Genomic DNA, 144179 nt, shown 5'->3' with positions numbered 1-144179 from the left:
CATTAAATGCTGCGCACATAGAAAATCCAGTTTCACAAAGATATGCTGTTGGAAACTGGGTCAGAAATCTTACTGCTTTGTCCAAAAGCTCTGAGACTATGACGTAACATTCTGAATATTTGTTAAGGATTTCTGTGAAAAGAATTTTCAGATTAAAAGCACTCTCACAAGATAGGTTAGTAAGAATGTCTTTCTGTATTGTGCTCAAACTGGTGACGGCTCTTTCACACAGATTCACAAATGCTTCGTAATTTGTCTTGGTGAATATGTGTGTTGTATAAGTCCAGTTCTTAATTTTAGCTTATATTTTGCTTTGGACACGAAACACCACCAGTAATTTGCCTTGAAGACTAAGATTGAGACCATTTAAACGACTGAAAATGTCCCAAAGGTAGCCAATTTAACAAACCACTCAAATCAATAAACATTCTGAAAGTTCAAAGTAAAAAAATAAAAACTTTACTGTTAGTGATGCCCTGGTCATGTTCAGAGCAGAGAGAGATCAGAGGAGGGTGGGGAGGGGTGTGTTTTTGATGGCCAATCCCACACTGTGAAGATGTTGTCCACCAGAAGGATATCCTTTTGAGAGAAAATGTGTAGCCCATTGCTTCCTCTTTTAGGAAACCTTCATCCTAAAAGATCCTGCTCTCATTCAGGGCAGCAATAACAATGATGTACTGCCTAAACTCAACAGCAACCAGAGGAGCTCTCTCATTTCTAGGCCTTTTCCTGCTAGAGGATAAGGAGTGAGATCTGTCTGTGTGTGCTGTTCCTGCATTGCTATTCTTTCAGGGTGTGCCCTCCTGGCCTTTTAACACAGCCTGTCAAAATGTAGATTTTTGTCTCATCTGACCACACTACATTCTCCCAGGTATCTACAGGCTTCTCCAAATGTTCTGTAGCAAACTTCAAACAATCTTCAAAATGCCCTTTCTTCAGTAATGTAGTCTTCTGCTGTGATCGGGAATGGAGACCTGGAGGTAGAGTACATTACCTAATGTTTTCTGTGACAGCTGTATCCACTGCTTCCAGTTCTTTCTAGAGCTCTTTTTGAGTGTTCCTTGGCTCTTGGGCTACTCATCTGAATAACTTTCCGACTGCCCAGTCAGATACCTTGTGAGGAGATCCTGTGTGTGGCCGGTTGATGGTTGAATGCTGTTCCTTCAACTTGCAGATAATGGCCATGATGGTGTTTGTAGGAACATTTAGGAATTTATGAGTTGATAAATCCACCAGTGACCAGTGCCATTGCTATGTTGCTTAACAATGTTGTTGTGAAGGTCTTGGAAGAACACTTTGCCTCTACCCATCATGAGATGTTTTTTTGCATGCCAGCTTGGAGGCAAATGATTTGTTTACTTGCATTCAGAAGTTTCCCTTTTTCAAAGAGTGGAAGAACTATCCTACCAACATGCACTAACCATCTGGGTTTTTTCTTACTGTGTTCAATACTTTTCCCCCCTGTGCCCCATCATGAGACTGTGCCTTTTTAACAGCTGCTGAAATATCTCGTTTGTTTCTGATCTTACGTCAGCATGGAAGCATGGAATGTAAAGGGTTTGGGTCTCAGTCTTAATTTTTGGGGGGTACCTAGGTAAGTATAGTGTGCATGCAGAACATTTCAGGTAATAACACTAGGCCTTATATTAAAACAAACAACAACAAAAAATGCCAGAAAATCATTGTTATTATTTACATTACACCTGGTTTGTTTTTGGACATGCTTCGACCATAACCTTGTTTGGTTTCCAACTATGACGTCACATCGAGGGTTCTGTAGCGACACGGAATACAGAATAAACGGAGCTGTTTTTTTAAAGTTGTACTCATTTACTCATATCACACACTACAGGTAAGTGGACTAAAATCTTCTACAGAAAAGTTGGTTGTCTGATTAAAAACTATATATAAAGCTAGTATAGGACTGCGGTTATAACTGAACATGTATTGAAATTTGTTCGAAACTCTTGAACGTTTCACGGCATCGACGCTGAGTGTCAGTGTGGAGCACATTTTACAGCATCTAAATCAGAGGTGCCCAAACCTTTTTCACTGAGGGCTACATACAGAAAAATATACGAAGGACTGGGCCATTCACTAGAGGTGAACTACATCGCCTCACCTCTAGTGTATTAAAGTTAGCAATATCAATCAAATGTAGGTAAATTATGCTTGCTAACTGAATATGCTTGAAGAAGAAAAAACAGTCTACATCACAACATTCCATTAATGGGTTTTCATCTTTTTGTTACAAAAAGGGTTGGCAGTTCATTCTCAAAACAGCAACCTCAGATTGCTTCTTTACACTCATAGAGCGACTGTAAAATGAAAGAAAATGCAGGATGATTAGACCACCATACGCAATAATATTCATCCTCACACTTCTAAGAGTTTCACAACTTCTAAGAGATTCAGGCGGTGGTGTGTAGATTCTGCAGACTTTATTATACTTGTAACGATACACAGGATACACAATTTGCTTCACAATTTATAAAAAAAAAAAAAAGAAAAAAAGATGTTATGTGAGATTCAGGCAGTGTTGTGTAAATTAATACACAACCAAACTGCTGACCAAATGCTATATGTAATACTGATTTAATAAAGGAGTAAAAACACACCTTCTTTGGTATATTTTTTTTTTAAATGAAAGAGTTTGTGAAAAGTGCAAGTAATACAAATTTATACCATTTGGTCTAAAAAAAAAAGAGGTTGTTTATTACAATGAGCAATTTCTTAAATTCTGCAAAGTTACAAAGCTCATAGTCTCCCTATGTTGGAGCTTTAGAAGCCTTGAAGCTTAAGCTCATGATTATGGTAAAGGGCGTTATATTTCCGACACACACTTGAGGCTTTTGGCCAATCAGAGCACTCTGTCATTTTCAGAAGGAGGGGCTTTGGAGAAACAGCAATAATGTACAGTATGTGAAAAATAATGTGTTTTCTGAAGATGAAAGCATGTTAATCTATTCTATTACAACCAATAAACTAAACAATGAACTTTTAAAAACATCATACGACCCCTTTAATCTTAACAGATAATGTCCAGTTGAGTGCAAAAGTTTTATTTATCTCAAACTATTCTTGTAACGTTATCTTGTAAAATGCAAGTTTTTTTGCTATAAAAAGTTTTTATTTTATTTTTTAAAGGATTCTTAAGTCTTATTTAAAGGTTGAACAGGTTCAAGTGGAGTTAAAAATCTAATTTGAAGCAAAAACTGGCTGTGCTGTCAGGGTGGGAGGGGCAAACCTCTCACCTGCCAGTCACAGCTTCACTGGCCAATCATGGGCATCTGTTAACATGTGATCATGTTATCTCATGTATGTGGAAGAGGGCAGATAACACTTTCCATTGAGAGGGTTAAAGCACTCTGACACAGCATGAGCTAGTGCAAAGGGGTGAAAAGATTCAGATAAAAAGAATTCTCTCACTAAATTAGTGAGATAACTTGGGGGAAAAAGAAAAGAACAAAAAAAAACCCCACATGTCCTCTAAACACTATTTTGATTTAAAGTATTGAGTATTAAAACCTTTGCACTCGACACTAGCGCGCACAAAATGCTCTGCAATAATACACAGTGCCCTCCATTAATATTGGCACCCTTGGTAAATATGAGCAAAGAAGAAGAAAAAATTCTCTTTATTGTTTAATCTTTTGTTCAAAAAATTCAAAAATACTCTGCTCTCATGGAGAGCGGAATCCATACAGAATCTCTCCAGATCCTTCAAAAATCTCCTTCAGTTCACTCCACAGGTTTTCTATGGGGTTCAGGTCAGGGGACTGGGATGGTCATGGCAGGACCTTGATTTTGTGGTCAGTAAATCATTTTTGTGTTGATTTTGATGTATGTTTTGGATCATTGTCCTGCTGGAAGATCCAACCACGTCAGGTTTTTATTTGGCACAATTTTTCACAGCCTTATTTACTCATATTTACCAAGGGTCCCAATATTAGTGGAGGGCACTGTATCGAACATATAATAAGTAATAAAATAAAATATCAATTTCACATAGAAATTGACACATTCATTACAAAAAAAAAATTTAACTGCAGCTTCAAGATCATTGAGCCCTTTTCAAATTTTAAATAGTCATATTTACACAATACTAATATTTATGGAACAAATCATTTAAACACTGCAGTACCTGATCCACTGGTACAAGCACCACACACACACACACACACACACACACACACACACACACACACACACACACACACACACCCACCTGTATTAGCTCCTACAGCAATAATCTCAGTGGAGCAGAACATTGCAATGTATTTGCATCACTCACACAATTGTGAGAATAAAAAAAAAGTCTGCATTTTGCATTAATTTATAATCTCCACTATTACATCTGTAGCATGCATGTTTCCCTGAAGTGAGAAAAGAACGAAACTCATTTTTACAGTTAATGAAGGTTTTATTTGTCAGTAGGCCTGTCACGAGAACTACGTTATTGACTTATTGTGTGATATATGGACGTGACCTCAATACTTTTTGCTGACCTCGATAATCACCCATTGTGTTTACACGTGTGTTTGTTTACACGAGAATGAGTGTTACCATGTCATGTTCAGCGAGTAGAGACGGATGCAAATGCAGTTTAAGTGTTTTATTTGACCATTCGTGCAGCTTCTGTCCTCTCTGTCACAAATCGTGACGGAGCAGAGATAAGGCGGATGCACAGTGAACAGTGTTTATTTTGACGACAGACAGGCAGACAAATCCGAAACGTTATCCAAGACGTAATCCATAAACATGCAAGAGGTCAGGTGATTGGCAAACAGGCATACACTGGGCAAGGCAGGAATCTAGGTCGTTACACAAAACAAGACACGAACTAAGACGATTAACTGGAAGCGGATATCCAGCACGAACTGACTATGACTATGACTATGACTATGGCACGAATTACACTAACGCTAAACATTCACTTCGTATTACTTACTTACTTAATCTTCCGCGTTCTGTGCTGGGAAGCGCGCGGTATATATGCGGACATGATTACCCTCGCAACTGCTAACAGCTGAGGGTAATCCGGACACACGTGACTTCCCAGCCAATGACGGAACAGGGAGGAGACATGACAAACATAAACAAAACCCACGTGTCCCGATGTCCCTACGGTCAACAGCGGAAAGGCAGGTGCTCGCGCATTCGCGCTTCCGAGCACGCTGCTTCAAAGGGGGAATCGTGACAGAACCCCCCCCTAAAGGCACTCCTCCCGGAGTGCCATGAGTCATCCATCTTCATTGGCGGCCCCGGCCCCCTGGGCTGAATGTCCCGAGCAGAGCCAGGAAACGGCACGGTGTTCTTGGCGGCATAGGGAAGCAGAGCGATGACCTCAGCTGAACAGGGAAGCAGAGCGACGACCTCAGCTGGACAGGGAGGCTGAGCGACGACCTCAGCTGGACAGGGAGGCTGAGCGATGTCCTCGGTGGAGCAGGGAAACAGAGCACTGTACTCGGCGGAGCATGAAGGCAGAGCGACGTCCACAGCTGGGCAGGCGGGCTGAGCGAAGTCCTCGGCGGAGCATGGAGGCAGAGCGACGACCACAGCCGGGCAGGCGGGCTGAGCGAAATCCTTGGCGAAGCATGAAGGCTGAGCGACGACCTCAGCTGGACAGGGAGGCTGAGCAACGACCTCAGCTGGACAGGGAGGCTGAGCGACGACCTCAGCTGGACAGGGAAACAGAGGCCTGTACTCAGCGGAGCAGGGAAGCAGGGCGACGTCCTCGTCGGAGCCTGAAAGCGGAGCGACGTCCCCAGCTGAACGGGAAGGCAGAGCGAAGTCCCCTGTAAGGCCCGGGAGAGGAGCGTGGGTCTCCATGCGGCCAGGGAGAGGAACGTGGGTCTCCTCGTCGCAGAAGGGGGGAATGCTATCTGCCATGGAGCAGGATGACTGAGCAGTGTCCACAGCTGAACAGGGAGGCTGAGCGGCATCCACAGCTGAACAGGCGGCCTGAGTGACGACCTCAGCTGAACAGGCGGGCTGAGCGACGACCACAGCTGAGCAGGGAGGCTGAGCGACGTCCACAGCTGAACAGGGAAACAGAGCTCTGTACTCAGGAGTGCAGGAGAAGTCCCTTGTGAGGCCAGGGAGAGGAGTGTGGGTCTCCGTGGGGCCAGGGAGAGGAACAAAGCACTCCTCGAAGCATGAGGGGGGGACGACGTTCGCCATGGAGCAGGAAGGCTGAGGCTCTGAGGTCACCAGGTGAACCTTGGGCACAGGCGGAGCTTGGGTGGCCGTGTCAGTAGCCTGGGGCGTGAGGAGAACTTGGCTGTGCGTGTCCGCAGCCTGTGGCGTGAGCAGAGCTTGGCTGTGCGTGTCAGCAGCCTGTGGCGTGAGCAGAGCTTGGCTGGGCGTGTCAGCAGCCTGTGGCGTGAGCAGAGCTTGGCTGGGCATGTCAGCAGCCTGTGGCGTGAGCAGAGCTTGGCTGTGCGTGTCAGCAGCCTGTGGTGTGAGCAGAGCTTGGCTGTGCGTGTCAGCAGCCTGTGGCGTGAGCAGAGCTTGGCTGTGCGTGTCAGCAGCCTGTGGCGTGAGCAGAGCCTGGCTGGGCGTGTCAGCAGGCTTGAACGGGAGCTCAGGGACTGGAGGCTGGACCTGGAGCTCAGGGACTGGAGGCTGGACCTGGAGCTCAGGGACTGGAGGCTGGACCTGGAGCTCAGGGACTGGAGGCTGGACCTGGAGCTCAGGGACTGGAGGCTTGAAATGGAGCTCAGGGACGTGAGGCTTGACCTGGAGCTCAGGGACGTGAGGCTTGACCTGGAGCTCAGGGACGTGAGGCTTGACCTGGAGCTCAGGGACTGGAGGCTTGACCTGGAGCTCAGGGACTGGAGGCTTGACCTGGAGATCAGGGACTGGAGGCTTGACCTGGAGATCAGGGACTGGAGGCTTGACCTGGAGCTCAGGGACTGGAGGCTGGACCTGGAGCTCAGGGACTGGAGGCTGGACCTGGAGCTCAGGGACTGGAGGCTGGACCTGGAGCTCAGGGACGTGAGACTTGACCTGGAGCTCAGGGACGTGAGACTTGACTTGGCTCTCAGGGACGTGAGACTTGACTTGGCTCTCAGGGACGTGAGACTTGACTTGGCGCTCAGGGACGTGAGACTTGACTTGGAGCTCAGGGACTTGAGACTTGACTTGGACCTTAGGGACGTTAGACTTGACTTGGCGCTCAGGGACGTGAGACTTGACTTGGCGCTTAGGGACTTGAGACTTGACTTGGCTCTCAGGGACGTGAGACTTGACTTGGCTCTCAGGGACGTGAGACTTGACTTGGCTCTCAGGGACGTGAGACTTGACTTGGCGCTTAGGGACTTGAGACTTGACTTGGACCTTAATGACTTCAGACTTGACTGGGACTTGGACATCAGGGACATGAGACTTGACTGGGACTTGGACTTTCCTGACTGGAGGCTTGGCTTGGATCTCAGGGTTGAGCTCTGTATGACGTTGCCTGTAGTAGTGGGTAAACGGCAGGGCAGGTTCGCCTTCCAGACTTACACCCCTGAGAAGTTGTTCTAGCTCCTCCTTCGCCTCCGGACTCCCGAATCGCAACATGAAATCCCCCACAAACTGTTCTACACCGTCCAGGTTCCTACAGTGCTTCTCCAGTTTGAGCTGAACCCATTGACGGGCCGGTCCAAAGAACCGGGACCACATAAATCGGAGCCATTGCTTCTCCTCTGGCTTAGGGTCTAACAGACTGGTGAAGTAGTATTGACAGTCTACCAGGAAATACTCTGGGGCACCGAAAAATCCGTCAAATGGGTCCGGAAGCTCCATAAATGTCCATTGTGGGAAGTGGACGGAGTCCATAGCGGGGACGGTTGGCGTCGGCTTCCGGGTTCCGCGTCTCCTCCGTTCTCCTGCTGCATCCATGTTTAGGCGGAAGATTCTGTCACAAATCGTGACGGAGCAGAGATAAGGCGGATGCACAGTGAACAGTGTTAATTTTGACGACAGACAGGCAGACAAATCCGAAACATGATCCAAGACGTAATCCATAAACATGCAAGAGGTCAGGCGATTGGCAAACAGGCATACACTGGGCAAGGCAGGAATCTAGGTCGTTACACAAAACAAGACACGAACTAAGACAATTAACTGGAAGCGGATATCCAGCACGAACTGACTATGACTATGACTATGACTATGACTATGACTATGACACGAATTACACTAACGCTAAACATTCACTTCGTATTACTTACTTACTTAATCTTCCGCGTTGTGTGCTGGGAAGCGCGCGGTATATATGCGGACATGATTACCCTCGCAACTGCTAACAGCTGAGGGTAATCCGGACACACGTGACTTCCCAGCCAATGACGGAACAGGGTGGAGACATGACAAACATAAACAAAACCCACGTGTCCCGATGTCCCTACGGTCAACAGCGGAAAGGCAGGTGCTCGCGCATTCGCGCTTCGAGCACGCTGCTTCAAAGGGGGAATCGTGACACTCTCGTCTGCTCTAGGGCTGTTCAAGTAAAATCTGGACTTCGAATATTCGTCAAATTGTAGATAAAAATGCAGATTCAAAACTGTTTAAAAAACAAAACAAATTTAAGATTTGTAGCAAACACTAGCATCGATTTTAATTAAAACATTTTTGAAAAAAAACGACACACAAGATACTAATGACTAAATCGTGTTGGGGATTGAGCCGCTGCGTGAGGTGAAGAACAGTGAATGAACACTAACACGGGAAACTGAAGCGCTTTACTAGCAGGTTAATTAACTCTCCTAAACACATCCTATATTAATCAGACATTTACACAAGATGAACATAATATTACAACACACTTCTGCACAAAATTACACAAATTCACAAGTAAAGTTGAACTTCAGTGAGGGTACGAGGTAGAACAATTTCTGTAACAACGCACTAAAACACACAACGAAGAACTAAAGCAAGAATTCACAATATTGTATTACAGTAGTGACCTCACTGGAATATTTCAGAAGATCAGGTTCACGACAAGGGCACATGTTTTTCACGTTTAATATATAAAATGTGTGAATATTTAGTTTATTTTTTTTGCGTTTTCTCATCAACTAAAATGCCTAATATTCACTGCAGTTTTAATCAGAGTGATTGACTAAAATGATTAAATATGACAGGATGAAATACTGACTAAATCTAAAGGATATTTTCGTCAGAAGACAAAAACTTTGCTGTTATATTATCGTTATAGCGGCGTCTTAAAATGGTCTTAAAGTGACTATCACTTTAATTTTTTCTGGGACAATGCATCGTCTAACAAAAGCAGTCACTGTGACAGGCCTATCTGACAGTTTTGTAGTTTTTAACTTCTAAGAAGGTTAAAAAAAACTATTTATAAATGTAACACCACATTAAATCCCACTGGACTCTAAAACAAACCCAAAAATATAAACAAACAGAATGAAAATATGAGATACTGTAAATATGCAGTTTGTGGAATTAAAAAAAAAGAGGCACTTTATCTTAGTCCATCTACTGGCATGTTTTTGGGAGGGAATAAATCCCCCATGCATCTCTACACCACCGCTAGCCTAATTTATGAATAATGAATTTTAATTTATGCCACAATAAATGTTAAAATGTAAAATGTAGCACTTTAAATGTACTGTGATGTCACTCTCGGCTATGGACTTGACTAGACACGGACATGGCAGTGTGAATACAGCAGTGTTGCACACTTTATAGTCGTATATCTTTTCAACTGCTACATTATAGTTTTTTCTTTATCTTTTATAACAGACTTTCTAAAGCCTTTCTGTAATTAAAATAAATGCAAAACATAAGTATCATTACTTGTCACTTTCCACTACTTATATTACCTCTTTTTATACTGTGAATTTTCTTATTTTTATTGTTCTTAAGGGCCTTTCACACTGAGCGTGATTAATGTTTGATGTGATGATGATCTTGTATCGAAACAATAGATCCCTGTGGAGCTATTCACACCGGGTGTGGTTCATTCGCGGCGTGACAAAGCGACACTTTTTTTCCACCATGAAAATAAAACTGTGCTGGTCGTGGGCATTAAACTCGGGTTTTGTCCCACTGCTGTTATTTATTATATTTCACATTATTTCATTCAGACTTAAACAGCTCGATGGTCCAGTTCGAAAAACACAAAAAAACTTTCTTCTTAACAGTTTGTGTTGTGGTGCTCTGCGCCAACATTTAAGTGATTCTCAGGGGTCAAAGGTAGTGGGTTGTGCCACCTAGTGTGCAGGTGTAAAATGCATTCTTGGTCAGCACCACCTATAGTGCAGACATGAATTAGCTGAAGACGATCAATCGTTTTGCGTTCGGTGTGAAAGCATCGTTCATCTGTGATTCACTTCGTTTTATTGCGTCGTGCTCATTGTGAAAGAGCCTTTTTTTAACGATGAAGATGAGATGAGTTCATTAAACACTAACTGTTCTTAATCTTATAATCTTATGGTTAAGAATTTCAACAGTTTTTGTTGACTGAACCAAAAATTAGGGTAAGGATGACTAAATATGATAAAACTATTAAATCAAAGACATTTGACACAGGACTAAGACTAAATTAAAAACTAAAGTGCCAAAACGCGGTTAACCGTTTATCACTCATAGGAGACCCCCACCACCACACCACTGCCATATCAGTGTGAGTCAGTAATTACAGGGCTGATGATTGTAGAAATGTATGAACTCATCACTGTCCTTACACTTCTGTTCTTTTCTCAGTACAGGTGAAGATAAATCACACGTTTGCTACTGATATAGTGGAATTTTTTTTTCAAATTATACAATATAAAGCTGGTCATTTTAGACCCAGTAATAAATCACCTACTATTTCTAAACTCAGTCAGTTCTGATAAACAGAAAGAGTGGGAAGTGAAGCTGTATTCACACCTCAGACTCTGCCTCCCCAGATGCAGAACCATCAGTACTGGAACTCATCACTTCAGATGTATATCACTGTCTGAGACTGGAACGGGTGTGGAGTCTGAGAGTGGAACAGATGTAGAGTCTGGGAGTGGAACAGGTGTGGAGTCTGAGAGTGGAACAGGTGTGTAGACTGAGAGTGAAACAGATGTGGAGTCTGAGAGTGGAACAGGTGTGTAGTCTGAGAGTGAAACAGATGTGGAGTCTGACAGTGGAACAGGTGTGGAGTCTGACAGTGGAACAGGTGTGTAGTCTGAGAGTGAAACAGGTGTGGAGTCTGAGAGTGGAACAGGTGTGTAGTCTGAGAGTGAAACAGATGTGGAGTCTGAGAGTGAAACAGATGTGGAGTCTGAGAGTGAAACAGGTGTGTAGTCTGAGAGTTGAACAGGTGTGTAGTCTGAGAGTGAAACAGATGTGGAGTCTGAGAGTGAAACAGATGTGGAGTCTGAGAGTGGAACAGGTGTGGAGTCTGAGAGTGAAAAAGGTGTGTGGTCTGAGAGTGAAACAGGTGTGTAGCCTGAGAGTGAAACAGATGTGGAGTCTGAGAGTGGAACAGGTGTGGAGTCTGAGAGTGAAACAGATGTGGAGTCTGAGAGTGAAACAGATGTGGAGTCTGAGAGTGAAACAGGTGTGGAGTCTGAGAGTGGAACAGGTGTGGAGTCTGAGAGTGAAACAGGTGTGGAGTCTGAGAGTGGAACAGGTGTGTAGCCTGAGAGTGAAACAGATGTGGAGTCTGAGAGTGAAACAGATGTGGAGTCTGAGAGTGAAACAGGTGTGTAGTCTGAGAGTGAAACAGGTGTGTAGCCTGAGAGTGAATCAGATGTGGAGTCTGAGAGTGGAACAGGTGTGGAGTCTGAGAGTGAAAAAGGTGTGTGGTCTGAGAGTGAAACAGGTGTGTAGCCTGAGAGTGAAACAGATGTGGAGTCTGAGAGTGGAACAGGTGTGGAGTCTGAGAGTGAAAAAGGTGTGTGGTCTGAGAGTGAAACAGATGTGGAGTCTGAGAGTGGAACAGGTGTGTAGCCTGAGAGTGAAACAGATGTGGAGTCTGAGAGTGGAACAGGTGTGGAGTCTGAGAGTGAAAAAGGTGTGTGGTCTGAGAGTGAAACAGGTGTGTAGCCTGAGAGTGAAACAGATGTGGAGTCTGAGAGTGGAACAGGTGTCGAGTCTGAGACTGGAACAGGTGTGGAGTCTGAGAGTGGAACAGGTGTGTAGTCTAAGAGTGGAACAGATGTGGAGTCTGAGAGTGGAACAGGTGTGGAGTCTGAGAGTGAAACAGATGTGGAGTCTGAGAGTGGAACAGGTGTCGAGTCTGAGACTGGAACAGGTGTGGAGTCTGAGAGTGGAACAGGTGTGTAGTCTAAGAGTGGAACAGATGTGGAGTCTGAGAGTGGAACAGGTGTGTAGTCTAAGAGTGGAACAGATGTGGAGTCTGAGAGTGGAAGTGTGGAGTCTGAAACACAGATTACAGTCACACAGTTAATAAAGAAACTGTTCTGTAACTGATCTTCAGAAAAGTTCAACTAAATATAAATTCTGTGAGGTGAGAGCACTGGCAATACTGGTTTTATTTATTCAACTGTAAAAATATTAAATGTAATATGAATATGAAAATATGTACATTTAATAAATCTTACAGGGAAATAACTTCACTTTTTCTCTTGAACTTAATGTTTTTTTTTCCTCACCAGAGTTCTTCTTCTTCCAGACCACAAATCCAGCAACACCAGCAATAAAAACAACGAGAGCCACAACTACACCAACGATGATACCAATCGGAGCTCCACCTGATCCTCCACCTGATTCTTCATCTGATCCTCCACCTGATCCTCCACCTGTTCTTCTATCTGTTAAATCAGCACAGAGTCTTTATTATCTGCTGCAGAAATAAATCATCTTTCAGTGTAAATCTGTAGTTTTATAGGAAAGTGTTTCTCTGACCAGGATTCAGGATTCGGCGCTCGCTCACAGGCAGCACTATCTCCTTCTCCAAGCTGCTGTGCTGAATCACGCAGGTGTAGGTGTGTTTCTGCAGATCCTCAGCTGATACTGTCAGAACGCTTCTCTTCTGGAAGCTTCCATCCTGGTTGGGTAACGTCTCTCTGAGATCCACGCCCTCATGCACGTCCTCTCCGTCCTTCTGCCAGGTGATCATCACTGTTTTGGGGAAGAAACCTGTAGCATGACACACCACCTCTGGAGAAGACAAGTGTTTCTGGAACACTGACGCTGTAGGACGAACTGCAGACACACAGAGACAAAAATATTAAAACACACACACACACACACATATAGTGTAAAAAAACCACTAGTGTGTGTATGTGTGTGTTTCAGGGACAGAGCGTTATGGCGGCAAATCCGTGCAAAAAATCCGAGTGCGTTATTGACGCTCACGTGTGGTAAATTACAACTGCGAGAGGAAAATAGATGTACACGTGTAGAAAGGAGAACTCGCACGGTCGTTTTAAACCCTCGTGCGAGCAACACAAGCTCTGATGCACGAGGAACGATCCGTAAACATAAGCAAAGTCACTCCCCACACTCACTATTTATTCTGCTCAGAATACTTTTTCTTCTCCTCAGCAGTGGGCGTGTCCAACTGGCTTGACTGTAACCTCAAACATCATTGCATAATTTTTCCTTTAATCAGTTCTGATTGGCTGCCTGCCACTGTGAGGAACCATTAGTGAAGTTACCTGTTCTTCACGAGAAACACGGCTTCGTCCACACACACTCTTCACGAGAGACACGGCTTCATCCACACACACTCTTCACCAGAGACACGACTTCGTCCACACACACTCTTCATGAGAGACGCAGCTTCATCCACACACACACACTCTTCACCAGAGACACGGCTTCGTCCACACACACTCCTCACCAGAGACACGGCTTCGTCCACACACACTCCTCACCAGAGACACGGCTTCATCCACACACACTCTTCACCAGAGACACGGCTTCATCCACACACACACTCTTCAGAGACACGGCTGCATCCACACACACTCTTCACCAGAGACACGGCTTCGTCCACACACACACTTCACCAGAGACACGGCTTCGTCCACACACACTCTTCATGAGAGACGTGGCTTCGTCCACACACACTCTTCACCAGAGACACAGCTTCATCCACACACAGTCTTCATGATTTATATCCTTCAACATACTGCATTATGTAATATAATATATGTAAATGAGGGAATCTTTAGCAGTTGTTATTAGACAGGAAGTGTTCTACCAGTTTACATTTTTAGGATGTTAATAGAAAAGAAGCAGCTCCTGAGTGTGAGGGATGATGTTGCTTGTGTATACAGATTGTTCCTCGTGTGTCAGAGCTTGTGTTTAAAACGAGTACGTGAGTTCTCCCCTTTCCACGCTTGTACAGCTGTTGTTCTCTAATGGATGTAATTTACCACACATGAGCGTGAATAACGCGCTCGGATCTTTGGCACGGATTTGATGTCATAGAGAATGTAGTTACTGTGTAGGAAGAAGCCTTTATTAGTCACATATACAGCACAGTGAAGTTATTTTCTGTGCATATCCCAGCTTGTTAGGAAGTTGGGGTCAGAGCACAGGGTAAGACATGATACAGCGCCCCCTGGAGCAGAGATTGCAGGGTTGTTCTGGGGCTTGAACCCCCAACCTTCTGATCAGTAACTGAGAGCTTTAACCTGAGAGACACCACTGCTCCCCTGTTGTACTGAAGGAGTGTGTTATAAGTGTCTACACTTTAAGAGAGAGAGAGAGAGAGAGAGAGAGAGAGAGAGAGTGTGAGTGAGTGAGTGAGTGAGTGAGTGAGTGAGAGTGTGTGTGCTGTTATGAAGAAGTGTGTACACTATCAGTGTGTGTGTGTGAGAGAGAGAGAGAGAGAGAGCAGCTGCAGTTACAGTAACAGAGCAGATCACACACTTTACCTTTCCTCTCCAGAGTTTCCTTGGCATAATTCAGAACCTTCTGTAACTGATCAATACAGTCAATCTGCAGGAAGTCCTTCCACCGTTTAGCTTTATCTCCAGTAGGATCCCACTCGTTTATGAAGTTCTCAGCTTCATCATTAGCTGCAGTCCAGGTTCCAGTTTTCAGATCCAGACTGATGAAATCTTCTCCATCATAACCATACTCATCGTATCTTCTAGTGTTGCCGTTATCATTACGCTCACAGCCGTACATCCTCTGTAGTGTATGAACTCCTGCATCCACACACACACACACACACACACACACACACACAGACACATACACACAGATGAGCTTCCTTTGCTTCTACACTCCATTAAAGCGTTACACTGGTTTTCTACTCGTCCTTTCCCCCTCGGTCATGTTGAGGTTTCTACTAGAACAATGTTACTGAAGACTATTTGTGAAGAACATTTCAGAACTCCTGCTTTGTGAGCTTCTACACTGCATGGATTCACAGCTCTGTGTGCAAAGTCCAAACACATTCTGATGATTTCTGCTGCAGGAACGTTAAGAATAAAGGAGTAAATAGAAGTTATTTAGTGTGATAGACTGCAGTTTGGGACACGATGCACTCTGAAGAGATCATTATCTGCTGTCGTTTCCTGGATATTACAGAACCACTGAATACTACTGAGGAGACTAAACTTTATTTTACACAGCAGTATTGTTCTGTGCTTGTTTGTGGATTCACAATAAAATCATGAGATGATATCAGAAAGGAAACCGTATTAATGTGTTACTTTAGCAGGTTTATTACACAGAGCTGTTTCACCAGCCACTGAACCCCCACACCTTTCTTTATTTTAAGGAGATCTTCTAGAACAGGTCATTTAAAGCAAAGACATCGTCCTATTAGGAGTTCAGCAGGTGAGTCGCCCCACTCCAGTGTAATTTCCTGTTATTTTTGGAGAAACTCATTAAACTGGCATTGCTGAATTACAGGTCATCAGTAAACACTTCTGTTGATACTCCATGTCTGGAAAAGAGGGTCTTCATACATATACATTTGATCATGAACATATGATTAAATAACCTAGAATAGCTGCGGAGTTAAATTGTGTAAGAATTGCAAGATTTCTTCCTACACATTTGACTAAATACAAACAGTAAGAATATTTATGTGAAAGATGCCCATAGCTTAAAGCCCTAGAACAGAGATCATCTAAATCTGCACTGGGCGAACGAGGTCAACTGATGCATCTCTCAGCACAGAGTCTCGAGAGGTGCCAAGAACACGTTCCTGTTATGCCAGGGCCAGCAGAGGGCACTGGCTCGGCTCCGGACGAGTCACGTGACATTGTTTTTGTTCACTCGCTTCCTGATTGAGCGTTTTGTGTTAAGTGACTTTAATTTGCACCAGGTGTCCATGCTTTGAGTTAATGATGTTCTTTATTTAAATGCCTGGGTGACTGACCACTTTGGTTGATCCTTGTGAGTATTGTTTGGATCAGTAGTTGCGGTTGTTTTCCCATGCCCCGAATGTTCTCGTTTCCAGGTGAAGACCGCGTTTACTTTAACCCTGAGCTTGTGTCTAATAAAGACTGTGACCTGCACCTGCATCCACCTCCAGTCCCGTTTCGTAACAGAATACTGAGCCCAAAATGCAGAAGCAGCAGGTAGCCATGAGCGCCGCCGAAGAGTCCAGGATTTGGGCGCTTTACCGTTCGTCCCTGGAGATGAGCAAACAGCTAGAAGTGGAGATTGCTCAGTGCAAAGCTGAGCTGCGCGCCGCGTCGTCTCTTGCGCCATTTACCCCGTCCCCGCCGCCAAGGAGCGACGCCGTGCAATGCAGCCAGCACAGTGACCTGAGCATCTGGGGCTTCCCACTGCAGGGGAGGTACACCATGCTGCGCAGTCCAGAGGTGAAGGCTGGCCCAGAAATTTTTTTGGGGGGGGCAAGGAGGACAGCAGAGCTCCAGCCTGAGGCCTACGGGGAGGTCTCAGCTGTGGAGCTCCTACCTGAGGTCAACATGGCGACCACAGAGCGACAGCTTAAAGCGGCCGAGGAGGCCGTCCTGCTGTCCAGCCCAGCTGAGGAGGCCATCCCGCTTCCCTGCACAGCCGAGGAAGCTGTCCTGCTGTCCAGCCCAGCAGAAGAGGTCGTTATGCTGCCCTGCACAGCTGAGGAAGCTGTCCTGCTGTCCAGCCCAGCCGAGGAGGTTGTCATGCTACCCTGCACAGCCGAGGAAGCTGTCCTGCTGCCCTGCCTGGCCAAGGACGCCGCCCAGCCCGCCAGTCCTGCTGGGGACGCCGCCCAGTCCTCCAGTTTCGCCAGGGGGCACCACCCTGCATTCCAGTGCTGGTGCCCAGCGTTCCAGAGCTGCTGGCGGGCGGCACCCAGAATTCCAGAGCCGCCGGGGGGTGGCGCCCAGCGTTCCCTTCCGGCGTCGCCAGGGGCGGCGCTCCGACTTTCAACCACGGTGGGGGTGTTGCTCCGCCCCTCTGCTGCCCGACGGAGGCTGCCTCGCTTTCCGTGGCAGCGAGAGACAGCTCGCGCAGGGGCCCGGGACCCCCGTTGGAGGGGGGTTCTGTTACGCCACGGCCTGCAGAGGGCACTGGCTCGGCTCCGGACGAGTCACGTGACATTGTTTTTGTTCCTCGCTTCCTGATTGAGCATTTTGTGTTAAGTGACTTTAATTTGCCCCAGGTGTCCATGCTTTGAGTTAATGATGTTCTTTATTTAAATGCCTGGGTGACTGAGCACTTCGCTCAGTATTATACTGTGTCTTTGGTTGATCCTTGTGAGTATTGTTTGGATCAGTAATTGCGTTTGTTTTCCCATGCCTCGAATGTTCTCGTTTCCCAGTGAAGACCGCGTTTACTTTATCCCTGAGCTTGCGTCTAATAAAGACTGTGACCTGCATCCGCCTCCAGTCCCATTTCGTAACAGTTCCTCCCTCTGCAATGCTACATAAGACAAATCTTTAAACACGTCATAATCCCAATCCATCTTTAACTGTACCTTTTCTACAACTTCACTTTACATCAAGTCTGTATCATCTGTCTGCATCTTGTGACACTGAACTCAGTAATTATTCTCAGTTATACTGATATGATGAACAATAAGTGGAATGGAAGTTTATCTGCTATTACACTTTTCTACCACTAGGGGCTCCTGCATACGCAAGGTCAGGGGAGTGCAGAAATATACACATCCTCACACATGAGCAAAACTTGATGAATCCCATTTAATGTCTAGCCAGGGCTCCAGATGGCAACTAAAATGGTCACCAATGCGACTAACTTTTTAATTTTGCGACCATGTTTTTCTGCCAGTCGCCACCCTTACCCACAAACAAAATTTAAAAACAAATGAAATAGAAATGACCATCCGTCTTGTGTTAGGGTACTGAAGTCTCATTGCGCCTGCGTCTACCTGCCCTTTCGCGTGCACTCCTGTATGGTTTCCAATAAAGAAACTCTGCACTCTTCTGGTCAGGGATTGAAGCATCGGCTGTATAGATGAACAGAAACAGGTTTAACATCACGTTTATTGGGTTAAAAAGTTGGAAGTGTAAACATTATTAAAGGTGTTGAATTTAGTTTGATGTGTTTTAGTTTGTTGGAATTTGAATTTATCCGTTATATGTAGGTTAGCTTACTGCGTAGTGAACTAGCGTTAGCCAGCTGAGAAGAAAATGAAATGCGCAAACGAAAAATCAGACCTTCTCATTCCCTGCCGTCCAAACCCTGCCTCCTTCATCAGATGCCGACGATGTTGAAACCAACTCGACCAGTGAAAGTTCTCAAGTGACATTTGAGTCATCCCAGCCCATTTCAATCGGTGTGCAATCTTTTACAGATGATGACAAGCACAGCAAGTTGAGTCTTCTTCTCCCGTCCCTGCGGCTCTCATCCCAACAAGACCGTTTAAATCAGCTTGGATACAAGAGTTCGCCTGGTTACGTTATGACAAAGGGAAAATGTACAGCACCTTTTGTGCTAAAGCAAGACAAGATATTGCTGGTGAAATGGACTTCATTACCGGTTCTAGTCATTAAAAAAAAAAGAAACCGTGAAGAAGCATGGTCACAGTGAAAAACATAAGAACGCCATGGATTGTGTCATTGCTAGGTCTGCCCTTCGTGCCACCCCAATCGTGAAAGCAGAGCAACGTGCTAGTGATAAAGTCGCAGAAAAAGAGATGAGGGGATTGAAAATAAAATTCAATGCAGCCTATATGACTGTGAGCCTGAACAAGCAGGAAACAACTAAATGTACATAGCTGAATAAAAAACTGACTAATAAACAAATGACTGGACATTTAAGTATTTACGGTAATATGATTCAGTGTGATACACTGAAGATTGCAAATATCGTGAATGTAAAGAATACATTGTGTAAACTATGGGAGGCAGAGTAAACAAAAGCAGAGTACAGAGGGGAAAGAAAAGGCAGTGTGAGGTAGCTGTTTAACAATGAGATCATCATATGATATCACATCACTAAATTTTGGCTCCTGAAACTTGATTTGGCGCCTAAATATTTCGGGTTTAGGAGCCAATGGGTACTAGATTTTTTTTTGCCTGGAGCCCTGCTAGAAACATACTAGAGCTGCAACAACTAATCGATAATTAAAATAATCAACAACGAATTTTATTGTGGATAAGTTGAGTGTCTGACGTCACTGTGCAGACCCATCCCCCCCCCCCCCCCCCAGTTCACAACAGTTCACAAATGTATTTCTATGAATAAAACTCATTTGAAAAACAGCATAGGTCACAGAGCTGAGCTGTTGTGGCAGGAAAAGTGCAGGATCCAGGTCGTCCAAAACAGAGAATGTTTTATATTAAGCACTTCAAACAAACTCATAAACGTATTAACATGGCTTGTCGTGTCAGACTCTGTGTCAGATGCGTGTGCTCTTTAATGTGTTCCAGACGTATTTTCTTCAGCGCGGAATTTTTTTTTACCTTTATATCCTTATCTGTAAATGTGTAGAGCAAGTAAAATCTGCAATGTCTAATTAAAACAGTATGATCAAAGTAAACACAAATCAAACAATACACCTACAAACAGTTAATGTGTAAATGTAAAGTTTTAGTCTGAAGTTTATATTTGTAACACTCAGTTTGTGGATTTCTTTTTTTATAACAAAAAAAAGGTATTGAAAATGTGAATTTTTTTTTCTTAAAAAAAGTTGAATTAATAATTTAATTAATTAATATGGGATAAGCCTCAAAATTATTAATAAATGCACAAACAATTATCCATGAACTTGATAAAAAGGCATTGATGAAATCGGTTGCAGCCCTAAAACATACAAACAGTTTATACACAAAACTTTGCGTACGCACGGCAGATAAACAAGACCCCTGGTGTGACAGCTCTGGTACAATGTGTGTAGATTAATAAGGAAATGAACTGGTCAGATTTACTGAGAATCTTACAGAATCTCACACAGTTCTTCTGGAGACACGGACAAAGTGTTTTTGTACTGACGTAATAATGCACACATAATGGGTGGCTGTGGCTCAGGTGGTAGAGCAGGTTGTAGGGTTGGCGGTTTGATTCCCGGCCCACATGACTCCACATACCAAAGTGTCATTGGGCAAGACACTGAACCCCAGGTTGCTCCCAATGGCAAGATAGTGCCTAGCATGGCAGCTCTGCTACTGTTGTTTTGTGAGTGTGTGTGTGAATGGGTGAATGAGACACAGTGTAAAGCGCTATTTACCATTTTACGTACAAAAATGTCTACAACAAAATGTGTACTAAAATATAAGGTGATTTATTTTTCTGTGGTATATTTAATAAATGTGTGTGTTAGATGAGTGTTTGTGTAAGAAGACGTGTGTGTATGAGTACAGCGTACTGTGTGTATGTGTATTAGTGATGAAAGCTCGGAGTGTGATTCACCTTCAGGTTGATTAAAACTCTTCATTACTCTAGTCACAATGTTTTGGAGTGAGTCCTGTTGATCCTTCACATGCTCCTTCTCTTTCTGCCAGTAAAGTGGATCATCAGCTTCTGCCTTCTTCATCCACTCTGAGATCCTACCATGCATGTCTTTGGAATGGGGAGGAAACCCCCGCTGCACGGGGTGCAACATACAAACTCCACACACACAGGACCACAGTGAGAATCGAACCCCCGACCCTGGCGGTGCGAGGAAAACAAGCTAACCACTAAGCCACCGTGCGCCCACAAAATTAAATTACATAACATTATGTAAGTACATTGACTAAACACTGCTAAGCTAATTTCTGGTACACAACATTAGTGTATACATCATATGGATCCTCCATTTCCTCATGTCCGCTTGTCTGCTTGTCTTGCTTGTTAGAGAACTGCTCCTGCCATTACAGATAATACACAGACTAAATTAAACAACAAATCAGTTAAAACGAACGTGTCTTCTAGTTGTTCACAGTTTGAAGGATAAGCTGACTGAGCAATCATCTGCTACGCTTAAGTTCAATTTAAGTTCATTCCTTATTTTTTCGCCATAAAACTTAATTAGAGATAAGAAATTTCTTTTTTGAAAAAATACTTTTTTCAAAAACCTTTTCATGACGTGTTTCCTTGATGTTCTTATTGTAAATATTCTTAAGGTGGATGAGGTGCAATTATGTGCAAACTGCTTTCTGTTTTACAGGAATAATAAACTGCCAGTAAATAAACTGTACGTGTATTTTAGACTACCATAACCTCGTTTACAAAGTGTGACAATGATCATTATGTCAAGGTCACAAAATCGTAACGTGCAGGATGTAATCTATTTGATCATGCCTTTAATTTGCTTTTTGGAGTAGTCAAGTTAATTAAAATTTCTAATATTTTTGTTAATTTAATGAACCCTCCTGTAAAGAAAAGATGCCCACAGTTTGAAGGATAAGGTGATCACTCATCTTCTACACTTACAGCTCACTTTAAGTTGATTCATAATTTTATCCATAAAATATTTGATCCTTGAGAAGAGTAATGTCTCTAATTTGGAAGATTTTTGTAAACCTTTTCATAGATTTGAAAGGGATTATATTCTTAATTAATTAATAGTGTATTTCATGTATTTAATACTGGGCTTGAATGGGATTCTGTAGTTATTTAAGTGTATAAACATAAATTCCAGGATGACAGTGTTGCTGTTACATCAAACTGTCAGACAGTGGCACTAGACTCAAAACTGCTCCTCAGGGCACCACAGATATGCAGACTGTGTAGTTAGCTTGTTGGAGGACTGAGCATTAAGGCACAACTAGGCCTGTGTGTTAACACAGACGCATAATAGGCCTTCACTCGACCCGATAAATAATGTACTTTAGATCAACGGGCTAACTACATAACTGAGACACACCTCCATTTTAATCAACCTTCACCCCCACACGTGTAACTCTGAACAGAGCTTAAGTCTGTAGTTATGTCTGAATACTGACAGTCAAAATTTTTCTATTCAATCCTCACTAAGTGAACATAATTCAATTCTGAATACAGCTCATAATGTCTTCCAAAATTATTGGCACATTTATTATTTAGTAATGATTTTATATTAGCTAAAAGGCCAAAGCTGTTTACAAAATGTCTAAAATCGAATGAAATAGGCCTACTGTGAGTGACTGTAGGAACATATAATCTATTAGCCACTATGGTGGAGTGTGACATTACAGATAAATTCAATGCTGAACACGGGCACCTCCAAAACAGGCAAAAATGTAATTTTTTGGCAATTGGTAAAAAGAGTTAACTGGTTAAGCTTATTTACACGTTCACACATGTACAAAGCTTACTAATGTCGTTGGATGAAAACTAACGTACTCACCCGCTGACAATCCAAAAAAAAACAAAAAAACAAACAAAAAAAAAACACGATGAATTAGCCTTAGGGTGCTAGTGCAGCCCATTATGTGGAGTTTAGCCAGATAGATAAAATAACACTGCAATAAATTATTTGGGTTATTTTTCTTGTCTTTTTGACTTGTCTCAGTCTTGGGCATTGGTTTCAGTAAATATGGTCAGACTGAGTTTGTAAATGTTCATGTTTTCAATCTCATGCGCAAGTTTGACAAGAGGCAATTCCTTCTTCTAGAAAACAGCAGATGAGTCGATGTAAAAGCTTGGCCTCAAAAAGGATTTGATAGCTTTGTTCCTGATCTTGACTCAATCTAACTCTTATTTGTGTTTAATCATGACTCAGACTTGACTCACTATAATCTATTACTGGTCTTAAACTTGACAATGTGGTATTGACTACAGCCTTAAGTGACAGAGGCAATAAATTTGCACCGGCTCACCATATTACAACGTAAAGCTTCTCATTTTAGTTGGAATTAAGATTTCATTGTCAGTAATTCTGGAGGTCCTGCAGATTTACCTCTATATCTTGTGATTCAACACCTAAAATGAAACAAGAGAAAAACTATTATTATTATTATTATTATTATTATTATTATTATTATTATTATTATTATTGCCCTCAAAAAAATGATTAGGAGTCTGTACATAACTTTTCTTTGAGGGTTTGTAAAAAGTAGTAGTACAGAATGGACAGTGGTACAGGGAACAGCAGGAGGTGCATTTGTTAAGTATTGGTAATCTGCAACCTCTCTGTATTGATAGAATTTCTGCACCTTAAGAGAGAATACAATTTATGTTAGATGGAGAGAGAAAGGGGAGATGGGTGTTTATAGTTTATACAAGTTGAGAGAGGGAGAGAGAACTTTACATTTCCTTAAGTAGAGCAATAGCTAAAGCAAACACACCTTTTTCAGCTGCAAGTTAAAGAGAACTTGTTAAAGACAGAGTAAAACTGCACACTCACTTAAGGATTTTTATTATTTCCGACCTTTCAGCAGACAAGCAGCCTTTGTCAAGGTACAACTTCCCATAAAATGGAGAGCGATTTAACAATGTTCTCTGAAATGCTTGTGTTAGGGTGACGTCCTCTTTTCCCCCGACATGTCGTTTTCACACTTTAAAAAAGTGAGAAAATGTCCGGGATTTGGCTTTAGTTTCATTATGATGTGTTTATGGTCTAATACTGCATGATGTGTGCGCATGTTCACATTGCATTAACCCCTCTCTGTAAGTCCCGCCTTCTCGCACATTGATTGGTCCATTATAAAAGGTTTGCAGCAACTCTTGGCCAAATTCCTGCCTCTCAACCATTAGCCTACTCTCAGAGAACATGCGAAGGTAAAGTGCTGTTCTGTTCGGAGTCAAACAGTTACTTTACAACAGCAGCAAATACCAGCTGTCCTGAGTCGAAACAACATCCATATCCATATAAGGTCATTTTTAATTTCATGTTATCGTGCTGCTTCGTATTACATGGCCATTCAAATGTGTAAATGATGGCAGAAGGTTCACTCGCGGCATCTGATATTTTATTTTATTTCATGGATATTCAAAATAATGTAGGAAAATTTTATATATATATATATATATATATATATATATATATATATATATATATATATATATATATATATATTGTGTGTGTGTGTGTGTGTGTGTGATGAAACCATTAAATTCTCAGTAAAAAAAAATCTCATAGATGGACAGACTTTTTTCTTTTATGGAAATTTTCAGTTTTCTGAGTAATTAAATGTTTCAGTTACACGACCATGTAATGAATAATGTATTTATATTACAAATATAATAAGAATTTAGTAAAGCGTCCATTAAGATGATGAACACTTACCCATGGCACAGAGAAACACAGGCAGAGTTTTAAACTGAACCATTGTGTATCAGCCGAGAGACAAAGAGGAAATGATCTGTTGGTCAAATCGAATGCGGCTTTATCTGTGTGTAGGGGTGTGGATGTTTATGCAGGTGAAAGCACTTTGGAAAAAAACAGAAAAAAAAAACCAAAAGACCCACAGGAAAAAAAAAAAGATCTAAAATAGATCTCTTTATCTCATCTAACATTTCAGTAGAAGGTCAGCAGACTTAATGATGTTCCTTCAAATCCTCTAATTTTACTATAAACACACTAATGTATAATTCAGAGATGTACAGTTTACTTCTGATACATTATAATGTATTCGTGTGTTTTAAGAATGTACACTAGTTTATTTTTATATGGTAGAATGTGTAAGTACCCTGTGGGGACAAGTATTCTATATTCCAGTTATCATTTGATATTTATAATAGGAATTATTTCAGAGCATGATGGTACAGCAGGAAGCGTTGTCACCTCACAGCTCCTGGGTCCGGGGTTTGATCCAGGATAAAGTGTTCACTTTTTCAATCACCAACACAGCTTTTCATTTCTGGTTTTATGAAAGACTTTTATTCAGATTATTCATTTGGTTTGCAGTGCTGTGCTCTCACTCGAGTGTATTATAGGGGAAAAGTCTTGTGCTAAATGTTTATTGTAGTTCCGTACAGTGACCTCTTTTTATTTCATTATACAAACTAATGTAAGTATTTTATCCATTTTAACATGCCTGATCTGGAGAATGAGTGTGATATATCTGTTTGATATATGATTATCAGGAGTGTGAACTGCTCTATAAATGCTGGACAGCAATCGCCCTTCAAACATCATTTTAACAAAATAATAACGAACAGAATCTTTTAAGCTTCTTTTTTTTTGCAAATTGAATAGGGGAAATTTCGTGTCTGAAAGCAGCCAGCAGTCAGAAGCAGATGAACCACAGATGAGACCGTTGTCAGTTTTCACACTTTAACTGCAAACATCATGCGTGCAAATGTACGTAACAATGGACAGTTGCTGCATGTGTCTGAGTTAAGACTGTGGTTTAAGAGATGACTTCACGTGACTACAAGACCGTTGAAACGACTAAAGAAAAAAATGTAGTTGGCTTTAAAATACTTTTATTATTGCCCTCAAAAATGCATGTACAGTGTGTTCAGAAAATAAATATTCAGATTCCATTCACTTTTAAAATAACTACTTGTAGATTAATAACTAAATAACTCAAATTAAATTTAAAACTGGTTACATTTACTTTTTTTATCCATTAATCAACACAAAATATCCCATAATGACAAAGTGAAAAAAAAAGGTTTACTTTTTTCAGATTTATTCAATATTTTTTATTCAGTATGTTATAGAAGCATAATTTAGAAGCAGTTACAGCTTTTGCACACATGGATTTGGGTGATTTTTCCCATTCCTCCTGGCAGATCCTCTTAAGCTCAATCAAATAACTGTTAACGGACATCCTCAGCTCTCTCTACACATGTTCTGCAGGGTTCAAAGCTGGGTTTTGGCTCAAGGACATTCAGAGACTTGCTGAAAGGTGAACCTTCACCCCGGTCTGAGGTTGTGTTCACTCTGAGGCAGGTTTTCTTCATGGACCACTCTGCATTTGCCTGCATTTATCTTTACCTCAGCTCTGAACAGACTTCCTGTCCCTGCTGCTGAGACAAACCCCTTTTCCATGCAGTCATGTTGATGAGTAGCACCTGGTTTTCACAGAATGTAGTACTTGGGGTTTGGCCCAAAGAGTTTTTCCACATCAGACCTGAGAATCTCTTCACGCATGCCTTTCTAAGATGGTTTTCCTTTCCATCAGGTTCTCCCATCTCCAAGGAAGACTTCTGAAGCTCTGCTAAAGTGGCCATTGGGTTTTTGGTCACCTCCCTGACCAAGGTCCTTCTAACTTGGTAACTGAGTTTGGTCGTACAGCTTCCATTTCACAATTATGTTGAACACTGTGTCCTGGGAATATCCAATGCATTAAATGCTGCGCAGATAGAAAATCCAGTTTCACAAAGATATGCTGTTGGAAACTGCATCAGAAATCTTACTGCTTTGTCCAAAAGCTCTGAGACTATGACATAACATTCTGAATATTTGTTAAGGATTTCTCTGGAAAGAATTTTCAGATTAAAAGCACTCTCACAAGATAGGTTAGTAAGAATGTCTTTCTGTATTGTGCTCAAACTGGTGACGGCTCTTTCACACAGATTCACAAAGGGGTTTTCAATTCAACTAAACTGAACATCTGGAGCTGAAAAGTAGTCTTGCAACTTTTTATTACAAATTTGCAGGTGATCTGCAATCACCTTTGTGACAGGCTGGCAGGGACATGTCTTCTTTAGACAGAAAATCGGACAAATTCTCAAATGCTTCGTAATTTGTCTTGGTGAATATGTCTGTTGTATAAGTCCAGTTCTTAATTTTAGCTTATATTTTGCTTTGGACATGAAACACCACCAGTAATTTGCCTTGAACACTAAGACTGAGACCATTTAAACGACTGAAAATGTCCCAAAGGTAGCCAATTTAACAAACCACTCAAATCAATAAACATTCTGAAAGTTCAAAGTAAAAAAAATAAAAACCTTACTGTTAGTGATGCCCTGGTCATGCTCAGAGTAGAGAGAGATCAGAGGAGGGTGGGGAGGGGTGTGTTTTTGATGGCCAATCCCACACTGTGAAGATGTTGTCCATCAGAAGGATATCCTTTTGAGAGAAAATGTGTAGCCCATTGCTTCCTCTTTTAGGAAACCTTCATCCTAAAAGATCCTGCTCTCATTCAGGGCAGCAATGACAATGATGTACTGCCTAAACTCAGCAGCGACCAGAGGAGCTCTCTCATTTATAGGCCTTTTCCTGCTAGAGGATAAGGAGTGAGATCTGTCTGTGTGTGCTGTTCCTGCATTGCGATTCTTTCAGAGTGTTCCCCCTGGCCTTTTATCTTCCCAGACTAACCCATAAGGGAAATGGTTGGGCTCTTGTTAGGCCTCCTTGTGGTCACACATAGTAACTGGTACCTAACAGCTCCAGAATAGCAGTTTTAGGGTCACATGCAGAGGCAAACACAGCCTGTCAAAATTTAGATTTTTGTCTCGTCTGAGCACACTACATTCTCCCAGTTATCTACAGGCTTCTCCAAATGTTCTGTAGCAAACTTCAAACAAGCTTCAAAATGCCTTTTCTTCAGTAATGGAGTCTTCTGTTGTGATCGGGAATGGAGACCTGGAGGTAGAGTACATTACCTAATGTTTTCTGTGACAGCTGTATCCACTGCTTCCAGTTTTTTCTAGAGTTCTTTTCGAGTGCTCCTTGGGCTACTCATCTGACTAACTTTCCGACTGCCCAGTCAGATACCTTGTGAGGAGATACTGTGTGTGGGCGGTTGATGGTTGAATGCTGTTCCTTCAACTTGCAGATAATGGCCATGATGGTGTTTGTAGGAACATTTAGGAATTTATGAGTTGATAAATCCACCAGTGACCAGTGCCATTGCTATGTTGCTTAACAATGTTGTTGTGAAGGTCTTGGAAGAACACTTTGCCTCTACCCATCATGAGATGTTTTTTTGCATGCCAGCTTGGAGGCAAATGATTTGTTTACTTATTTATTTATTTTATTTATTTTATTTGTATAGCGCTTTTTACAATAGACATTGTCTCAAAGCAGCTTTACAGAAATATCAACATGGTATACAGATATTAAAGGTGCAAATTTATCCCAACTGAGTAAGCCACTGAGTGGCGACGGTGGCAAGGAAAAACTCCCTAAGATGTTTTAAGAGGAAGAAACCTTGAGAGGAACCCGACTCAGAAGGGAACCCATCCTCATCTGGGTAACAACAGATAGTGTGAAAAAGTTCATTATGGATTTATATGAAGTCTGTATGGCCTTAGGAGCAGCCGTAGTCCCAGCAGTCTGGAATTAGAGAAGATTTGAGCTCCATCCAGAGGCAGAAAGGATCTGGATCTCTAGTATCTCCATAAATTCATGTGGGGCTCGGCGAAAGGAGAGAGGGAGAAAAAAGATTATTATGACTGCGAAGTAGTAGAACAGAATCTAGTCAGGGTAGGCTTGAGTAAACAAATACGTTTTAAGCCTAGACTTAAACACTGAGACTGTGTCTGAGTCCCGAACACTAATAGGAAGACTGTTCCATAACTGTGGGGCTCTACTTGCATTTTACTTGCAGTTTAGTTGCAGTTTACTAAACTGGGGTTTACTTGCATTCAGAAGTTTCCCTTTTTCAAAGAGTGGAAGAACTACCCTACCAACATGCACTAACCATCTGGGTTTTTTCTTACTGTGTTCAATACTTTTCCCCCCTGTGTCCCATCATGAGACTGTGCCTTTTTAACAGCTGCTGAAATATCTCGTTTGTTTCTGATCTTACGTCAGCATGGAAGCATGGAATGTAAAGGGTTTGGGTCTCAGTCTTAATTTTTTAGGGGGTACCTAGGTAAGTATAGTGGGCATGCAGAACATTTCAGGTAATAACACTAGGCCTTATATTAAAACAAACAACAACAAAAAATGCCAGAAAATCATTATTATTATTTACATTACACCTGGTTTGTTTTTGGACATGCTTCGACCATAACCTTGTTTGGTCTCCAACTATGACGTCACATCGAGGGTTCTGTAGCGACACGGAATACAGAATAAACGGAGCTGTTTTTTTAAAGTTGTACTCATTTACTCATATCGCACACTACAGGTAAGTGGACTAAACTCTTCTACAGAAAAGTAGGTTGTCTGATTAAAAACTATATATAAAGCTAGTGCAGGACTGCGGTTATAACTGAACATGTATTGAAATTTGTTTGAAACTCTTGAACGTTTCACGGCATCGACGCTGAGTGTCAGTGTGGAGCACATTTTACAGCGTCTAGATCAGAGGTGCCCAAACCTTTTTCACTGAGGGCCACATACAGAAAAATATACGAAGGGCTGGGCCACTCACTAGAGGTGAAGTATATCGCCTCACCTCTAGTGTATTAAAGTTAGCAATATCAATCAAATGTAGGTAAATTATGCTTGCTAACTGAATATGCTTGAAGAAGAAAAAACAGCCTACAGCACAACATTCCATTAATGGGTTTTCATCTTTTTGTTACAAAAAGGGTTGGCAGTTCATTCTCAAAACAGCAACCTCAGATTGCTTCTTTACACTCATAGAGCGAGTGTAACATGAAAGAAAATGGAGGATGATTAGACCACCACACACAATAATATTCATCCTCACAGACTTTTTAACAAACTGATTTGCATTGTGGTGACAGCGACCTCTAGTGCTGAGAGCTGGTGTGACTTTACCTCTCCTGTTGAACAGTGAGTTATGTTTGTGTTTTAGAGTTAGCAAAACTCAATGAGATGAAATAACCAAATAAATCACTAATGTTCCACAGTTTTTGACTGAAAATGGTGGAAATCCTGAAACCTTACGGCTATACGACATCCTATCCTGGAACAGGTCCAGGTAGGACACACACACACACACACAGTGCAGTTTAGAAGTAAGATAATATTGAGTGAACATACAGTCTGTGGAGAATTTGAGATTTTAGAGTCTGCCTCAAATCCCAGAGTTTCAGATTATTTGATACACGATACATGACAACTGAGGTGTTTTGACTCCAGGGAAGGACATCATGAATCAGCCTGAACAACCTGATCAGTAGCCTCGAATTCCTGGTCCTCTTATGAGGTGAGACCCTCTTTTCCCTCTCATATAGCACTCGTTCATTTTAAACAGTAAAGTTGTAGACCGTATCTCCTGGAGTTTAACATGTGTGCACAGAAATCCACATAAACCAGTTGTTCTAACATCTGTTGCAGCACTAGGGTGCAGAAGGAGGACCTGATGCGGTATATCCTGCTTAGAGCACAGGAGTGTCTCCAAGAAATCGATGAATGTGGCCAAGTTGAGGAATATTTCTGCTGGCAGATTATGGAATTGTTCTTCTGTCGAAATGGAGTACGTCTTATAGTTCATTACGTGTGGAAATTGATTAGGTTTTTCATGAAAGTAAAGATTGTCTCAATTATAATATGGAATAAATATAGTAGGGGTGTAATGCAACACCACTGACACTGAATAGTGCACCTACTATTTGTATCTGTTTAGATCACATGACCTGTTCATTCTGAATCATGTACTCATGTATTCAGTTACATCCCCAACACCTACAATAGACATGTTACTTAATGATATTTCTTTTACAGAAAATGATGATGTGTGAAGTCGCCACTCTCCTCTTCAAGGGCTACAGATTGCTTAGGAAGAAGAAATCAGAAGTTAGTACATCACACATCAGTACCAGCAGCTGTCTGTATCTGATCGTGTAATTTCTCATTGTTTTTGCCAGTATCATGTGGACTAACATGACAGTTACAAGACATTAATGTCTGTGTGTTGAGTTATTTTGAGGGGACAGCAAATTTACTCTGTTACACAAGCTGTACACTCACTACTTTACATTGTAGCAAAGTGTCATTTCTTCAGTGTTGTCACATTAAAAGATATAATCAAATATTTACAAAAATGTGAGGGGTGTACTCACTTTTGTGAGATACTGTGTGTGTGTGTATATATATATATATATATATATATATATATATATATATATATATATATAAAAACAAGGTAGAAAATAATTTTCACCAATTAGTTTACCATTTAAACTATTAATTTATAAACGCTATTAAAATATAATTCTGCAGACTTTTAGTTCACTTTTATAAATTATTAAATCACACAGATTTTTTGAAGCTTCTTTGAAGACCCACCTTATAATTTGGGAAAAGATCAGAAAGTGGGCGGGGCTCTTCGTAACCAATCACAGCGGTGCAGGACTTGCAGGGAAGAAAACGAATGCAGAACCAATGCATGTTTCCAGTTTTGTATGATTTCCTAAATACTTGTCGAGTGAAGTAACTGTTTTGAAAGGAACTCCAAATTAAACTGAAAGAAAAAAAACCCTGCTGAAAAAACTATAAACAACAGAAACCATCACAGAAATTCTAATGGTTTCCACTACAAATACCATTATAAACCATCAGCTGTTATCCAATCATTACAAATATTGGTGTTTAAATGGTATCCATTAGACATAACATGCCACCAATAGAAAGCAACAAATTACCAGTAGTGACCCACATGGACCATTAGAGTTTCCATTAAAACCAATAAAATTCCCATTATAACCATTACAAATTCTATGAGGTTTTCTATTGTTTTTTTTCCAGTAGGGAATGTAATGGAGCTGTTCTGCTGAGGAGACATGGTTATGTTGTGGTTGCTGCATTAGAATAACACAAAATATACTATAGTTCCTCATTTATATACTAAATAAAGGGAATTATTGAACGTATTAGAATTTGTTTCACAACTTCTAAGAGATGTTAAGTGAGATTCAGGCGGTGGTGTGTAGATTCTGCAGACTTTATTGTACTTGTAACGATACACAGGATACACAATTTGTTTCACAATTTCTAAAAAAAAAAAAAAAAAAAAAAAGAGATGTTATGTGAGATTCAGGCAGAGTTGTGTAAATTAATTAAAAACACACCTTCTTTGGTATAATTTTTTTTTTTAATGAAAGAGTTTGTGAAAAGTGCAAGTAGTACAAATTTATACCATTTGGTCTAAAAAAAAAAAAAAAAAAAGAGGTAGTTTATTACAATGAACAATTTCTTAAATTCTGCAAAGTTACAAAGCTCATAGTCTCCCTATGTGGGAGCCTTAGAACCCTTGAAGCTTAAGCTCGTGATTATGGTAAGGGGCGTTATATTTATATATGTAACACACAGTTGAAGCTTTTGGCCAATCAGAGCACTCTGGGATTTTCAGAAGGAGGGGCTTTGAAGAAACAGCAATAAATGTACAGTATGTGAAAAATAATGTGTTTTCTGAAGATGAAAGCATGTTAATCTATTCTATAACTCCCAATAAACTAAATAATGAACTTTTAAAAGCATCATATGACCCCTTTAATCTTAACAGATAATGTCCAGTTGAGTGCAAAAGTTTTATTTATCTCAAACTATTCTTGTAACGTTATCTTGTAAAATGCAAGGTTTTTTTTGCTATAAAAAGTTTTTTTTTTTTTTTAAGCATTTTTAAGTCTTTTTTAAAGGTTGAACAGCTTCAAGTGGAGTTAAAAATCAAATTTGAAGAAAAAACTGGCTGTGCTGTCAGGGTGGGAGGGGCAAACCTCTCACCTGTCAGTCACAGCATCACTGGCCAATCGTGGGCATCTGTTAGCTCATGTATGTGGAAGAGGGCAGATAACACTTTCCATTGAGATGGTTACAGCACTCTGACAGCATGAGCTAGTGCAAAGGGGGGAAAAAATCAGATAAAAAGAATTCTCTCACTAAATTAGTGAGATAACTTGGGGGGAAAAAAGAAAAGAACAACAAAAAAAAACCCACTTGTCCTCTAAACACTATTTTGATTCAAAGTATTGAGTATTAAAACCTTTGCACTCGACACTGGTGCACACAAAATGCTCTGCAATAATGTACAGTGCCCTCCATTAATATTGGCACCCTTGGTAAATATGAGCAAAGAAGAAAAAAAAATTCTCTTTATTGTTTAATCTTTTGTTCAAAAAATTCAAAAATACTCTGCTTTCATGGAGAGCGGAATCCATACAGAATCTCTCCAGATCCTTCAAAAATCTCCTCTTCAGTTCACTCCACAGGTTTTCTATGGGGTTCAGGTCAGGGGACTGGGATGGTCATGGCAGGACCTTGATTTTGTGGTCAGTAAGTCATTTTTGTGTTGATTTTGATGTATGTTTTGGATCATTGTCCTGCTGGAAGATCCAACCACGTCAGGTTTTTATTTGGCACAATTTTTCACAGCCTTCTTTACTCATATTTACCAAGGGTCCCAATATTAGTGGAGGGCGCTGTATCGAACATATAATAAGTAATACATAAAATATCAATTTCACATAGAAATTGACACATTCATTATAAAATAAACATAACTGCAGCTTCAAGATCATTTAGCCCTTTTCAAATTTTAAATAGTCATAACACAATACTAATATTTATGGAACAAATTATTTAAACACTGCAGTACCTGATCCACTGGAACTAGCACTACACACACACACACACACACACACACCAGTATTAGCTCCTACAGCAATAAGCTCAGTGGAGCAGAACATTGCAATGTCTTTACATCACTCACACAACTGTGAGAATAAAAAAAAAAGTCTGCATTTTGCATTAATTTCTAATCTCCACTATTACAACTATAGCATGTGTGTTTCCCTGAACTGAGAAAAGAATGAAACTCATTTTTACAGTTAATGAAGGTTTTTGAAAGTTTTATTTGTCAGTAGGCCTGTCACGAGAACTACGTTATTGACTTATTGTGTGATATATGGACGTGACCTCAATACTTTTTGCTGACCTCGATAATCACCCATTGTGTTTACACGTGTGTTTGTTTACAGGAGAATGAATGTTACCATGTCGTGTTCAGCGAGTAGAGACGGATGCAAATGCAGTTTAAGTGTTTTATTTGAGAAACGCTGAACTTCACACTGCACTCTGCGTGAGAGGAAGATTCCTGATACACTTAGCCATTCCTGCAGCTTCTGTCCTCTCGTCTGCTCTACGGCTGTTAAAGTAAAAGCTGGACTTCGAATATTCGTCAAATTGTAGATAAAAATGCAGATTCAAAACTGTTTTTTTTTAAAAAAAAAAAAACAAATTTAAGATGTGTAGCAAACACTAGAATCGATTTTAATTAAAAAGACTTTTGAAAAAAACGACCCGCAGGATATAACTACTAAATCATGTCGGGGATTGAATCAACACGGGAAACTGAAGCGCTTTACTAGCAGGTTAATTATCTCACCCAAACACATCCTATATTAATCAGAGATTTACACAACATGAACATAATATTACAACTCACTTCTGCACAAAATGACATGAATGCACTAGTGAAGTTGAACTTCAGTGAGGGTACGAGGTAGAACGGTTTCTGTAACACACACTATAACACGCACAACAAAGAACTAAAGCAAGAATTCACAATATTGTATTACAGTAGTGAGCTCACTGGAATATTTCAGAAGATCAGGTTCACAATAAGGGCACATGTTTTTCACGTTTATACAGAATGTGTGAATATTTAGTTTCTTTTTTTTGTGTTTTCTCATCAACTAAAATGTCTGATATTCAGTGCAGCTTTAATCAGAGTGATTGACTAAAATGATTAAATATGACAGGATAAATATTGACTAAATCTAAAGGATATTTTCGTCAGAAGACAAAAACTTTGCTGTTATATTATCGTTATAGCAGCGTCTTAAAATGGTCTTAAAGTGACTATCACTTTAATTTTTTCTGGGACAATGCATCGTCTAACAAAAGCGTTCACTGTGACAGGCCTATCTGACAGTTTTGTAGTTTTTAACTTCTAAGAAGGTTAAAAAAAACTATTTATAAATGTAACACCACATTAAACCCCACTAGACTCTAAAACAAACCCAAAAATATAAACAAACAGAATGAAAATATTGGATACTGTACATATGCAGTTTGTGGATTTTAAAAAAAGTAAATAATTTGTCTTCAGTAGACACTATATGGGACGGCCGTCCTTCACAGGACATGACACACATCCTGCACAGAGGCACTTTATCTCAGTCCATCTACTGGCATGTTTTTGGGAGGGAATAAATCCCCCATGCATCTCTACACCACCGCTAGCCTAATTTATGAATAATTAATTTTAATTTATGCCACGATAAATGTTTAAAATGTAAAATGTAGCACTTTAAATGTACTGTGATGTCACTCTCGGCTATGGACTTGACTAGACACGGACATGGCAGTGTGAATACAGCAGTGTTACACACTTTATAGTCGTATATCTTTTCAACTGCTACATTATAGTTTTTTTTTATCTTTTATAACAGACTTTCTAAAGCCTTTCTGTAATTAAAATAAATGCAAAACATAAGTATCATTACTTGTCACTTTCCACTACTTATATTACCTCTTTTTTATTACACTGTGAATTTTCTTATGTTTATTGTTCTTAAGGGCCTTTCACACTGAGCGTGATTAAGCGGTGTGAATGTTTGATGTGATGATGATCTTGTATCGGAACAATAGATCCCTGTGGAGCTATTCACACCGGGTGTGGTTCATTCACGGCGTGACAAAGCGACACTTTTTTCCACCACGAAAATAAAACTGTGCTGGTATTGGGCATTAAATTCAGGTTTTGTCCCACTGCTGTGTTATTTATTATATTTCACATTATTTCATTCAGACTAAATCAGCTCGATGGTGCTGTTCAAAAAACACAAAATTCTTTCTTCTTAACAGTTTGTGTTGTGGTGCTCTGCACCAACATTTAAGTGATTCTCGGGGCTCAAAGGTAGTGGGTTGTGCCACCTAGTGTGCAGGTGTAAAATGCATTCTTGGTCAGCGCCACCTATCCTGCAGACGTGAATTAGCTGAAGACAATCAATCGTTTCGCGTTCGGTGTGAAAGCATCGTTCATCTGTGATTCACTACGTTTTAATGCGTCGTGCTCAGTGTGAAAGAGCCTTTTTTTTCAACGATGAAGACGATACGGAGTTCATTAAACACTAACTGTTCTTAATCTTATAATCTTATGGTTAAGAATTTCAACAGTTTTTGTTGACTGAACCAAAAATTAGGGTAAGGATGACTAAATATCTATAAAATATATATAAAACTATAAATCAAAGACATTTGACACAGGACTAAGACTAAATTAAAAACTAAAGTGCCAAAATGCGGTTAACCCTTTAGCACTCATAGGAGACCCCCACCACCACACCACTGCCATATCAGTGTGAGTCAGTAATTACAGGGCTGATGATTGTATAAATGTATGAACTCATCACTGTCCTTACACTTCCGTTCTTTTCTCAGTACAGGTGAAGATAATCGCACATTTGCTACTGATATAGTGGAGATTTTTTTTCAAATTATACAATATAAAGCTGGTCATTTTAGACCCAGTAATAAATCACCTACTATTTCTAAACTCAGTCAGTTCTGATAAACAGAAAGAGTGGGAAGTGAAGCTGTATTTACACCTCAGACTCTGCCTCCCCAGATGCAGAACCATCAGTACTGGAACTCATCACTTCAGATGTATATCACTGTCTGAGACTGGAACGGGTGTGTAGTCTGAGAGTGGAACAGGTGTGTAGTCTGAGAGTGGAACGGGTGTGGAGTCTGAGAGTGGAACAGGTGTGGAGTCTGAGAGTGGAACAGGTGTGGAGTCTGAAACACAGATTACAGTCACACAGTTAATAAAGAAACTGTTCTGTAACTGATCTTCAGAAAAGTTCTACTAAATATAAATTCTGTGAGGTGAGAGCACTGGCAATACTGGTTTTATTAATTCAACTGCAAAAATATTAAATATAATATGAATATGAAAATATGTACATTTAATAAACCTTACAGGGAAATTACTTCACTTTTTCTCTTGAACTTAATGTTTCTTTCCTCACCAGAGTTCTTCTTCTTCCAGACCACAATTCCAGCAACACCAGCAATAAAAACAACGAGAGCCACAACTACACCAACGATGATACCAATCGGAGCTCCACCTGATCCTCCACCTGATCCTTCATCTGATCCTCCACCTGATCCTCCACCTGTTCTTCGATCTGTTAAATCAGTACAGAGTCTTTATTATCTGCTGCAGAAATAAATCAGCTTTCAGTGTAAATCTGTAGTTTTATAGGAAAGTGTTTCTCTGACCAGGATTCAGGATTCGAATATCCTCCTCATGCAGCACCATCTTCTTCTCCAAGCTGCTGTGCTGAATCACGCAGGTGTAGGTGTGTTTCTGCAGATCCTCAGCTGAGACTGTCAGAATGCTTCTCTTCTGGAAGCTTCCATCCTGGTTGGGTAACGTCTCTCTGAGATCCACGCCCTCATGCACGTCCTCTCCGTCCTTCTGCCAGGTGATAATCACTGTTTTGGGGAAGAAACCTGTAGCATGACACACCACCTCTGGAGAAGACGAGTGTTTCTGGAACACTGACGCTGTAGGAGGAACTGCAGACACACAGAGACATAAATATTAAAACACACACTATAGTGTAAAAAAACATGTGTGTGTGTGTGTGTGTTGCAGGGACAGAGCGTTAAGGCAGCAAATCCGTGCTAAAAATCCGAGCGCGTTATTGACGCTCACGTGTGGTAAATTACAACTGCGAGAGGAAAATAGATGTACACGTGTGGAAAGGGGAGAACTCGCGTGGTCGATTTAAACCCTCGTGCGAGCAACAAGCTCTGATGCACGAGGAACGATCCGTATACACAAGCAAAGTCATTCCCCACACTCACTGTTTATTCTGCTCAGAATACTTTTTCTTCTCCTCAGCAGTGGGCGTGTCCAACTGGCTTGAGTGTAACCTCAAACATCGTTGGCTAATTTTTCCTTTAAATCAGTTCTGATTGGCTGCCTGCCACTGTGACGAACCATTAGTGAAGTTACCTGTTCTTCACGAGAAACACAGCTTCTTCCACACACACTCTTCACCAGAGACACGGCTTATTTAAAAAATAAATAAATAAATAGATTAAGATTGATATTCTTCAACATACTGCATTATGTAATATAATATATGTAAATGAGGGAATCTTTAGCAGTTGTTATTAGACAGGAAGTGTTCTACCAGTTTACATTTTTAGGATGTTAATAGAAAAGAAGCAGCTCCTGAGTGTGAGGGATGATGTTGCTTGTGTATACAGATTGTTCCTCGTGTGTCAGAGCTTGTGTTTAAAACGAGTACGTGAGTTCTCCCCTTTCCACGCTTGTACAGCTGTTGTTCTCTAATGGATGTAATTTACCACACATGAGCGTGAATAACGCGCTCGGATCTTTGGCACGGATTTGATGTCATAGAGAATGTAGTTACTGTGTAGGAAGAAGCCTTTATTAGTCACATATACAGCACAGTGAAGTTATTTTCTGTGCATATCCCAGCTTGTTAGGAAGTTGGGGTCAGAGCACAGGGTAAGACATGATACAGCGCCCCCTGGAGCAGAGATTGCAGGGTTGTTCTGGGGCTTGAACCCCCAACCTTCTGATCAGTAACTGAGAGCTTTAACCTGAGAGACACCACTGCTCCCCTGTTGTACTGAAGGAGTGTGTTATAAGTGTCTACACTTTAAGAGAGAGAGAGAGAGAGAGAGAGAGAGAGAGAGAGAGTGTGAGTGAGTGAGTGAGTGAGTGAGTGAGAGTGTGTGTGCTGTTATGAAGAAGTGTGTACACTATCAGTGTGTGTGTGTGAGAGAGAGAGAGAGAGAGAGCAGCTGCAGTTACAGTAACAGAGCAGATCACACACTTTACCTTTCCTCTCCAGAGTTTCCTTGGCATAATTCAGAACCTTCTGTAACTGATCAATACAGTCAATCTGCAGGAAGTCCTTCCACCGTTTAGCTTTATCTCCAGTAGGATCCCACTCGTTTATGAAGTTCTCAGCTTCATCATTAGCTGCAGTCCAGGTTCCAGTTTTCAGATCCAGACTGATGAAATCTTCTCCATCATAACCATACTCATCGTATCTTCTAGTGTTGCCGTTATCATTACGCTCACAGCCGTACATCCTCTGTAGTGTATGAACTCCTGCATCCACACACACACACACACACACACACACACACACAGACACATACACACAGATGAGCTTCCTTTGCTTCTACACTCCATTAAAGCGTTACACTGGTTTTCTACTCGTCCTTTCCCCCTCGGTCATGTTGAGGTTTCTACTAGAACAATGTTACTGAAGACTATTTGTGAAGAACATTTCAGAACTCCTGCTTTGTGAGCTTCTACACTGCATGGATTCACAGCTCTGTGTGCAAAGTCCAAACACATTCTGATGATTTCTGCTGCAGGAACGTTAAGAATAAAGGAGTAAATAGAAGTTATTTAGTGTGATAGACTGCAGTTTGGGACACGATGCACTCTGAAGATATCATTATCTGCTGTCGTTTCCTGGATATTACAGAACCACTGAATACTACTGAGGAGACTAAACTTTATTTTACACAGCAGTATTGTTCTGTGCTTGTTTGTGGATTCACAATAAAATCATGAGATGATATCAGAAAGGAAACTGTATTAATGTGTTACTTTAGCAGGTTTATTACACAGAGCTGTTTCACCAGCCACTGAACCCCCACACCTTTCTTTATTTTAAGGAGATCTTCTAGAACAGGTCATTTAAAGCAAAGACATCGTCCTATTAGGAGTTCAGCAGGTGAGTCGCCCCACTCCAGTGTCATTTCCTGTTATTTTTGGAGAAACTCATTAAACTGGCATTGCTGAATTACAGGTCATCAGTAAACACTTCTGTTGATACTCCATGTCTGGAAAAGAGGGTCTTCATACATATACATTTGATCATGAACATATGATTAAATAACCTAGAATAGCTGCGGAGTTAAATTGTGTAAGAATTGCAAGATTTTTTCCTACACATTTGACTAAATACAAACAGTAAGAATATTTATGTGAAAGATGCCCATAGCTTAAAGCCCTAGAACAGAGATCATCTAAATCTGCACTGGGCGAACGAGGTCAACTGATGCATCTCTCAGCACAGAGTCTCGAGAGGTGCCAAGAACACGTTCCTGTTATGCCAGGGCCAGCAGAGGGCACTGGCTCGGCTCCGGACGAGTCACGTGACATTGTTTTTGTTCACTCGCTTCCTGATTGAGCGTTTTGTGTTAAGTGACTTTAATTTGCACCAGGTGTCCATGCTTTGAGTTAATGATGTTCTTTATTTAAATGCCTGGGTGACTGACCACTTTGGTTGATCCTTGTGAGTATTGTTTGGATCAGTAGTTGCGGTTGTTTTCCCATGCCCCGAATGTTCTCGTTTCCAGGTGAAGACCGCGTTTACTTTAACCCTGAGCTTGTGTCTAATAAAGACTGTGACCTGCACCTGCATCCACCTCCAGTCCCGTTTCGTAACAGAATACTGAACCCAAAATGCAGAAGCAGCAGGTAGCCATGAGCGCCGCCGAAGAGTCCAGGATTTGGGCGCTTTACCGTTCGTCCCTGGAGATGAGCAAACAGCTAGAAGTGGAGATTGCTCAGTGCAAAGCTGAGCTGCGCGCCGCGTCGTCTCTTGCGCCATTTACCCCGTCCCCGCCGCCAAGGAGCGACGCCGTGCAATGCAGCCAGCACAGTGACCTGAGCATCTGGGGCTTCCCACTGCAGGGGAGGTACACCATGCTGCGCAGTCCAGAGGTGAAGGCTGGCCCAGAAATTTTTTTGGGGGGGGCAAGGAGGACAGCAGAGCTCCAGCCTGAGGCCTACGGGGAGGTCTCAGCTGTGGAGCTCCTACCTGAGGTCAACATGGCGACCACAGAGCGACAGCTTAAAGCGGCCGAGGAGGCCGTCCTGCTGTCCAGCCCAGCTGAGGAGGCCATCCCGCTTCCCTGCACAGCCGAGGAAGCTGTCCTGCTGTCCAGCCCAGCAGAAGAGGTCGTTATGCTGCCCTGCACAGCTGAGGAAGCTGTCCTGCTGTCCAGCCCAGCCGAGGAGGTTGTCATGCTACCCTGCACAGCCGAGGAAGCTGTCCTGCTGCCCTGCCTGGCCAAGGACGCCGCCCAGCCCGCCAGTCCTGCTGGGGACGCCGCCCAGTCCTCCAGTTTCGCCAGGGGGCACCACCCTGCATTCCAGTGCTGGTGCCCAGCGTTCCAGAGCTGCTGGCGGGCGGCACCCAGAATTCCAGAGCCGCCGGGGGGTGGCGCCCAGCGTTCCCTTCCGGCGTCGCCAGGGGCGGCGCTCCGACTTTCAACCACGGTGGGGGTGTTGCTCCGCCCCTCTGCTGCCCGACGGAGGCTGCCTCGCTTTCCGTGGCAGCGAGAGACAGCTCGCACAGGGGCCCGGGACCCCCGTTGGAGGGGGGTTCTGTTACGCCACGGCCTGCAGAGGGCACTGGCTCGGCTCCGGACGAGTCACGTGACATTGTTTTTGTTCCTCGCTTCCTGATTGAGCATTTTGTGTTAAGTGACTTTAATTTGCCCCAGGTGTCCATGCTTTGAGTTAATGATGTTCTTTATTTAAATGCCTGGGTGACTGAGCACTTCGCTCAGTATTATACTGTGTCTTTGGTTGATCCTTGTGAGTATTGTTTGGATCAGTAATTGCGTTTGTTTTCCCATGCCTCGAATGTTCTCGTTTCCCAGTGAAGACCGCGTTTACTTTATCCCTGAGCTTGCGTCTAATAAAGACTGTGACCTGCATCCGCCTCCAGTCCCATTTCGTAACAGTTCCTCCCTCTGCAATGCTACATAAGACAAATCTTTAAACACGTCATAATCCCAATCCATCTTTAACTGTACCTTTTCTACAACTTCACTTTACATCAAGTCTGTATCATCTGTCTGCATCTTGTGACACTGAACTCAGTAATTATTCTCAGTTATACTGATATGATGAACAATAAGTGGAATGGAAGTTTATCTGCTATTACACTTTTCTACCACTAGGGGCTCCTGCATACGCAAGGTCAGGGGAGTGCAGAAATATACACATCCTCACACATGAGCAAAACTTGATGAATCCCATTTAATGTCTAGCCAGGGCTCCAGATGGCAACTAAAATGGTCACCAATGCGACTAACTTTTTAATTTTGCGACCATGTTTTTCTGCCAGTCGCCACCCTTACCCACAAACAAAATTTAAAAACAAATGAAATAGAAATGACCATCCGTCTTGTGTTAGGGTACTGAAGTCTCATTGCGCCTGCGTCTACCTGCCCTTTCGCGTGCACTCCTGTATGGTTTCCAATAAAGAAACTCTGCACTCTTCTGGTCAGGGATTGAAGCATCGGCTGTATAGATGAACAGAAACAGGTTTAACATCACGTTTATTGGGTTAAAAAGTTGGAAGTGTAAACATTATTAAAGGTGTTGAATTTAGTTTGATGTGTTTTAGTTTGTTGGAATTTGAATTTATCCGTTATATGTAGGTTAGCTTACTGCGTAGTGAACTAGCGTTAGCCAGCTGAGAAGAAAATGAAATGCGCAAACGAAAAATCAGACCTTCTCATTCCCTGCCGTCCAAACCCTGCCTCCTTCATCAGATGCCGACGATGTTGAAACCAACTCGACCAGTGAAAGTTCTCAAGTGACATTTGAGTCATCCCAGCCCATTTCAATCGGTGTGCAATCTTTTACAGATGATGACAAGCACAGCAAGTTGAGTCTTCTTCTCCCGTCCCTGCGGCTCTCATCCCAACAAGACCGTTTAAATCAGCTTGGATACAAGAGTTCGCCTGGTTACGTTATGACAAAGGGAAAATGTACAGCACCTTTTGTGCTAAAGCAAGACAAGATATTGCTGGTGAAATGGACTTCATTACCGGTTCTAGTCATTAAAAAAAAAAGAAACCGTGAAGAAGCATGGTCACAGTGAAAAACATAAGAACGCCATGGATTGTGTCATTGCTAGGTCTGCCCTTCGTGCCACCCCAATCGTGAAAGCAGAGCAACGTGCTAGTGATAAAGTCGCAGAAAAAGAGATGAGGGGATTGAAAATAAAATTCAATGCAGCCTATATGACTGTGAGCCTGAACAAGCAGGAAACAACTAAATGTACATAGCTGAATAAAAAACTGACTAATAAACAAATGACTGGACATTTAAGTATTTACGGTAATATGATTCAGTGTGATACACTGAAGATTGCAAATATCGTGAATGTAAAGAATACATTGTGTAAACTATGGGAGGCAGAGTAAACAAAAGCAGAGTACAGAGGGGAAAGAAAAGGCAGTGTGAGGTAGCTGTTTAACAATGAGATCATCATATGATATCACATCACTAAATTTTGGCTCCTGAAACTTGATTTGGCGCCTAAATATTTCGGGTTTAGGAGCCAATGGGTACTAGATTTTTTTTTGCCTGGAGCCCTGCTAGAAACATACTAGAGCTGCAACAACTAATCGATAATTAAAATAATCAACAACGAATTTTATTGTGGATAAGTTGAGTGTCTGACGTCACTGTGCAGACCCATCCCCCCCCCCCCCCCCCCCCAGTTCACAACAGTTCACAAATGTATTTCTATGAATAAAACTCATTTGAAAAACAGCATAGGTCACAGAGTGAGCTGTTGTGGCAGGAAAAGTGCAGGATCCAGGTCGTCCAAAACAGAGAATGTTTTATATTAAGCACTTCAAACAAACTCATAAACGTATTAACATGGCTTGTCGTGTCAGACTCTGTGTCAGATGCGTGTGCTCTTTAATGTGTTCCAGACGTATTTTCTTCAGCGCGGAATTTTTTTTTACCTTTATATCCTTATCTGTAAATGTGTAGAGCAAGTAAAATCTGCAATGTCTAATTAAAACAGTATGATCAAAGTAAACACAAATCAAACAATACACCTACAAACAGTTAATGTGTAAATGTAAAGTTTTAGTCTGAAGTTTATATTTGTAACACTCAGTTTGTGGATTTCTTTTTTTATAACAAAAAAAAGGTATTGAAAATGTGAATTTTTTTTTCTTAAAAAAAGTTGAATTAATAATTTAATTAATTAATATGGGATAAGCCTCAAAATTATTAATAAATGCACAAACAATTATCCATGAACTTGATAAAAAGGCATTGATGAAATCGGTTGCAGCCCTAAAACATACAAACAGTTTATACACAAAACTTTGCGTACGCACGGCAGATAAACAAGACCCCTGGTGTGACAGCTCTGGTACAATGTGTGTAGATTAATAAGGAAATGAACTGGTCAGATTTACTGAGAATCTTACAGAATCTCACACAGTTCTTCTGGAGACACGGACAAAGTGTTTTTGTACTGACGTAATAATGCACACATAATGGGTGGCTGTGGCTCAGGTGGTAGAGCAGGTTGTAGGGTTGGCGGTTTGATTCCCGGCCCACATGACTCCACATACCAAAGTGTCATTGGGCAAGACACTGAACCCCAGGTTGCTCCCAATGGCAAGATAGTGCCTAGCATGGCAGCTCTGCTACTGTTGTTTTGTGAGTGTGTGTGTGAATGGGTGAATGAGACACAGTGTAAAGCGCTATTTACCATTTTACGTACAAAAATGTCTACAACAAAATGTGTACTAAAATATAAGGTGATTTATTTTTCTGTGGTATATTTAATAAATGTGTGTGTTAGATGAGTGTTTGTGTAAGAAGACGTGTGTGTATGAGTACAGCGTACTGTGTGTATGTGTATTAGTGATGAAAGCTCGGAGTGTGATTCACCTTCAGGTTGATTAAAACTCTTCATTACTCTAGTCACAATGTTTTGGAGTGAGTCCTGTTGATCCTTCACATGCTCCTTCTCTTTCTGCCAGTAAAGTGGATCATCAGCTTCTGCCTTCTTCATCCACTCTGAGATCCTCATCATGTTGTTGTTGTAGTACACAAACTGCTCTCCATCCACCAGACCAACAGCAGTGAATTTTACTCCTGGTCTGACTGCAGTGTAGAGGTACTGCAGAGTGTGTGTGTCTGGAAAAGTTTAAATTGTTTTAGTAACTCATCACATATAAAGTGAAACTATAAAGTTACATAAATTCTACAAAATTCAGGATGATGTCACCAACACCAACAATGAGTTAATAAGGCCACTTAATATACATTATTAACCAATCCAGGCCTACACACACACACACACACACACACACACACACACACACACACTTAATCATAACATCGGATTAATAACATCAGGAATCAGGTAGAAGCAACTCTAACTGAGAGATTTCAGGTTTTTTTCAATTTAATTTAAGAATGTTTTTGCTTTCTCATTATGGATTATTGTTTATAATTTAATAACAAAACATCAATTTAATCCATTGATGAATGATTCTATAAGACAATAAACTGTGCAGAAACTGAATCCTTTCATGTTCTTATAGGTTTGATTTACACGCTTCATATCCTCTTGCCAGTTGTTGTCGCTATGACAATGAAAACCTTAATCATGGATATAGTGACATCATCAGGACAAAATTAGATATAAATTTGAGAACACCTTTAAGAGAAGTAACTGAAAGCATTTTTCTCAGGAGAGCTATGAGAATTGGAAAAAGATGGACTTCGGACTCGCTCATGAGAGCAGTTTGCGTTTACACAATGATGCGGTACTCAGTCCCGAGGACTTTTCCATCCCTTCAAATGAGGTGTGTCTCTTAATCATGACAGTTTTACTTGCTTTATTTTACTTTTGAACAAATTAAACCGGTTATAGCTCCACAGGGCCCGGCAAGCCGTCGCTTGCAAAACTATGCAAGAAGAGTTAGTGTTGAAGGGAAGAGCCTTCACCCTTTTCTTCGTGAAATGCTTGAGTCTATTAGCTAGCTACCATTCCGACACTTCTCCCATCTGCTCTACCTGCGGTTTGTCCATCTTTTCCTCCATAGTCACGCCAGGGGCTAATGGTTCAAATAGATAGAACAGAGGACCTGCACTGCTATCCATTGTGTCTCCATTTAGTCCTGGGGATTCAGGAGCAGAGAAGTCCTCCACCTCATCAGAGCCCTGTGTACTGCTGCCACTCCAAACTTTTTATCACTATCCATCTTTATTGTGAGTGTTCTGAAGGCTTGCCCCCTCTTCCTTTCCTGCCTTTCCCTGCCACGCCCACTCCCCCTCCTTTCTTCACACAGCCATCCACACCCATTTAAGCTGCATTTTTCAAAAACATTGACTATGTTTACATGGACAGCAGGAATCTAATTATTGACCTTATTCTGAATAAGACAATATTGTCTTCCTTATGGAACTGTATACAGTTTTAGGTGTTTTTTTATTTTTTATTTTTATGAACGCTTCAACGGCAGATTTGCCATGCTGTACGTGCAAATAGACGACTGCTTGAAGCCGCGGGCTGCGTCTCAAACCACGTACTTACCTACTATGTAGTAGCTGAAATACATGTATTTCGCCTATTATATAGTAGGTAAGTACCTGGTTTGGGAGAGAGTATCGTCTTAATCGGGTTAATATTGGATTAATGTTGTCCATGTAAACCTACTGATTGAGAGGTAGACTTGAGGTGAAAGAGGGAGGTTTCATTAATCTTTAAAAGCTGCCTGACTAGGTCATGTCTTGTGAAATGGTTCTGTGGATTTGAAGTATTACTAGTGTATTTAACCTCATCATTGCAAATTACGCATATTGCATTGTTTTGCTCCTGTCAATAGTACTTCGACCCTCATGTTTGCAAAATCCAAAATGCTCCCATACTGCTGCCTTTTTATTTGAAGGCGTTAACCCTGATACGCATGCATGCACCATGTGAAGCACTGACTAATTTAATCAACAGGTTTTCTGTTGAAACTTCACGCAAAGTAAGAGGGTGACATCTAGAGGAGAAGACTGGTAATAACAGGATTAATGTCAATCACATTCAGTACTCCTATGTTAAACATTTCAGGAAATAAATAGAAAAGGATTGATTAATGGCTTTTGAGAATTTATATCGAATTGACCACATTTTTAAGAAAACAATTAATTGAAAGTAATTGGAATTTGCCCAGCACTACTGTACAATATAATGTTTCCCTGCTTCTATTTTAAAAATCACAATAGGCAATAAGCAGTTTAATCCAGAACAGTTAGTCTAAAACGTAAAACAATATTGCGACCATTTCAAGTTTAAGAAGTGTATGGGTGCACATAATATTAACAGCTGTGTAGTTGAGAACTGCAGTAATTACGTATGGTGGAGTTTAAATTGGTTCTGCGATACACAGTTAAAAAAAAAAAAAAACCCATAACATTAACAAATTGTTTCTCTGTCTCACAGTGAACTCAACATCTCTCTCTCTCTCTCTCTCTCTCTCTCTTTCCAGGTGGGTCGGTCTGATTTTTGGGCCGCGAGGGCTGGTGTTGTCATGGCACTGGGTTGAAATATGGATAATGTCCCTAGGCTGCCTGAACTATTTTACTGCAGCCCCACTCTTTTAATTTATTATTTTACCTCAGCCCCACTCTTTTAATTTATTATTTTACCTCAGCCCCACTCTTTTTATTTATTATTTTACCTCAGCCCCACACTTTTTATTTATTATTTAACCTCAGCCCCACTCTTTTTATTTATTATTTTACCTCAGCCCCACACTTGTTATTTATTATTTTACCTAAGCCCCACTCTTTTTATTTATTATTTTTCCACAGCCCACTCAAAGAGTGCAGCCTGCAGTTTATCGATGACGTCATTATCTTTTGACTCCCCCGACAGCGGCACCTTGCTAAAAAGAAACGTAACTCGTAATCTTCAGTAAGTGGTGCTTGTTGTTGGTTCAGGATATAGGCTAAAATGGATAATAGAAAGCACAAAGGCAGCACTGAAAAGGCAAGATTAAAAAAAAGAAAGCTCTTCAAACTGACACGGCCAGTGTCCGCAAACCACCGTTCATGTTTATGTATCAAACTTTTTCTTGTAGCTCTTCAGCAGCCTCTATTGCTCATTGAGTGAATATAAGAATTAGAAGAATTAATATTAATGAAGAGTATGGTGTAGGCTACACCTGCTCAATAAAAATGCCCTGAGATAATGAATGATACCAGATGATTCAGCACTACACTAGTGAAACTGACTTGACTGGCTCAACATCTGGTTGAGGGTACAGAGGAGGGGCTCAAGAAGTGTTCTAGGGACTTTGAAGTAGTTAAGTGCACAGCTGATGAGTTTGTGAAGTGGGGTAATGGAAAGTTGCAAGAGGAAGAAGAGTGTGAGCTTGTAGTGCAGGCTGCCCTTCCTGAGAGAAGGATCAGAAAAGAGAAAATGATGCCAGGAGAGCTTGCAGAAGATGAGCAGCTGGCATCAGCTGATACTGTCTTCAAGGTCAAAGTACACAATGTCATTGTAGACACAGTAACAGGCAGTATCCATAGGAGGTTTTCTGCTAATGTAAAACTTTGCTCAGATTTAGCTTGTTTAGACCCTAGAAACTTTGGTCATGTGAGGGAAAATGGACTTCCCAGCTCAGCTCTGGAAGAAATAAGCAAATGTTTGCTTAAGTTTGTCAACAGAGCTACAGTTGGCACTAGGGATGTCACGATACCAAAAATCTAGTAGTCAGTACTGATACCACCAAAAGTACATGATACCAAAGTCCGGTGTGGTATTAAATAAAAAAACTCTCATGGAGGACATCCTCCTCTGGCTGACACTGGCAAACGGGGGTGTGGGGGGGGTCTTCTTAATCATGCACAAATCATGTTTCTTGGTTATATCACTGTGTTTTTGTGATCTCTGACATTTTCTGCTCATGTTCTCTTTTCTGAACGCTCGCACTGGTTTTCTCTTCGCGCTTGTTCCACATTCTCCACTTTTCCAAAAAACTGTATTTCGAGTTTCATGTAAATGAGGGCGGGCTTTAGCGTCACCATTGGTCCACTACAGCTCCTCATATAGCCAATCAATCGAAGAGGGGAGGTGACGTCATGGCTTCAAGGTACAGCTTTCTCAAGGGACTTCAACATAATTTCCTCCACAACTTTATAGCGGTTTGAGACTTTTCAAGCACCACTAATAATAATAATAATAATAATAATAAGAAGAAGAAGAAGAAGAAGAAGAAGAAGTATGCGCAATAGCAATAGTAGTGCTTTTCAAGCACCACTAATAATTAAAAAAGTGAAATAAGTACGTAGTATTAAAAGTGAAATAAATAGGCCTGAATATAATACTGATCATGTGGAATTTATATTATTTACATTTTAAAAGTATATCTGCAGTAAATAAAGGAGTAAAATGTATTTCTGAGAGAATATTAGTTATGATTTACCACATGTACTGTAGATATTATTCATTACAACAGGATCAACATTCAACAATAAAACAAGTAGAAAACATTTACACAAATAATGACTGAACTACTGCCTCGGTTTCTCTGGGGAAATAATATTTGTTTTTTGATTGTGTGTGTGTGTGTGTGTGTGTAGTAAAAACGAAATAAATAGTAAAAACAATAACGGAAGCATGTAGAAATGTAAGTGAGTATGAAGATGCGGAATCGAAAGTTACACAGTAAACAGTCTCCTCCCTCAGTGTTAAAGCCGACATTTTGCAGATGTTTAACTACAATCATAAAATGTATAATCGTTATGGTTAAAAATTTCAACAGCTAAAATGTGTTGACTGAAAAAAATTAGAATTAACATGACTAAATATCTATAAAATATATATAAAACTATAAATCAAAGACATTTGACACAGGACTAAGACTAAATTAAAAAACTAAAGTGCCAAAATGCGGTTAACCCTTTAGCACTCATAGGAGACCCCCACCACCACACCACTGCCATATCAGTGTGAGTCAGTAATTACAGGGCTGATGATTGTATAAATGTATGAACTCATCACTGTCCTTACACTTCCGTTCTTTTCTCAGTACAGGTGAAGATAATCGCACATTTGCTACTGATATAGTGGAGATTTTTTTTCAAATTATACAATATAAAGCTGGTCATTTTAGACCCAGTAATAAATCACCTACTATTTCTAAACTCAGTCAGTTCTGATAAACAGAAAGAGTGGGAAGTGAAGCTGTATTTACACCTCAGACTCTGCCTCCCCAGATGCAGAACCATCAGTACTGGAACTCATCACTTCAGATGTATATCACTGTCTGAGAGTGGAACAGGTGTGTAGTCTAAGAGTGGAACAGATGTGGAGTCTGAGAGTGGAACAGGTGTGTAGTCTAAGAGTGGAACAGATGTGGAGTCTGAGAGTGGAAGTGTGGAGTCTGAAACACAGATTACAGTCACACAGTTAATAAAGAAACTGTTCTGTAACTGATCTTCAGAAAAGTTCAACTAAATATAAATTCTGTGAGGTGAGAGCACTGGCAATACTGGTTTTATTTATTCAACTGTAAAAATATTAAATGTAATATGAATATGAAAATATGTACATTTAATAAATCTTACAGGGAAATAACTTCACTTTTTCTCTTGAACTTAATGTTTTTTTTTCCTCACCAGAGTTCTTCTTCTTCCAGACCACAAATCCAGCAACACCAGCAATAAAAACAACGAGAGCCACAACTACACCAACGATGATACCAATCGGAGCTCCACCTGATCCTCCACCTGATTCTTCATCTGATCCTCCACCTGATCCTCCACCTGTTCTTCTATCTGTTAAATCAGCACAGAGTCTTTATTATCTGCTGCAGAAATAAATCATCTTTCAGTGTAAATCTGTAGTTTTATAGGAAAGTGTTTCTCTGACCAGGATTCAGGATTCGGCGCTCGCTCACAGGCAGCACTATCTCCTTCTCCAAGCTGCTGTGCTGAATCACGCAGGTGTAGGTGTGTTTCTGCAGATCCTCAGCTGATACTGTCAGAACGCTTCTCTTCTGGAAGCTTCCATCCTGGTTGGGTAACGTCTCTCTGAGATCCACGCCCTCATGCACGTCCTCTCCGTCCTTCTGCCAGGTGATCATCACTGTTTTGGGGAAGAAACCTGTAGCATGACACACCACCTCTGGAGAAGACAAGTGTTTCTGGAACACTGACGCTGTAGGACGAACTGCAGACACACAGAGACAAAAATATTAAAACACACACACACACACATATAGTGTAAAAAAACCACTAGTGTGTGTATGTGTGTGTTTCAGGGACAGAGCGTTATGGCGGCAAATCCGTGCAAAAAATCCGAGTGCGTTATTGACGCTCACGTGTGGTAAATTACAACTGCGAGAGGAAAATAGATGTACACGTGTAGAAAGGAGAACTCGCACGGTCGTTTTAAACCCTCGTGCGAGCAACACAAGCTCTGATGCACGAGGAACGATCCGTAAACATAAGCAAAGTCACTCCCCACACTCACTATTTATTCTGCTCAGAATACTTTTTCTTCTCCTCAGCAGTGGGCGTGTCCAACTGGCTTGACTGTAACCTCAAACATCATTGCATAATTTTTCCTTTAATCAGTTCTGATTGGCTGCCTGCCACTGTGAGGAACCATTAGTGAAGTTACCTGTTCTTCACGAGAAACACGGCTTCGTCCACACACACTCTTCACGAGAGACACGGCTTCATCCACACACACTCTTCACCAGAGACACGACTTCGTCCACACACACTCTTCATGAGAGACGCAGCTTCATCCACACACACACACTCTTCACCAGAGACACGGCTTCGTCCACACACACTCCTCACCAGAGACACGGCTTCGTCCACACACACTCCTCACCAGAGACACGGCTTCATCCACACACACTCTTCACCAGAGACACGGCTTCATCCACACACACACTCTTCAGAGACACGGCTGCATCCACACACACTCTTCACCAGAGACACGGCTTCGTCCACACACACACTTCACCAGAGACACGGCTTCGTCCACACACACTCTTCATGAGAGACGTGGCTTCGTCCACACACACTCTTCACCAGAGACACAGCTTCATCCACACACAGTCTTCATGATTTATATCCTTCAACATACTGCATTATGTAATATAATATATGTAAATGAGGGAATCTTTAGCAGTTGTTATTAGACAGGAAGTGTTCTACCAGTTTACATTTTTAGGATGTTAATAGAAAAGAAGCAGCTCCTGAGTGTGAGGGATGATGTTGCTTGTGTATACAGATTGTTCCTCGTGTGTCAGAGCTTGTGTTTAAAACGAGTACGTGAGTTCTCCCCTTTCCACGCTTGTACAGCTGTTGTTCTCTAATGGATGTAATTTACCACACATGAGCGTGAATAACGCGCTCGGATCTTTGGCACGGATTTGATGTCATAGAGAATGTAGTTACTGTGTAGGAAGAAGCCTTTATTAGTCACATATACAGCACAGTGAAGTTATTTTCTGTGCATATCCCAGCTTGTTAGGAAGTTGGGGTCAGAGCACAGGGTAAGACATGATACAGCGCCCCCTGGAGCAGAGATTGCAGGGTTGTTCTGGGGCTTGAACCCCCAACCTTCTGATCAGTAACTGAGAGCTTTAACCTGAGAGACACCACTGCTCCCCTGTTGTACTGAAGGAGTGTGTTATAAGTGTCTACACTTTAAGAGAGAGAGAGAGAGAGAGAGAGAGAGAGAGAGTGTGAGTGAGTGAGTGAGTGAGTGAGTGAGTGAGAGTGTGTGTGCTGTTATGAAGAAGTGTGTACACTATCAGTGTGTGTGTGTGAGAGAGAGAGAGAGAGAGAGCAGCTGCAGTTACAGTAACAGAGCAGATCACACACTTTACCTTTCCTCTCCAGAGTTTCCTTGGCATAATTCAGAACCTTCTGTAACTGATCAATACAGTCAATCTGCAGGAAGTCCTTCCACCGTTTAGCTTTATCTCCAGTAGGATCCCACTCGTTTATGAAGTTCTCAGCTTCATCATTAGCTGCAGTCCAGGTTCCAGTTTTCAGATCCAGACTGATGAAATCTTCTCCATCATAACCATACTCATCGTATCTTCTAGTGTTGCCGTTATCATTACGCTCACAGCCGTACATCCTCTGTAGTGTATGAACTCCTGCATCCACACACACACACACACACACACACACACACACACAGACACATACACACAGATGAGCTTCCTTTGCTTCTACACTCCATTAAAGCGTTACACTGGTTTTCTACTCGTCCTTTCCCCCTCGGTCATGTTGAGGTTTCTACTAGAACAATGTTACTGAAGACTATTTGTGAAGAACATTTCAGAACTCCTGCTTTGTGAGCTTCTACACTGCATGGATTCACAGCTCTGTGTGCAAAGTCCAAACACATTCTGATGATTTCTGCTGCAGGAACGTTAAGAATAAAGGAGTAAATAGAAGTTATTTAGTGTGATAGACTGCAGTTTGGGACACGATGCACTCTGAAGAGATCATTATCTGCTGTCGTTTCCTGGATATTACAGAACCACTGAATACTACTGAGGAGACTAAACTTTATTTTACACAGCAGTATTGTTCTGTGCTTGTTTGTGGATTCACAATAAAATCATGAGATGATATCAGAAAGGAAACCGTATTAATGTGTTACTTTAGCAGGTTTATTACACAGAGCTGTTTCACCAGCCACTGAACCCCCACACCTTTCTTTATTTTAAGGAGATCTTCTAGAACAGGTCATTTAAAGCAAAGACATCGTCCTATTAGGAGTTCAGCAGGTGAGTCGCCCCACTCCAGTGTAATTTCCTGTTATTTTTGGAGAAACTCATTAAACTGGCATTGCTGAATTACAGGTCATCAGTAAACACTTCTGTTGATACTCCATGTCTGGAAAAGAGGGTCTTCATACATATACATTTGATCATGAACATATGATTAAATAACCTAGAATAGCTGCGGAGTTAAATTGTGTAAGAATTGCAAGATTTCTTCCTACACATTTGACTAAATACAAACAGTAAGAATATTTATGTGAAAGATGCCCATAGCTTAAAGCCCTAGAACAGAGATCATCTAAATCTGCACTGGGCGAACGAGGTCAACTGATGCATCTCTCAGCACAGAGTCTCGAGAGGTGCCAAGAACACGTTCCTGTTATGCCAGGGCCAGCAGAGGGCACTGGCTCGGCTCCGGACGAGTCACGTGACATTGTTTTTGTTCACTCGCTTCCTGATTGAGCGTTTTGTGTTAAGTGACTTTAATTTGCACCAGGTGTCCATGCTTTGAGTTAATGATGTTCTTTATTTAAATGCCTGGGTGACTGACCACTTTGGTTGATCCTTGTGAGTATTGTTTGGATCAGTAGTTGCGGTTGTTTTCCCATGCCCCGAATGTTCTCGTTTCCAGGTGAAGACCGCGTTTACTTTAACCCTGAGCTTGTGTCTAATAAAGACTGTGACCTGCACCTGCATCCACCTCCAGTCCCGTTTCGTAACAGAATACTGAGCCCAAAATGCAGAAGCAGCAGGTAGCCATGAGCGCCGCCGAAGAGTCCAGGATTTGGGCGCTTTACCGTTCGTCCCTGGAGATGAGCAAACAGCTAGAAGTGGAGATTGCTCAGTGCAAAGCTGAGCTGCGCGCCGCGTCGTCTCTTGCGCCATTTACCCCGTCCCCGCCGCCAAGGAGCGACGCCGTGCAATGCAGCCAGCACAGTGACCTGAGCATCTGGGGCTTCCCACTGCAGGGGAGGTACACCATGCTGCGCAGTCCAGAGGTGAAGGCTGGCCCAGAAATTTTTTTGGGGGGGGCAAGGAGGACAGCAGAGCTCCAGCCTGAGGCCTACGGGGAGGTCTCAGCTGTGGAGCTCCTACCTGAGGTCAACATGGCGACCACAGAGCGACAGCTTAAAGCGGCCGAGGAGGCCGTCCTGCTGTCCAGCCCAGCTGAGGAGGCCATCCCGCTTCCCTGCACAGCCGAGGAAGCTGTCCTGCTGTCCAGCCCAGCAGAAGAGGTCGTTATGCTGCCCTGCACAGCTGAGGAAGCTGTCCTGCTGTCCAGCCCAGCCGAGGAGGTTGTCATGCTACCCTGCACAGCCGAGGAAGCTGTCCTGCTGCCCTGCCTGGCCAAGGACGCCGCCCAGCCCGCCAGTCCTGCTGGGGACGCCGCCCAGTCCTCCAGTTTCGCCAGGGGGCACCACCCTGCATTCCAGTGCTGGTGCCCAGCGTTCCAGAGCTGCTGGCGGGCGGCACCCAGAATTCCAGAGCCGCCGGGGGGTGGCGCCCAGCGTTCCCTTCCGGCGTCGCCAGGGGCGGCGCTCCGACTTTCAACCACGGTGGGGGTGTTGCTCCGCCCCTCTGCTGCCCGACGGAGGCTGCCTCGCTTTCCGTGGCAGCGAGAGACAGCTCGCGCAGGGGCCCGGGACCCCCGTTGGAGGGGGGTTCTGTTACGCCACGGCCTGCAGAGGGCACTGGCTCGGCTCCGGACGAGTCACGTGACATTGTTTTTGTTCCTCGCTTCCTGATTGAGCATTTTGTGTTAAGTGACTTTAATTTGCCCCAGGTGTCCATGCTTTGAGTTAATGATGTTCTTTATTTAAATGCCTGGGTGACTGAGCACTTCGCTCAGTATTATACTGTGTCTTTGGTTGATCCTTGTGAGTATTGTTTGGATCAGTAATTGCGTTTGTTTTCCCATGCCTCGAATGTTCTCGTTTCCCAGTGAAGACCGCGTTTACTTTATCCCTGAGCTTGCGTCTAATAAAGACTGTGACCTGCATCCGCCTCCAGTCCCATTTCGTAACAGTTCCTCCCTCTGCAATGCTACATAAGACAAATCTTTAAACACGTCATAATCCCAATCCATCTTTAACTGTACCTTTTCTACAACTTCACTTTACATCAAGTCTGTATCATCTGTCTGCATCTTGTGACACTGAACTCAGTAATTATTCTCAGTTATACTGATATGATGAACAATAAGTGGAATGGAAGTTTATCTGCTATTACACTTTTCTACCACTAGGGGCTCCTGCATACGCAAGGTCAGGGGAGTGCAGAAATATACACATCCTCACACATGAGCAAAACTTGATGAATCCCATTTAATGTCTAGCCAGGGCTCCAGATGGCAACTAAAATGGTCACCAATGCGACTAACTTTTTAATTTTGCGACCATGTTTTTCTGCCAGTCGCCACCCTTACCCACAAACAAAATTTAAAAACAAATGAAATAGAAATGACCATCCGTCTTGTGTTAGGGTACTGAAGTCTCATTGCGCCTGCGTCTACCTGCCCTTTCGCGTGCACTCCTGTATGGTTTCCAATAAAGAAACTCTGCACTCTTCTGGTCAGGGATTGAAGCATCGGCTGTATAGATGAACAGAAACAGGTTTAACATCACGTTTATTGGGTTAAAAAGTTGGAAGTGTAAACATTATTAAAGGTGTTGAATTTAGTTTGATGTGTTTTAGTTTGTTGGAATTTGAATTTATCCGTTATATGTAGGTTAGCTTACTGCGTAGTGAACTAGCGTTAGCCAGCTGAGAAGAAAATGAAATGCGCAAACGAAAAATCAGACCTTCTCATTCCCTGCCGTCCAAACCCTGCCTCCTTCATCAGATGCCGACGATGTTGAAACCAACTCGACCAGTGAAAGTTCTCAAGTGACATTTGAGTCATCCCAGCCCATTTCAATCGGTGTGCAATCTTTTACAGATGATGACAAGCACAGCAAGTTGAGTCTTCTTCTCCCGTCCCTGCGGCTCTCATCCCAACAAGACCGTTTAAATCAGCTTGGATACAAGAGTTCGCCTGGTTACGTTATGACAAAGGGAAAATGTACAGCACCTTTTGTGCTAAAGCAAGACAAGATATTGCTGGTGAAATGGACTTCATTACCGGTTCTAGTCATTAAAAAAAAAAGAAACCGTGAAGAAGCATGGTCACAGTGAAAAACATAAGAACGCCATGGATTGTGTCATTGCTAGGTCTGCCCTTCGTGCCACCCCAATCGTGAAAGCAGAGCAACGTGCTAGTGATAAAGTCGCAGAAAAAGAGATGAGGGGATTGAAAATAAAATTCAATGCAGCCTATATGACTGTGAGCCTGAACAAGCAGGAAACAACTAAATGTACATAGCTGAATAAAAAACTGACTAATAAACAAATGACTGGACATTTAAGTATTTACGGTAATATGATTCAGTGTGATACACTGAAGATTGCAAATATCGTGAATGTAAAGAATACATTGTGTAAACTATGGGAGGCAGAGTAAACAAAAGCAGAGTACAGAGGGGAAAGAAAAGGCAGTGTGAGGTAGCTGTTTAACAATGAGATCATCATATGATATCACATCACTAAATTTTGGCTCCTGAAACTTGATTTGGCGCCTAAATATTTCGGGTTTAGGAGCCAATGGGTACTAGATTTTTTTTTGCCTGGAGCCCTGCTAGAAACATACTAGAGCTGCAACAACTAATCGATAATTAAAATAATCAACAACGAATTTTATTGTGGATAAGTTGAGTGTCTGACGTCACTGTGCAGACCCATCCCCCCCCCCCCCCCCCCCAGTTCACAACAGTTCACAAATGTATTTCTATGAATAAAACTCATTTGAAAAACAGCATAGGTCACAGAGCTGAGCTGTTGTGGCAGGAAAAGTGCAGGATCCAGGTCGTCCAAAACAGAGAATGTTTTATATTAAGCACTTCAAACAAACTCATAAACGTATTAACATGGCTTGTCGTGTCAGACTCTGTGTCAGATGCGTGTGCTCTTTAATGTGTTCCAGACGTATTTTCTTCAGCGCGGAATTTTTTTTTACCTTTATATCCTTATCTGTAAATGTGTAGAGCAAGTAAAATCTGCAATGTCTAATTAAAACAGTATGATCAAAGTAAACACAAATCAAACAATACACCTACAAACAGTTAATGTGTAAATGTAAAGTTTTAGTCTGAAGTTTATATTTGTAACACTCAGTTTGTGGATTTCTTTTTTTATAACAAAAAAAAGGTATTGAAAATGTGAATTTTTTTTTCTTAAAAAAAGTTGAATTAATAATTTAATTAATTAATATGGGATAAGCCTCAAAATTATTAATAAATGCACAAACAATTATCCATGAACTTGATAAAAAGGCATTGATGAAATCGGTTGCAGCCCTAAAACATACAAACAGTTTATACACAAAACTTTGCGTACGCACGGCAGATAAACAAGACCCCTGGTGTGACAGCTCTGGTACAATGTGTGTAGATTAATAAGGAAATGAACTGGTCAGATTTACTGAGAATCTTACAGAATCTCACACAGTTCTTCTGGAGACACGGACAAAGTGTTTTTGTACTGACGTAATAATGCACACATAATGGGTGGCTGTGGCTCAGGTGGTAGAGCAGGTTGTAGGGTTGGCGGTTTGATTCCCGGCCCACATGACTCCACATACCAAAGTGTCATTGGGCAAGACACTGAACCCCAGGTTGCTCCCAATGGCAAGATAGTGCCTAGCATGGCAGCTCTGCTACTGTTGTTTTGTGAGTGTGTGTGTGAATGGGTGAATGAGACACAGTGTAAAGCGCTATTTACCATTTTACGTACAAAAATGTCTACAACAAAATGTGTACTAAAATATAAGGTGATTTATTTTTCTGTGGTATATTTAATAAATGTGTGTGTTAGATGAGTGTTTGTGTAAGAAGACGTGTGTGTATGAGTACAGCGTACTGTGTGTATGTGTATTAGTGATGAAAGCTCGGAGTGTGATTCACCTTCAGGTTGATTAAAACTCTTCATTACTCTAGTCACAATGTTTTGGAGTGAGTCCTGTTGATCCTTCACATGCTCCTTCTCTTTCTGCCAGTAAAGTGGATCATCAGCTTCTGCCTTCTTCATCCACTCTGAGATCCTCATCATGTTGTTGTTGTAGTACACAAACTGCTCTCCATCCACCAGACCAACAGCAGTGAATTTTACTCCTGGTCTGACTGCAGTGTAGAGGTACTGCAGAGTGTGTGTGTCTGGAAAAGTTTAAATTGTTTTAGTAACTCATCACATATAAAGTGAAACTATAAAGTTACATAAATTCTACAAAATTCAGGATGATGTCACCAACACCAACAATGAGTTAATAAGGCCACTTAATATACATTATTAACCAATCCAGGCCTACACACACACACACACACACACACACACACACACACACACACTTAATCATAACATCGGATTAATAACATCAGGAATCAGGTAGAAGCAACTCTAACTGAGAGATTTCAGGTTTTTTTCAATTTAATTTAAGAATGTTTTTGCTTTCTCATTATGGATTATTGTTTATAATTTAATAACAAAACATCAATTTAATCCATTGATGAATGATTCTATAAGACAATAAACTGTGCAGAAACTGAATCCTTTCATGTTCTTATAGGTTTGATTTACACGCTTCATATCCTCTTGCCAGTTGTTGTCGCTATGACAATGAAAACCTTAATCATGGATATAGTGACATCATCAGGACAAAATTAGATATAAATTTGAGAGCACCTTTAAGAGAAGTAACTGAAAGCATTTTTCTCAGGAGAGCTATGAGAATTGGAAAAAGATGGACTTCGGACTCGCTCATGAGAGCAGTTTGCGTTTACACAATGATGCGGTACTCAGTCCCGAGGACTTTTCCATCCCTTCAAATGAGGTGTGTCTCTTAATCATGACAGTTTTACTTGCTTTATTTTACTTTTGAACAAATTAAACCGGTTATAGCTCCACAGGGCCCGGCAAGCCGTCGCTTGCAAAACTATGCAAGAAGAGTTAGTGTTGAAGGGAAGAGCCTTCACCCTTTTCTTCGTGAAATGCTTGAGTCTATTAGCTAGCTACCATTCCGACACTTCTCCCATCTGCTCTACCTGCGGTTTGTCCATCTTTTCCTCCATAGTCACGCCAGGGGCTAATGGTTCAAATAGATAGAACAGAGGACCTGCACTGCTATCCATTGTGTCTCCATTTAGTCCTGGGGATTCAGGAGCAGAGAAGTCCTCCACCTCATCAGAGCCCTGTGTACTGCTGCCACTCCAAACTTTTTATCACTATCCATCTTTATTGTGAGTGTTCTGAAGGCTTGCCCCCTCTTCCTTTCCTGCCTTTCCCTGCCACGCCCACTCCCCCTCCTTTCTTCACACAGCCATCCACACCCATTTAAGCTGCATTTTTCAAAAACATTGACTATGTTTACATGGACAGCAGGAATCTAATTATTGACCTTATTCTGAATAAGACAATATTGTCTTCCTTATGGAACTGTATACAGTTTTAGGTGTTTTTTTATTTTTTATTTTTATGAACGCTTCAACGGCAGATTTGCCATGCTGTACGTGCAAATAGACGACTGCTTGAAGCCGCGGGCTGCGTCTCAAACCACGTACTTACCTACTATGTAGTAGCTGAAATACATGTATTTCGCCTATTATATAGTAGGTAAGTACCTGGTTTGGGAGAGAGTATCGTCTTAATCGGGTTAATATTGGATTAATGTTGTCCATGTAAACCTACTGATTGAGAGGTAGACTTGAGGTGAAAGAGGGAGGTTTCATTAATCTTTAAAAGCTGCCTGACTAGGTCATGTCTTGTGAAATGGTTCTGTGGATTTGAAGTATTACTAGTGTATTTAACCTCATCATTGCAAATTACGCATATTGCATTGTTTTGCTCCTGTCAATAGTACTTCGACCCTCATGTTTGCAAAATCCAAAATGCTCCCATACTGCTGCCTTTTTATTTGAAGGCGTTAACCCTGATACGCATGCATGCACCATGTGAAGCACTGACTAATTTAATCAACAGGTTTTCTGTTGAAACTTCACGCAAAGTAAGAGGGTGACATCTAGAGGAGAAGACTGGTAATAACAGGATTAATGTCAATCACATTCAGTACTCCTATGTTAAACATTTCAGGAAATAAATAGAAAAGGATTGATTAATGGCTTTTGAGAATTTATATCGAATTGACCACATTTTTAAGAAAACAATTAATTGAAAGTAATTGGAATTTGCCCAGCACTACTGTACAATATAATGTTTCCCTGCTTCTATTTTAAAAATCACAATAGGCAATAAGCAGTTTAATCCAGAACAGTTAGTCTAAAACGTAAAACAATATTGCGACCATTTCAAGTTTAAGAAGTGTATGGGTGCACATAATATTAACAGCTGTGTAGTTGAGAACTGCAGTAATTACGTATGGTGGAGTTTAAATTGGTTCTGCGATACACAGTTAAAAAAAAAAAAAAACCCATAACATTAACAAATTGTTTCTCTGTCTCACAGTGAACTCAACATCTCTCTCTCTCTCTCTCTCTCTCTCTCTTTCCAGGTGGGTCGGTCTGATTTTTGGGCCGCGAGGGCTGGTGTTGTCATGGCACTGGGTTGAAATATGGATAATGTCCCTAGGCTGCCTGAACTATTTTACTGCAGCCCCACTCTTTTAATTTATTATTTTACCTCAGCCCCACTCTTTTAATTTATTATTTTACCTCAGCCCCACTCTTTTTATTTATTATTTTACCTCAGCCCCACACTTTTTATTTATTATTTAACCTCAGCCCCACTCTTTTTATTTATTATTTTACCTCAGCCCCACACTTGTTATTTATTATTTTACCTAAGCCCCACTCTTTTTATTTATTATTTTTCCACAGCCCACTCAAAGAGTGCAGCCTGCAGTTTATCGATGACGTCATTATCTTTTGACTCCCCCGACAGCGGCACCTTGCTAAAAAAGAAACGTAACTCGTAATCTTCAGTAAGTGGTGCTTGTTGTTGGTTCAGGATATAGGCTAAAATGGATAATAGAAAGCACAAAGGCAGCACTGAAAAGGCAAGATTAAAAAAAAGAAAGCTCTTCAAACTGACACGGCCAGTGTCCGCAAACCACCGTTCATGTTTATGTATCAAACTTTTTCTTGTAGCTCTTCAGCAGCCTCTATTGCTCATTGAGTGAATATAAGAATTAGAAGAATTAATATTAATGAAGAGTATGGTGTAGGCTACACCTGCTCAATAAAAATGCCCTGAGATAATGAATGATACCAGATGATTCAGCACTACACTAGTGAAACTGACTTGACTGGTTCAACATCTGGTTGAGGGTACAGAGGAGGGGCTCAAGAAGTGTTCTAGGGACTTTGAAGTAGTTAAGTGCACAGCTGATGAGTTTGTGAAGTGGGGTAATGGAAAGTTGCAAGAGGAAGAAGAGTGTGAGCTTGTAGTGCAGGCTGCCCTTCCTGAGAGAAGGATCAGAAAAGAGAAAATGATGCCAGGAGAGCTTGCAGAAGATGAGCAGCTGGCATCAGCTGATACTGTCTTCAAGGTCAAAGTACACAATGTCATTGTAGACACAGTAACAGGCAGTATCCATAGGAGGTTTTCTGCTAATGTAAAACTTTGCTCAGATATAGCTTGTTTAGACCCTAGAAACTTTGGTCATGTGAGGGAAAATGGACTTCCCAGCTCAGCTCTGGAAGAAATAAGCAAATGTTTGCTTAAGTTTGTCAACAGAGCTACAGTTGGCACTAGGGATGTCACGATACCAAAAATCTAGTAGTCAGTACTGATACCACCAAAAGTACATGATACCAAAGTCCGGTGTGGTATTAAATAAAAAAACTCTCATGGAGGACATCCTCCTCTGGCTGACACTGGCAAACGGGGGTGTGGGGGGGGTCTTCTTAATCATGCACAAATCATGTTTCTTGGTTATATCACTGTGTTTTTGTGATCTCTGACATTTTCTGCTCATGTTCTCTTTTTCTGAACGCTCGCACTGGTTTTCTCTTCGCGCTTGTTCCACATTCTCCACTTTTCCAAAAACTGTATTTCGAGTTTCATGTAAATGAGGGCGGGCTTTAGCGTCACCATTGGTCCACTACAGCTCCTCATATAGCCAATCAATCGAAGAGGGGAGGTGACGTCATGGCTTCAAGGTACAGCTTTCTCAAGGACTTCAACATAATTTCCTCCACAACTTTATAGCGGTTTGAGACTTTTCAAGCACCACTAATAATAATAATAATAATAATAATAAGAAGAAGAAGAAGAAGAAGAAGAAGAAGTATGCGCAATAGCAATAGTAGTGCTTTTCAAGCACCACTAATAATTAAAAAAGTGAAATAAGTACGTAGTATTAAAAGTGAAATAAATAGGCCTGAATATAATACTGATCATGTGGAATTTATATTATTTACATTTTAAAAGTATATCTGCAGTAAATAAAGGAGTAAAATGTATTTCTGAGAGAATATTAGTTATGATTTACCACATGTACTGTAGATATTATTCATTACAACAGGATCAACATTCAACAATAAAACAAGTAGAAAACATTTACACAAATAATGACTGAACTACTGCCTCGGTTTCTCTGGGGAAATAATATTTGTTTTTGATTGTGTGTGTGTGTGTGTGTGTAGTAAAAACGAAATAAATAGTAAAAACAATAACGGAAGCATGTAGAAATGTAAGTGAGTATGAAGATGCGGAATCGAAAGTTACACAGTAAACAGTCTCCTCCCTCAGTGTTAAAGCCGACATTTTGCAGATGTTTAACTACAATCATAAAATGTATAAATTAACGTTACCTCGAACAAAAAAAATCTTATACTAATCAGCTAAAATGTGTATTATATAAATAAAAGTAGAATTAACACAAATGTGTGTCTCTGTAAATCACCATGTAAAGACTCACAATAACGCGGACAAACACACTTCCGTATCAAACTTATTCATTTCACATCATTTACAGTCACAGTCTATCAATACTGAAAACATTTACAGATTATAACTTTAATTATGAGATAGTTTACATTTCTAAACTCACCTGCAGATGAAAGATGAGCAGGAAATGTGATAAACAGAAGAAGTTTTAACATAACGGTGTTGTCCTCCATTTTACATTGTAGAGTCTACACTTCCTATCATTTTATTTGTTAAACTTAGACTTTAACAAATACAATGAGGTGAAGTCCTTTATACAGTAAAGTTTGCTCAGCGTTTATCACAGAACAGGATTAGCTGAATAAAACTGAATAAATCTCCAACTTTCACTTCTGATACCGAGGTTTCCAAACTGCTTCCTCCTCCTCCTTTGTGTTTATTGGAGGTCTGTATGAAGAGGCTGCACATCTGGAGCAGGAAGATTTACGCCACTGTTGTTCCTGATGCGTCCAGTAGGGGGAGTAGGATATACGACGAAATAACATTAAAGATTAATAACTGTCCCGTCCACAGACGTTGACTAATTGAGTGTTTTTTTGTGAATTTAAATATAAACATTACATTAAGATATCAGAGACAGTGTAATGATCTGCACTACGGACCTAAATATCTGTAGATATTCACTGTTGGTCTTCATACATAGCCTACAGGAGACAATGGAATTGCAGTTGAATTTAGTGTTTTTGTGAACTGAATAATTAATAATACACAGTTGGATCATATGGACAATGTAATGATGTATGATATACTGTAGCCTAGTTATATTGACTGTAGGTTTTCATGTATATGTTGTTGTGAATTTAAAGTTACATTCAGATATTAATCATATTTAGTCGCATCAGACATACAGTGTAATCATATGGACCATTGATGAAATATCTGCTGTAGTATTCAATATTGGTTGTTATACAGCTACATAGCAATTTATAAAGACAAACAATTCACCCCTTTCTAAAATTCAAAGGGCCAATTAGCCATCTAAGAAGAAAAAGACAACTTTTTTGTTAACAACATTATTTAACATCATTTATTAAAAACATTAGCTAGGATGACTCCCCTATGGCTTACCACTCTTCTTTAATTGTTGCTCAGTCCTCCTATCAAAATGCTCCCCCTCACCAAAAAAAATAAATAAAATAAAAATAAAAATTATAATAATAAAAAAAAGTTGGTTAGTTGTAGAGAAAATGGTTATTTGTAAATAATAGCAGGATGTCATGTTTGACCATATTTTCCTTTATAGGATTCTTACAGTACATTATGTCAATGACAGGTCCTTTCAGAAATTTCTCCTCAGCCCCCAGGATGGACAGATTTTCCACAAAAGCGAGAGCACAGATGATAGTCTACCAGAGAAAGAATTGAGATTGATCACACCTCAAATAAGCCAAGTATCATTTTGAATGTTTGGTTTTTTAAAACAAAGTCTAAAGTGTCTTTTCTATATTAACCACAAAACAATTCTTTTTAGAGCAATGGTCTCACTGTCACAATTCGGATGGTTGAGCCAGAAGCAGATGCAGACGCAGATGTAGATAAAGACATTTATTAAACCAAACGTACTATGAAACAAAGACACTATGAAAACTTGACTAAACACACTGTGGCAAGAAACAAACATCGAGACATGAACAACGGGAGTCTAAGACAACGAAAGACAACCTAATGGTGCAGACAAGGACTATTTATACCCATGAGTGCTCATTAACCAAAATGTGAAATCAGGTGCAGGTGGTCATGTGACAACTAGAGCAGTGCAGTGGCTGGTGGGAAGTGGCGTCCAGAGTTTCTTGATACGTGACAGAACCCTCCCCCAAGGGCGCTACTCCCGGAGCGCCAAAAATTATACGTCCTCCATCGGGTGGTCCTGGCCCCCTGGAAAACATGTCCCCAGCAAAACCAGGAGGCCGGGTGGCTTCCACAACGGCACAGGGAGGCTGAGATACTTCCTCAGCAGAAAATGAAAGCGGGGCGACGTCCTCGGCGGAGCATGAAAACGGGGCCATGTTCTCCATGAGACTCAAGTGGGGAGCGAGGTTCTCCGCGAGGCCCAAGGGAGGAACGATGCTCTCCGTGGAGCAGAAAGGGGGAGCGACGACCTCAGCCGAGCAGGAGGGCGGAGCGACGACCTCAGCCGAGCAGGAGGGCGGAGCGGCGTCCTCAGCCGAGCAGGAGGGCGGAGCGGCGTCCTCAGCCGAGCAGGAGGGCGGAGCGGCGTCCTCAGCCGAGCAGGAGGGCGGAGCGACGACCTCAGCCGAGCAGGAGGGCAGAGCGACGACCTCAGCCGAGCAGGCGGGGCATGAAAGCGGAGCCACGTCCTCGGCGGGGGCATGAAAGCGGAGCCACGTCCTCGGCGGGGCATGAAAGCGGAGCGACGTCCTCGGCGGGGCATGAACGCGGAGCGACGTCCTCGGCGGGGCATGAACGCGGAGCGACGTCCTCGGCGGGGCATGAACGCGGAGCGACGTCCTCGGCGGGGCATGAACGCGGAGCGACGTCCTCGGCGGGGCATGATGGCTGAGCGAGATCCATAATAGGGGAGGGAGGTTGGGAATTGGTCTCAGCCCCGACCAAAAATTCCCCCTCCCGTCGGCGTGTCCTGGCGTACTCCATTACGAATGCCGGGTGTGGCCTGGTACATGGTCTGTCCAGCTGCGGCAGGCCTAGCATGCAGTTATTCTGCGCGAGCAGTTCATTTGTCCTTCTTCCCCGCTCCAGCAGTCCTAAATACCACTCCGCATATGCATCAAACCAGGCATCCATCGTGGGGATCTGCTGCTTCTGATAGTTGGTCTTTCGTTCTGTCACAATTCGGATGGTTGAGCCAGAAGCAGATGCAGACGCAGATGCAGATGTAGATAGATAAAGACATTTATTAAACCAAACGTACTATGAAACAAAGACACTATGAAAACTTGACTAAACACACTGTGGCAAGCCACAAACATCGAGACATGAACAACGGGAGTCTAAGACAACAAAAGACAACCTAATGGTGCAGACAAGGACTATTTATACCCATGAGTGCTCATCAACCAAAATGTGAATCAGGTGCAGGTGGTCATGTGACAACTAGAGCAGTGCAGTGGCTGATGGGAAGTGGAGTCCAGAGTTTCTTGATACGTGACACTCACATTATGGATACACTATTTGACATTAAAAACAATGTGAATCTGACACCATGCAGAGCACAGCTAACATGAGACTTACCTCTGGAAAAAGGACATCCATAATGAATTTGATCTTGTCCCTGTATCTGTGCTGTCCAGAACTGAAGTCAGGTAAGAGTGGATTGCATCAATTTGCTCCTGATCTTCAATGTATACCGGCACTGGCATTGTCTTGTGTAAAGAGGTGATGACACACCGGATAGTAAAGTTTGGTCAGCAGTAGTTATATCATACACTTTCTGTCAAACTGTCAATCAAAGTGTTGTGTGTGATAATTTATGACCCTCTGTGCTTCCTCTGTACCCTCTGTGCAGGTCTGTAGGGGTGGTGAGGGGGGTAACCCTATGGAGTTTATCAGATGATCAATCTGGCTCCTTTGTGTCTGGGGGTGTTGTGGAGAGGTGTGTGTTGGGGGGGGGGGTAGTCCCCCTCCCAACGAAAGGTGTTTATGTTAATGAGTTTGGTTTTTGGTGGGGTGAAATACGTCTGAAAAGAAATAATGTTTTTAATATGGGGATGTGTTTGTGTTACTTTGTGGCGTTATTTCGTTTGTGTAAACACATTGTTAGAAAAGCATGATGTTTGAATGTGTACAGATATGAGTAGAATATTTGTTTTGTGAAATAAATGAAAACAATTGTTATGTTTTTTAGGGATCCCGGTTTACTTTTGAATAAAAAGTTTAGGAGTTAAAGCGTCTTTTTTTAAAAAAAAAAAAAAAGAATCTGTTTTAAAATAATCGTTTGTATTACATACATTCTAAACACAAACCTTTGTTTGTCCTGCTCACTGTCATAAAACCCATACAAGGAAATAAACTAATCATTTTGACTACAGGTCAGGAGTGGGTAAAGACATACTGGTGATCTGATCTATATTATATGTACGTACTTTAGATAATGCCTCTCTGAGGGCCATGTTGGAATGTTCCCAAGTCAAAGTACTGTAGAACTCCTAAGCATTAGATCACCTCATCATACTCTTTCCATACCATCATGCTCTTTGCCTGACAAAGCAATTCACATTCTATGTCAAAACATATTTGACAGTTGGGGTCTAATTCTAAAATCACCAGATACCAAATGTACAACAGTTTTGTCTTTCTGCTATCACAAAATAAAAATGTTTAAACCTTAACCAATGTAGTCACGGGGGGTATGTACATATTTCACACTACATTAATGGTGGGAATCCTTATAGACTGTGGAACAGAAATGTACTCAGTATGTCTCCACCGATTTATTTCACATTGCCGTACAACCATTTTTTATTTTTTACCATTATGGACAAAACACCCATTTATTTTAAAACATCATCTTTACATGTTTTTCTGCCTCCTAAAAACCCTCGGCCTTAAGACACGATCTTTGGAGTTGTTGACGCCCTGCTCAGGGTTAAACAACAACGTCTTTACAATATCTTCATGAATAAATTGCCAAACTAACATCTTGGGTTTTTTTTTTTCTTGGAGCAGAAGTCAGGTCCTCTCTCATTTCAACAGGTCCTCTTGTTGGTGAATACACAGCATTCCTCTAGGGGTATTAGGAGTTCTCGGAGCAGCCATTGTAACAGATAGTTGCAGAGATTCTTCTGTGTTTTAACTACAACTTCTTAACCATTATTTAAGCACTGAGACGCACGACTCTCTCCTTAATTTGTTAACATATATACATTTGTAAGCATTCTGGTCAGCAAAACCCCCAGAAATCACATGTCTCTCTCACACACAGACAGACAACTGCCAGGAAAGATCACACATTCAGATCAGACAGTGTTACAGAGGGCCTAAATGTACACGACTTGACGGTCAGCCAGTGGGGACATGGGATGTCAAAGCATAGACAAAATCATATGTATTTAACGGCAGTTCTGTGTAAGTATCCTCGTTGGCGAACCATTTTCCAAAATCTTGTTTATAGTTGAAACAAAACGCATGATTCTTTTAAACAGCACTTTTAAACGTTTCACCTCCTAAAGGTTTATGTTTAGAATATATGTAAAAACATTTTTTACATTTCTTTGGCCACATCGATGGTTTATCTGTTTCAGGGGTTTTTATTTCAGTAAATGTTTATTCAAAGTCACGCCGTTCTCCCAAACATGTAATCAACAGTTTTTTCATATATTTCACAAGCAAACATTCTGCTCATATATATTCGCATTCAACCATCATGCTTTTCTAACAATGTGTTTACACAAACAAAATAACCCACACAGTAACAAAAACACACGCCCATATTAAACATTGATATTCTTTTCAGACATATTTCACCTAAAACACCCTTAAGCTTCAAAATAAAACAATACCACAAAAGTAAGTTCAGAAACAAACATTCTCTTATACCACAAAAAGGTATACATTTGTGTGTGATTAATTCAGGGAGAAACACGATTCACAACAGTGTCATTAACATAAACACATTTGTTGGGGGAGATCCCCCACAGTACACAAAACACACACCCCCAGGAATGGAAGGACACAACCCAGACATACAGGTGCCAAAAAGACCCACTGATACAGTGGATAGGGTTACCCCCACCACCCCCACCACCCCTGGCCATAAATTAGGTGTACCTACAGAACTGTCGGTCAGTTAAAACACAAACCATAAATTAGCCCTCTAGTTCTACCGCCGTGACTGACATTTTGACAGAACGTACTGGCTACGATGAAAACACGTGTATGGGTGTGTTTAGAGAGAGAGAGAGAGAGAGAGAGAGAGAGAGGGAGGGAGGGAGAGAGAGAGAGGCGTGTCTGAAAACGCGTATGTGTGGGCGGGGTTTAGCGAGAGTGAGGTGTCTCAGTTTAACTTCATTACTGCTTAACACAGCGACTGGAAGACAACTCTGGAAAAAACTTCTCTCCTAGTTTAAACATCTTTTAACCAGCACTTTAACATTTTTACCTCGTAAGGATCTTTGTTTAGAAGTCGTGTAATATGCGCTATTCTTTTTAAACAGCTCTTTTAACCATTTTTTCCTCCTAAAGTTTTTATGTTTTTTTGGAAACCTAGTAATACGGATTCTTTTTAAACAGCTCTTTTGATCATTTTTACATCCTAAAGGTTTGTGTTTAGAATGCATGTAATACAAACGATTATTTTAAAACAGATTCTTTTTTAAAAAAAAAAAAAAAAAAAAAAAAAAAAGACGCTTTAACTCCTAAACTTTTTATTCAAAGGTAAACCGGATCCCTAAAAAACATAACAATTGTTTTCATTTATTTCACAAAACAAATATTCTACTCATATCTGTACACATTCAAACATCATGCTTTTCTAACAATGTGTTTACACAAATGAAATAACGCCACAAAGTAACACAAACACACCCCCATATTAAAAACATTATTTCTTTTCAGACGTATTTCACCCCACCAAAAACCAAACTCATTAACATAAACACCTTTCGTTGGGAGGGGGACTATCCCCCCCCCAACACACACCTCTCCACAACACCCCCAGACACAAAGGAGCCAGATTGATCATCTGATAAACTCCATAGGGTTACCCCCCTCACCACCCCTACAGACCTGCCAGTCAGGGAAGCACAGAGGGTCATAAATTATCACACACAACACTTTGATTGACAGTTTGACAGAAAGTGTATGATATAACTACTGTCAGCGTTTACCACAGATCAGGATTAGTGATTAAAACTGAATAAAACTCCAACTTTCACTTCTAATACCGAGGTTTCCGAGTTTATGTTGTGAGTGTCTAAAGATAAACAGTGTCCGGAAGAGGTTATGTGACTTCTTGCGTGTGATCTGATTGGCTGCTTCAGTCTGCAGTGTATCACAGGACTGTTCTGTTAGAGCTGGAGAATTGTGTGTGTACCAGTGATGTTTTATAAGACTCTGAAACTACATATTATTCATGGAGTGTGTAATAGATGTGTGGTGGCGTTGTTTACAGCAATATTACAGACTGTTTATTGATGAAGCCATCCAGAAAAACATCGAAATATCGCCCCCAAAATAATGTAAAAACACATAATTATTCAAAACTGTATCTCCATATTGACTGTATAATTAATACTGCTATTGCTAGGATACGTAACACCTTCAAATTATTAATGCAAATTAACGTGTTCACTTATTCACTGCTTGCTCTGCCATCAGCAGCTAATGTATAACAACAATACTACTACTACTACTACTACTACTACTACTACTACTACTACTAATAATAATAATAATAATAGTATGTTGTCTATGCTGAGGCCTAATAAAAATTCTTGAAATTTCCCCATCACAAAGTAACAGAAGCACACCTGTATCCCGAGCTCATGCTTCTTCCTGTACACAGTTATATTTCCACATATAATATGACAAATGGCAGAAATGAATAATTCAGTCAATATTGTATTTAATGGAGCTCAGTTTGTAACTGCTGTAACAGGCAAATTGTAACATGATCACACCGGATATGGAAATGTAATCGTCATTATCAGTGGTGGTAAGATGCAGGGGTTTAAATTGGGCATTAATCAAGAATTTCACACAAAAGGTAAATCTCTGTAAAACTATGTGTCACTTTCTACAACTGGTATAATATGTAGCCCACATTTTGTCTGTCTTTTTCACATTCCCTAGTAGTTTGACACCAAATTTGTAAAGATAAGCAAAAATCCTATGATTAGTTCTCTCAATTCATGTGATATTGACCGAAACATAAAACCAGTGCTACAGTGCTGCCACTGGGCCAATCCGGCCCATCTCACTTGCTTGAGTAGCAGGAAGAAAAAAAATACTGCCTGTTGACCAAGTTTCATGTCTCGATGACTTACAGTTTGGTATACACAATATATTGAATGAAACAAAGAAAGAAAGAAAGGAAGAAAGAAAGAAAGAAAGAAAGAAAGACAGGAAGAAAGGTAAATAAATAAATAAATCCTAACAATGACTATAGAGTTCAAGCACCATTGGTGCTTGGACCCCTAAATAAGAGGAAGTATGAGGAATAATAATACAGAGCTTTTCAAGCACTGAAATAATGATTAATTAGTATACATTTTAATGGATATATTCTCATAATAATGCAATACACTTTAAATGTATTTCAGAAAGAGAAGTTAGTTTACAGTAGTGAGGAGAGGAGGAGTGGAGCTGTAGAAGGTAGCAGGAGGAGAGATGCATATAATATTACAAGCAAAACAAAAGATAAAAAATATGTATATCTTTCCTGGATAAAGAGAGAGAAAGTGTTCCACTTTAAAAGTATCACAAGAAAATATGCAGTAGAGAATCTTATAGAGATTTGACCTGTTTTAGGTATTTCTTCAGGTTTGCTTTGATTTGTTTTATAGAAATATCATTTTAGATGATATGACACAGGGATGATGGTAAAAAAAAAGTGACAGAAAACAGCACATTTCCAAAAATCCCCCCCTTTCCAGATCCAGAAATGTAATAAACCATTTCACACTCCTGAGATTCCACCTGGATCCACAACAGATGGATTAGCAAATATTTATGCTTCATTGGCGAGATGACTAGATGAACTTTATGGGACATGGGGATAAATGTTTTACACACAATATCATTAGTATTTAATACAGAGAGCAGTTTTTATTGTCAAAGCCTCTAAAAAACAGTTAATTTCTTAGAAACAAGCAAGAAATAAAGACATATCTATTTACACTTCAATATTTTATAAACAAACTGAGAGACTTGATACACAGTTTAGAGTAAAAGAAAAAAAAAATCCAGAATCCTGAAGCTATTATATTATATTATATTATATTATATTATATTATATTATATTATATTATCCATTTTCTGTTCCACTTATCCTACTGGGTCACGGGGAGCCTGGAGCCTATCCTAGATAGCATGGGGCACAAGGCAGGGGACCCTGGACAGGGTGCCAATCCATTGCAGGGCACAATCACACACATTCACACACCCATTCATACACTATGGACACATTTGGACATGCCAATAGCCTACAATGCATGATTTTGGACTGGGGGATGAAACCGGAGTACCTGGAGGAAACCCCCGAAGCATGTGGAGAGCATGTACACACAGGGACGCGGTGGGAATCAGACCCTCAACCACTAAGCCACCATGCTCCCCTATATTATATTATATTATATTATATTATATTATATTATATTATATTATATTATATTATGTTATGTTATGTTATGTTATGTTATGTTATGTTATGTTAGGTTAGGTTATGTAACATAATTGTGATGTTACAAATGCTATAGTTCTTCCAACCACGGACCTATAGAAACATCTCTTTCATATTAAGTAAACAGTAAAGATATATGACCTTATGTACACACATTACTCTGTCCGACTGAAGAATATATAACATGTGGATCCACCTTTTCATCATGTCTCTTGGTTCTATTGGTTTTCTTCTTTGAGAACTGTAGAGCAGCATAATTCACAGAGTCCGAGTCAGGATCCTGCAGGAACAAAGAAGATACACAGAGATGACACAAATAATAAATCAGGTAAACTTAACATGTTTTCTCTAGATGTTCTTCTTGAGCTGGAGTGAAGTTTAATACAAATAAGAAAGTGGAGAAACTTCAGAGCGTAATTTTCTGAGAACCTTGACGATTTCCTCCTCAACCACAAGAAAGTATGTGTGTTTTCATTGTTCCTTTATTTATCAGTTATTATAATTATTACTTTTATTACTATTATGAAATTTTTGAACTAAAACTCAAATAACTAAAAAAAAAGTAGTCTATAAATAATATCAACCTGATATTGACCTGATGTTCTGTCACTGGAATTATAAATGATAAAAATCTCTAGACCAATAAATAGAGAAAATATACTTGTATATAAATAATGAGCGTAATATTTTAATAGCTTAATTATATTCACTAATTAAAAAAAATAAACATGTATGTCTGAGAAATGTTTGAGAACCTCGGCTTTTTTATCAGTTTATTTTTTAAACAGTTTAAAAACTGATATATTCATAAAAAAAATTTAAATTATGTGCAAACTATATATTTTTGCTATTGTAATTTTTGGTTAATGGTTTTCAGTTGCATGCTTAAACAGTTTGGTTATACAATTTCTTTAGAAATGACTAGAATTAAGATCATCTTGTTTTTTGTTTTTTACACAGAGCTGGAACACATCAACAAATATTCATCAGACTTTCATGGATTAAATTACATTTTTTAAAAAGTTGGCACCCTCTGGTTTTTTTTTATGATAAACAGAGTATAAAAAGGGTATTTCTATTTTAAAACATATATCTGCAAAAAATATGTTCAAAGTAAAATGTGGATCTAAAAAGAAAATAGAAACATATTTGGAAGAATCTTTTTATCATGAACCTCTGAAGTTCCAGTCTTTATTAGAAGAAGGCAGCGTCGGGTTATAGCAGAAATTATGTGAACAAGAGCTGCTTAGAAGTTATTAATATTATTATTATATTTCATTATTAATATCTTAAAATTTACCCTAAAACACTAAACATCCTTTTGCTGTAATTATTTCTTGTTCGTATACAAATAAAAGATTTTTCTGACAGGTTAATAAAATTCTTCATCAGTACAAAAAACACCAAATGTATTGATTTCTGTTACAAATTAAATCAGCGTCAGTGTGTGTGTGTGTGTGTGTGTGTGTGTGTGTGTGTGTGTGTGTGTATGTTTTTAACTTTTTTTTTTGTATGTATTTAAATTTGTCTCAAATTTACCTCAATATCTTCTGCTTCAGCACCTAATGCAACACAAAGAAAGCATTATTATTATTATTATTATTATTATTATTATTATTATTATTATTATTATTATAGTAGTAGTAGTAGTAGTAGTAGTAGTAGTAATATTCTACCTTTTTGTGTTTTTCTGTTCTTCAGTATGATGATGATCAGGACACAGAGAAGAATCACAATCACGGCACCAAACACTGCAGTCATGAAGAACACAGCAGAAGAGTCTGTACTTTGGAGAAAAATATTAAATCTTAGATCCCTAAACCTGCATCATATTTTAATTTAAAATGTACAGAAGTCTTTGTGAGGAAAAAAACAGAAACCTGTATCTTTATCCTCAGAAAATGTTTTATTTACACCTGAAAAAAATAAACATTATTTTTATAATCTCAGTCATCTCAATCAGTGTTTACTGAAACTATTCACTTTGTATAAATTTACCTTTCACTTGTAAAGAGGTCGAGTTGCTGAAGATCATTTGATCACTGAAGCTGCAGTAATACAGTCCTGTATCAGAGACGTTTACTGCAGTGATTGTGAGAGACGTGTTCTTGCCATGAACAGACATCACTATTCTCTCACTTTCAGTAAAGAAGTAACAGTTTTCTGATGGAGCTGATGTCCTAAACTTTTTACACCCAAGAAGAAGTGGAACTGAACCACACGTGTGTTTAAACCAGAAGATGTAACCTGTATCAGTCAGACCATGTTGGCACCAAATAGTGACGTTATCTCCAGCTTCTGCCTCCAAAGTTAAAGAGCACAGAGTCTCTGAGATAAAACCTGCAACCCATAAAACACAAAATATAACATTTTAAAAAACCCTTATAAATAACTTTAAGACATGAGGTTTTTTTTTTAAGGATCTGATCTTCTGTGTTTCATGTTTAAGTTGTAAAAACATTAAATTCTCATAAAAAAAAATCTCACGGATGGACAGACTTTTTTCTTTGATGGACATTTGCAGTTTTCTGAATAATAAAATTTTTCACTTACACAACCATGTAATGAATAATGTGTTTATATTACAAATAGAATAAGAATTTAGTAAAGCGGCCATTAAGATGATGAACACTTACCCATGGCACAGAGAAACACAGGCAGAGTTTTAAACTGAACCATTGTGTATCAGCCGAGAGACAAAGAGGAAATGATCTGTTGGTCAAATCGAATGCGGCTTTATCTGTGTGTAGGGGTGTGGATGTTTATGCAGGTTAAAGCACTTTGAACAAAAAAAAAACAAACAAACAAACAAAAGGCCCACAGGAAAAGAAAGATCTAAAATAGATCACTTTATCTCACCTAACATTTCAGTAGAAGGTCAGCTGACTTAATGATGCTCCTTCAAATCCACTAATTTTACTATAAACACATTAATGTATAATTCAGAGATGTACAGTTTACTTGTGATACATTATAATGTATTCGTATGTTTTAAGGATGTACACTAGTTTATTTTTATATGGTAGAATGTGTAAGCACCCTGTGGGGACAAGTATTCTATATTCCAGTTATTATTTGATATTTATAATAGGAATTATTTCAGAGCATGATGGTACAGCAGGAAGCGTTGTCACCTCACAGCTCCTGGGTCCGGGGTTTGATCCAGGATAAAGTGTTTACTTTTTCAATCACCAACACAGCTTTTCATTTCTGGTTTTATGAAAGACTTTTATTCAGAATATTCATTTGGTTTGCAGTGCTGTGCTCTCACTCGAGTGTATTATAGGGGAAAAGCCTTGTGCTAAATGTTTATTGTAGTTCCGTACAGTGACCTCTTTTTATTTCATTATACAAACTAATGTAAGTATTTTATCCATGTTAACATGCCTGATCTGGAGAATGAGTGTGATATATCTGTTTGATATATGATTATCAGGAGTGTGAACTGCTCTATAAATGCTGGACAGCAATCGCCCTTCAAACATCATTTTAACAAAATAATAACGAACAGAATCCTTCAAGCTTATTATTATTATTTTTTTTTACCAATTGAATAGTGGAAAAAATGTGTGTGTGAAAGCAGCCAGCGGTCAGAAGCAGATGAACCACAGATGAGACTGGTGTCAGTTTTCACAGTTTAACTGAAGCATCATGCGTGCAAATGTACCAAGTGTCAGGTCTGTGGTTGGAAACTATTCAAACGATAAAAATGGACAGGTGCTGCATGTGTCTGAGATAAGACTGTGGTTTAAGAGATGACTTCACGTGACTACAAGACCGTTGAAACGATTAAAGAAAAAAAAATGTAGCTGGCTTTAAAATACTTTTATTATTGCCCTAAAAAATGCATGTACAGTGTGTTCCGAAAATAAATATTCAGATTCCATTCACTTTTAAAATAACTTGTTGTAGATTAAAAACTAAATAATTCAAATTAAATTTAAAACTGATTACATTTACTTTTTTTTATCCATTAATCAACACAAAATATCCCATAATGACAAAGTAAATAAAATCCTTAGTGTTAGTGATGCCCTGGTCATGCTCAGAGCAGAGAGAGATCAGAGGAGGGTGGGGAGGGGTGTGTTTTTGATGGCCAATCCCACACTGTGAAGATGTTGTCCATCAGAAGAATATCCTTTTGAGAGAAAATGAGTAGCCCATTGCTTCCTCAGGGGAGTGAGATCTGTCTGTGTGCTGTTCCTGCATTGCGATTCTTTCAGAGTTCCCCTGGCCTTTTATCTTCCCAGAATAACCCATGAGGGACAATGGTTGGGCTCTTGTTAGGCCTCCTTGTGGCCACACACAGGAACTGGTGCCTCACAGCTCCAGACTAGCATTTTTATGCTGATATGCAGAGCCAAACCTAGCATGTCAAAATGTCTGAGCACACTATATTCTCCAGGTATCTACAGACTTCTCCAAATGTTCTGTAGCAAACTTCAAACAAGCTTCAACATGCTTTTTCTTCAGTAATGGAGAGAGATGTCTCTATTCACAATCACCCCAGAAGACTCCATTACTGAAGACAAGGCATGTTGAAGCTTGTTTGAAGTTTGCTACAGAACATGGCTGTGGAGTGCACTGCCTATTGTTTTCTCTGAAATGACTGTACCGCCTGCTTCCAGCTCTTTCTAGAACTCTTTTCGAGTGCTCTTTGGCTTTTCAGCTACTCATCTGACTAACAACTGCCCAGTCAGAAATCTTGTGAGGAGATCCTGTGTGTGGCCGGTTGATCGTTGAGTAATGTTCCTTCCACTTGCAGATAATAGCCATGATGGTGTTTATGGGAACATTTAGGAGTTGAGAAATCCATCAGTAACCAGCACCATTGACAATGTTGTGAAGGTCTTTTTGAAGAGATCTTTGCCTCTACAACTCATAAGATGTTTCTTGAGTGACAGCTTGGAGACAAATGATTTGTTTACTCGCATGCAGAGGTGGGTCTCCCTTTTTCAAAGAGTGGGAGCACTAACCTACCAACATGCACGAACCCAGCTGATTATAATTAGCAGAGGAATTAGAACTAATTAGGGCAATCAGCTGGTTTAGTGTTTTTTCTTATTGCGTTCAATACTTTTTTCCTGTCATTCCACTGTATTGCACATTTTTTATGGATTGGAATATTACAATTTCTTAAGTTTAGGTTTTGAGGTTTATTACCAGTGTCTGGTCTGAATCGCTGCACTGCAAATGTGTTTATTTATTTTTGACATATTTAATATTTATTTCCCTCACTGTGTATGGTACAACCAGCACAACAAGAATCCAAGCTCTTACACACTGCATTCTATGTGGTTTGAAGAGAGAATCATACAGGTTCTCGGACTGCACCCTGCTGGTTAGTTTGTGCCTATTCATGCACCTTCACACACACAAACCCTCCCGTCTCCAAATGAAGAGCGTAACTCAAGAGTGTTTCCTAACTGGTTAAGAAGTCCTGAGTGTTCTCTGTAACGCTGGACTCAATGTTACTGCTTTGTTTTTATAGAACAGAATTATCTGGTGCATTCAATGTGTGGAGTAAAGTCACAGATCTCCATGTCTATTTGGTTATTTAAAAAAAAAAAAAACACAAATAAAAAAAAATTAATAAAACACACACGCACACACATTATATATATATAAATAAATAAAAGACTATAAACACACTTCTTTGGTATGGACTTGAAAGTGACTTTATTTTCAAGTTTACAGGTAATTCACCAACAATATGTTGCATTAAAAAAAAAAGTATAAAACATAGTATTTGGTAATAAAGTGCTCTCATTTTGAGATGTAGGTGATTTATTACAACAAACTTTTCTTCAGTTTAGTTTTAATCATAATACATAATGTCCAGTAGAGTTCAAAAGTTCGAGTTTTTGTTAAAAAAAAAAAAAAGAAAGAAAAGAAAATACTTTTTTTTAAAGGGTTTAAAAGTTTTATTTAAAAGGTTGAACAGGGTTCAGGGTGCTGTCAGGGTGGGAGGGGCAAACCTCCATCACCTGCCAATAACAGTGCCACTAACCAATCATGGGCATCATGCATGGGGAAGAGGGAAGTTAGCGTTTCCCTCCTAGAGTGTTACAGAACTCTGACGTCCAAAAATTGTAATTTTACAAAGGGTCGAGTCATTTCAAATAGTTATAACACAATAAGTTATATATAAAAAAAAAAATCAGTCATAAATATTCCATAAATATCGGTAAACTTCAGCATGAGCTCTTACAGCACTGACCTCAGTGATATTGCTATTCTTCACATCACTCACACAACTGTGAGAATTAAACAAATACTTGTAAGTCTTTTTTCTTCACACATTCTTTTTAACTAAAGATTAATCTGTCTTAAGTAGACACTATAAGGGACGGCAGTCTTTCACAGGACACGAAACACATCCTGCACACCTAGAAGCACTTGATCTTAGACTTTGTCCCACTTCTTCCGCATCATTTAGTCAGCTTAGTAGTAAGTTTATTATAAACTGAAAATCTTTATTACACTTTCTGAGCGGATCTGAGTGGGCAGTGAAGCTGTAGTCACACCACACACAAGTAAATCACTCGTCACATCAGAGGGTCTCTCACTGTCTGAATCTGGAACGCGTGTGAAGTCTGAAACACAGATTACAGACAGACAGTTAATAAAGAAACTGTTCTGTAACTGATCTTCAGAAAAGAAGCAAAGTTCTACTAAATATAAATTCTGTGAGGTGAGAGCACAGGCAATACTGGCTTTATTAATTCAACTGTAAAAATATTAAATGTAATATGAAAATATGTACATTTAATAAATCTTTCAGAGAAATAACTTCACTTTTTCTCTTGAACTTAATGTTTTTTTCCCCCTCACCAGAGTTGTTGTTCTTCCTCCAGCAGACAATTCCACCACCAACAGCAATAAGAACAGCGAGAGCCACGACAACAACTACTACCCATCCTTCACCTGTTAAATCACACAGAGTCTTTATTATCTGCTGCAGAAATAAATCAGCTTTCAGTGTAAATCTGTAGTTTTATAGGAAAGTGTTTCTCTGACCAGGATTCAGGATTTGGCGCTCGTTCACAGGCAGCACTATCTCCTTCTCCAAGCTGCTGTGCTGAATCACGCAGGTGTAGGTGTGTTTCTGCAGATCCTCAGCTGAGACTGTCAGAATGCTTCTCTTCTGGAAGCTTCCATCCTGGTTGGGTAACGTCTCTCTGAGATCCACGTCCTCATGCACGTCCTCTCCGTCCTTCTGCCAGGTGATCATCACTGTTTTGGGGAAGAAACCTGTAGCATGACACCACCTCTGGAGAAGACGAGTTTTTCTGGAACACTGACGCTGTAGGAGGAACTGCAGAGAAACATAAGAGACGTAAATATCTCACTCTTTTATATGCAATTATTCTTTTATAAGTGTGCTACATGATTTTCCATCTAAATAGTGAAATGTACAGGTTTTTTGGTCATGTCATATGTTTTTGACTACACTGATTTAAAGAATAAAGTCATTTTGCATGTATATATTTGAAGATTGAAACCACAGGACCGCAGACATGTGAGATGATGTACAGGGTTATTAAGATGGAGGTATAAACAGAGTGCACTATTTATCCGGTACACTTATTCATATTAATAAAAAAAAATGGTTATGCAAATTGTGTAATATGTAACACTGATAAAGGATCAGGTTCAGGTGTTAAACACTGCTTCATGGAGCGTTAGCGCGCGCGTTGTAGTGAAGGAGCGCGTTAGCGCGCGCGTTGTAGTGAAGGAGCGCGTTAGCGCGCGCGTTGTACTGAAGGAGCGCGTTAGCGCGCGTGTTGTAGTGAAGGAGTGTGTTAGTGTGTGTGTGTGTGTGTGTGTGTGTGTGGCAACTGCAGTTACAGTAACAGAGCAGATCACATGCACTACCTTTGCTCTTCACAGTCTCACTGGCGAAAGACAGAAACGTTTTAGCAAGTCAATACACTTTTCCTGTGGGCGGTTCTGCTCTGTAAGGTAGATCTTCCGGTCCAAAGCATAAAGAGAATCAGGATCCCACTTCCCTGTTAAGTTTGTTCGGTTAGTTTTCCAGGTTCCAGTTTTCAGATCCAGACTGATGAAATCTTCTCCATCATAACTGTACTCATCATGTCCTTCAGTGGTGCCGTTATCATACAGCTCACATCCGTATATCCACTGGTACGTGTGACCTAATACAAAAGCAGAGGCGTGCACCCGCACCCCCCCCCCCACACACACACACACACAAATGATTAGGTTGTGCTGATACAGTGGAGCAAATAGATATTCAACATGTTAATTTTATGAAACATATTTCCATAAATGTTCATAAAAACACCATCATGGCCATTATCTGCAACTTCTCCTTGAGGTTTATGTTCCCTCATGCAACCTGCGATCGTTACCGACTGACACCTGGTGCAGTGCCTACTCAACGCACCAACCCCCGTAACTGTTGTATTTCTAACATAATGTTCACATTTATTCAAATTGCCTTTCATGTTTAATGATTCAGTAAATTGTTACAAATGAGACAGAATACAATAACAGCAGTTACAGGCTTTGATCAAGGGCCACACAGTTACTGTATTCCATCTTTCTTAACCACAGAGCCAACTGACATTTAACAATTAAAGTTCCATGTTCATCCTCACCTTCTGTATGATTAGAGGCTTCCACCGTTTCATCCACACGGTGTTGAAGGTCATCATATTCAGCCCATTTTTTACTTTTCACACTCTCCCTGAATTCTGGCTCATCAGCGTCGCTCTTTATACACTCTAGCTCTCGGATCAGCTTTTTGCTGTTGCAGTCGCAGTTAAAAATCTTCTCTCCATCCAGCTCAAAAATTGTGAAATTGAGTCCTGGTGTGACTGCTATGAAGCATTGTAGGTGATGGGAAGCTATAAAAGAGCAAATACAATAATTTAGATTCTTCTCTGCCTTCATTCTTTTCAAAATCTTAATGATTGCCATGTTCCGCATACAGAATCGTTAATGATTTCAGTATTTTTTCCATGAACCCCAGCATAATATAAAATATAATATACAATACAGTATAAGAACGACGCCCACCATCAATGACTACTGGCCTGTTGCACTTATACCCATCATGAAGTGCTGTGAGTGGTTAGACATGAAACACAGAGCACTCTTCCCGCCACACTTCAGTATGCATACGTCCCAACCACTCAACAGACGACATCCTATCTACTCCCATTCACCTTTCTCTGACCTATCTGGACAAAAAGGACAACTATGTAAGGATGCTGTCCATAGACTACAATTCAGCATTCGGCACAATCACCTCCCACTGCAACTGGATCCTGGACTTTCTGACCCCCCAGGGCTGTGTGCCAAGTCCACTGCCGTTTACCCTGCTGACCCATGACTGTGCTGCTAAGTTCAGTTCTAATCACCTCAACTTTGCTGATGACACTACAGTTGTGGGCCTCATCAGCAACAATGATGAGTCAGCATACAGGGAAGAGGTGAACCAGCACGCAGAATGGTGTAGAGACAACACCATCCATCTCTATGTTGATAAGACTAAAGAGATGATTGTCAACTTCAGGAGAACCCGAGTGGACCACTGAACATCAACGGAACAACTGTGGAAAAAATCAAAAGCTATTGGTGTGCACATCACCGAGGACCTCTCCTGGACTCTCAACACCACCTGCCTAGTCAAGAACACCCAACAGTGTGTCCACTTCCTGCAGAGGCTGAAGACAGCCAAACTTTCCCACACAACACTGTTCTCTGGTCTCTGCACAGTGTATTTATTGCCCTGTGTATTCACTGTTCTGTGTACTTATCGGCTGCGTCCAAAATTGGATACTGTGTGACAGTACCTACCAAGTTCGACTCAGTACCTACTACTCAGCTTGATACAGTACGTACTGATCGGTATAAGTGGTGAGCATGAATACAATCTGGAACACTGCTTTGGACAGCACAGATTCTGACAGGTCTTCCAAGTCAGTCCCATTGCATTATGGGATAGCACAGTATCCACACTGTAAACTGGTTCCACACTGCAGAATCAGTAGCTCATCTGGGTATTTCTCACCTACTGTTGTATGAATACTGAGAACTACTCCTTTGGCGTACTGCTTTTCACCTACTGTGTAGTATAGTAGTAGGGATATTCAGACGCTGCAGTCTTGCATTGTTGTGTATTCACACTTTAATTTTCAAGACAACACAGTCTTGTGTACTGTACTGTTATGTGTTGCACCATGGTGCTATAAAAACGACATTTCGTTCTGACCTATACTAGCTTTGTTACGGAGCCCCCTAGTGTCAGGTAAGAAAAAAAAATACAGCCATGTGTAATCCGTGCGCACCGCGTTAAAGTCGGGTTTATATTGGACATGTGCTGTACAGTCCAGCTTCTCTCTATTTCTCAATAAATACACACACAAAAAAGGACATAATGTGTATTGCCTAAATAATGTGTACTGAGTGGACATATAACCGATACAACTGAATATATTTTTACATTTTCCCCCGTTAAAGCCCGGAAGCGGCAACTTCACGCAGGTCATCAGCACCTTACAGTAATGGAGTCAGTAAGGAACCGCCTAAAAAGTGCATGACTTGGGCAATTGTATAAGATAATAAGTTTATAGCCGTACTTCACAGGATATCTAACTTATTGCAGTTTTAGGATACAGTATGGATAAAAACCAATTCTTTATAGCACATATATTATTAATGATATACCTTTTTAATTATACATATAAACTTATTGTGCCATATAAAAATCTTACACAGTTGCTCAGTTCATGCACTTTTTAGACGGTCCCTTACTTCTATTCCTATAAAGCGCTGATGACCTGCGTTTCCCAAAGTTTGGTTTCCGCGGTCTTTAACGGGAGAAAGTTAAAAAATATATTCAGCTGTACTGGTTCTATGTCCACTCAATACACATTATGTCCTTTTTGTGTGTTTAATTATTGAGAAATAGAAGAGAGAAGCTCGAATGTACCGCCCATGTCCAATATAAACCCAATTTTAACGCGGATTACGAATCTGAGGGCACGGATTACACACGGCTGTGTTTTTTTTCTTACCTGACACTACAGGGCTCCGTACTTTATAGAGGAAAGACAACAGAATGATATCGAGTGTAGAAAATCCTCGTTTAGGCCGCCGGTGAAAACAATCACAACATCATCATGTGTCGTGCTTTCAGGTGTGATTTCGGAAGATAGAAATCAGAGCCATCCAAAAATCTCTCATGCTCCAATAACAAACCTAAAAACGTTCTTTTTCCCGCTGGTTAGATGTGTTTAGATAAGTTAGACGCACACATTCACCAAGCAGACAGTAAATCTTCAACACACCACATTAATCCTACAGTTAGCGGTCGGTGCTGCTAGCATAACGGAGCTAGTTAAGATTAAAAACTCACCTGTGGACATTTCACCACATCCAAGCAGGATTAAAAGAACGACGATGCGGCCCATCATGTACATCTTCAGATCTTTAACTGTAATTCTGTATATAAAATACTTCACACAACTACCGAGTAATCCAGATAACTGCCGCGCGACACAGAAAGCGTCTGTTCCACAACGTTCCGCACAGGTGTGTGATATATTAAAGAAACAAGCCCCGCCCCCGCCCCGCCCCCTTCAGTGTGACGTAAAGCAAAATGAAGGGGAAAAGGTGCAAAAAGATAAAGATGTAGAAGATAGAGAAATATATTGTGACATACTGTAGGCCTATATCAAGCTCTCTTTTAACTACAACTATGTTTAAGGACTTCTGTTTAAGAAATATAAAATACAATATTTTGTCATTTTAATATTACGATAGGCCTGTATATCATATTTTATGACTTGCTTTTCCCAAATATTACAGATATACAAATAATATATATATATATATATATATATATATATATATATATATATATATATATATATATATATATATATATATATATATATATTATTATTTTTAAAGTTTTAAAGCAGTGATTCTAAACCGCTATATAAGGTAGCCTGTAGCCTATACACTGCATTATACTGTATATTTCTATTACACATACCATTTACTGCATGTTTTTGCACTGTTTGGTGATATAAACAATCATCCATGTACCTCTGTATCACTACTTACTATTGTATCCTCTGTACCATACTATATAAATTACACTATTGATTTCAAACTTGTGCATTGTTTACCAGGCTTCTCAAAAATGCTTAAAGTGTTAACCAGTAATGAACATGGAGAAACAAGAGTGTACTTTGGTCCATTCATGTCATTATTGATGTCACAGGTCATGATGCCTCGTTTGTGTGTAATTACTTCCCTCTTCAGAGTCCAAATAGAAGTAAATTTGAGTTTGTAAAACAATTAATTTACAAAACATTTTAAAACTTGCGAAAACTTGTTGCCGGTTTAATTTCTGGTTAAACATGGAAAAGTTTTGTTTTGTTAAAAGGTTGTAAAAGTACTGCTGACTCTAGTTTTGATTTTACAGTCCAGGAAAATCCATTTGAACACCCATTGAGATTGGAGTTACTGTATGTGGATAAAAGTCATAAGCAAACAGCTCCCTTTGTGAGATGAGTTACTCTTTTAAATAAATTAATTAAATTGTGATATTTAGGTATATGTGAATAAATCTAAAAATCCAGAATGTGCATTATAATGAGGAGAAAAACAATAAGCAACCAATAATATTTCTGTTTCTTCACTACATTATAGAAAGCTTCATACAGAATGTAGAATACTATCAAGTTTTCTGCATCTTGAGTTGTTGTATTTACACACGAATGGTTCAGTCATACTGAAAAAGTATGAGATTTAGAATGGAGATATATAACAGGGTGGATTAGCAAATATTTCTGGTTCATGTTGAGATGACTAAATAAAATTTAAAAAAAAATTAAAAAGCCTTACAGGACACTGGGATGAAGTTTTTCTACAATATCACCATTACTGATTGGTATGAATAGTACAAATCTTCCTCAATACCCATCTCATCAAATGCTGAACTTGTCATCTTTGTGTTGGCCAAGTGGATTTACTTTGTTTTCTTAGCAAAATTTAAAATGTTTTACCTTTTTAAAGGTGAATGTTTTATAATATTGGATACTAAAAATTTTACCCTGATATTAAATAGAATACATTCACCCAGCCTGTGGGTAAGATGCTCCTGAATAGTACTGATTCTGTATATTACATACATTATGTACTGTTATTAACAAATGTTTCATCAACAAAAAGAAAAACAAAAGAAAACACAGCCCACTTTCTCTAATATCGGCCTATTAAAGCTAATGCTAAGCGAATTTCTGGTATACAATGCAAGCAAATACATCATGTGGAGAAGCTGTTTCTCCTTGTCCACCTGTCTTGCTTGTTAGAGAGTTGCTCCTGCTGTGACAGAGGATAAACAGACAAGATTATACAACAAATCAGTTAAAACAAACGTGTCTCCTTGTGGTTCACAGTTTGAAGGATACACTGACTGAGCAATTATCCTACGCTTAATTTCAATTTAAATTAGTTCATAATTTTATCCATAAAACCTACCTTTACTGACCTCTAGTGGTGCAGTGGTTACTACTGATGACAAAATGTGCAAACGATATAAAAGCAAAACAAATGCACACTGGTAGTAAGGAGAGGTGATATCTCTCTGATACCCTCTAATATTAAGTCTAGTATCCAGGGCCATAGCCAGGATTTTTTTAAATACTGAGGCTGAGCTAAGACACACGACCGTAGTATTTAAATGTAATATTTAGTGCATTTTGAGAGCAACAATAATCAGTTCGAAACTAATTCCAGTGACATTGATGGAAAATGTACTAGAAATTTGAACACAATCCAGCATTTGCATTAATGGGCTAAAAGTGATGGTCAAATAGACACCACGCATGAAATAAAGGCTGGTAATCTTTATTGTTTTGGATTTGTTTAGCATCTATAAATACTGGAACACCTTTTAAGATCATTTGAGAAATATCCAACCAGATATGTTGCATTTAAAATAAAATAATAATAATAAAAATCAATAAAGACTATATTTTAAAGACTAACACACCAACACCTATTCAAAATATAAACTATATTCTTTATAATTATAATATTTATTTTTCACAATCCAACACATGTTCAGTCAGATGTCATTACTGATGTTTCTTATTCTGCATGACCATTTGTATATAAATTGTGCTATATAAATAACCTTCCCTTGCTTTTTCTTGTTAACACACCCTGTGTCTGTCAGTGTCATTGTGTCCACATAGTGTGTTAGCTGTTATAACAGTATCCAGGCTATAACTTCAACAAAGATTATGGGGGATTCTACCAGGTAAAAACTACCAGTTTGCAGTGTAGGATCATGTTTTACTCGTGAACGTGTTTTGTCGCACAGCAACTTCTAACTCCTTTCAGACAGATTATGTACAGATGCAAGAATTGTGATCTGTAAATAATTTAATTTCCAGAAAATATATATATATCCATCCATCTTCTATACCGCTTCAGGGTCATGGGGCCTATCCTGGAGCCTATCCCAGGAAACATCAGGCACAAGGCAGGGTACACCCTGGACAGGGTGCCAATCCATCACAGGGCACAATCACATACACACTCACACACCCATTCATACACTACAGACATGCCTACCATGCATGTCTTTGGAATGGGGAGGAAACCCCCGCTGCACGGGGTGCAACATACAAACTCCACACACACAGGACCACAGTGAGAATCGAACCCCCGACCCTGGCGGTGCGAGGAAAACAAGCTAACCACTAAGCCACCGTGCGCCCACAAAATTAAATTACATAACATTATGTAAGTACATTGACTAAACACTGCTAAGCTAATTTCTGGTACACAACATTAGTGTATACATCATATGGATCCTCCATTTCCTCATGTCCGCTTGTCTGCTTGTCTTGCTTGTTAGAGAACTGCTCCTGCCATTACAGATAATACACAGACTAAATTAAACAACAAATCAGTTAAAACGAACGTGTCTTCTAGTTGTTCACAGTTTGAAGGATAAGCTGACTGAGCAATCATCTGCTACGCTTAAGTTCAATTTAAGTTCATTCCTTATTTTTTCGCCATAAAACTTAATTAGAGATAAGAAATTTCTTTTTTGAAAAAATACTTTTTTCAAAAACCTTTTCATGACGTGTTTCCTTGATGTTCTTATTGTAAATATTCTTAAGGTGGATGAGGTGCAATTATGTGCAAACTGCTTTCTGTTTTACAGGAATAATAAACTGCCAGTAAATAAACTGTACGTGTATTTTAGACTACCATAACCTCGTTTACAAAGTGTGACAATGATCATTATGTCAAGGTCACAAAATCGTAACGTGCAGGATGTAATCTATTTGATCATGCCTTTAATTTGCTTTTTGGAGTAGTCAAGTTAATTAAAATTTCTAATATTTTTGTTAATTTAATGAACCCTCCTGTAAAGAAAAGATGCCCACAGTTTGAAGGATAAGGTGATCACTCATCTTCTACACTTACAGCTCACTTTAAGTTGATTCATAATTTTATCCATAAAATATTTGATCCTTGAGAAGAGTAATGTCTCTAATTTGGAAGATTTTTGTAAACCTTTTCATAGATTTGAAAGGGATTATATTCTTAATTAATTAATAGTGTATTTCATGTATTTAATACTGGGCTTGAATGGGATTCTGTAGTTATTTAAGTGTATAAACATAAATTCCAGGATGACAGTGTTGCTGTTACATCAAACTGTCAGACAGTGGCACTAGACTCAAAACTGCTCCTCAGGGCACCACAGATATGCAGACTGTGTAGTTAGCTTGTGGGAGGACTGAGCATTAAGGCACAACTAGGCCTGTGTGTTAACACAGACGCATAATAGGCCTTCACTCGACCCGATAAATAATGTACTTTAGATCAACGGGCTAACTACATAACTGAGACACACCTCCATTTTAATCAACCTTCACCCCCACACGTGTAACTCTGAACAGAGCTTAAGTCTGTAGTTATGTCTGAATACTGACAGTCAAAATTTTTCTATTCAATCCTCACTAAGTGAACATAATTCAATTCTGAATACAGCTCATAATGTCTTCCAAAATTATTGGCACATTTATTATTTAGTAATGATTTTATATTAGCTAAAAGGCCAAAGCTGTTTACAAAATGTCTAAAATCGAATGAAATAGGCCTACTGTGAGTGACTGTAGGAACATATAATCTATTAGCCACTATGGTGGAGTGTGACATTACAGATAAATTCAATGCTGAACACGGGCACCTCCAAAACAGGCAAAAATGTAATTTTTTGGCAATTGGTAAAAAGAGTTAACTGGTTAAGCTTATTTACATGTTCACACATGTACAAAGCTTACTAATGTCGTTGGATGAAAACTAACGTACTCACCCGCTGACAATCCAAAAAACAAACAAAAAAAAACACGATGAATTAGCCTTAGGGTGCTAGTGCAGCCCATTATGTGGAGTTTAGCCAGATAGATAAAATAACACTGAAATAAATTATTTGGGTTATTTTACTTGTCTTTTTGACTTGTCTCAGTCTTGGGCATTGGTTTCAGTAAATATGGTCAGACTGAGTTTGTAAATGTTCATGTTTTCAATCTCATGCGCAAGTTTGACAAGAGGCAATTCCTTCTTCTAGAAAACAGCGGATGAGTCGATGTAAAAGCTTGGCCTCAAAAAGGATTTGATAGCTTTGTTCCTGATCTTGACTCAATCTAACTCTTATTTGTGTTTAATCATGACTCAGACTTGACTCACTATAATCTATTACTGGTCTTAAACTTGACAATGTGGTCTTGACTACAGCCTTAAGTGACAGAGGCAATAAATTTGCACCGGCTCACCGTATTACAACGTAAAGCTTCTCATTTTAGTTGGAATTAAGATTTCATTGTCAGTAATTCTGGAGGTCCTGCAGATTTACCTCTATATCTCGTGATTCAACACCTAAAATGAAACAAGAGAAAAACTATTATTATTATTATTATTATTATTATTATTATTATTATTATTATTGCCCTCGAAAAAAATGATTAGGAGTCTGTACTTAACTTTTCTTTGAGGGTTTGTAAAAAGTAGTAGTACAGAATGAACAGTGGTACAGGGAACAGCAGGAGGTGCATTTGTTAAGCATTGGTAATCTGCAACCTCTCTGTATTGATAGAATTTCTGCACCTTAAGAGAGAATACAATTTATTTTAGATGGAGAGAGAAAGAGGAGATGGGTGTTTATAGTTTATACAAGTTGAGAGAGGGAGAGAGAACTTTATATTTCCTTAAGTAGAGCAATAGCTAAAGCAAACACACCTTTTTCAGCTGCAAGTTAAAGAGAACTTGTTAAAGACAGAGTAAAACTGCACACTCACTTAAGGATTTTTATTATTTCCGACCTTTCAGCAGACAAGCAGCCTTTGTCAAGGTACAACTTCCCATAAAGTGGAGAGCGATTTAACAATGTTCTCTGAAATGCTTGTGTTAGGGTGACGTCCTCTTTTCCCCCGACATGTCGTTTTCAGACTTTAAAAAAGTGAGAAAATGTCCGGGATTTGGCTTTAGTTTCATTATGATGTGTTTATGGTCTAATACTGCATGATGTGTCCGCATGTTCACATTGCTTTAACCCCTCTCTGTAAGTCCCGCCTTCTCGCACATTGATTGGTCCATTATAAAAGGTTTGCAGCAACTCTTGGCCAAATTCCTGCCTCTCAACCGTTAGCCTGCTCTCAGAGAACATGCGAAGGTGAAGTGCTGTTCTGTTCGGAGTCAAACAGTTACTTTACAACAGCAGCAAATACCAGCTGTCCTGAGTCGAAACAACATCCATATCCATATAAGGTCATTTTTAATTTCATGTTATCGTGCTGCTTCGTATTACATGGCCATTCAAATGTGTAAATGATGGCAGAAGGTTCACTCGTGGCATCTGATATTTTATTTTATTTCATGGAAATTCAAAATAATGTAAGAAAAAATGTAATATATTATATATATATATATATATATATATATATATAAATATATATATATATATATATATATATATATATATATATATATATATATATATATATATAGTGTGATGCTGATAGTGTGTCTTTTCAGTGTATTAAAGTCCAGATTTTATTTGTGCATGCACCAGGAGGTGCTCATTTGAGTCACGACTGGTAAGAGAGAACCAGAACTATAATCAAGAGCTGCCTATATTGTATGTCATGTCAAAATATGATTTCCTTTGGTTTTGAATGAATTTTTTTTAATCCTGATAGTATTCCCATTTTTTTTTCAAAATGTACCTGTAATCTGATTACTTTGTATTTTGACATAACTGTAACGGATTATAATTACCATTTTTTTGTATCCTGATTACATAACGCCGTTAAATGTATTCTAAACCTGTTTATATCACACTCCAGTATATTCTTATGCACCTATAAAAATAACGGGGAAACAGCGACTCCCAGAGGCCAAAAGATTCAGAACAGAAGCCTCGATAGTTTCCAAATCTCACTCACGTCATTAGAGGGATGATGATGCACACCAAATTACAGCCCAAAAAGTTTTTTATTGTCAGAACCTCTATAAATCTGCTATTTTCATAGAAACAAGCAAAAAAATAAAGACATGTCTATTTACACTTGAATATTTTATTACACTGGATAACAAACTGAGACCTGATACAAGGATTAGAGTATAAAATTAAATGTGCAGAATGCTGAAACTATTATATGATATTATATTATGTTATGTTATATTAATATGTTTCATTTTAAGCAAACAATAAATGATTTATGTACACAAATTACTCTGTGCGATTGAAGAATATACAACATGTGTATACACCTTTTCATCATGTCTCCTGGTTCTCTTGGTGTTCTTGGTAGAGGACTGTAGTGCGGTGTAATGCTCCGAGTCCGAGTCAGCAACCTGCAGGAACAAAGCAGATACACAGAGATCATAAAAATATAAATATAAATAAAAATGAAACATATTCTCTCTGGATGTTCTTATTGAGCTGGAGTGAAGTTTAATAGAGTTCATAAAGCCCTCATGGTGGAGAAACTTCTGAGCCTCATTCTCTCTGAATACTTTCATAGTTGGATTATATTCATTATTTAAATAAATAAATAAAATAAACCTGTACTAAGGAGGTACTGGGAAATTTACAGTTAGAAAAATGTAAGTCCTGTAAGAAATGTTTGAGAACCTCTGCTTTTATTTACATCTATTTTTTATTGATTTAAAAACTGTTTTAAATAATCAACACATTTTCATAAAACCTGATTCTATTCTTTTTGCTTAATGGTTTCCAGTCACATGCTGAAACATACTGGATATATAATTTCTTTAGAAATGTCTAGAATTAAGATAATCTTGTGTTTAAGCTTTCTCCACATATGAAAGTAAAAAAAAAAAAAGGTAAAGCAGATATTTGTTTTTACACCGATCTGGAACACACCAACAAATATTTATCAGGGTTTCACTGATTAAAAAAATAAATAAATAAAGTTGGCGCACACCGTGGTTTTTTAATGAAAAAAGAAAAATGACCAAAATGTCAAAAGCTAATTTAGTCTCAAATTTACCTCAATATCTTCTGCTTCAGCACCTAGTGCAACACAAAGCAAAGATGATGATGATGATGATGATGATGATGATGATTATTGGAGTAAGAATTTACCTCTAAGAGTTTTTCTGTTCTTCAGTATGATGATCAGGACACAGAGAACAATCAGATTCACGGCACTAAACACCGCATTCAGCATGAAGAACACAGCAGACGAGTCCGAACCTTGGAGAAAAATATTAAAGAAAACTTTTTGATCCCTAAACCTGCATCATATTTTAATAAAAAATATACAGAAGCCTTTGTGAGGGAAAAAACAGCAAACCTGCAGCTTTATCCTCAGAAAATGTTGTTTTTACACCTGAAAAAAGAAACATTATTTATAAACCTCAGTCATCTCAATCAGTGTTTACTGAAACTATTCACTTTGTATAAATTTACCTTTCACTTGTAAAGAGGTCGAGTTGCTAAAGATCATTTTATCACAGAAGCTGCAGTAATACAGTCCTGTATCAGAGACGTTTACTGCAGTGATTGTGAGAGACGTGCTCTTGCCATGAACAGACATCACTATTCTCTCACTTTCATTAAAGAAGTAACAGTTTTGTGATGGAGCTGATGTCCTAAACTTTTTACACCCAAGACGAAGTGGAACTGAATCACTTGTGTGTTTAAACCAGAAGATGAAACCTGTATCAGTCAGACCATGTTGGCACCAAAGAGTGACGTTATCTCCAGCTTCTGCCTCCAAAGATGAAGAGCACAGAGTCTCTGAGATAAAACCTGCAACTGATAAGACAAATTATATATAAACTTATAAATACCTGCAACATATACAGGCAAGACATGAGGTTTTTTTTAAGGATCTGATCTTCTGTGTTTCATGTTGAACTTGAAGAAAGTTTAATTCTCAGTAAAAAATCTCATAGATGAACAGACTTTTTTCTTTTATTGAAATTTGCAGTTTTCTGAATAATTAAATTTTTCAAATATTCAAATATTCATATTAAATATTCAGTTACACAACCATGTAATGAATAATGTATTTATATGACAAATATAATAAGAATTTAGTAAAGCGACCATTAAGATGATGAACACTTACCCATGGCACAGAGAAACACAGGCAGAGTTTTAAACTGAACCATTGTGTATCAGCCGAGAGACAAAGAGGAAATGACCTGTTGGTCAAATCGAATGCTGCTTTATCTGTGTGTAGGGGTGTGGATGTTTATGCAGCCTAAAGCGCTTTGAAAAAAAAAGCAAAAGGCCCACAGGCAAAAAAAGTTCTAAAATAAATCTCATTATCTCACCTAACATTTCAGTAGAAGGTCAGCTGACTTAATGATGTTCCTTCAAATCCACTAATTTTACTATAAACACACTAATGTATAATTCAGAGATGTACAGTTTACTTTTGATACATTATAATGTATTCGTATGTTTTATGGATGTACACTAGTTTATTTTTATATGGTAGAATGTGTAAGTACCCTGTGGGGACAAGTATTCTATATTCCAGTTATTATTTGATATTTATAATAGGAATTATTTCAGAGCATGATGGTACAGCAGGAAGCGTTGTCACCTCACAGCTCCTGGGTCCGGGGTTTGATCCAGGATAAAGTGTTCACTTTTTCAATCACCAACACAGCTTTTCATTTCTGGTTTTATGAAAGACTTTTATTCAGAATATTCATTTGGTTTGCAGTGCTGTGCTCTCACTCGAGTGTATTATAGGGGAAAAGCCTTGTGCTAAATGTTTATTGTAGTTCCGTACAGTGACCTCTTTTTATTTCATTATACAAACTAATGTAAGTATTTTATCCATTTTAACATGCCTGATCTGGAGAATGAGTGTGATATATCTGTTTGATATGTGATTATCAGGAGTGTGAACTGCTCTATAAATGCTGGACAGCAATCGCCCTTCAAACATCATTTTAACAAAATAATAACAAACAGAATCTTTTAAGCTGCTTATTTTTGTGCAAATTGAATAGTGGAAAAATTTGTGTATGAAATCAGCCAGTGGTCAGAAGCAGATGAACCACAGATGAGACTGGTGTCAGTTTTCACAGTTTAAATGCAAGCATCATGCGTGCAAATGTACCAAGTGTCAGGTCTGTGGTTGGAAAATATTCAAACGATAAAAATGGAGAGTTGCTGCATGTGTCTGAGATAAGACTGTGGTTTAAGAGATGACTTCACGTGACTACAAGACCGTTGAAACGACTAAAGAAAAAAATGTAGTTGGCTTTAAAATACTTTTATTATTGCGCTCAAAAATGCATGTACAGTGTGTTCAGAAAATAAATATTCAGATCACATTCACTTTTAAAATAACTTGTTGTAGATTAATAACTAAATAACTCAAATTAAATTTAAAACTGGTTACATTTACTTTTTTATCAATTAATCAACACAAAATATCCCATAATGACAAAGTGAAAAAAAAAGGTTTACTTTTTTCAGATTTATTCAATATTTTTTATTCAGTATGTTATAGAAGCATAATTTAGAAGCAGTTACAGCTTTTGCACACATGGATTTGGGTGATTTTTCCCATTCCTCCTGGCAGATCCTCTTAAGCTCAATCAAATAACTGTTAACGGACATCCTCAGCTCTCTCTACACATGTTCTGCAGGGTTCAAAGCTGGGTTTTGGCTCAAGGACATTCAGAGGCTTGCTGAAAGGTGAACCTTCACCCCGGTCTGAGGTTGTGTTCACCCTGAGGCAGGTTTTCTTCATGGACCACTCTGCATTTGCCTGCATTTATCTTTACCTCAGCTCTGAACAGACTTCCTGTCCCTGCTGCTGAGACACACCCCTTTTGCATGCAGTCACGTTGATACCAGAACCAGTAGCACCTGGTTTTCACAGAACGTAGTAATTGGGGTTTGGCCCAAAGAGTTTTTCCACATCAGACCTGAGAATCTCTTCACGCATGCCTTTCTAAGATGGTTTTCCTTTCCATCAGGTTCTCCCATCTCAAAGGAAGACTTCTGAAGCTCTGCTAAAGTGGCCATTGGGTTTTTGGTCACCTCCCTGACCAAGGTCCTTCTAACTTGGTAACTGAGCTTGGTCGTACAGCTTCCATTTCACAATGATGTTGAACACTGTGTCCTGGGAATATCCAATGCATTAAATGCTGCGCAGATAGAAAATCCAGTTTCACAAAGATACGCTGTTGGAAACTCCGTTAGAAATTGTCCAAAAGCTCTGAGACTATGACATAACATTCTGAATATTTGTTAAGGATTTCTGTGGAAAGAATTTTCAGATTAAAAGCACTCTCACAAGATAAGAATGTCATAAGGTTATAAGAATGTATAAGGTTATAAGAATGTCTTTCTGTATTGTGCTCAAACTGGTGACGGCTCTTTCACACAGATTCACAAAGGGGTTTTCAATTCAACTAAACTGAACATCTGGAGCTGAAAAGTAGTCTTGCAACTTTTTATTACAAATTTGCAGGTGATCTGCAATCACCTTTGTGACAGGCTGGCAGGGACATGTCTTCTTTAGACAGAAAATCGGACAAATTCTCAAATGCTTCGTAATTTGTCTTGGTGAATATGTCTGTTGTATAAGTCCAGTTCTTAATTTTAGCTTATATTTTGCTTTGGACACGAAACACCACCAGTAATTTGCCTTGAAGGCTAAGACTGAGACCATTTAAACGACTGAAAATGTCCCAAAGGTAGCCAATTTAACAAACCACTCAAATCAATAAACATTCTGAAAGTTCAAAGTAAAAAAAATAAAAACTTTACTGTTAGTGATGCCCTGGTCATGCTCAGAGCAGAGAGAGATCAGAGGAGGGTGGGGAGGGGTGTGTTTTTGATGGCCAATTCCACACTGTGAAGATGTTGTCCATCAGAAGGATAACCTTTTGAGAGAAAATGTGTAGCCCATTGCTTCCTCTTTTAGGAAACCTTCATCCTAAAAGATCCTGCTCTCATTCAGGGCAGCAATGACAATGATGTACTGCCTAAACTCAGCAGCGACCAGAGGAGCTCTCTCATTTATAGGCCCTTTCCTGCTAGAGGATAAGGAGTGAGATCTGTCTGTGTGTGCTGTTCCTGCATTGCTATTCTTTCAGAGTGTGCCTCCCTGGCCTTTTATCTTCCCAGACTAACCCATAAGGGGCAGTGTTTGAGCTCTTGTTAGGCCTCCTTGTGGTCACACATAGTAACTGGTACCTAACAGCTCCAGAATAGCAGTTTTAGGGTCACATGCAGAGGCAAACACAGCCTGTCAAAATTTAGATTTTTGTCTCGTCTGAGCACACTACATTCTCCCAGTTATCTACAGGCTTCTCCAAATGTTCTGTAGCAAACTTCAAACAAGCTTCAAAATGCCTTTTCTTCAGTAATGGAGTCTTCTGTTGTGATCGGGAATGGAGACCTGGAGGTAGAGTACATTACCTAATGTTTTCTGTGACAGCTGTATCCACTGCTTCCAGTTTTTTCTAGAGTTCTTTTCGAGTGCTCCTTGGGCTACTCATCTGACTAACTTTCCGACTGCCCAGTCAGATACCTTGTGAGGAGATCCTGTGTGTGGCCGGTTGATGGTTGAATGCTGTTCCTTCAACTTGCAGATAATGGCCATGATGGTGTTTATAGGAACATTTAGGAATTTAGGAGTTGATAAATCCACCAGTGACCAGTGCCATTGCTATGTTGCTTAACAATGTTGTTGTGAAGGTCTTGGAAGAACACTTTGCCTCTACCCATCATGAGATGTTTTTTTGCATGCCAGCTTGGAGGCAAATGATTTGTTTACTTGCATTCAGAAGTTTCCCTTTTTCAAAGAGTGGAAGAACTACCCTACCAACATGCACTAACCATCTGGGTTTTTTCTTACTGTGTTCAATACTTTTCCCCCCTGTGTCCCATCATGAGACTGTGCCTTTTTAACAGCTGCTGAAATATCTCGTTTGTTTCTGATCTTACGTCAGCATGGAAGCATGGAATGTAAAGGGTTTGGGTCTCAGTCTTAATTTTTTAGGGGGTTCCTAGGTAAGTATAGTGGGCATGCAGAACATTTCAGGTAATAACACTAGGCCTTATATTAAAACAAACAACAACAAAAAATGCCAGAAAATCATTATTATTATTTACATTACACCTGGTTTGTTTTTGGACATGCTTCGACCATAACCTTGTTTGGTCTCCAACTATGACGTCACATCGAGGGTTCTGTAGCGACACGGAATACAGAATAAACGGAGCTGTTTTTTTAAAGTTGTACTCATTTACTCATATCGCACACTACAGGTAAGTGGACTAAACTCTTCTACAGAAAAGTAGGTTGTCTGATTAAAAACTATATATAAAGCTAGTGCAGGACTGCAGTTATAACTGAACATGTATTGAAATTTGTTTGAAACTCTTGAACGTTTCACGGCATCGACGCTGAGTGTCAGTGTGGAGCACATTTTACAGCGTCTAGATCAGAGGTGCCCAAACCTTTTTCACTGAGGGCCACATACAGAAAAATATACGAAGGGCTGGGCCACTCACTAGAGGTGAAGTATATCGCCTCACCTCTAGTGTATTAAAGTTAGCAATATCAATCAAATGTAGGTAAATTATGCTTGCTAACTGAATATGCTTGAAGAAGAAAAAACAGCCTACAGCACAACATTCCATTAATGGGTTTTCATCTTTTTGTTACAAAAAGGGTTGGCAGTTCATTCTCAAAACAGCAACCTCAGATTGCTTCTTTACACTCATAGAGCGAGTGTAACATGAAAGAAAATGGAGGATGATTAGACCACCACACACAATAATATTCATCCTCACAGACTTTTTAACAAACTGATTTGCATTGTGGTGACAGCGACCTCTAGTGCTGAGAGCTGGTGTGACTTTACCTCTCCTGTTGAACAGTGAGTTATGTTTGTGTTTTAGAGTTAGCAAAACTCAATGAGATGAAATAACCAAATAAATCACTAATGTTCCACAGTTTTTGACTGAAAATGGTGGAAATCCTGAAACCTTACGGCTATACGACATCCTATCCTGGAACAGGTCCAGGTAGGACACACACACACACACACAGTGCAGTTTAGAAGTAAGATAATATTGAGTGAACATACAGTCTGTGGAGAATTTGAGATTTTAGAGTCTGCCTCAAATCCCAGAGTTTCAGATTATTTGATACACGATACATGACAACTGAGGTGTTTTGACTCCAGGGAAGGACATCATGAATCAGCCTGAACAACCTGATCAGTAGCCTCGAATTCCTGGTCCTCTTATGAGGTGAGACCCTCTTTTCCCTCTCATATAGCACTCGTTCATTTTAAACAGTAAAGTTGTAGACCGTATCTCCTGGAGTTTAACATGTGTGCACAGAAATCCACATAAACCAGTTGTTCTAACATCTGTTGCAGCACTAGGGTGCAGAAGGAGGACCTGATGCGGTATATCCTGCTTAGAGCACAGGAGTGTCTCCAAGAAATCGATGAATGTGGCCAAGTTGAGGAATATTTCTGCTGGCAGATTATGGAATTGTTCTTCTGTCGAAATGGAGTACGTCTTATAGTTCATTACGTGTGGAAATTGATTAGGTTTTTCATGAAAGTAAAGATTGTCTCAATTATAATATAGAATAAATATAGTAGGGGTGTAATGCAACACCACTGACACTGAATAGTGCACCTACTATTTGTATCTGTTTAGATCACATGACCTGTTCATTCTGAATCATGTACTCATGTATTCAGTTACATCCCCAACACCTACAATAGACATGTTACTTAATGATATTTCTTTTACAGAAAATGATGATGTGTGAAGTCGCCACTCTCCTCTTCAAGGGCTACAGATTGCTTAGGAAGAAGAAATCAGAAGTTAGTACATCACACATCAGTACCAGCAGCTGTCTGTATCTGATCGTGTAATTTCTCATTGTTTTTGCCAGTATCATGTGGACTAACATGACAGTTACAAGACATTAATGTCTGTGTGTTGAGTTATTTTGAGGGGACAGCAAATTTACTCTGTTACACAAGCTGTACACTCACTACTTTACATTGTAGCAAAGTGTCATTTCTTCAGTGTTGTCACATTAAAAGATATAATCAAATATTTACAAAAATGTGAGGGGTGTACTCACTTTTGTGAGATACTGTGTGTGTGTGTATATTATATATATATATATATAAAAACAAGGTAGAAAATAATTTTCACCAATTAGTTTACCATTTAAACTATTAATTTATAAACGCTATTAAAATATAATTCTGCAGACTTTTAGTTCACTTTTATAAATTATTAAATCACACAGATTTTTTGAAGCTTCTTTGAAGACCCACCTTATAATTTGGGAAAAGATCAGAAAGTGGGCGGGGCTCTTCGTAACCAATCACAGCGGTGCAGGACTTGCAGGGAAGAAAACGAATGCAGAACCAATGCATGTTTCCAGTTTTGTATGATTTCCTAAATACTTGTCGAGTGAAGTAACTGTTTTGAAAGGAACTCCAAATTAAACTGAAAGAAAAAAAACCCTGCTGAAAAAACTATAAACAACAGAAACCATCACAGAAATTCTAATGGTTTCCACTACAAATACCATTATAAACCATCAGCTGTTATCCAATCATTACAAATATTGGTGTTTAAATGGTATCCATTAGACATAACATGCCACCAATAGAAAGCAACAAATTACCAGTAGTGACCCACATGGACCATTAGAGTTTCCATTAAAACCAATAAAATTCCCATTATAACCATTACAAATTCTATGAGGTTTTCTATTGTTTTTTTTTCCAGTAGGGAATGTAATGGAGCTGTTCTGCTGAGCAGACATGGTTATGTTGTGGTTGCTGCATTAGAATAACACAAAATATACTATAGTTCCTCATTTATATACTAAATAAAGGGAATTATTGATTGTATTAGAATTTGTTTCACAACTTCTAAGAGATGTTAAGTGAGATTCAGGCGGTGGTGTGTAGATTCTGCAGACTTTATTGTACTTGTAACGATACACAGGATACACAATTTGTTTCACAATTTCTAAAAAAAAAAAAAAAAAAAAAAAAAAAAAAGAGATGTTATGTGAGATTCAGGCAGAGTTGTGTAAATTAATTAAAAACACACCTTCTTTGGTATAATTTTTTTTTAAATGAAAGAGTTTGTGAAAAGTGCAAGTAGTACAAATTTATACCATTTGGTCTAAAAAAAAAAAAAAAAAAAAAAGAGGTAGTTTATTACAATGAACAATTTCTTAAATTCTGCAAAGTTACAAAGCTCATAGTCTCCCTATGTGGGAGCTTTAGAACCCTTGAAGCTTAAGCTCGTGATTATGGTAAGGGGCGTTATATTTATATATGTAACACACAGTTGAAGCTTTTGGCCAATCAGAGCACTCTGGGATTTTCAGAAGGAGGGGCTTTGAAGAAACAGCAATAATGTACAGTATGTGAAAAATAATGTGTTTTCTGAAGATGAAAGCATGTTAATCTATTCTATAACTCCCAATAAACTAAATAATGAACTTTTAAAAGCATCATATGACCCCTTTAATCTTAACAGATAATGTCCAGTTGAGTGCAAAAGTTTTATTTATCTCAAACTATTCTTGTAACGTTATCTTGTAAAATGCAAGGTTTTTTTTGCTATAAAAAGTTTTTTTTTTTTTTTTTTAAGCATTTTTAAGTCTTTTTTAAAGGTTGAACAGCTTCAAGTGGAGTTAAAAATCAAATTTGAAGAAAAAACTGGCTGTGCTGTCAGGGTGGGAGGGGCAAACCTCTCACCTGTCAGTCACAGCATCACTGGCCAATCGTGGGCATCTGTTAGCTCATGTATGTGGAAGAGGGCAGATAACACTTTCCATTGAGATGGTTACAGCACTCTGACAGCATGAGCTAGTGCAAAGGGGGAAAAAAATCAGATAAAAAGAATTCTCTCACTAAATTAGTGAGATAACTTGGGGGGAAAAAAGAAAAGAACAACAAAAAAAAACCCACTTGTCCTCTAAACACTATTTTGATTCAAAGTATTGAGTATTAAAACCTTTGCACTCGACACTGGTGCACACAAAATGCTCTGCAATAATGTACAGTGCCCTCCATTAATATTGGCACCCTTGGTAAATATGAGCAAAGAAGAAAAAAAAATTCTCTTTATTGTTTAATCTTTTGTTCAAAAAATTCAAAAATACTCTGCTCTCATGGAGAGCGGAATCCATACAGAATCTCTCCAGATACTTCAAAAATCTCCTCTTCAGTTCACTCCACAGGTTTTCTATGGGGTTCAGGTCAGGGGACTGGGATGGTCATGGCAGGACCTTGATTTTGTGGTCAGTAAATCATTTTTGTGTTGATTTTGATGTATGTTTTGGATCATTGTCCTGCTGGAAGATCCAACCACGTCAGGTTTTTATTTGGCACAATTTTTCACAGCCTTCTTTACTCATATTTACCAAGGGTCCCAATATTAGTGGAGGGCGCTGTATCGAACATATAATAAGTAATACATAAAATATCAATTTCACATAGAAATTGACACATTCATTATAAAATAAACATAACTGCAGCTTCAAGATCATTTAGCCATTTTCAAATTTTAAATAGTCATAACACAATACTAATATTTATGGAACAAATTATTTAAACACTGCAGTACCTGATCCACTGGAACTAGCACTACACACACACACACACACACACACACCAGTATTAGCTCCTACAGCAATAAGCTCAGTGGAGCAGAACATTGCAATGTCTTTACATCACTCACACAACTGTGAGAATAAAAAAAAAAGTCTGCATTTTGCATTAATTTCTAATCTCCACTATTACAACTATAGCATGTGTGTTTCCCTGAACTGAGAAAAGAATGAAACTCATTTTTACAGTTAATGAAGGTTTTGTGGAAGTTTTATTTGTCATTAGGCCTGTCACGAGAACTACGTTATTGACTTATTGTGTGATATATGGACGTGACCTCAATACTTTTTGCTGACCTCGATAATCACCCATTGTGTTTACACGTGTGTTTGTTTACAGGAGAATGAATGTTACCATGTCGTGTTCAGCGAGTAGAGACGGATGCAAATGCAGTTTAAGTGTTTTATTTGAGAAACGCTGAACTTCACACTGCACTCTGCGTGAGAGGAAGATTCCTGATACACTTAGCCATTCCTGCAGCTTCTGTCCTCTCGTCTGCTCTAGGGCTGTTAAAGTAAAAGCTGGACTTCGAATATTCGTCAAATTGTAGATAAAAATGCAGATTCAAAACTGTTTTTTTTAAAAAAAAAAACAAATTTAAGATGTGTAGCAAACACTAGCACCGATTTTAATTAAAACACTTTTGAAAAAAATGACGCAGGATACTAACTACTAAATCATGTCGGGGATTGAATCAACACGGGAAACTGAAGCGCTTTACTAGCAGGTTAATTATCTCACCCAAACACATCCTATATTAATCAGAGATTTACACAACATGAACATAATATTACAACACACTTCTGCACAAAATGACATGAATGCACTAGTGAAGTTGAACTTCAGTGAGGGTACGAGGTAGAACGGTTTCTGTAACACGCACTATAACACGCACAACAAAGAACTAAAGCAAGAATTCACAATATTGTATTACAGTAGTGACCTCACTGGAATATTTCAGAAGATCAGGTTCACAATAAGGGCACATGTTTTTCACGTTTATACAGAATGTGTGAATATTTAGTTTCTTTTTTTTGTGTTTTCTCATCAACTAAAATGTCTGATATTCAGTGCAGCTTTAATCAGAGTGATTGACTAAAATGATTAAATATGACAGGATAAATATTGACTAAATCTAAAGGATATTTTCGTCAGAAGACAAAAACTTTGCTGTTATATTATCGTTATAGCGGCGTCTTAAAATGGTCTTAAAGTGACTCACTTTAATTTTTTCTGGGACAATGCATCGTCTAACAAAAGCGTTCACTGTGACAGGCCTATCTGACAGTTTTGTAGTTTTTAACTTCTAAGAAGGTTAAAAAAAACTATTTATAAATGTAACACCACATTAAACCCCACTAGACTCTAAAACAAACCCAAAAATATAAACAAACAGAATGAAAATATTGGATACTGTACATATGCAGTTTGTGGATTTTAAAAAAAGTAAATAATTTGTCTTCAGTAGACACTGTATGGGACGGCCGTCCTTCACAGGACACGACACACACATCCTGCACAGAGGCACTTTATCTCAGTCATCTACTGGCATGTTTTTGGGAGGGAATAAATCCCCCATGCACCTCTACACCACCGCTAGCCTAATTTATGAATAATTAATTTTAATTTATGCCACGATAAATGTTTAAAATGTAAAATGTAGCACTTTAAATGTACTGTGATGTCACTCTCGGCTATGGACTTGACTAGACACGGACATGGCAGTGTGAATACAGCAGTGTTACACACTTTATAGTCGTATATCTTTTCAACTGCTACATTATAGTTTTTTTTTATCTTTTATAACAGACTTTCTAAAGCCTTTCTGTAATTAAAATAAATGCAAAACATAACTATCATTACTTGTCACTTTCCACTACTTATATTACCTCTTTTTTAATTATACTGTGAATTTTCTTATGTTTATTGTTCTTAAGGGCCTTTCACACTGAGCGTGATTAAGCAGTGTGAATGTTTGATGTGATGATGATCTTGTATCGAAACAATAGATCCCTGTGGAGCTACTCACACCGGGCGCGGTTCATTCACGGCGTGACAAAGCGACACTTTTTTCCACCACGAAAATAAAACTGTGCTGGTATTGGGCATTAAATTCAGGTTTTGTCCCACTGCTGTGTTATTTATTATATTTCACATTATTTCATTCAGACTAAATCAGCTCGATGGTGCTGTTCAAAAAACACAAAATTCTTTCTTCTTAACAGTTTGTGTTGTGGTGCTCTGCACCAACATTTAAGTGATTCTCGGGGCTCAAAGGTAGTGGGTTGTGCCACCTAGTGTGCATGTGTAAAATGCATTCTTGGTCAGCGCCACCTATCGTGCAGATGTGAATTAGCTGAAGACAATCAATCGTTTCGCGTTCGGTGTGAAAGCATCGTTCATCTGTGATTCACTACGTTTTAATGCGTCGTGCTCAGTGTGAAAGAGCCTTTTTTTTCAACGATGAAGACGATACGGAGTTCATTAAACACTAACTGTTCTTAATCTTATGGTTATGAATTTCAACAGTTTTTGTTGACTGAACCAAAAATTAGGGTAAGGATGACTAAATATCTATAAAATATATATAAAACTATAAATCAAAGACATTTGACACAGGACTAAGACTAAATTAAAAACTAAAGCGCCAAAACGCGGTTAACCCTTTATCACTCATAGGAGACCCCCACCACCACACCACTGCCATATCACTGTGAGTCAGTAATTACAGGGCTGATGATTGCATAAATGTATGAACTCATCACTGTCCTTACACTTCTGTTCTTTTCTCTGTAGAGGTGAAGATAATCGCACGTTTGATATAGTGGAGATTGTTTTTCAAATTATACAATATAAAGCTGGTCATTTTAGACCCAGTAATAAATCATCTACTATTTCTAAACAGTCAGTTCTGATAAACAGAAAGAGTGGGAAGTGAAGCTGTATTTACACCTCAGACTCTGCCTCCCCAGATGCAGAACTATCAGTACATCCATCATTTCAGATGTATCTCACTGTCTGAGACTGGAACGGGTGTGGAGTCTGAAACACAGATTACAGTCACACAGTTAATAAAGAAACTGTTCTGTAACTGATCTTCAGAAAAGTTCTACTAAATATAAATTCTGTGAGTTGAGAGCACTGACAATACTGGTTTTATTAATTCAACTGCAAAAATATTAAATATAATATGAACATGAAAATATGTACATTTAATAAACCTTACAGGGAAATAACTTCACTTTTTCTCTTGAACTTAATGTTTTTTTTCCCCTCACCAGAGTTCTTCTTCTTCTTCCAGACCACAAATCCAGCAACAACGGCAACAAGAGCCACAACTACACCAACAATGATACCAATCGGAGCTCCACCTGATCCTCCACCTGATCCTCCATCTGATCCTCCACCTGATCCTCCACCTGATCCTCCATCTGATCCTCCATCTGATCCTCCACCTGTTCTTCGATCTGTTAAATCAGCACAGAGTCTTTATTATCTGCTGCAGAAATAAATCAGCTTTCAGTGTAAATCTGTAGTTTTATAGGAAAGTGTTTCTCTGACCAGGATTCAGGATTCGACGCTCGCTCACAGGCAGCACTATCTCCTTCTCCAAGCTGCTGTGCTGAATCACGCAGGTGTAGGTGTGTTTCTGCAGATCCTCAGCTGAGACTGTCAGAACGCTTCTCTTCTGGAAGCTTCCATCCTGGTTGGGTAACGTGTCTCTGAGATCCACGCCCTCATGCACGTCCTCTCCGTCCTTCTGCCAGGTGATCATCACTGTTTTGGGGAAGAAACCTGTAGCATGACACACCACCTCTGGAGAAGACGAGTGATTCTGGAACACTGACACTGTAGGAGGATCTGCAGACACACACAGACATAAATATTAACACACACACACACACACACACACACACACACACACATTATAGTGTAAAAAAAACACGTGTGTGTGTGTTTCAGGGACAGAGCGTTATGGCGGCAAATCCGTGCTAAAAATCCGAGCGCGTTATTGACGCTCACGTGTGGTAAATTACAACTGCGAGAGGAAAATAGACGTACACGTGTGGAAAGGGGAGAACTCGCGTGGTCGATTTAAACCCTCGTGCGAGCAACACAAGCTCTGATGCACGAGGAACGATCCGTATACACAAGCAAAGTCATTCCCCACACTCACTATTTATTCTGCTCAGAATACTTTTTCTTGTCCTCAGCAGTGGGCGTGTCCAACTGGCTTGATTGTAACCTCAGACAACATTGGCTAATTTTTCCTTTAACCAGTCCTGATTGGCTGACTGCCACTGTGACGAACCATTAGTTAAGTTACCTGTTCTTCACCAGAGACACGGCTTCGTCCACACACACTCTTCACCAGAGACACGGCTTCGTCCACACACACTCTTCACCAGAGACACGGCTTCGTCCACACACACTCTTCACCAGAGACACGGCTTCGTCCACACACACTCTTCACCAGAGACACGGCTTCTTCCACACACACTCTTCACCAGAGACACGGCTTCGTCCACACACGCTCTTCACCAGAGACACGGCTTCGTCCACACACACTCTTCACCAGAGACGCGGCTTCGTCCACACACACTCTTCACCAGAGACACGGCTTCGTCCACACACACTCTTCACCAGAGACACGGCTTCGTCCACACACACTCTTCACCAGAGACGCGGCTTCGTCCACACACACTCTTCACCGGAGACACGGCTTCGTCCACACACACTCTTCACCAGAGACACGGCTTCGTCCACACACGCTCTTCACCAGAGACACAGCTTCGTCCACACACACTCTTCACCAGAGACACGGCTTCGTCCACACACACTCCTCACCAGAGACACGGCTTCGTCCACACACACTCTTCACCAGAGACACGGCTTCGTCCACACACGCTCTTCACCAGAGACACGGCTTCGTCCACACACACTCTTCACCAGAGACACGGCTTCGTCCACACACACTCTTCACCAGAGACACGGCTTCGTCCACACACACTCTTCACGAGAGTTATAAAAATAAATAAATAAATAAATAGTTGATAGTTTAAGATTGAGATTCTTCAACATACTGCATTATGTAATATAATATATGTAAATGAGGGAATCTTTAGCAGTTGTGATTAGACAGGAAGTGTTCTACCAGTTTACATTTTTGGGATGTTAATAGAAAAGAAGCAGCTCCTGAGTGTGAGGGATGATGTTGCTTGTGTATACAGATTGTTCCTCGTGCGTCAGAGCTTGTGTTTAAAACGAGTACGCGAGTTCTCCCCTTTCCACGCTTGTACATCTGTTGTTCTCTAATGGATGTAATTTACCTCACGCGAGCGTCAATAACGCGCTCAGATCTTTGGCACGGATTTGATGCCATAGAGAATGCAGTTACTGTGAAGAAGCCTTTATTAGTCACATAAACAGAACAGTGAAGTTATTTTCTGTGTATATCCCAACTTGTTAGGAAGTTGGGGTCAGAGCACAGGTTCAGACATGATACAGCGCCCCCTGGAGCAGAGATTGCAGGGTTGTTCTGGGGCTTGAACCCCCAACCTTCTGATCAGTAACAGAGCTTTAACCTGAGAGACACCACTGCTCCCCTGTTGTACTGAAGGAGTGTGTTATTAGTGTCTACCCTTTAAGAGAGAGAGAGAGAGAGAGAGAGAGAGAGTGTACACTATCAGTGTGTGTGTGTGTGAGCAGCTACAGTTACATTAACATAGCAGATCACACACTGTACCTTTCCTCTCCAGAGTTTCTTTGCCATAATTCAGAACCTTCTGTATCCGATCAATACAGTCAGTCTTCAGGAACTGCTTCGACTTTTTAGCTTTATCTCCTGTAGGATCCCACTCTTTTATGAAGATCTCTGCTTCATCTTTAGCTGCAGTCCAGGTTCCAGTTTTCAGATTCAGACTGATGAAATCTTCTCCATCATAACCGTACTCATTGTATCCTCTAGTGGTGCCGTCATCATCACGCTCACAGCCGTATATCCTCTGTAGTATATGAACTCCTACACACACACACACACACACACACACACACACACACACACACACACACAGAGAGAGAGATAAGTTTCCTTTGCTTCTACACTCCATTAAAGCGTTACACTGGTGTTCTACTCGTCCTTTCCCCCTCGGTCATGTTGAGGTTTCTACTAGAACAATGTTACTGAAGGCTATCTGTGAAGAACATTTCAGAACTCCTGCTTTGTGAGCTTCTACACTGCATGGATTCACAGCTCTGTGTGCAAAGTCCAAACACATTCTGATTATTTCTGCTGCAGGAATGTTAAGAATAAAGGAGTAAAGAGAAGTTATTTAGTGTGATAGACTGCAGTTTGGGACACGATGCACTCTGAAGAGATCATTATCTGCTGTCGTTTCCTGGATATTACAGAACCACTGAATACTACTGAGGAGACTAAACTTTATTTTACACAGCAGTATTGTTCTGTGCTTGTTTGTGGATTCACAATAAAATCATGAGATGATATCAGAAAGGAAACTGTATTAATGTGTTACTTTAGCAGGTTTATTACACAGAGCTGTTTCACCAGCCACTGAACCCCCACCCCTTTCTTTATTTTAAGGAGATCTTCTAGAACAGGTCATTTAAAGCAAAGACATCGTCCTATTAGGAGTTCAGCAGGTGAGTCGCCCCACTCCAGTGTCATTTCCTGTTATTTTTGGAGAATCTCATTAAACTGGCATTGCTGAATTACAGGTCATCAGTAAACACTTCTGTTGGTACTCCATGTCTGGAAAAGAGGGTCTTCATACATGTACATTTGATCATGAACATATGATTAAACATATGATTCAATAACCTATAAAAGCTGCGTGGGGGGGGGGGGGGGGGGGGTGAATTGTGTCTTAAAGTCAAGAATTGCAAGACTTTTTCCTTCACATTTTACTAAATACAAACAATAAGAATATTCATGTGAAAGATGCCCAGAGCTTAAAGCCCTAAAACAGAGATCATCTAAAGCTGCACTGGGCAAACGGGGTCAACTGATGCGTCTCTCAGCACAGAGTCTCCAGCAGTGCTAAGAACACGTTCCTCCCTCTGCAATGCTACATAAGACAAATCTTTAAACAAGGCATAATCCCAATCCATCTTTAACTGTACCTTTAATACAACTTCACTTTACATCAAGTCTGTATCATCTGTCCGCATCTTGTGACACTGAACTCAGTAATTATTCTCTCAGTTACACTGATATGATGAACAATAAGTGGAATGGAAGTTTATCTGCTATTACACTTTTCTACCACTAGGGGCTCCTGCATACGCAAGGTCAGGAGAGTGCAGAAATATACACATCCTCACACATGAGCAAAATTTGATGAATCCCATTTAATGCCTAGAAACATACTAGAGCTGCAACAACTAATCGATAATTAAAATGATCGACAACAGATTTCCTTATGGATCAGTTGGGTCATTGACATCACTGTGGATACCCCCCCCCCCCCCCCCCCCCCATTCCCATCAGTGACTTCACGACGGTGAAAAACGCATTTCTATGAATAAGACCAATCTGAAAAACAGCAAAGGTCACACAGTGAGCTGCTTCAGGAAAAATGCAGGATCCAGGAAATACAAAACGTGAGAATGATTTATATTAACTGCTTCAAACAAACTGGTAATTGTATTTACAATTGTGTACTAATGTGGCTCGTCGTGTCAGATGCATGTGCTGTTTTTCTTTTTTAGCGTTTTTAATATAGTGATTTAACTTCTCTTTTAAGATTGTAGACAATCAACTGTTTTTTTTTGTTTTCAAAATATAATGTTAATATTTTTTTAAATCCTTTGACAATGTATAGAATAGCCCACATAGACACGTTTAATACCTTTTTTCATAGCCTTCAATTAGCAGTGTTTGAAGGAAAACATCGAGCAGAATGTGAAATAACAGGGGATGGCGGGGGTTTGGAAAAAACACAGAAAATAAAAATGGGTCTTTTAAACCAACTAATCGGTCAAACGAAGAAATCACCGACAGTTTTATCATTAATAATCGTTAGTTGCAGTGCTAGATGAAATATATAATAATCAAGTATGAAAATCTTTGTCAATGAATTTCATTATTGATTAGTTGGTCTGCGAGCTGCACGGGGCAGGGTTAGTCATTGCGTTACTTGTATTACGAAAACAAATATAACATGACGTACTATACGCTGTGCACTTACACCATGCACTCTACCCTCTATGAATTTTAGAAGGGTAGTATTTAGGGATGTGACGGTGAGGAAATTTTCCCACTGGTTAATCCACTTGTGACAAAATCGGTTTCAAATCAAATCTTCTGCCATCGTTTTGTCAGTCAGCTCGGCTCACTTATCTTTTCACATGTTTAATGAAATGTGACTCCTGCTGATCTGTGCTGCGATTCAGACTCATTCGGCTCGTGATGAATTGAACAGACGCGTTCAGTTTTTAATTGTAGCATCCGTTCTCTAACTGAACTAAATGATCTTTATTACTATAAAAAAAGCAAAACGACAGTGGGCGGTGCCGCAGTGGGCAAGCGATGTAATCGATGTGCCGCCAAATACCATGGAACACCGGTAACACCGACCATCACAGCAAGCCTAATAATACCGTCTCAAATGGACCTCTGCTAACCGGAAGTATGAGCCGTTTCCCAGTCGATGGCACATGACGTCAAACGCACATAATGCGATGATGCTAGTTTTAGCAGAACACCCAGAGTCAATGAAAATTAATTTATTCAGTTTACTCTTTTATGATTTTTTTATGTTTATATCCAAAATGCTTCAGTATGTACAAGGGGTTGGGGAAACTGGTGCAAGTTGCTTAAAAGGTTTAGTTTAATTCAGGTTTATTGTCATTATATGCTGTATTTGCTCTAGCACAATGTAAATTCTGTCGTTTATTATAACAGAAGTGATCTGTAAGTGATCTTAGTAACGAGGCCGCGTTGCTCCTCACTCACAGTGTAGACGCGGTGATAAACAGTGTAGAGAAAGTAAGATCTGTAATGTCTAATTAAAACTGTACGATCAAAGTAATCAAATAAAACAATACACCTACAAACAGTTAATGTGTTATTGTAAACTTTTAGTCTGAAGTTTATATTTGTAACACTCAGTTTGTGGATTTCATTTTTATAATGAAAAAATGGTATTGAAAATTTGTTGATTTTTTTAAAGATGAATTAATCAATTAATTAAAATAAAATGGTCTGATTAACATGGGATAAGTCTCAAAATTATGAATAAATGCACAAACAATTATCCATGAACTTGACAGTAATGGATTGATGAGAGTGATTATGAAAATAATCGTGAGTTGCAGCCCTAAAACATACAAACAGTTTATACACAGAACTTCGCGTTCGCACGACAGATAAACAAGACCCCTGGTGTGACAGCTCTGGTACAATGTGTGTAGATTAATAAGGAAATGAACTGGTCAGATTTACTGAGAATCTTACAGAATCTCTCACAGTTCTTCTGGTGACACTGACAAAGTGTTTTTGCACTGACGCAATAATGCACACGTAAAAAACTAACAATGTGTACTAAAATATAAAGTGCCTAAGACTTACACAGTACTGTATACACTGATTTATTTTTCTGTGGTGTATTTAATAAATGTGGGTGTGAGATGAGTGTTTGTGTAATAAGTGTGTGTATGAGTGTGTATGTGTACAGAGTACTGTGTGTGTATGTGTATTAGTGATGAAAGTTCGGAGTGTGATTCACCTTTAGGTTGATTAAAGATCTTCATTACTGTAGTCACAATGTTTTGGAGTGAGTCCTGTTGATCCTTCACATGCTGTGTCTCTTTCTGCTCGTAATCTGTATCATCAGCTGCTGCCTTCTTCATCCACTCTGAGATCCTCATCATGTTGATGTTGTAGTACACAAACTGCTCTCCATCCACCAGACCAACAGCAGTGAAATTTACTCCTGGTGTGACTGCAGTGTTGAGGTACTGCAGAGTGTGTGTGTCTGGAAAAGTTTAAATTGTATTGGTAACTCATCACATATAAAGTAAAACTATAAAGTTACATAAATTCTGCAAAATTCAGGACGATGTCACCAACAATGAGTTAATAAGGCCACTTAATATGGCTGCCTGACACTGTGGCGAACCATTAGCGAAGTTACCCGTACTTTCATGGGACAACTTTTTTTATGATTGATATCCTTGCAATATAACTACATTATGTAATATAATATATGTAAATAATGGAATCTTTACCAGTTGTTAGACAGGAAGAGTTCTACCAGATTGATTTTGGGGATGTTAACAGATAGCGATCGAGCCAGCTGATATCATCATATTGATAATCATTCATGTAGTAAAACTCTTCATAATTAACTGCGAGCCCCCAGATAATAAATCACTGACTTAGCAACAGAGGATTGTGACTTTACTGTTGTAACTTGTATTCTTGAAAAGACAACTGGTAAAGAAACCCTTATTTACATTATATTACATAATGTAGTATGCTGCAAGAATATCAATCGAAAACTATCAACAAATGAAAAAATAAATGATCCATATGAAGAGGCCGTGGATGAAGTCGTGTCTCTCATGAAGAACAGGTAACTTCACTAATGGTTCTCCACAGAGGCAGGCAGTCAATCAGAACTGATTTCCAGAAAAATGAGTTAGCCAATGATATTTGAGGTTATAGTCAAGTCAGTAAGGCCCGCCCACTGCTGACAAAAAGAAAAAGTATTCGTGCAAGCAGAGAATATAGATTTTGCCTCACGTGTGAGAGGGTTTAAAACAAGTGTGCGAATTCTCTCCTTTCCACATGTCCAAACTCCCTTCCAGACTTTCCAGCCTGCCTTGCTCCTGCCCCCTTGATGACATCACTGATTGGCGGCCATTTTTAAGGAGAAAGACTGCGTGAGAATGTGTGGGATGTTGGAGGTGTTTGCTGTGTTGTTAGGAGATTGTTTGATTTGTGTTGCTTGCCCTTGTGGCTAAATTCTGTATTTTGACTTCTGCCTGGTTTTGACTCCGAGTTCGGTTATCCCTAAATCGGTTTCTGTATTCTCTTCACTTGTGTGTGTGTGTGATATATATATATATATATATATATATATATATATATATATAAAAATGTGTATATGTTCAACTGGTTCACTGGCAGTAGGGGTGTGGCTGCCATTTATTTTGGGAGAAGGTTCCTTTTGTCTCTGTTTCTTGCTTAGGTAGTTAAGGAAGAATATTTGTATATTCTTTTCTTTCCTTTTAGGTAAGCTAGCTACCTAATCATAGAATCCTTTTGTTTATTATTTACCCTGAAGAGATGCCTGTTTTGGTTAATTTGTACAGTTGTATTTAGATAATTGTCTGTTACAATATACAACCTTTTTGAACAAACCTGTTTTGTTGTTATTGCTGGCTCCCTCATTCACTATTTAAAGATCAATCAACTTGAATCCCGAGCTGGTTACTCTGTGCAGCCCAACCTAGACTGGGCTGTAACAGCGCCAATAACGTGCATGCAGCTTTTTGTGTGTTTAAAATATGTTCCTGCACGTGATATTTGACACAAAAATAATCTCGATCCCAGACTTGGATTATGAACAAACTCGGACTTGTCATGCACAAGTTATTTTTTATCTCTTTACTGTCTTGGTGGTTGTAACCCCTTACTTAACATTTTGTCCCATGAGGGGGAAATATGTGTGGACACAGAGGATCTTGGAAACCATGGACTGCCCTCTAAGACATGTATACCTGGGCCAGATCACTGAATTACTAATTATACTGTACGGCTGCAGTTGATAAAATGGAATAAAAAGAAGTTCAAAAAAAAAAAAGAAAGAAAACCACTGAGCAGGAATAATGTGAATTGAATGAGACTACAGGGGAAATGACTCCTCAAAAACACCCTCACAATAGACTTGTGCAATAGGGCTGGGAATCAGCACAGACTCCCCAATTCAACTCGATTCACATGATCTTGATTCAGATCGATTCTCGATTTGATTCAATATAAATATTTTTTTGCATGTTATGTCGCTCAAAGGGAAATAATGGAAACTAAACTCATTACTAAAACATTATGTTTCAATGCTTATATATTATATATATATATATATATATATATATATATATATATATATATATATATATATATATATATATATATATATACACACACATATATACATATATATATATATATATATACACACACACACACACACACACACACACACACACACACACATACATACATTCGGGATGTCACAATATCAAAAATCTAGTAGTTGGTACCGATACCACCAAAAGTATATGATACTCGATACCAAGGTGTGATATAAAAATAAAATTAAAAACTCCTGGAGGATATCCTCCTTTGGCTGATACTGGCAAAGACAGAGAGAGAGAGCGAGAGATACTTTAGTTATCAAACACTGTCTGACAATGAGTGGAGGCAGCAGCGGAGGTGGAGCACTCCTAAACACACACATGCGCACACACACTCCCAGACACCCGTATACTCTGAATGCAAGCATTAGTTTAAATTCACTGATATGGTGTCAGGATAAAAAGATGTATTAAAAGCATGAACATGTGGATAATTATTAGTGACATGAGGCTACATTTAGCTGACAGGACACGGGCTGACTGGAGATGCATGGAGGAACATTAGGAGGTAGTTTATAACACTGCAATGCGTTAGCGTCGTTAACAAATAACCGGCTATCGCTAACATTACATGGAGCGTAACGTTAGCTGGTTTCACGGTTACAATGCAGCTGTTTAGTGTAGCGTTTTAGTGCTCTGCGCGAGGAGAAATCATGAAACTAACAGGAAAAAACTTTGCAGATAAACTCAGGGCTCTACAGTGCGACCATTTCACTTGGATTTGCGACTGAAAAGTATTTTGTGCGACTGTGAATAAATATTTATTCCCACCAGTGCAAGTGACCTGTTCAGAGTTGTATAATACAATCAGAATAAAAACTACAGGAAGTTCAAAATTCCTCTACACTGCACAACAGTTACTTTCACACTGCTTTTCCTCTCCTCAGTCAACCGAACAAGTGTGGAAATACTGCAGAGACGCCATTATGATGAAGAGAGTAACTCTATATCATCGGTTTCTCTCAACTTCCCAATCTTACAACTGCCATCTTTTATTGATCACACAATGACCTGAACTTGCACCTGCTCGTGTAGATACAGCGGCTTCGCGTGGAGTAAATTAATAATAATGCTAACCTCACAAGGTGGGTTTAATTCAAACTTCTTTATTTAAAAAATTCCTCACCAATCATAATCAAGAGTAGCAAATGTTCTGTCTGTAAAGATACAGTACACTGCAGCTCTCCTTCACTAACTCTAATTCACTAAATTTAAACTCACAGTTGCCAGATATCACTAGAAAAGTCAACTCCACTTTCCATGTTTTGACCCCCCCCCCCTAAAAAAACATGATATTATCAGCATACATGGTGACACTGTACTGGCGAACCGATCTAAAAGGAACAACAGATAAACAAACTAATCTAATAAAACTAATAAAATATAAAGACTGAAAATGTGCTTCGTTATTAATAAATAATTTAATATAAAAATAGATATTATAATAACTTCATAAAATATAAATAAAATGAGAAATGAAATAATGTTTAATTACTATGGGTTGCATTTAATATCAATTTGAAATTAAGCTTAGTTCGCTATCTCCTTAGAAAGCTATTAGCCTTTTTCCTAATATGAATCATGCTTGTGTTAGTCTACTTTTAATTAGGACTCTTTATTGTTTAAGATATTTAAAAATAAATATTTTATGCTTGTTTATTTACCAATTAACCCACAGTATTTCTCATTGCTATTATTTTAATTCAATTAACAGTGACCATGAGCAGAGAGCTTACATTTAACTGTTTATGACGGACCTCCTGATTAAAGTTTAAATAAATAAAGATTGGTATCTGGATCGGTTTCGGCTGTAAAAATCCTGACCGGTGCATCCCTAATGAACACCGTTAACCTAAAGCGCCCTGCATCTGACGGGTAAATGAGCTCCCCCAATCACATCCTATATGAGATTATTCAGATATATACACAATATACACAGAGCGGTTCGAGAACTGACTCCAGCCCAGAACCATGACAGTGGAAATGTCTAATAGTGCAGCTTTAAATATATTTAAGACAGTCTGTAAAATGAACTGAAAATATTACATTTAGTTTATCAGAAGGTAAATTAATGTGTCATGGCTCACACTATGTTCCTAAATTCTGTCATATTTGACCAGCTCAAGTTTTCTCATGCCTACTTGTGTGTTGTATTGTGGCACATTAATGTTACCATCTCTAAAAAAATAAAAAAAAAAATAAAATAAAATAAAATAAATAAATAAATAAATAAAATTATTATAAACTTTAACTGTGCTCCTAAATTTTTGTAATCAAAGTAATAAAAGAAATTGTCTGCATCTCTCCTCCTGTAAACACTGTTAAAGATTTGTACATTAGCAGGATTGTAGCACGACATGGAGGTGAAAGCAGCGGTCTGTTTATTTAAATGTGAAAGTGCAATAAAAATATGTTGTCCCTAAAATCATTCAATAATCATGATAAATACTCGAGATCTCATTATTGATCAAAATAATCGGGATTATCATTTTGGCCATAATCGTGCAGCCCTAATATATATATACACACACAAAAGTACATACATATATATAAGTACTTTATGTAGACTTGGATAATGATATGCCTACCTCCTGGAGAGTGTTCTTCACTTGGCTAGATGTTGTGAAGGGGTTTTCTTTATGCCACCACAATGGATTTGAAATGAAACAACTGAGATTCAATTGAACTGAAGACTTTCAGCTTAATTAAAGGGGTTGAGCAAAAATATATGAAACGTTTAGGAATTACTACCATTTTTATACACAGTTCCCTTATTTCAGGGGCTCAAATGTAACAATCATGAATAAAATGTTCATTTTTAATACTTTGTCAAGAATCAATGCAGGCAATGACTGAAGTCTGGAACCAATGGACATCACCAAACGCTACGTTTCCTCCTTTGTCATGCTTTGCCAGGCCTTTACTGTAGTTGACTTTGGTTATTGTATGTTTTGTGGGTCTTTCTGCCTTAAGTTTTGTCTTCAGCATGTGAAATGCATGCTCGATCAGGTTAAGATCAGGTGACTGACTTGGCCATTGCAGAATATTTCATTGCTTTGCTTTAAAAAATTCCTGGGTTGCTTTCACAGTATGTTTTGGCTCACTGTCCATCTGTAAAGTGAAACACTGTCCAATTAACTTCACTGAATTTGACTGAAGCTGAGCAGACAATATATTCCTATACACTTCAGAATTCATCTGATTGCTTCTATCTTTTGTCACATCAGGGCTGCAGGCAAAAATAAATAAATAAAAATTCTAGGAGCCATTGGCTCCTAAACCCAAAATATTTAGGTGCCAATTAAAATTTTCAGGAGCCAAAATATAGTGACGTCATATGACATATGATCTCATTGTTAAACAGCTACCTCACACTGCCTTTCTTTACCCTCTGTACTGTCTGCCTTTGTTTACTCTGCCTCCCATAATTTACACCATGTATTCTTTACATACACAATATGTGCAATGTTCAGTGTATCATATTGAATCATATTACCGTAAATATTTAAATGTCCAGTCATTTGTTTCTTTTTTTCACTTTTTTATTCAACTATGTACAATTAGTTGTTTCCTGCTTATTCAGGTTCAGAGTCATGTAGGCTGCATTTAATTTTATTTACAATTTTCTGCGACTTTATCACTAGCACGTTGCACTGTTTTCACGGTTGGGGTGGCAGGAGGGGCAGACGTAGCAATGACGCCATGCCTGGCGTTCTTATGTTTTTTACTGTCACCATGCTTCTTCATGGTTTCTTTTTTTAAATGACTCGAACCATAATGAACTCTGTTTTACCAGCAATATCTTGTCCTGCTTTAGCACAAAAGGTGCTGTACATTTTCCCATTGTCATAACCTAACCAGGTGGACTCTTGTAGCCAAGCTGATTTAAACGGTCTTGTTGGGACGGGAGCCGCAGGGACGGGAGAAGAAGACTCGTCTCTCTACGCTTGGCTGTCATCATCTGTAAAAGATTGCACACCGATTGAAACGGGCTGGGATGACTCAAATGTCACTTGCGAACTTTCACTGGTCGAGTTGGTCTCAACATCGTCGGTGTCTGATGTAGAGGAGGCAGGGTTTTGACGGGCAGGGAATGAGAAAGTCTGATATTTTTCGTTTGCGTATTTCGTTTTCTTGTCAGCTGGCTAATGTAAGTTAACTATGCAGTTAGCTAGCCTACATATAACGGATACGTTCAAATTCCAACGAACTAAACCACATAAAACTAAATTAAACATCTTTAATAAAGTTAACATTTCCAACTTTTTAACTCGATAAACGTGACCTTAAACCTGTTTCTGCTCATCTATACAGCCGACGCTTCAACCCCTGCAGGACAACAGTGCAGAGTTTATTTAATGGAAAGCATACAGGAGTGCACGCGATAGGGCAGGTACACGCATGCGCAAGAGGTGATGAGAGTTCAGTAGCCTAACACAACAAGACAGATGGTCATTTCTATTTAATTGGTTTTTAAATTTTGTTTGTGGGTAACGGTGGCCACTGGCGACTAGCAGAAAAAACATGGTCGCAAAATTAAAAAGTTAGTCACATTGGCAACCATTTAAGTCACCATCTGGAGCCCTGTGTATCATCAATAAACTCTAGAGACCCAGTACCATTGGAAGCCATGCATGCCCATGCCATCACACTTAATCCACCATGTTTTACATATGACGTGGTATGCTTTGTCTCATGAGCCATTCCAAGCCTTCTCCATACTTTTTTTCCCAATCATTCTGGTACAGGTTGATCTTCATTTTATCTGTCCGAGCAATGCTTTTCCAGAACTGGACTGACTTTTTCAGATGTTTTTTGACAAAGTCTAATATGGCCTATCTGTTCTTGAGGCTTATGAATGGTTTTCACCTTGTGGTGAACTCTGTATTTACTCTCCTGAAGTCTTCTCTTGATGGTACACTTGGATAATGATATGCCTGCCTCCTGGAAAGTGTTCTTCACTTGGCTGGATGTTGTGAAGGGGTTTTTCTTTACCATGGAAAGGATCCTACGATCATCCACCACTGTTGTTTTCCATGGACGTCCAGGCCGTTTTGTGTTGCAGAGCTCACCAGTGCGCTTTCTCAGACTATACCAAACTGGTGATTTGATAATGTTCCTGCTATCTCTTTGATGGATATTTTATTTTTTTGCAGTTTCACTGCATTGAGAGCTATTTTGACTGTGGTTCACAGAAACAGCTTCTAAATGTGAATGCCACAACTGGAATCAACTCCAGACCTTTTACCTAATTGATGATGAAATAACGAAGGAATAGTCCACACCTGTCCATGAAACACCTTTTGAGTCAAATGTAACGTAATGAGTAAATCTCCCCCGTGCCGCGCAGACCAACTAATCCATAATGAGATTCATTGACAACGATTTTTATCGATTTTATCAATTAGTTGTTGCAGCTCTATATATGTGTGAGAGTTGGGTCCATATATATTTGTACATTGACAAGTATTATTTTGGCTGTTTACCAAAACATATTAAGTTACAGTTTAATAATGAACATGGGCTTAAAATACAGTCTCTCATCTTTAATTTAAATGTCTTCACATCCACACTGGAGGAAGGCTTTATGAATTACAGCTCTTGAATACTTAGACCTACTCATAATGGTGGTCACACTCTTGACCTCATACTAACATATGGATTAAATATAGAAAATATTGTAATTTTCCCACAAATTTCTCAGACCATTATCTTATCTCGTTCATAATACATATTGATCATAATATTTCCACCTCACCTCGCTACAGCGTAAAATGTACTTTCACATCAGCTACTGCACTGAGCTTCATAAATAACCTCGCAGAGACATCAATTAAATTTGGATCACCGTCTGATCCAATAGAACTCGATCAGGAGACTGAACGCTTAGAGTCAACACTCCGCTACACGCTAGATAGAGGGGCTCCACTCAAAAGAAAATTAATTAGAGAGGAAAAACTAGCACCCTGGTATAACGATCAAACGCGTACCTTAAAACAGACCACTCGACAATTACAATGTAAATGGTGTCAAACCAAATTGGTGATATTTCAAACAGCATGGAAGGAGAGCCTCCTGAAATATAGGAAATCTCTTAGTGATGCTAGACAAGTTTCTCTCTCCACCTTAATAGGAGACAACAAAAACAATTCTAGATTTCTATTCAACACAGTAGCTAAATTAACTAGGAATAAAATCACTACAGAAAGAAACACTCAATCACAATCATTACATAGCAGTGAAGATTTCACAAAATTTTTCATTGGTAAAGTTGAAAATATAAGATGTGAAATTCAGGCTATTAAATTAAAACCAGACAGAATTATAACTAACCCTGTAGATGATAATATAGCAATATCAGATCAATATTTAGAATGTTTTGCTCCCCTTAGAGAGACCGAACTAGCTTCATTAATCTCTTCAGCAAATTCATCAACTTGCATACTAGATCCTTTACCTACATGTAATTGAAACGCTTTTAAATATAATCAGTTCTTCCCTTAGCACTGGCTATGTACCTAAATCACTTAAATTAACAGTTATTAAACCCCTGATTAAAAAAAAACCTGATCTTGACCCCTCTCAACTGTCCAGCTATAGACTAATATCAAATCTCCCCTTCCTCTCCAAGATCTTAGAAAAGGTTGTAGCACAGCAGTTATGCTCGTACTTAGATAGGAATAACATTCATGAAATGTACCAGTCAGGATTTAGACCTCATCATAGCACAGAGACAGTGTTAGTTAAAGTAGTAAATGACCTTCTACTGACCTCTGATCAGGGTTTTGTCTCGCTGCTTGTGTTACTTGACCTTAGTGCAGCTTTTGATACTATAGATCACACTATTCTCCTTGATAGATTAGAAAATGTTGTTGGCATTAAGGGAACAGTCCTCTCCTGGCTCAGGTCTTATCTGACCGATCGTTATCAGTTCGTAGATGTAAATGGAGACTTCTCCATGCATACTGAGGTTAAATTTGGTGTTCCACTAGGTTCTGTTTTAGGCCCACTGCTCTTTACTTTATATATGCTACCCCTAGGTCAAATTATTTGTACATGGAATTATTTTCCACTGTTATGCTGATGATACACAGCTGTATGTTTCAGCGAAGCCACAGGACAGACAGAAGCTTAAAGTTGAGGAATGTGTAAAGGACATTAGACATTGGATGCTTATTAACTTGCTTTTACTTAATTCTATAAGTTTATAAGTTTGCTTTTACTTAATTCTATAAGTTTATATTAATAAGACAGAAATACTTTTATTAGGACCACATGTAGCTAGAAGCATTCTTTCTGATCACATGGTTACTCTGGATGGTCTTTCTGTTTCATCATGTGCAGCAGTTAAAGACCTTGGAGTGATTATTGACTCCAGTCTATCATTTGATGCTCATGTAGATAATATTACTAGGATAGCCTTCTTTCATCTCAGAAATATTTCTAAGATAAGAAATATATTGTCACTACATGATGCAGAAATATTAGTTCATGCATTCGTCACCTCTAGATTAGATTACTGTAATGCCTTACTGTCTGGATGTTCCAGTAGGAGCATAAACAAACTCCAGTTAGTCCAGAATGCAGCTGCTAGAGTCCTAACTAGAACCAGAAGATATGACCACATCACACCGATCTTATCCACACTGCATTGGCTCCCAGTGAAATCTCACATTAATTATAAAATACTATTATTAACCTATAAAGCACTAAATGGTCTTGCGCCACAGTATCTAAGAGACTTTTTGGTTTTCTATGATCCGCCACACCTACTTAGATCAAAAGATGTAGTCTATCTGACGGTACCTGGAATAGTGAAGGCTACAGCAGGGGGAAGAGCTTTCTCTTATAGAGCCCCACAGTTATGGAACAGTCTTCCTATTAGTGTTCGGGACTCAGACACAGTCTCAGTGTTTAAGTCTAGGCTTAAAACGTATTTGTTTACTCAAGCCTACCCTGACTAGACTTTCTGTTACGCTAAGCACAGTCCTAATAATCTTTTCTCTCCCTCTATTCTTCTGCCGAGCCACACACAATTTTATGTAGATACTAGAGATCCTGATCCTTTCTGATCTCCTGACCTGCCTGATCCGTTTCGGATGTCCTACCTCTGGATGGAGCTCTCATCTACTCCAATTCCAGACTGCTGGGACTACGGCTGCTTCTAAGGCCAAACAGACTTCATATAAATCCATAATTAACTTTTTCACACTGACTGTTGTTACCCAGATGAGGACGGGTTCCCTTCTGAGTCGGGTTCCTCTCAAGGTTTCTTCCTCTTAACATCTCAGGGAGTTTTTCCTTGCCACCCTCGCCACTAGCTTGCTCAATTGGGATAAATTCACACTTTTATTATCTGTATACCGTGTTGATTTTTCTGTAAAGCTGCTTTGAGACAATGTCTATTGTAAAAAGCGTTATTCAAATAAAATTGAATTAAATGCAGTGATACACACTGGGAGCGCGAGTAAGATCTGTAATGTCTAATTAAAACATTATGATCAAAAGTAAACAAGTAAAATAATATTCCTAAAGACAGTGAGGAACAGAAACCACAAGGTGCAGTGAAAGGGAGATTTTATTATTAATTTAGCACTGTAGTTTAATTGTTCTTTTTGTGCATCCTTAAAAAATAATGCATAAATAATATTATATAATATAAACTAAGTTTATGAGTATTTATGCATTATTTTTATGGATGCACAAAAAGCAATGAATTAAACTACAGTACTAAATGAATAATATATATTCTGGTGTGTGTGTGTGTGTGTGTGTATTGGGTTCTGTGTGTTTTGAATTGGGTCTTATATAATTGGACAAGCAGTTGTGTAAAGTTTTAGTCTGAAGTTTATATTTGTAACACTAAGTTTGTGGATTTTATTTTAAATAAACGAAAAAGTTTGCATTTTGATATTATGATGATAATTACCTCACAATGAAATGATAGAGGTAATTATGTTGCACAATTGACTTGTAGAGCCTGAACCAAGAACTTATAGGATAAAACGTGTAACTTGTGAGAACTTTTAGAATAAAAATCTTAACTCAAATGTTGAGCTTTTCACACTCAGAAAATATTCACACACATGGATTTTAAATGTCAAATCTCAGACAAATAAAGGCTCAAAAGTGTAAACTAATACTAAAATACATACAAATATTTATTTGTAAATAAATATATTGCTCAGTATAAATATATTAATTTAAATAACAATACACTTAGTATTTTTAATGTGAAAACATGCATTGTAATGACGCATCTACACTAGGCATATGGCTGTGTGCACTAGAGATGTCACAAGAACCGATACTTCGGTACCAAGTCGGTACCAACATTCTTAAAACGTGACGGTACTTGTTTTTCTGCAGTAGTGTAGGTACCATTGGTAATGAAGGTAACGAAGTTGCAATTCTTCTGGAACTGATGGGGGCAACAAATACGTGCAAGTGTTTTAGTCGGTCCACGTCCAAGTGGTGAAGAACAACAACTACAAGCACACGGGAAAAACTACAGAAGTTTAGCTTAGCTTAACAAGTTTAGCTCCGCCCTGACTTGTTGAGAGGAAAAGACAGGAAAGCTAGTATCGGTTTCCGGTGTGCAACCGATGCTATCGTTCATTTCAAACAAAGCGAGGAAACACCTGGAATTTGGCGAAGCACCTGAAAGACGGTCCCTATATTATATTTGTTTGAGGCAGCTGCATTGTGGCCGTGAAACCAGCTAACGTTACGCTCCATGTAATGTTAGTGATAGCCAGTTATTTGTAGTGATATAAACTACCTTCTAATGTTCCACCATGCATCTCCATTCAGCCCGTGTCCTGTCACTAATAATTATTCACATGTTCATGCTTTTAATAAATATTTTTATCCTGACACCATATCAGTGAATTTAAATTAATGCTTGCATTCAGAGTATAAAGGGGTGTGTTTAGAAGTACACCTTAGCACTTGTTATTAGTACTGTTTTATTGGTCAGAGTTAGACAGTGTTTGACAACTAAAATATCCCCCTCTCTCTCTTTTTGCCAGTATCAGCCAGAGGAGGAGGTCCTCCAGGAGTTTTTAATTAAATTTTTTATTTTTTAAAATTTTTAAACCACACCGTGGTATCGACTATCACGTACTTTTGGTGGTATCGGTACCAACTACTAGATTTTTGGTATTGTGACATCCCTAGTCTACACCCATAAAATGAAGGGGAAAAAACCCTAAGTGTCTATTTGGATAATAATATTAAAGTTCAATATTATATAAAGTGCAATATTTATTATTTAATATTGCTAGACATGCTTAAAAATAAACAACACAGTATGGATAGAATCATTTGGTGTGACATTATAAACCAGATCCAAAGCTCATTTTCCTGCATGTGTGTCCAGGTGGGTTCTTCTTTTTCCTGCTAAAATAAGCACTTTTGATTGGCTATGAATTACATGTCATCTCCACCGTCCCCGCCCCAATTCAAAGGAGAAGGAACATTATGACATTAAGATTATTTGATAAGTGCCTACAGATGTTTGTCTTAGGTTGTGAGGAAGTCTGTTACTGTATACTATGTAGATTAAGCAGGAAAAACTATAATGCTAGTACAGAGATTAGACACTGTGCACATCAGTTTGAGAACAGAGCACACACAGATTAGATCATAATTATCATAACCTTTGGCGACGTGAGTTTGGAGAAACCGTATTATATTCAAAGTTCACTTACAATCAATGTATTGAATAACTAAACTCACTTACACACACACACACACACACACACACACACAATCTGCTGTCAAATACAGATCGCAGTTGAAATTACTAAATGATCATTTATTGCAAATTCTTCTGTTTGCAATTACAATACTGCTTTTTGCCGTTATTATAGATTTTAATTCTTTACAGGAATTAATTGTAATAGTTGTTTTTCAGCTGTAAAACACCACCTTAATACACTCCATCTCCAGCTCTTCTAACAAACATTAGAGTCAGTGTGAGCTCCACCCTTTTTAAAATGAACTCCTACAGGAGTTGTTGAGGAAATCCTGGCTTTTGAACAAGTTGTTAAGCCACGTCGTGATATCAATAAACCAGCGTGTGAATGTTTCAGTGAAGCCAGCGATCATACTGAAATCCCAGTCATGGTACAGTGTTCTGGCTTTAAAGCTTCTCAAGAACTTCAACATCATTTCCTCCATAACTTTGTAGCAGTTTGAGACTTTGGTAAAAAAAAAAAAAAAATACTGACATTATTACCATTAAACTGTGGTGTAACTGTTTGCACATGCTATGTAGACCTGGGGAGCGGGGGACACTTTAGAGTGTAACACAGGAAGTATGAGGAATGTGCATTGTTGCATGTGGGCTTACGTTGCTGTTATTAAAAAGCACACGGTTGAAATGATACACTATCTCTTTTTATTCCACGTTATAAACCATGTGAGAAATTCAAATAGCATTAATAGAATTAGATTTTATTTCCAGGTCTATAAAATATACAATCAGTAAAAGTGAAATAAGTAGGCCTGGGTATAATACTGATCATGTGGAATTTATATTACTTACATTTTAAAATGTCATTATATATATATATATATATATATATATATATATATATATATATATATATATATATATATATATATACACATGCACGCACACACACACACACGCGCGCACACAATAACGAAAGCATGTACAAACACATACATGCATGTGGAGATGCGGAATCGAAAGTTACACAGTAACAGTCTCCTCCCTCAGTGTTAAAGCCGCCATTTTGTAGATTTTTTACTACAATCATAAAATGTATAAATTAACGTGACCTCGAACAAGATCTTATACTAATCAGCTAAATATGTATTATATAAATAAAAGCAGAATTAACACAATTGTGTGTTTCTGTAAATCACTGTGTAAAGACTTACAATAACGCGGATAAACACACTTCCGCATCAAACTTCCTTATTTCACATCATTTACAGTCACAGTCTATCAATACTGAAAACATTTACAGATTATAACTTTAATTATTAGATAGTTTACATTTCTAAACTCACCTGCAGATGAAAGATGAGCAGAAAATGTGAGAAACAGAAGAAGTTTTAACATCTTACAGTGTAGACTTTAACTAATAAAATGAGGTGAAGTCCTTTATACAGGCGCGGACACACCGGCGAGTAAAGATTACTCAGTATTTATCACAGAGCAGGATTAGCGATTAAAACTGAATAAAACTGAATAAAACTCCAACTTTCACTTCTGATACAGAGGTTTCCAAGCTTCTGTTGTGAGTGTCTAAAGATAAACAGTGTCCGGAAAAGGTCACATGACTTACTGCGTTTGATCTGATTGGCTGGTTCGGTCTGCAGTGTATCGCCGGACTGGTTCGGTTAGAGCTGGAGAATTGGGTGTGGACCAGTGATGTGTTATAAGACTCTGAAACTACATATTATTCATGGAGTGTGTAAAGGTGTGTGGTGGCGTTGTTTACAGCAGCATTTTAATGTTTATTGATGAAGCCATCCAGAAAAACATCCGAAATATTGTTCCCAAAATAATGTATAAACACATAATTATTCAAAACTGTATCTCCATATTGACTGTATAATTAATACTGCTATTGCTAGAATACGTAACACCTTCAAATTATTAATGCAAATTAATGTTTTTACTTATTCACTGCTTGCTCTGAAACATCAGCAGCTAAAGTATAACACTACTACTACTACTACTAATTATTTAATATTATTATTATTATTATTATTATTATTATTATTATTTTGCATTATTATTAAGTTGTCTATGCTAAGGCCTAATAAAAATTCTTGAAATTTCCCCATCACAAAGTAACAGAAGCACACCTGTATCCCGAGCTCACGCTTCTTCCTGTACACAGTTATATTTCCACACATAATATGACAAGTGGCAGAAATGAATAATTCAGTCAATACTGTATTTAATGGAGCTCTGTTTGTAACTGCTGTAACAGGCAGAGTGTAACATGATCACACCAGGTATGGAAATCTAATCATCATTATCAGTGGTGGTAAGATGATGGCACTGCTGCAGCAACACATTTTTAATGCAGGGGTTTAAATTGGGTATTAAACAGGAATTTTTATCATCCAAACTTCATGTCACACAAAAGGTAAATCTATAAAAGCTATATGTGTCACTTTCTACACCTGGTTTAATTTGTAGACAACATTTTGTCTGTCTTTCACATTCCCTTAGTAGTTTGACACCAAATTTGTAAAGATAGGTAAAAATCCTACGACTAGTTCTCTCAGTTCATGTGAGATTGACCAAAACATAAAAAACAGTGCTATAGTGCCACCAATGGGCCAATCGGCCCATCTCACTTGCTTGAGTAGTAGAACAAAATACTACCTGTTGATCAAGTTTCATGTCTCGATGACTTACAGTATGGTATACACAATATGTTTTAAGGCAGAAGAAGAAAGAAAGAAAGAAAGAAAGAAAGGGGAAAAAATCCTAACAATGACTATAGGGTTCAAGCACCATTGGTACTTGGACCCCTTATAAGAGGCTAATAAGAGCTTTTCAAGCACTGAAATAATGTTTAATTAGTATACATATTAATGGATATATTCTCCTAATAAGTGTAATAATGCATAACACTTTAAATGTATTTCAGAGAGAGAAGTTAGAGAAGTTTAGATCAGTGCAGTGAGGAGAGGAGGAGTGGAGCTGTAGACGATGGCAGTAACATCTTAGGATGATAACAAGGACATGGAATGTCCAAAAAAGCAGCCTACAGAGGAGGGTCATGGGTCATAATACACATATATTCATATTTTATGTGTTACATAAAAAAGATTTTCATGCATATAATATTACAAGCAAAACAAAAGATAAAAAATCTGTACATCTTTCCTGGATAAAGAGAGAGAAAGTGTTCCACTTTAAAAGTATCACAAGAAAATCTACAGTAGAGAATCTGATAGACAGAGATTTTATCTGTATTAGGTATTTCTTCATGTTTGCTTTGATTTTAAGATTTTTCGCTTTTTATACAGATATCTTTTTAGATGATATGACACTGGGATGATGGTAAAAAGTGACAGAGAATGTCATATTTTCAAAAATATCCAGGAATGTAATAAACCATTTCAGACTCCTGAGAGTCCACTTCGATCCACAACAAATATGGATTAGCAAATATTTATACTTCATTGGCTTGATGACTAGATGAACTTCATAGGACATGAGGATACATTTTTTTTTTTACACAAAATATCATTTTTTAATAAAAAGAGCAGTTTTTATTGTCAAAGCCTCTACAAAACAATTTTCTTAGAAACAAGCAAGAAATAAAGACATATCTATTTACACTTGAATATTTTATAAACAAACTGAGAGACTTGATACACAGTTTAGAGTAAAAACATAAATATCCAGAGTCCTGAAGCTATTATATTATATTATATTATATTATATTATATTATATTATATTATATTATATTATGATATATATATATTATTATTATTATTATTATTATTATTATTATTATTCATCTATACATTTTCTTTACCACTTATCTTTACAGGGTCTCAGGGTGCCTGGAGCCTATCCCAGGGAGCATGGGGCACAAGGCGGGGGACCCTGGCTGGGGTGCCAGTCCATCGCAGGGCACAATCACACACACATTCACATACCCATTCATACACTACGGACACTTTGGACACGCCAATCAGCCTACCATGCATGTCTTTGGACTGGGGGAGGAAACCGGAGTAGCCGGAGGAAACCCCCAAAGCATGTGGAGAACATACACACACAGGGACGCGGCAGGAATCGAACCCTCAACCACTAAGCCACCATGCTCCATATTATATTATATTATATTATATTATATTATATTATATTATATTATATTATATTACATTATATTATGTTATGTTATATTGTTATGTTATAATATGTTATATTATGTTATATTATGTAACGTAACTGTGATGTTACAAATGCTATAGTTCTTCCAACCACAGACCTATAGAAACATCTGTTTCATATTAAGTAAACAGTAAATGATATATGACCTTATGTACACACATTCCTTTGTCCGACTGAAGAATATATAACATGTGGATCCACCTTTTCATCGTGTCTCTTGGTTCTATTGGTTTTCTTCTTTGAGAACTGTAGAGCAGCGTAATTCACAGAGTCCGAGTCAGGGTTCTGCAGGAACAAAGAAGATACACAGAGATGACATAAATAATAAATCAGGTAAACTTAACATATTTTCTCTAGATGTTCTTCTTGAGCTGGAGTGAAGTTTAATACAAATAAGAAAGTGGAGAAACTTCAGAGCCTAATTTTCTGAGAACCTTGAGGATTTCCTCCTGAACCACAGGAAAGCATGTGTGTTTTCAATATTCCTTTATTTATCAGTTATTATAATTACTCCTTTTATTACTATTATGTTAATTATTGCTAGTTATAGTTAGTTAATTAGTTAGTTAGCTATAATTCTGGTATTTGGTCACTTAAATTAACATTTTTGATCCAAACCTCAAATACCAATAATTCAAAAACAAGTAGTCTATAAATAATATCAACTTGATATTGACCTAATGTTCTGTCAGTGAAATTATTAATGATAAAAAATCTCTATGACCAATAAACAGAGAAAATATACTTGTATATAAATCATGAGGCTAATATTTTAATAACTAGATTATATTAATTAATTTAAAAAAATAAACATGTATGTCTGAGAAATGTTTGAGAACCTCGGCTTTTTTATCAGTTTATTTTTGAAACAGTTGAAAAACTGATACTATTTTAAAAATGTGTTAATTATGTGCAAACTATATATTTTTTGCTGATTGTACTTTTTGGTTAATGGTTTTCAGTTGCGTGCTTAAACAGTTTGGTTATATAACTTCTTTAGAAATGACTAGAATTAAGATCATCTTGTTGTTTTTTACACAGAACTGGAACACACCAACAAATATTCATCAGGCTTTCATGGATGAAATGTTTTTTTTTGTTGTTTTTTTTTAAAGTTGTCACCTTTTTTATGAACAAAGGAAAGGGTATTTCTATTTTAAAACATATATCTACAAAAAATATGTTAAAAGCAAAATGTGGATCTAATAACAGAATAGAAAAATATTTGGAAAAGTCTTTTTATCATGAACCTCTAAAGTTCCAGTCTTTATTAGAAGAAGGCAGCGTCGGGTTAAAGCAGAAACGATGTGAACAAGAGGAAATGACTGGATCATGTGTAGATGCCGAATATTACAACTGATAAGTTCCAAGAACTGCTTAAAAGATTTAACATTATTATTATATTTCATTACTAATATTTTAAAATTTACCCAAAACACTAAACATCATATTGCTGTAATTAATTTTTTGTTTGTATACAAATAAAAGATTTTTACTGACAGGTTAATAAAATTCTTCATCAGTACAAAAAGAAAAAAGTCAAATGTATTTATTTCTGTTACAAATGAAATCAGGGTTCATCATTCTGGAGGTGTGTGTGTGTGTGTGTGTGTGTGTGTGTGTGTGTGTGTGTGTGTGTGTGTGTGTAAATTAGTCTCAAATTTACCTCAATATCTTCTGCTTCAGCACCTAATGCAACACAAAGAAAGCATTTTTATTATTATTATTATTATTATTATTATTATTATTATTATTATTATTAGAGTAAGAATTTACCTCTAAGAGTTTTTCTGTTCTTCAGTATGATGAAGATCAGGACACTGAGAAGAATCACAAACACGGCACCAAACACTGCAGTCAGCATGAAGAACACAGCAGAAGAGTCTGAACCTTGGAGAAAAATATTAAATAAAACTTTTTGATCCCTAAACCTGCATCATATTTTAATTTAAAATGTACAGAAGCCTTTGTGAGGAAAAAACAGAAACCTGTAGCTTTATCCTCAGAAAATGTTTTATTTACACCTGAAAAAAGAAACATTATTTATAAACCTCAGTCATCTCAATCAGTGTTTACTGAAACTATTCACTTTGTATAAATTTACCTTTCACTTGTAAAGAGGTCGAGTTGCTGAAGATCATTTTATCACAGAAGCTGCAGTAATACAGTCCTGTATCAGAGACGGTTACTGCAGTGATTGTGAGAGACGTGCTCTTGCCATGAACAGACATCACTATTCTCTCACTTTCAGTAAAGAAGTAACAGTTTTCTGATGGAGCTGATGTCCTAAACCTTTTACACCCAAGACGAAGTGGAACTGAACCACACATGTGTTTAAACCAGAAGATGGAACCTGTATCAGTCAGACCATGTTGGCACCAAATAGTGACGTTATCTCCAGCTTCTGCCTCCAAAGTTAAAGAGCACAGAGTCTCTGAGATAAAACCTGCAGCCCATAAAACACAAAATATATAATAATAATATATATATATATATATATATATATATATATATATATATATATATATATATATATATATATATATATATATATATATTTTTTTTTTTTTAAACTTATAAATAACTTTAATATATACAGGTAGGACATGAGGGTTTTTTAAGGATCTGATCTTCTGTGTTTCATGTTTAAGTTATAAGAAAGTTAAATTCTCTATAAAAAAAAATCTCACAGATGGACAGATGTTTTTTCTTTTATGGAAATTTTCAGTTTTCTGAATAATTAAATTTGTCAGTTACACGACCATGTAATGAATAATGTATTTATATTACAAATAGAATAAGAATTTAGTAAAGCGACCATTAAGATGATGAACACTTACCCATGGCACAGAGAAACACAGGCAGAGTTTTAAACTGAACCATTGTGTATCAGCCGAGAGACGAAGAGGAAATGATCTGTTGGTCAAATCGAATGCTGCTTTATCTGTGTGTAGGGGTGTGGATGTTTATGCAGCCTAAAGCACTTTGAAAAAAACAAAACAAAATAATAATCTAAGATAAATCTCGTTATCTCACCTAACATTTCAGTAGAAGGTCAGCTGACTCAATGATGTTCCTTCAAATCCACTAATTTTACTATAAACATACTAATGTATAATTCAGAGATGTACAGTTTACTTGTGATACATTATAATGTATTCGTATGTTTTAAGAATGTACACTAGTTTATTTTTATATGGTAGAATGTGTAAGTACCCTGTGGGGACAAGTATTCTATATTCCAGTTATCATTTGATATTTATAATAGGAATTATTTCAGAGCATGATGGTACAGCAGGAAGCGTTGTCACCTCACAGCTCCTGGGTCCGGGGTTTGATCCAGGATAAAGTGTTCACTTTTTCAATCACCAACACAGCTTTTCATTTCTGGTTTTATGAAAGACTTTTATTCAGAATATTCATTTGGTTTGCAGTGCTGTGCTCTCACTCGAGTGTATTATAGGGGAAAAGTCTTGTGCTAAATGTTTATTGTAGTTCCGTACAGTGACCTCTTTTTATTTCATTATACAAACTACTGTAAGTATTTTATCCATTTTAACATGCCTGATCTGGAGAATGAGTGTGATATATCTGTTTGATATATGATTATCAGGAGTGTGAACTGCTCTATAAATGCTGGACAGCAATCGCCCTTCAAACATCATTTTAATAAAATAATAACGAACAGAATCTTTCAAGCTTCTTATTTTTGTGCAAATTGAATAGTGGAAAAATTTGCGTGTGAAAGCAGCCAGCGGTCAGAAGCAGATGAACCACAGATGAGACCGGTGTCAGTTTTCACAGTTTAAATGGAGCATCATACGTGCAAATGTACCAAGTGTCAGGTCTGTGGTTGGAAACTATTCAAACGATAAAAATGGACAGTTGCTGCATGTGTCTGAGTTAAGACGTTGGTTTAAGAGATGACTTCACGTGACTACAAGACTGTTGAAACGACTAAAGAAAAAAATTATCTAAAACTGATTACATTTACTTTTTTGTCCATTAATCAACATAAAATATCCCATAATGACATAGTAAAGAAAAAAACAGTTGGACACACATGGATTTGGGTGATTTTTCCCATTCCTCCTGGCAGATCCTCTTAAACTCAATCAAATAACTGTTAACGGACATCCTCAGCTCTCTCTACACATGTTCTGCAGGGTTCAAAGCTGGGTTTTGGCTCAAGGACATTCAGAGACTTGCTGAAAGATGAACCTTCACCCCGGTCTGAGGTTGTGTTCACCCTGAGGCAGGTTTTCTTCATGGACCACTCTGCATTTGTCTGCATTTATCTTTACCTCAGCTCTGAACAGACTTCCTGTCCCTGCTGCTGAGACACACCCCTTTTGCATGCAGTCATGTTGATGAGTAGCACCTGGTATTACTTGGAGTTTGGCCCAAAGAGTTTTTCCACATCAGACCTGAGAATCTCTTCATGCATGCCTTTCTAAGATGGTTTTCCTTTCCATCAGGTTCTCCCATCTCCAAGGAAGACTTCTGAAGCTCTATTAAAGGGACCATCCCTGACCAAGGCCCTTCTAGCCAACCATATGCTTTAAGCCAACTAAAGCCCCCCTAAGCCCCCCCCCATCATGTGGCACCCAAACCCCCCGCAATATATATATAAAATCTATCTATATATACCTGATCTATAATCTGTTTTTGATAGATAGATAGATAGATAGATAGATAGATAGATAGATTTTTTTGCTTTTGTGTTTTGTACTTTTTTATTACTTTCATAACTTTTATGATTTTTTAAAATAGCTTTTATAACTTTTATAAAACAATATAACTGACAGGTATGGAACATGAATGATCGGAAATGTTTGTGAACACTATAACTACTCTGAACAAGAGAACTAGGCTGTAATAACGTGGACTATTTTACATGTTGCATTATATTTGTCTTGCGTTCTATAAACATTCTCATGTGAATGATGTAAATTGGGACGCAGTGTGCGTCTCTTTATCCATGACATTGTTAAATCTCTGGATCTCAGCCCCTCACTGAACAGATCAGACACAGAGGGAGGTGAGAGTGCAGAGGTTAAGTAAGACCTCACGCTTGCAGGACAGAACTGGTGATATTTGGAAAGTTGCTAAGGTTTGACCAAAAAGTCATTAAATTTGTCGTTAGGCGTTTTTCGTTTCTGCAAATAAATAAATAAATAAATGAGATTCGGAATTCGATGGAGTAGGAAGTAGTGAAGTTGGAGGCTCCTGCTGATTTCGATTAAAATTGTAATTAATATGTGCTTTTCGGTCATACAGTATAATTTGACTTATTCTACTCCGTTTCCTTGTTGGCACTTTTAACTTTGTGGCACGTTAAAATGTTTGGAAAGAACATGAAAACCTGTGGTAGTATTCAGACACGACTGAGGCCAAGTGTGCGAGTGAGTCCCCTTCTCCTCCTGAACCTGTGTCCCCGAGCGGTGACCCTGACTTCACCGCATTCAGGCTCGAGCTGCTGGCTTTACTGAGGAAGGACATCGCCGATATTTTTAAAAAGGAGCTCCAGGAGACTCTCGGGGAAGCGCTGTCTACTGTCCAGCTTGACCTGCAGGCCATGAAGACACAGCTGGCTAGTGATAAAGTCGCTACCGAGGCTACCCTATCAACACTGAAAGGTACTGTTGGGGAAATAGAGCACGCGCTCTCTGGTTGCACCGATGACATAGTTCATATGAAGACTACTATCGAGTCTCTCACTGCGACCGTGACTCAATTAGAGAATAAATGTGAGGATTTGGAGTCGAGGTCACGGCGCAATAACGTTAGGATAGTGGGAGTTCCAGAGGGCGCTGACACCTGTACAACTGCTGCTGTAGCGTCCTTGTTAAAGGAGGCGTTTGGTCTGGAGAAGGAGCCGGTTTTGGACCGGTCCCACCGGACCCTTCAGCCGAAGCCGAAGAATTGTGAACGACCACGAGCTATTGTGTGCAGATTCGACTATCACAGTGACTGTGTTGACATTTTACGCCGTGCGAGAGAGCTCGGTGAGGGATTGACCACCTCCGTATTCCCTGACTACACAGCCAAGACCGCCCGGGCCCGGGCCGCGTTTAACGAGGTCCGGCGTCAACTTCGTGGTATTGAGGGCGCTCTCTATGGAATACTTCACCCTGCTCGGCTTCACATTACATATAACGGTGTCCAGAAGGACTTTATTTCAGCGGAGGAAGCAGGAGACTATGTTAAACTCTTGATATCGGTGTGAACTGCATCACCTACACAGCGGAGGCTTTTTCGCTCTTCTTTTATTTCTATTTCTTGCACTCGGCCTTCCAGCTCTACAGAATTCAGATTCTTATTGAAGATATTGTCGGTGCATTACTAGATTTTGTGGATTACTCCTCTTAAATCTGCTTCTGTATTAATGTGCTTCTCTGTTTTGAGGCTCTGACCGGGTTAGAGTTTCTGTTTATTTAATTTTATTAGTGTTTATCTCCTCGGCTTTACGTGCTACACTGTTATATTATTTGTTACAAGTCTTTAAAAGTTAAGGACATTATATTTATTATTGTGTGCAGATTGTTTATCAGACTTGAAGTCAGTAGTTGTTATTTCTCTTACTGGAACTTTTTGTCTTGGTAATTTTGTTGGTTAGTTCAGCTTACTCTGCGAGTTGTTTTCACATTGTGGACAACGCTCAGTTATTGTGGGAAACACTGCTGTCTCATTTGTTTATGGAGACTTTGGGTGTTTGGAGGATTGTGAGAGTAAGCAGAACATGCCGATGCTTTGAAGGATGTAATGTTATTTAATTGTGAATCTGTTTTTAGAGGATTTAAACCTAACATGGTGAACAAATTATATTATAGAATTCAGGCAATTTTACTGGGGTTATCTCATACAGTGTAGCGAGTAATAATCTGGAAAGACCTTTGTAATATCACAGTCTAAAACTGGATTTAAAGAGAAGCAAATTAGTAAATGAATCAAATGTAAATGAATCACATGAAAATGAATCACTTGAATATGAATCACATGAAAGTGAATCACATGTAAATGAATCATACGTAAATGAATCACATGTAAATGAAGCACATGTAAATGAATCATATGAAAATGAATAAATAAATTAAAGACGAAATAATAATAATAAATAAATAAATAAATAAAAATATAAAGTTGCTAAGTTGGGAACAATGGTCTGCACTGTCAGTTAGATAAAAGTCAGCTAAGCTCCGCCTCTCCCCAGCAAAAAGGAAATACAGAGGTCAGAGAGAATGCAGTTTTTCATTTAGACACATTCTATTTGAAAAGCAATAAAATACACCGAGTACCAAATGATGCCCTGTCTGTGTTTTTTTTTCTTGAAAACAATTTGCAACCCCCTTCCGATCTCTCCCCTCCCCCCTGTTAAGAACCACTGCTTTAAGCTACATGTTTAATAATTAAGTTACAAATGTAACTCGCCTATATGAAAGGGTTCCCTGTATGTGTGAGTGTATAATTCGCTAAACACAGCTATTAAACACATGTTAAATACTTCTGATAGGTTAATAAGAATGTCTTTCTGTATTGTGCTCAAACTGGTGACGGCTCTTTCACACAGATTCACAAAGGGGTTTTCAATCCAACTAAACTGAACATCTGGAGTTGAAAAGTAGTCATGCAACTTTTTATTACAAATTTGCAGGTGGTTTGCAATCACCTTTGTGACAGACTTCAGGGCAGCAATGACAATGATGTAGTGCCTAAACTCAGCAGAAACCAGAGGAGCTCTCTCATTTCTAGGCCCTTTCCTGCTAGGGGATAAGGAGTGAGATCTGTCTGTGTGTGCTGTTCCTGCATTGCTATTCTTTCAGAGTGTGCCTCCCTGGCCTTTTGTCTTCCCAGACTAACCCATAAGGGGCAATGGTTGGGCTCTTGTTAGGCCTCCTTGTGGCCACACATAGTAACTGGTGCCTCGCAGCTCCGGACTACACGGCCTGACACACTGTATTCTATGGGGTTTGAAGACACAGAATCATACAGGTTCTCTGACTGCACCCTACTGGTTAGTTTGTGCCTATTCATGCACCTTCACACAAACAATCCCTCCCATCTCCAAATAAAAAGACATAACTCTGAGTGTTTCCTAACTGGTTGTTCAGAAGTCCTGTGTGTTCTCTATAATGCTTGTTTTTGTAGAACAGAATTGTCTGGTACATTCAGTACATGGAGTAAACTCACAGATCTCCATTTCAATTAGATTTTTAAAAATAATATAGACATAAAGTTAAATGGGATAGGTCCAGGTTATGAACTTCCTTCCATCCATCCACCTTCTATACCGCTTACTCCTTTTCAGGGTCACGGGGAAACCTGGAGCCTATCCCAGAGAGCATCGGGCACAAGGCTTTATGTACGTCCTTCATCTTAAAATGCAAACTGCTTAAAAGTCTAAAGAATATGAATGTGTGTGTAACTCAAAAAACTTTTATTCTACCAGATTTTTTTCTCAAATTTACACCGAACAAACACTCACACATATTATACTCATATTATACTCTGATCTCAATTCAAACAGGAGTGGTGTGTAACAGTGTTTATTGTCCAGCAGATGCCAGTGTGTGTGTGTGTGTGTGTGTGTGCAGTTATAGGCTACATCTGTGTATACAGTCTGCGTTCAGTAGAAATCAATTAATTACGATCAGTTATGATTTCATGTCATATTTACATGTATTATATTTATCATTATTATCAATATATCAATATATGTGTCTTTAGGTTGTGAGGGAAATGATTAATTTCTTACTTTGTAATAACTCTGTTCATGTTCATCAGTGAATAATGCTGCTTGGGGTCATGTCATGGAGATTAGTAGCCTACAGAACGTTCTTTCCTCTTTGTTGACATAAACATGGTATTGTCTTCAGCAATGTCTGCACATCTGCTAAGGCCTTGAAACCACCAAACTGGATCAAACCTCCTAGAACTCCCTTTTCGAGACTCGCAGATGTCCAACTCTCTTTATCTTAATCTTATATAGCCTAGTGCATGTGGGAGACGAGTGCATCAGAGCGCTCTCATCTTCTTCTTCTCATTCTTCTTCTCCTTCCTGCATCTCTGTATCTCCTGTAATAAAACTACTTCATCTGAGAGGACGAGTCTACTGGTGTTTGTCTACATTTCCACGACAAGGTGTTGACTGAGATATAAACTAGTAGTGTCTGTAAATTCGGTAGTTTCCTGTATGTTCAATAAACATTCATTTCAAATAGGAGTACTATCATTTTATTTATTTGGATTGATCAGTAAGAAAATAAATAGGCTATACAAGTAAGAGTGTTGATCCAAAGGGATAATTTATTAAAGCAGTTTGCCAGGAAGTAACAGCAGTAATGATTTCAGTTTCATTTTAATATGCAAAATGTTATATTCACAGAATAGATAGATAGAATAAACAGGTGACACTGGAATGACTGAAGAGCAAATTAAACACCAAAAATAAATTCACTATTGACACACAGCATATGAACAACAGACTAGAGCACATTACAGTGATTACACACTCGAGTTACAAACTACCATTAAATACGCTTTCTATTACTGATAGATTATAGGTCAAAGTATAATAATAATAATAATAAATAATAATAATAATAATAAAAATAATAATAATGTAAGCAGTATTTAGACAAATGACAATACATATACAGAAGCTAAATAAGAACAGTGGACCAATTCAGACAGAGATTCAAATTAAAAATAAAAGAGATTTTAACGTGCTTCTAAACATTATTATCTTTTAAATCTTAAAACATTTAAACCCTGAATGAATACTCCAAAAGCATGTTTTGGTCTTGGTACTAAACAAAAAGGGACATAATTATAATTTTAAAGATGGTTATACATGTGTTGTTATGTAATAAAAAAATTAATAAATAAAAAACAATAAATAAATAAATAAATATGACAACCCTACCACTATTGGAGAGTTTCTAAATGTGTGCTCAAAAGTGCGTCAAGAAAGAGAAGAAAATAGGAATCCAGATGCTATTATTTTGTCAAAATGGTGGTTAAATTGGAGAAAATGATCTCCATGTATTTTTCCCATCAGCCTCCACGCAGACGGAGGGTCATGTAAATGGTGCTTTCCGAAACAATGTTGTAATCCTGCAGCTTCCTGCCACACTCCAGCTGTTGGCCGTTATAGATCAGCCGCTGCTGGTCCACTGGTACACCTTCTTTCTGGCGGACCTTTGTCATCAACTGATCGACGGTCTCGTCGTCAGTGACGTCGTATGTTTTTATCTGGCCCTTCTCATTCTTCACGAACACCTGAAAGGGCACGGGAGTCATGGAGACCAGCAGCATCACTGTGGATCCTGAACTCAGACCGTAATCGCTCACGGTCTTCTGGTCATGGTCCAGGATCTGACCGCTGCTGGCTGAAAGCTTCAGGCGTGAGGCTCTTGCCTGAAAGTGAGGAGCAATGCGTTGCTTGAGTTCACCAATGGTGGAACTTGGCAACACATTCACACGCTGCTGTTTTCCACTTAGGTCTTTGATAGTGAGGTCCATTGTATTCCCCAATTAATGATCTGTGTATAAAATAAAACCAAAGAGGATAGGAATCAAATTTCTGCAAATATTCCACCTCACATATCATCAAAAAGCCATAAACATTATCATCTTCATCATCTTTTTACTGGAGCTATGAGACTAATGTAGTTAACAAGTAATGGAAGCTTATGAGCAATGTTTAGCATTATACAAACAGTTCTGTACTTTTTTTTTTAATTTATATATTCGTTTATTTAAAACTTATTATGTGATGTAAGCTAAGTGAGTGTAATGTTTGAAGCTTTCACTACTTTCACTACTAGTTAGTTTATACTGGCCAACATTTAAACAACAAAAAAAGAACAAGAAGGACTAGAAACAAAACATATACCAAACAGCTATACTACTAATGAATTAACTGATTGTAAATATTTGTTTCAGAAAACCATCAACCAGAATGATTTCTACTGGCAAATAATCATGACAATGCAAACAAATACATAATAACATACAAATAAAACAACAGCCTAGAAATAAAACCCAGTAACTTTTACTTTATTTTACTTTGGATCAGTGAATCATTTAGGGAGTCATCTCTACACTGTATGACTGAGTCATTTAGAGTCATTTTATCCAAACCAAAATATAATATTTAACATTATTAGAATTTATACTTTAAAATAGATTAAACCTTACCTTTTGAGTAAATGATGTCTTTTCTGTCCTCAGTATTCTTTTACTCAGAAGAAATCCCAACTGAACATCCTTTTCAGCTGACTGCAAGTTATCAGCAGAAACAGGACCACAGCCACGCCCCTTATTTACAGAATAACCAATGGGAAATAAGCATGTGAGAGCTGAATGACAACACGCCCCGCCCACTCAGTTAGGATTCACTTTCCGTGTCTTACTCAGTGTCTTTCTGTTTCCATTCTGCATTCGTGCGGAAGGTAAAGCTTTTATTAAAAAAAAAAAAAAAAATCTGTAATGTGTGGTGCATTTGGGATTCAAAGCGAGATTTAAAACAGGACCGCATCAGTTTCTTTCATTTTCGGAGAAAAGGATGACGTGAGAAAAGTGAAGGCTATAGGGTCACGTGACGGGGAAAGCCCGCTCTAAATCCCTACGTCACATCTTCTGGAATGTTCAGTGCCATGGTGTACTGTGCATATTACACTTCTCCAGTATATGCTACACAAACATATATTGATGATTTTTTGGTAGATATTAATATATATTTTAGCTTAGTATGTGGTACTGGACTAATATCACTGATATTACGTGGTGTACTGCAGTTACCTGATTTACAAGTTCAGTTGTTTTGTTTGTTTGTTTGTTTTTACCTCAGAATGACTTCCTGCTCCTTCCTTTTTGCTACAATCAGTTATTTTCACCATTTATATGATCCAAAATGTGTGGTAAACCACTTTAAAACACATTCTTTCATTCAGATGAATTATTTATACTCACATCCCAGCCTCAGTCAGTTTCAATTTCGGAGAAATCAATTATAAAATGGGATGGCTTGAAGAAAGCGAACGCTCGAGTAATGAGATAGGAAAAACCCTCGCTAATGCACTACATCGCATCTTCTGGAATGTTCAGTGTCATGGTGTACTTGTATATTATACACTTCACCAGTATATATTATACACATACAATCAGGCCCATAAATATTTGGACACTGACAAAGTTGTTGTTATTGTAGGACAAACTAACAGAGTCATAAACTAAAGTGTAGTTTTTTATTTGGCTGCAAATTCTTTTTGCAGTCAATGACTGCCTGAAGTCTGGAATCCATAGACATAACCAGATTCTGGGTTTCTATCCTGGTGATGCTTTGCCAGGTCTTTACTGAAGCTATCGTCACCTCCTGTTTCTTCTTGGGGCAGTTTGCCTTCAGTCTTTCATTTTAAGAATATACTACACCTAATGTGTATGCTATATAGCTGATGGGTTTGCTTTGATGATTTCTAATGATGGCTTGTGACAGTGACTGCTCTTTGGACTTCATATTCAGAGTTAACAGCAAAATATTCCAAATGCAAACTCAACACTTGAATAGACCTTTTATCTGCTTACTTGTGAGTGAAATAAGGAGGAAATATGACACACCTGGTCATGGAATAGCTGAGAAGCCTGCTGTCCAAATACTTTTGGTCCCCTTGAAGGCGGAAGGGGGCATGTAAAAGGTTCTGTAATTCCTACAGGTCACCTGATTTGAAATTATAGTCTGCACTTTTCTATTTTCCACTTTCCTATTCATTATTTAATTTTAAATCCAATATACTGAGGTAGACAGTTTAAACTTTGCCAGTGTCCAGATATTTTTGGACCTGAAGGTATACTATAAATCATTTTCCGATATTAATATATTATAGTTTTGTATGTCGTATTAGACTAATAATGCTTGGTATACTGCACTTCTGGTATCACTTTTTACCTGAGAATTTTCCTCAAACTGCTTCATTTTACATTACATTTATGTTTACGGCATTGGGCAGACCCCGTTATCCAGAGCGACTTTTTATCTCATTTATACAACTCATTTATACAACTGAGGAGTTGAAGGTTAAGAGCCTTGCTCCAGGGCCCAGCAGTGGTAGTTTGGCCATGCCACAACCTTCTGATCAGTAGTCCAATGTTTGAACCACTGAGCTACCACAGCCTGTTTTTGTTAAGAATGGATATTTTCACAATTTCTGTAATCCACAATGTGTTATATTTCAGTTGTTAATCCTCTAATTTATTATTTATTATTACCAGGTACCTTTACTGTAAGTTCACCTAACTCACTAATAAGCCTGTGAGGTGATACAGAAGGACTTTAAAAACTTATCTGCCTTCATTTTGGAAGATGAGTGTCAAGTATATCTATAATGATGTTATAATTAACTAACTAACATTAATCGGGTAATTTATCTCCTGTCACAATCACAGCTTTTTAAAAATAAATAAATAAATAAATAAATAAGGCAAATCAGTTCAATCGTTTTGTTAAATATTTTTATTTACATAGATATTAAATTAATGAACATATACGAGTCATCACAAAATAAAGCATAAGAAAATATATTTCCTACTGAAGGTTCTCCTCAGTCCCTAAAAGCAAGCCATTATATTCCTTTTTAAGCTATACATCATAGCGTCATCATTTTATCACATTTTTATGTCATTTGTTAACAACTGTCACTTCAGACATGGGAACAATAGTAGAAACTCTGGAAAAATAAGAATAACCCTGTAATTATGAAAAGGGAATGTTTAAATAAAAATAATCATTAGTTGTATCTGCAATGTACTTGTATATTTCCTAAGAATATTTTAATTGTGTTAAATACAACAATTGCTTTGGTCTACAATGATCTCCACGTGTTTTTGTCCCATCAGCCTCCACGCAGACGGAGGGTCATGTGAATGGTGCTTCCAGAAACAATGTTGTAATCCTGCAGCTTCCTGCCAGAGTCGAGCTGTCGGCCTTCGTAGATCAGCCGCTGCTGGTCCACTGGTGTTCGTTCTTTCTGGTAGATCTTCCTCATCAACTGATCGACGGTCTCATCGTCAGTGACGTCATATGTTTTCGTCTGGCCCTTCTCATTCTTCACAAACACCTGAAACGGTGCGGGGGTCGTGCAGATCAGCAGCATCACTTTTGATCCTGACCTCAGGCCGTAATCGCCCACGGTCTTCTGGTCCTGGTCCAGCTGCAAGATTTGTCCATTAGTGATGGAAAGCTTCAGCTGTGAAGGTCTTGCTTTAAAGCGTGGGGCAATTTCTCTCTTGAGTTCACCAACTGTGGCATTTGGATTCACGTGCACGTTATGCGTTTGTCCGCTCAGGAGTGTGATGATGAGCTCCATCATATCAATTTTTTAATGACCTGAGTAAAGAAACAGCAGATTAATGGTATTTAAATGGACTGAAGTTACAAGGCTAATAAAAGCTTAGCATAATGCTAACTACATTCATTAATCATCACATCTGCTACAACATTATTTCAAAAGTAATACCAATAACATTCTATGCAACAGAAACAGGAAGTGATGTTAAAATGTAACTAGATCAACCAAATCACATAATTCTGGATCCAGAATGGCTGCCAGCAGAGTTTATAGCTACGTCATTTGCTCCTTACAAGTAAAGTGCACTTTCAGAAGAAAAAAAAACAACAAAAAAAACATTATGTTACTAAACTCTACCCTTCCTTGTCGGCTAGGATGGTTTCCCTTAAGATATTTTCACTCGGTGATGGCACGGGCTCACACTTATCTGTCATTCAGTGTAAAATTCCCCAAACCAGCCTTTAGACATGTTGCTT

At 38.9% G+C, this 144179-nt stretch overlaps 7 protein-coding genes, 1 pseudogene and 1 gene segment (V, D, J or C); all 9 read right to left on the bottom strand.

Moving 5' to 3' along the window:
* Positions 1-7831: 7831 nt before the first annotated feature.
* Positions 7832-20890, bottom strand: LOC128599277 (mucin-4-like). Its single transcript, XM_053610790.1, has 5 exons — positions 20743-20890; positions 14838-15113; positions 12856-13155; positions 12603-12761; positions 7832-12367 (listed from the first exon to the last, which is right to left on the bottom strand). Exons 1-5 carry the CDS (start codon positions 20888-20890, stop codon positions 10932-10934), a joined length of 2319 nt encoding a protein of 772 aa, XP_053466765.1. The 3' UTR covers positions 7832-10931.
* A 15820-nt stretch (positions 20891-36710) lies between these two features.
* LOC128599276 (BOLA class I histocompatibility antigen, alpha chain BL3-7-like) lies at positions 36711-65224 on the bottom strand. Its single transcript, XM_053610789.1, has 7 exons — positions 63819-65224; positions 58720-58968; positions 52811-53086; positions 50833-51132; positions 50727-50738; positions 37087-37221; positions 36711-36853 (listed from the first exon to the last, which is right to left on the bottom strand). Exons 1-7 carry the CDS (start codon positions 63886-63888, stop codon positions 36711-36713), a joined length of 1185 nt encoding a protein of 394 aa, XP_053466764.1. The 5' UTR covers positions 63889-65224.
* A 7883-nt stretch (positions 65225-73107) lies between these two features.
* LOC128599275 (Ig kappa chain V region 12F2-like) lies at positions 73108-75716 on the bottom strand. The segment is given in 5 exon segments: positions 73108-73311; positions 74571-74593; positions 74708-74812; positions 75015-75371; positions 75668-75716. Coding segments are annotated over 5 exon segments (666 nt in total).
* A 2034-nt stretch (positions 75717-77750) lies between these two features.
* LOC128599272 (BOLA class I histocompatibility antigen, alpha chain BL3-6-like) lies at positions 77751-84595 on the bottom strand (annotated as a pseudogene).
* A 7100-nt stretch (positions 84596-91695) lies between these two features.
* On the bottom strand, positions 91696-93849 carry LOC128599165 (uncharacterized). 3 transcript variants are annotated; one of them, XM_053610621.1, is made up of 6 exons: positions 93701-93849; positions 93037-93384; positions 92921-92956; positions 92710-92820; positions 92615-92637; positions 91696-91955 (listed from the first exon to the last, which is right to left on the bottom strand). In XM_053610621.1, the coding sequence occupies exons 1-6, from the start codon at positions 93741-93743 to the stop codon at positions 91818-91820; spliced, it is 699 nt and encodes a 232-aa protein (XP_053466596.1). In that variant the 5' UTR covers positions 93744-93849; the 3' UTR covers positions 91696-91817. The 3 variants fall into 3 exon arrangements, with proteins under 3 accessions (XP_053466596.1, XP_053466597.1, XP_053466598.1); XM_053610622.1 differs by having other exon boundaries at positions 93037-93378; XM_053610623.1 differs by lacking the exon at positions 92615-92637 and having other exon boundaries at positions 91890-91955.
* Positions 93850-102869: 9020 nt separating this feature from the next.
* Positions 102870-126745, bottom strand: LOC128599157 (H-2 class I histocompatibility antigen, Q9 alpha chain). Of its 3 annotated transcripts, none has more exons than XM_053610602.1 (6): positions 126495-126745; positions 112034-112282; positions 108031-108306; positions 105846-106145; positions 105563-105739; positions 102870-105326 (listed from the first exon to the last, which is right to left on the bottom strand). In XM_053610602.1, the coding sequence occupies exons 1-6, from the start codon at positions 126544-126546 to the stop codon at positions 105280-105282; spliced, it is 1101 nt and encodes a 366-aa protein (XP_053466577.1). In that variant the 5' UTR covers positions 126547-126745; the 3' UTR covers positions 102870-105279. The 3 variants fall into 3 exon arrangements, with proteins under 3 accessions (XP_053466577.1, XP_053466576.1, XP_053466578.1); XM_053610601.1 differs by having other exon boundaries at positions 105563-105751; positions 126495-126744; XM_053610603.1 differs by having other exon boundaries at positions 105563-105691; positions 126495-126744.
* Positions 126746-129390: 2645 nt separating this feature from the next.
* LOC128599166 (uncharacterized) lies at positions 129391-132244 on the bottom strand. 2 transcript variants are annotated; one of them, XM_053610624.1, is made up of 6 exons: positions 132196-132244; positions 131460-131801; positions 131344-131379; positions 131132-131245; positions 131022-131044; positions 129391-129640 (listed from the first exon to the last, which is right to left on the bottom strand). In XM_053610624.1, exons 1-6 carry the CDS (start codon positions 132236-132238, stop codon positions 129503-129505), a joined length of 696 nt encoding a protein of 231 aa, XP_053466599.1. In that variant the 5' UTR covers positions 132239-132244; the 3' UTR covers positions 129391-129502. The 2 variants fall into 2 exon arrangements, with proteins under 2 accessions (XP_053466599.1, XP_053466600.1); XM_053610625.1 differs by lacking the exon at positions 131344-131379.
* Positions 132245-138562: 6318 nt separating this feature from the next.
* On the bottom strand, positions 138563-141030 carry LOC128599273 (uncharacterized). Its single transcript, XM_053610782.1, has 2 exons — positions 140558-141030; positions 138563-139899 (listed from the first exon to the last, which is right to left on the bottom strand). Exon 2 carries the CDS (start codon positions 139877-139879, stop codon positions 139412-139414), a length of 468 nt encoding a protein of 155 aa, XP_053466757.1. The 5' UTR covers positions 139880-139899; positions 140558-141030; the 3' UTR covers positions 138563-139411.
* A 1829-nt stretch (positions 141031-142859) lies between these two features.
* LOC128598904 (polyubiquitin-like) overlaps positions 142860-144179 on the bottom strand; it is a 1849-nt gene continuing 529 nt past the window's right edge. Inside the window, exon 2 of the mRNA XM_053610110.1 lies at positions 142860-143741. Within this exon, the coding sequence (XP_053466085.1) occupies positions 143248-143724 (477 nt within the window). The 5' untranslated portion in view covers positions 143725-143741 and the 3' untranslated portion in view covers positions 142860-143247. The remainder of the gene's footprint in view (positions 143742-144179) is intronic.

This window comes from Ictalurus furcatus, chromosome 22 (assembly GCF_023375685.1).
Source record: "Ictalurus furcatus strain D&B chromosome 22, Billie_1.0, whole genome shotgun sequence".
NCBI classification, from domain to species: Eukaryota; Metazoa; Chordata; class Actinopteri; order Siluriformes; family Ictaluridae; genus Ictalurus; species Ictalurus furcatus.
This window is presented reverse-complemented; position numbering and strand designations above follow the sequence as displayed.

Bases quoted from the DNA above. Each gene is read 5' to 3' on its own strand.
- LOC128599277 (XM_053610790.1), bottom strand. From the start codon at position 20,890: ATGCATGGTAGGATCTCAGAGTGGATGAAGAAGGCAGAAGCTGATGAT. The intron at 15,114-20,742 runs GTGAATCACACT...GTGTGGATGCAG, and splicing joins GAGTTTTAATCAACCTGAAG to GAGTTCATACACTACAGAGG. The intron at 12,368-12,602 runs GTGAGGAAAAAA...TCTGTGTTTCAG, and splicing joins CTGGAAGAAGAAGAACTCTG to ACTCCACACTTCCACTCTCA.
- LOC128599276 (XM_053610789.1), bottom strand. From the start codon at position 63,888: ATGGAGGACAACACCGTTATGTTAAAACTTCTTCTGTTTATCACATTT. The intron at 53,087-58,719 runs GTGAATCACACT...GTGTGGATGCAG, and splicing joins GAGTTTTAATCAACCTGAAG to GAGTTCATACACTACAGAGG. The intron at 51,133-52,810 runs GTAAAGTGTGTG...GTGTGTCTGCAG, and splicing joins GGAAACTCTGGAGAGGAAAG to TTCGTCCTACAGCGTCAGTG.
- LOC128599165 (XM_053610621.1), bottom strand. From the start codon at position 93,743: ATGGTTCAGTTTAAAACTCTGCCTGTGTTTCTCTGTGCCATGG. The intron at 92,638-92,709 runs GTAAATTCTTAC...GTGTTGCACTAG, and splicing joins GAACAGAAAAACTCTTAGAG to GTGCTGAAGCAGAAGATATT. The intron at 91,956-92,614 runs GTAAATTTGAGA...TTGTTCCTGCAG, and splicing joins CTGAAGCAGAAGATATTGAG to GTTGCTGACTCGGACTCGGA.
- LOC128599157 (XM_053610601.1), bottom strand. From the start codon at position 126,546: ATGTTAAAACTTCTTCTGTTTCTCACATTTTCTGCTCATCTTTCATCT. The intron at 112,283-126,494 runs GTGAGTTTAGAA...AAACTTTTCCAG, and splicing joins TGCTCATCTTTCATCTGCAG to ACACACACACTCTGCAGTAC. The intron at 105,752-105,845 runs GTCAGAGAAACA...CTGATTTAACAG, and splicing joins GCGTCGAATCCTGAATCCTG to ATCGAAGAACAGGTGGAGGA.
- LOC128599166 (XM_053610624.1), bottom strand. From the start codon at position 132,238: ATGGTTCAGTTTAAAACTCTGCCTGTGTTTCTCTGTGCCATGG. The intron at 131,246-131,343 runs GTTTCTGTTTTT...TTTTTCTCCAAG, and splicing joins TTCTGAGGATAAAGCTACAG to GTTCAGACTCTTCTGCTGTG. The intron at 129,641-131,021 runs GTAAATTTGAGA...TTGTTCCTGCAG, and splicing joins CTGAAGCAGAAGATATTGAG to AACCCTGACTCGGACTCTGT.
- LOC128599273 (XM_053610782.1), bottom strand. From the start codon at position 139,879: ATGGACCTCACTATCAAAGACCTAAGTGGAAAACAGCAGCGTGTGAAT.